The 144,179-nt window shown below is 42.8% G+C and overlaps 6 protein-coding genes across 13 annotated transcripts in view; 2 read left to right on the top strand and 4 right to left on the bottom strand.

Annotated features, from left to right (window-relative positions):
• The first annotated feature begins 7,374 nt into the window (after positions 1–7,374).
• phc2b (polyhomeotic homolog 2b (Drosophila)) lies at positions 7,375–42,657 on the top strand. Of its 2 annotated transcripts, XM_086200006.1 has the most exons (16): positions 7,375–7,565; positions 17,766–18,147; positions 19,508–19,669; positions 20,587–20,664; positions 20,804–20,965; positions 21,381–21,515; positions 22,460–22,754; positions 32,483–32,784; positions 33,554–33,794; positions 36,503–36,714; positions 37,443–37,572; positions 37,831–37,936; positions 38,015–38,103; positions 38,758–38,872; positions 40,001–40,325; positions 40,423–40,584. In XM_086200006.1, the coding sequence occupies exons 2-16, from the start codon at positions 17,824–17,826 to the stop codon at positions 40,435–40,437; spliced, it is 2,691 nt and encodes an 896-aa protein (XP_086056132.1). In that variant the 5' UTR covers positions 7,375–7,565; positions 17,766–17,823; the 3' UTR covers positions 40,438–40,584. The 2 variants fall into 2 exon arrangements, with proteins under 2 accessions (XP_086056132.1, XP_086056131.1); XM_086200005.1 differs by lacking the exon at positions 38,015–38,103 and having other exon boundaries at positions 7,378–7,565; positions 40,423–42,657.
• Positions 42,658–46,577: 3,920 nt separating this feature from the next.
• anks1ab (ankyrin repeat and sterile alpha motif domain containing 1Ab) lies at positions 46,578–90,137 on the bottom strand. 6 transcript variants are annotated; one of them, XM_086200001.1, is made up of 16 exons: positions 90,011–90,137; positions 88,087–88,510; positions 78,779–78,845; positions 70,758–70,873; positions 65,271–65,369; positions 63,918–64,064; positions 60,142–60,249; positions 58,720–58,890; positions 55,879–56,016; positions 55,595–55,666; positions 55,364–55,447; positions 55,101–55,238; positions 53,992–54,168; positions 52,108–52,209; positions 51,241–51,338; positions 48,104–50,041 (listed from the first exon to the last, which is right to left on the bottom strand). In XM_086200001.1, exons 2-16 carry the CDS (start codon positions 88,369–88,371, stop codon positions 50,008–50,010), a joined length of 1,836 nt encoding a protein of 611 aa, XP_086056127.1. In that variant the 5' UTR covers positions 88,372–88,510; positions 90,011–90,137; the 3' UTR covers positions 48,104–50,007. The 6 variants fall into 6 exon arrangements, 5 of the variants coding, with proteins under 5 accessions (XP_086056126.1, XP_086056128.1, XP_086056127.1 ...); XR_015112150.1 differs by having other exon boundaries at positions 50,000–50,041; positions 50,800–51,338; XM_086200000.1 differs by lacking the exon at positions 90,011–90,137 and having other exon boundaries at positions 46,578–48,244; positions 88,087–88,567.
• Positions 90,138–100,114: 9,977 nt separating this feature from the next.
• On the bottom strand, positions 100,115–105,923 carry snrpc (small nuclear ribonucleoprotein polypeptide C). The gene is made up of 6 exons (XM_086199999.1): positions 105,811–105,923; positions 104,698–104,740; positions 104,472–104,580; positions 103,684–103,743; positions 102,202–102,306; positions 100,115–100,586 (listed from the first exon to the last, which is right to left on the bottom strand). The coding sequence occupies exons 1-6, from the start codon at positions 105,816–105,818 to the stop codon at positions 100,465–100,467; spliced, it is 447 nt and encodes a 148-aa protein (XP_086056125.1). The 5' UTR covers positions 105,819–105,923; the 3' UTR covers positions 100,115–100,464.
• Positions 105,924–107,665: 1,742 nt separating this feature from the next.
• Positions 107,666–115,957, top strand: ilrun (inflammation and lipid regulator with UBA-like and NBR1-like domains). Its single transcript, XM_086199998.1, has 5 exons — positions 107,666–107,985; positions 109,925–110,079; positions 110,198–110,395; positions 111,171–111,475; positions 115,620–115,957. The coding sequence occupies exons 1-5, from the start codon at positions 107,705–107,707 to the stop codon at positions 115,653–115,655; spliced, it is 975 nt and encodes a 324-aa protein (XP_086056124.1). The 5' UTR covers positions 107,666–107,704; the 3' UTR covers positions 115,656–115,957.
• A 5,950-nt stretch (positions 115,958–121,907) lies between these two features.
• On the bottom strand, positions 121,908–130,989 carry spdef (SAM pointed domain containing ets transcription factor). Its single transcript, XM_086200861.1, has 6 exons — positions 130,556–130,989; positions 125,983–126,418; positions 125,126–125,323; positions 124,942–124,989; positions 124,538–124,672; positions 121,908–122,875 (listed from the first exon to the last, which is right to left on the bottom strand). The coding sequence occupies exons 2-6, from the start codon at positions 126,407–126,409 to the stop codon at positions 122,697–122,699; spliced, it is 987 nt and encodes a 328-aa protein (XP_086056987.1). The 5' UTR covers positions 126,410–126,418; positions 130,556–130,989; the 3' UTR covers positions 121,908–122,696.
• Positions 130,990–139,098: 8,109 nt separating this feature from the next.
• The window catches only part of pacsin1b (protein kinase C and casein kinase substrate in neurons 1b), a 25,432-nt gene continuing 20,351 nt past the window's right edge, over positions 139,099–144,179 (bottom strand). For both annotated transcript variants that reach the window (XM_086199996.1, XM_086199997.1), the window contains exons 6-10: positions 143,281–143,456; positions 143,079–143,199; positions 142,608–142,732; positions 142,088–142,284; positions 139,099–141,583 (exon numbers count right to left, since the gene is read on the bottom strand). In XM_086199996.1, the coding sequence (XP_086056122.1) occupies positions 141,474–141,583; positions 142,088–142,284; positions 142,608–142,732; positions 143,079–143,199; positions 143,281–143,456 (729 nt within the window). In that variant the 3' untranslated portion in view covers positions 139,099–141,473. The remainder of the gene's footprint in view (positions 141,584–142,087; positions 142,285–142,607; positions 142,733–143,078; positions 143,200–143,280; positions 143,457–144,179) is intronic.

The following is a 144,179-nucleotide window of genomic DNA, read 5'->3' as shown; positions in this document are numbered from 1 at the left end:
TGGAACTCCATCCATCGATTCTCTATACTGTACCACGTATCTGTTGAGGGTCACGGGGGTGGGGGCACGAGAGGTGAGGTTCACCGCAGGGCCATCAGAAGCAATTAGGGGTTCAGTATCTTGCTCAAGGACACTTGGACATGGTGACCAGGGGAAGTGATGATCAAACCAGCGAGCCCTCAGTTGCTAGACGGCCACTCTACCTCCGAGCCATGCCACCCCTTCACTTTGGTCATGTTGGACAGAGCTGCTGTCAGTACGAATGCCTTAGTTGCCAAAAAGTGAAGTTACCTGCTGAAATCAGGGAAGTAAAACCAATCAAAGCCCCAAACTTCCTGGTTTTGCTGGTCTTAATATTTGAGCTTGCACTGGATTTCAGTTGAGCTGGACCTCACGTTTACCTCTAAATAAAGAAATCCATGTCCAATGTTGGCGTCTTTACCGTCTGTCTGACTGTTGGTTTCTTGCCCTATCTGAGTAGTTTTGAAGTAATATCATCAAATGTGTTCCCAGAAGATGCTGACAACCTGAGAGAGAACTCACATGCCTCCACCACGACGAGCCACGCTGATGCAAACCCAGCAGCAGATGTTTGTTTCCTCAGGCTTACTTCTGGTAACCACTAGTTGGTGCTGTGGCTTGTAGATGTCAGATGTAGATGGGACACTTATCAAATATGTCAAGTTTAAACCACAGTTTCCTGTATTGTGTTGAAATTTCAAAAAAACTGGCCACGCTGCCTGCGGAACAGAAAACTCACAGCCTTCACGGTAACCAGTCATAAAGTTCTTATGTGGGGGTTTCTGATGAACACCCTTCCAGGAGGAGTATGTTCAAGAGTAAAAAAAAACAAGCAAAAGACAAATGACAAAAAAAGTAACGTTTTTTTTTGCCCCCCTAGAGAAGCTAGAACTAATCTGTCCCTTAATTTAATGGATTGTTCCAGGGCTCCATATTACACCCCTCCGCCATGTTTGGTGAAAATCTGCCCGTTAGTTTTGGCATAATCCTGCTGACAGACAAACGATCAAATAAAAAGACAAATGTCACTAAAAGCACGACCTCCTCGGCTGAGACGACGTGGGTCCTTAACCGGAACTATCCCACCATGAGTGTTTCTACCAAAGCCGAGTAGCGACCTGGCCAGTGGGACCTCAGAGGACAACAGGCTGACCAACACTCCTCTACTGTACCTGCCCTGCTGAGACGCTGAAAAACATTTTTGGGATAAAATTTCTCTGTGCTATGTAAATGTTGGCTTCTGAGAACTACGGTGACACATGAGGCCGGCTGTTGTTTTCAGGATCATGATGCATTATTCAGACATTACACCAGGGACTGATGCAGCTGCCAAGATGGTAATCACCAACAGTCCTCTCTCTCCCTCCCTCTCTCTCTCTCTCTCTCTCCCTCTTTCTCTCTCATTGCATCTTCAGGTTATCTCCTTTCTTCATTTTCTACCTTTTGTCATCCTTTTCCTACTTATTGTTGTGACACTGGGGCATTCAGGGGTTGTTCAGGTTAAACCGGTTCCAGTCACCTCAAAGCAATAGCAGATAAATTGCAAGATAAAGGGAAAAAAATCCCTAAATGCCTGAAAAGAGAGAAGTTGTTTTCAAATATTATTCATCATATTAATATGCCTTTCCCCATTCTTGAATTTTCCCTGCCCTTTACAGGTACTTGCTTCAGTATCACTGACTCTACTCAACTGAACTCTTTGCTTTGTGTGAATTAACAGATATTGTGACCTGACTGGACTAAACAGGAACTTTGGTGTTTGACCGTAGTAAATTCCAAGAGAAGAAATGACTCAAACTACTTCTCATTGGCTCTATGAGGCATGGCAGACGTGCTCAGTGTCTCGTGTTCACTCTCTCATTCTGTTGCCCGGTGACTGTTTCCAGACTACTCACCACTTTAAACTTCTTCTCACATTCTACCTCTTTACAGTTCACAAGCCCCTGTGGCTCAGATCTGCAACGCTCTCTCGCGCTGACAGACTGGAAATAGAATATGTGTGCGTGCAGGCAGGCAGGCAGGCAGGCAGGCAGGCAGGCAGGCTGGTGGGCGGGTAGGTACACTTCTGCTTCTGCACAGGCTCGAGAGCCCACAGCACATATCACAAACCAAACCCTTCATCGAGCAACTACTTTGCTGTATATTCAAACACTGTGATTGGGTTTCGAAGAAAAAAACAAAAAACATGAAACCGACAGTCAAATAAGTCATACTACAGCATCATGTGTGGTAGTAAGGAGTTGCTCCGCCTACAGTTTTCCTGTCATGTCACCTCATTTAACCCAAAACACACACACACACACACACACACACATACACACACACACATACAGTCCCTCACACACTTAGGCATAAGACGGACAGAAGACTGGTTCTTAATAATATTATTGTTATTATGACAAATTCAAACGTTTGCATGTATAATGGCCTCATATTATCTCATTAAAGTTCATTTGGAGCAAAATAAAGATGCCTGATGACACAGACCGATGAACACAGGTGTTCTTTTCGTTGTAATAAAACCACAGATTCAACCTCAAAAAAGATCATGTTGTCTTAAAAGCGAGGGACTCTAGAAGTTAGCCAAACATGTATGACAACAGTGGAGTTTTAATTTGATTCCTAGCAGAATCTTGAGCGAATGAACTTTCCTCACCTACATTTTGTTCATGTAAAACTGTGTGAGCAGCCGAAAAATACATTATTTCCTGTTATCCTCCCCCCCACAAACATTCTTACTTGCTACACTGAGTCATGTATGAATGCTTCTTAACATGTTAGGTTGTATCTCCCTCTGTAAACTGGATGAAAGCTCTTTGAGTAGTTGTCACGTCAGAAAAGCGCAATTTAAATGCAGTCATTGTTAACCGTAAGACCTTAAAAACGGTTATTTAAGGATTTTAATTGAAAATATCTCACCACTGTCTAACAAGACACTAATTAATGCATCAGTGGAATGAAGATGTTCTATGAATGAGTGGTATTTAAGTGGACGAGGCACTCAGCATAAAGGTAGACCTACATCACATCAGTAATTACATTGCTGTATATTCCATAGGTTTACAAAACTGTGCATGATTGTATATGTGTATCTTTTATTTTTGGCTGACTGGTTTGACAATTTAAAAAAAAAAAGTTTGCTGACACCTGAGAGCAAAGCAAACAGACAAACAGGTTCAAGGGCCATTTATGGGGAGAGAAAAACAACTGAACCGTTGTTCCTCTACACACATCACTGCACAACCCAGAGCATGATGTAATTTTGATGGCAAATATCCTATTATTTTGATTGGGTGTGAGGGAATTGAAGTAATGAGTAGCCATTTAGTTTCTGCCGGGAAGCCGGAGACACTTTAAGCTGCTGTAATTCAGCTTCCAGGCCTGAGGTTTTCCTCCAAAACTACTTACAGAAGAAAAAAAAAGAAAAAAAGATTGAGGCTGCTTAAGCACAGGTATGACTGAGCTGAGAATGGTACAAAGCAGAAGAAATCCTTCTCAGCATTTTCCAGGATACCACAAAGATGACTTATTTCATTGAGACATGTCCACTGAAATAACTGGAAAGTTCAGAAGGTCATTTTTCATTGAGATACTGGTGTGAGGAGACGGGTAGTTAGCAGTTCCTTTGACTGCCCGGCACTAAAAACTCCAAGGTCAGTGACCAGGATGTCTTCAATCTCCCAGTCTATTTTGTTGTAAAATCCATTTGGTGTCATAAGGAGGGGATGTCTGCTGTGGCGCAATCCGACCAAATATCCTCCCTCACAATGGTCATCCCTGCTGTACAAACACAGAGTGAGGCCAATTGGAGAACTACATAACAATGAGGAGAAAAAGTAATTCCTAAACTAATAAACAAACTTTGATGCTGGAGGCCACTCTCTCATCATTCCCAAGCTCTCTCCCCGAGCAGAACTACAGTTCAAAAAGGCATCAAGGTGGTGGTTTAGACTGTCTTTGAAGAAAATAATACAAGCAAACACGCTCGCATTGAGCAGAGAGGAAGTAACCGCACGCAGCCTTTGACTTCAGGAATTTTCATTGTTTCAGGGGAACAATTAAATGCCATTCCTGGACGCTATTTTAAACACCTTTCACTACGTTGAATGATGACAAGCAGGAGAATTTGTCTTACCAGCCACTTCGAACTTTGAACCAGACTTAATGTAGACTAAGAAAACTGTTTACTTTTCATATTACATGGATATGTAAACAGTTGATGTGTATATACTGTATATATATATATATACTGTACAACCTGAGCCGACACGTTCTATACATACTGGTAAGACAATGGCGCCTCCTAATGGACATTTAATGCAATATTATAACTTACTGTACATGCGTGTCGTCAACTGATTGATCCTTAAACTGAAGTGTGCATCTAAATGTTTTAATAACTCAATAAAACAGCCATGCCAGATTTGAGCAACAAGCAGGAGGAGATGGGTTATAAGCAACATTTTAATGAGGAGGATGTAAAAAAAAAAAAAAATCAATTAAAAAGATACATAAGAGCTAATGAAATACAGATAATAAAATAGTACAATTTCAACCAGCAGGGGGCTGATATAGTTGCCTCTCATTTCCTTAGTTGAGCCTTGACCACCCTAGTTAATTCAGAACATGAAAATGTCGGTTTTGTTTCAAATGTTTAAGACATATGATTGTTTCTGGGGGAAAAAAATAGCAATAATATAACACAAAAACTCAGTTAAAGTCAGAACAGATTGAGACACAAATATTGAAACTAAAATACAGAATATGCACACATTTATGATTTCAAATATCAAACATGATCTTCAGAACAAATAAAACCAAGAAAAATACAAAAAGTGAAAGTGAAATATATTGGTTCAGAACAGCAATTTAAATGCCAAAAATAAAACATATTGGCCAATTTATTGCTGAATTCCTGACACTGGTGAGCCAACCAATATTCTTTATGCTGTCAAAGTGTTTTTGGCACAAATTCCCACTCGCGAGGTCTACAGAGGAGCTGGCCTGCACAACAGCAGCAGCAGCTTAGGAGTTCAAGGTTTTGCTAAAGGACCCTTTGACAGCCTTAACCAAGTTGAAGTGCCAGCATAAATATTCCACTAAAAGTCCTTAATATTTTCAACACATGATTAAATCTGCTGGCACTGAGTAAACATCACGTTGATGGTATGTTGCAGCCCTGCAGAGCTGTGTCTGAGTCCAGTGTTACCATTATTATGGCTGGCTGTGAGCCCACATCATTCCTCTGAGGATTAGCCGGGTTACTGGAATCATTCCGGGCCCATGCTGATGCTGCCTGTGAGGTGTCAAGGGAGCTATGAAAGGCCCAAAAATTAACACAGGGGCCAACCAGAAAAGTCAGATTCTGATCAATTATTCAGTGTTTGTAGGCAGACGGACGCACTCCCTCCTCATATTACAGGCAACACAATAGTGACTCCCTCAGACATTAACAATTCATTGCTGTGCATATTATTACCATGCTGGGTCATTTCCATCTGTGTATGTATTATGGATCAAACACTTGTGTTGAGCTCTGTCTAAAAATGTCAAACATATAAGAGAGATAAGATGTATGACAGATTTCTGCAGGTCTTTGAGAGCAACTCTAGGATAACACAACCAGAGCAGAGAGAATTGCTTTAAACAAAACCAAAACCTGCAAAGACTTGAATCATACCTGATGAGAAAGACATGTATTCGTAAGAAATTAGATGTCTTACTCTGAAGTGTTTTTTTTGACAATTTTGATCCATTGATCATAGATTTTTTGGGGTCATATTTGTATGCACAACTGTTAACGGTGGAGTTAAAAAAGTAAACTTCTTATGTTGTCTTCAGCAGTTGATGATGATGATTCCAAATGTGGATCATTTTTTTTGTGCAAATACCAATGTAGCTACGCAAACTGAATAAAAATAGACACATTCTGACTTGTCTTATGTCTGTGAGACAAAAGGACTGTTTTCACATTGAATAATTGTGATGGGAGGTCCATCCTGCATTGGATCACAGTGGTTGTATTTCTCTTGTTTGCTGTCAGCTAAATATTCCTTCTCCTCATTTTCTGCATGTAAGTTGACATTTTGTTAAAATGATAGATAAAGTCGATAACACAAAACCAAACATGATTGGTCAGTGCCAACACTGTGTAACATACTCAACAATAACTCAGAGGGGGCAGGATTGAGCTGGTGGTGGTTCCCAGCTCCTCTCTGGCCTCTAGTCAAGGGCATCGTAATTCATGGAGCGGAACATTGGCAGGCTGCTGTCATGAAGATGATGATGTGCAGAGAACTTACCAGCGACAAAGTTGCAGGTCTGAAGTTTTGCCCAGAGAGAACAGATCTCCTGCTCTACATGACCTTGTTCAGACTGGTTTATGCTTCACATCAGATTTATTTCAAATCGTCAATTTATCTAACAGATGCAAACTGAAGGGGGTTAACATCAATGCAGGAACAGATGGTGAGTGGTGCAGGAGACACTTGAAATATTATTTGAGTGTCCAGACTGAGATGCAACTGCGAATCAAATTCAAATTAAGTGTCAAACCACTTACAAATGTGAAATGGATCAGATTAACAGAGTGTTTTGGCTCTCCAGGTAGTCTAAAATCAGTCTGGATTTAACAACGGATACACCATAATGAATAATTGTGGCTGGCAGTAGGAACAAGGTTTAGCCTGAAACGTCTGAGACACTTTTGTTTTTTCGACACTGGATGGCGCTGTGCAGGATGTCCTATGTCCATGGATGTTTTTGTCAGCGTTGCATCAGGTGTGCTGTCACACAGCAAAGTCGATTATTTTTAACGGCTAGATTGGATCTCATTGTGACAATAGATCACTAAAGCGTGTCTGACTAAAATTTTTGGCACGTACTCAGTTTATTCTTGACAAGAAATGAAATTAATTGTTTAGGTGTCAGCAACTGGAAACACAGGAGTCACACATTAGATAACGACATGGAACTAATTTATATTCCGCATCTTAGATCTCTTCTCGGGTGAAATATGGGTGACAGCATCTTTTTATTTGAATGGATTTCTTCTTCTTTTTTTAATGATTATTGATGAATATCGTTTTCTTTGACTCCAATAGTTGTTCGCAGTCGTCTCCTGTTGACGTTATTTCTGCTGTTGTCAATTTCATTTTCTGTCCAAAATGGCGTGAAACGTGACCGTATCGCCATCTAGTGGTGGATGTTGAAAAACAACCACAGTTTCGGCTCTGGCTTCTTTACTCCCCGCTCTCACGAGACCACAGATGGGAGGGAGCGACGGGGGAGGGCGGGGCAAAGGGGAGGGGATGGCGAAGGAAGGGGGGGGGGTCAAATACCCTTCTCCCCGCCTATTGGCTAGAATTGAGTCACGTGATCATTGTGGAATGCAAGTGAAAAAAGTTGCTCTGCTCTGTCACCGCCGCTGGTGTGCGCTGAGTCGTCGGATACAGCCACCATCCAGAAATGGTGTAGAATATCAGGGAAAACAGGAGGCACAGCGCTGGAAAGAGAGAAGCCATTCTTCAAGGCTTACGACAACGGTATGTGGACTGTTAACTTGCTCTTTGACAGGTTGTCGCTGTCGGCACGAGGCTCAATGTTTGTGTGTGTGTGTGTGTGTGTGTGTGTGTGTGTGTGTGTGTGTGTGTGTGTGTGTGCGTGCGTGTGTCGGAACGCGTGATGTTAATTGGCCGTTACAAGCTAACGTGTAATCGCCCCCCCCCCCCCCCCCCCCCCCGCGAAACAGCAGCGTTTGTTTCTCCTTGCCCGCTAACACTGATGTTCGTGATAGTTTAACGGCTAGCTAGTTTTCAGACATTCGTGGTGAGGAAGGAAATCGGTCCATTCCGGCGGAAAAACAAGCCGCGGGGAAGCACCGTATGCCATTATTTTAACGGAATTCCGTAGGCTAGCGTTAGTGTGCTATCGCTGTTAGTTTTGCTATGAATGAGAATTGTTTAAAGAGACTGTTTTGACAAGCACTCTCGTCGTCTGACGGCGATGTTTTTCTGTTGCTCCAGCTTTAATTATTATTATTATTATTATTATTATTATTATTATTATTATTATTATTATCTTATTGTCATTTGGATGTCATGGTTACTTAGTTAGCCACATGCTTTCTCGTGGGACCTCGGTCCCGCAGGGGTTGACACAGTTTGACAAGTGTAACACTGGGTCATCACCGGGAATAGCTGAGATGCTCGACTCGACTAGAATAGGAAAAACGTGGCCCCCTCCAAAAAAAGTGACCGTGATGTGCTCAAAATAACATTCTTCCCTTCACAGTCTTGTGTCTTAAATGTGTCGTTGTGTCAGGGTCTATTTGAGGCTGTATACACTTGTCATATGTGTATTTATTGTACATTGTGTATTCCACATTTTGTCTTTGACTTTTCAGGAATGAGATGGGTAGAATTTCTTGTAATATTCCCCTCACACCCCAGGCGACTCATATGTTGAGTTTGTTTTGGTCTGTGCCCTTTGGGTTAGTTTGGATACACGTTGTAATGGCTCTGCCAGTTAGCAGTGTGAGGTAATCATGAAACATGCTAAATGTAGAGACCATTTTGAACAGGAAGGCAGCAAAGAGGCTTGTGTGATGCTGTCCTTCACTTTGACTAGGAGTAAAGATAATGCTGTTATTAGCTTTCTGGTCATCAGAAGGTTAATGGTTCCATCCCCAGCTCCTTGAGCAAGACATTGGACTGCCATTGCTTTGGTTGGTCAGGTGTGCATCGATGAGACCTGTTTATGTGTAACATAGTTTGTGAACTTTTCACCTACTGCCATTAAACACTGGAAAAAAAAGGACAAAGATTCTCAACCCCAAATGAACACAAACTGGAGGAAGTTTGACTGCTATGAATGTTTCGCAGCATAAACTGCAATCCAGATGTCTGCCATCAAGTCCGTCTCCGTGGGTTGCTCGCTCAGGAAACAGCAGAAGGCATCTTCCGGTCGTATCCTGTGGTTTATGTGATTGGCAGCTGCAGGGTGACATCAGGTTATGTTTTCCTAAAGTTGACTCCAGTTCAACTTTTCTGGGCTGCGGACCCAATCCCTGCAGCTAAAATGCTCTATCCCCGTTTACATGAATGTGAAAACCTGCCGGATTTGCTAAGAATTTAACCTTTGCTTGGCAGCCTCTGCCGTCAGAACATAAATATCAATGTGGATGTGTTGCAAAATGGGATTCTAGGGGATAGCTTGGAATATTGTGCTGATCAGCTGCTCTGCATTATATTTATTGATACAGGATGTAAATATTGATGTGATCTGTTTTAATGTGGGAAAAACTCACTATGTTGCTTTGCTGCCTCATGTGGCCCCTATAAATATTTGTCAGACAGTTCTGTGGCTTCTGTCATTATATTTGCCAGGAGTACTGTACTCAGATAAATGGAGCAGACTCGGTCGAGTTGAGCGATATGATTCCCATACAGTATACTTGTGTACATTATTAAGCAACACATTTCCTCACTTGCATTGTCAGGCTTGGCTTAACAAGGCTTGTCTAGTCTTGTTTTTCTCCACAAATCCATATGCAGACCTGTTGCTGCTCTTCACATGGCTTTTTTACATGTTACTGTCCTTCATCTCCGGTCTTACTGTCTCCTTTTCAGACTTCTGGCATCAACTTGGATACCAGATTGTCAGTTGATCTAGCACAGCTGATACCACAGTGTAGCTTCATATCAGTATATCGCTGCTTCTCTTTCCGCAGATTAATTTAAACAAAATACAGACTGCACTGGAGAAGGAGAGTGTCAGCTGGCTGGTGATGATCAAACTTACTTCACCTGCTATTCAACCGGCTGCTCTCCGTTGCTTGCGCGCCGACCTATTCCTCTCTGATTCCTAATTCACTGTGACTGTCTGCATCATAAATCTTCCTCTTCCCAAGCAAATTGAATCATGTAGTCAACTGTAATCCTGATGTCACTGTCAAGATATGGCCTTTTCCTATAAGAAATTGCCTTGTTACTTAACTCTTTACAAGGCAAATCTTTAGTCCTCTAGTCCGTCCAAGCTTACCAAAAGTACATCCTTGCAAATATCACTCAGAAGTTCCACCAGCTACTTGAAAGTTTTCGGATTTCCTGTTATCCTGTGGATTAGTGAGACACTAAACAGTGATGGGGTTGTCCACCCCTGGTATTAATAAACATGTAAAGTGCATGATTCTGATGAATAAGGTGAAGCACTACATTGACTCCAGTTCAAACGTGACCTATTTTTTGGGGTGACAGACACCCGAGATTGATGCCTTAGAGACTACCTTTATAGAACACTCTGGATTGAAGTGTGTTATTAATCGTCAAGCTTTGCCAGAACTCTTTAACTGTGGTATTTATAGATCAGGGAGAGAATATTTCACTTTCTGTCAGTCTGCTGCTCCCTTGCAGTCTGTGCTTTTCTGTCGATTTTTTTAGTTATTTGTTTGTTTTTTACAATTTTTTTTTTTTTTAACTGGCCAGGTTTCTAACATCTCACATCACTGTTGTGAGAACAGCTGCATCTAAGCGAGGACCTCAATAAAAGAAGCTGAAGTTGAAGAGAAAGTGTTTGGTATCACGGCAGTGTGAGGTTACACGTGCTGGAATGGCACATACAACCTCAGCACACTTAAGCTGGAAAGCAGCCAGACTGTCTTTGTACTGGCCTACTCGGTTGTGAAAAGTGAGGTCTGCCTGAGTCAGATGGCTCAATTACGGCTACCCAACCAATCTGGCCTCAGGATCAGAGGGTATCTGTCTTACACACTCTAACAAAAAAAAAAATGCCCTGCTCACTCTATTTGGACAAGACCCTTCACCATCATCAGCCTCAGGGGATGACCCAAAGTTCACCAAAGAGCCCCCCAAAGGAAATGCTGCTTTGTAAGACACAGGATGTGAAGGCAGACTTTTACTGTTCAGCTTAATGGGGCAGGCCTGTTCATCCACCAGGAATTAATTGGAGCATTTTCTTCGCTCCAATCCAACCTGATATTGTCTGTCTGTGGACCAATGTGGTCCTTATATTCATTGCTAGTCTAGTTTTCCAGAACAATGCTGCAGGTTCAAGCTTGCATCAGAGTGACTGTTTTAGTCAGCTTTCTCCATCCCTCCTCCTTCTTCTTCTTCTTCTTCTTCTTCTTCCTGCTTTCTTCTTTCTTCTTCTTCCATGCTTTGTGAAAAAACAACTGCCAAGCTTACCAGCTGGCATCAAACTACACGCTGAAAAGGGCAAAGTTGCAAAGATTTTGCATTAAGGAAGACCTGCTTAGTTTTTTTTTTTTTTTCTGGGGAATAGGTGTAAAGATATATAACCAATATATGTAGAGCTTAATGTTCTTGCCCCTCAGCTATGAAAAAAACCACGCAAAGCATTTCTTATCATCATAATAATATTGTTGTTATTATTATTATTATTATTATTATTATTACAACTACAGACACCAGTTCTCAGAAAGTACAGAAACCAGATACTAAATGTCCAACATTAATTGGTGACAAGTGACATTAACTGCTACCAGTGACTTCTGTCACCTTAAATGGTGAAAGTGAATCGTTGTATTTTTTTAATCCCCTTTCTTTTGAGGGTTTTTTCTTCTCACAGATTTTTTTCATTCATGCACTTGAAACTCCATTATTTTGTTTGCAGGATGCTGAACCTTTCAGTGCTGCAAGACCAGAATCCTGAGGAGGAAAAAGCACAGAGTACTACAGTATAAAGGATTGATCAGATTTAAATGGTGAAAAAAAAAAAAACTTAAGGCAAGAAAAGATACACAGTCAGCGTTTGTATTTCTGAAGGAAGTCTGGACAGAGATGCCTGCATTACCATGGTGATATTCACTGACTAATGTCTGAAATGTTTTTATTCTCCTGCCCCGGTGAAAGCTGTGGCTGGAGGCTTTGTGTTTTTGAGGGCACCTTCCGTCTATCCTGTTCTTGTAAACACAATACTGTGGAATACCTGAGTCGATGAGATTTTGGTGGTCAAAGGTCAATGTCACTGTGATGTTGAATACTGGATTCATGGCTTTGTGAATGCAATATTTCAAGAACATCTTGAGGGAATTCCTTCAGATTTGGGACCTACTTGCACTTCAGGGTGATTGAGCACTTCTTCCTCTGTGGCGCCATCTGTCTGCCTTGACCAGTAGCTTTTTTTGTGAGCTAGTGAATGTTTTATCTTAATAACTTCCAGTTTAATTAAGAGAACCCTAGTGGCAGAAATTATAGAGCAAGTGTTTAATGAAAAGACCTTAAGAATGGTTGAGACATCAGCTTGGTCTTAGTGCGTCAGCTTGCAGTGTCGTCCACATAGAAATCTAAGAGTAAAGAGCTGAGATCATTTATTTTTATAGGGCTCCCTAGAATAGCTCGTTATAGCAGCAGCATGACATCAGCATTCTTGAAACTGATAATGAGCTTGGATGCCCTTTGAACAGTGGGTGGGTTTGTTTGTTTAAAAGCCCCTTTGTGGTGCACCCTGTGTGCTTCAAGTATCTCAGGCCTGTTTGGTTTACCGGGTTTTCAGACCCCTGGGTACATCATCATGAACTGAGCCCCTCCATCACTGTCCTACTCTTCTGTTTTTGACCCCCTCTGCTGCACAGCATCTTGTGAGACTCATGGCTCGCCTTACTGGCTGCACCGCCAGCTAATCTATATGCTAATGAGAAGATAATAATCAATGAGGTTCACGCATGGTTGGCCCCAATCAATACCACGTTGCACCAGCAGGCAACTCGTATGTCTACATTTCATAGAGCCAGACGGTCGGGTGGCTTGTTAATGTGGTGGTTCAGACCATAAGCATGCCATTATCCTCTGCTTTTATCCGCTCTATTCCATATAAATGAATACTGTACTCATTAAGGAGAGGTTTGATTTCAACAGCAATACTATCTGATTTCAATTTTATGGGTGAATTGCCATTTTCTACCCCGTTTTGTATTTAATTTCCATAACAACTATAAATAGGTTGCTTTCCTGCTGTGAGTTAGTTGGCGTACCCCTCATAGCCTCTGACTGATATCATTAGATGGGTCTTTATTGGTGTCACCGCTAGGATAAGGATAATCTTTGAAACAATTTGCACCATCATTACCTCACATGTCTTTGGTGGAAGACAATTTAATTTTGCCCCTCTAGCCTCAGTGTCAGTTATGTCCCAAAATTGATGCGGATTACTTTCCTGTGGGTTGGATAATGGGTTTGAGACTCAGTCCAGCAGTAGCTCTTTGCTCCTGTCTTTAGCTGAATGCTCTGATACAAAATTGTCCCACTTAGTCGACAAAATTGAGATTTCTACAAATGGTTCAAAAGCTGTGCTGTAGACCTGCAGTCCACAGATTTGATGCAATTAAGTGGAGCCATTAAAATTCAGAATAAAGGAAAGTGTTTTTTTTGTTTTGTTTATAATGATAAACCTCAGTTTTGCCTTTAAAAAAATACATAGGTGATAACAGCTTACCTTGTGGGGAGGGGGGGTTATGCGTGTTAAAAAAAAAAAATCAGTATTCAGTCAGCAGAGGGGGAGGGGGAAGCGAGTAAAATCATTACCATCATCTTCATTAGAGAGGATTCTGTTATCCAATCAGCTTGCTGCTCTGCACGGGGATTCCATAGGCACCCCGTTGGCTGTCGCTAGGATACCACATAATAAGGAGGCAGGCCATGGCCTGGTTGGTGGAGTGGGGTGTAGATGCTCTAATGATGAGCTAGCTGTGTATTAGGGGTAGGTGGAGGGTCTGGGGGGTTTAATATAGCACAGAAATACGCTCGCTCACGCTCACTCATTCACTCACTCCACCAACGAGCCAGCCACTCAGACAAAGAGGAGCAACATCCTGAAGGAGGACAGCACGCATCCCGGGGGATGGGGCATCATACCCCTGCATCGCGTTGGGGGGGCCGGAGGAGGTAGGAGCACCAGGGTTAGGGGGCTTTGTCTCTGCAGCTGAGCACCCCCCACACATACACAAACACACAAGCGTGCATTTTGTAGGGCATCTCTGGCCATCACTCATCAATTTGTGCTGCTGAAAAATAGGTTGTTGTGGTGTTTTAAATGTGGGTCGTGAAGAGCTTACCTACACTCAGGCCCCAGGATGGATGCTGATGGAGGCTTCTGCACTTCCCGGACTGTGATCTAAGCTCTGTAGAGACAGACAGTCTGTCTGACAGTCTCTTAATAGCTCTCATCTTCCTCCTGACCGTGCATCATTCAGACTCAACTCTGACAGTCAGTTCTTGTGGTCTTGTAATGCTGGCAGGACTGGATCAATGTTTCCTCTTGTGAGTGGAGTCAGGAGCTCAAATCGTTTTGTTTTTTTTCTTTATCAGCTCTTGTGATGTCTTCGTGGCTGCTGATGCCACTTTGATATACTTTCACACACACTGGATTCATCACTTTTAATGGGTTCCCCTTTTCCCCCCGAAAACCAACTCAAAGCATGATTGTAGACGCAGATGTGGAAGTGGGATGCGGGATTGGCAGGGGGGGTTGCACCTTTCCCTGATGGATGGGTGACTCCTCTCAGAATGACTGGAGCTGAAGGCATCATTACCAGAGGGGATTCCCTCCTCCTCTCCACACACGAGGAGGCAATGGGTAGCAGCAGGCTCTGGGATGTAGGCTAATGATAGATACAGGCAAGCAGACGGACTTTGATGGTGCTGGTGCTTTGTTTACAACCAGAGAGACACTATGTTTGCTCTGCACAAAACCAGGGTGCACACTTGAATACAAACTCATGGTTTCTTTATTTTGGGCAGTTTGAAGCTCATAAATTGTAGTCAAATTGAATCAGAGTTTTGGAGCAAAGTGGCTTCCTTCTCTAATTTATTGAGGGGTTGATCCTTGCCAGGGTCAGGATATTACAAATTCTTATCAATATGGTGCTGTCCAGTACAATAACAAACTGGAAAAATAGAAAGAAGTAGAAATATTACTTTTTTGAGTATGTAAACAAAAGCAGAAATTATAAGCCTCTTAAAACAATGCATGCCTTATAACCCATATGAGAGAATTAGTGCATATATGAAGCTGTCATTGTTAATCGTGTGCAGACAAACTCAAATTCCACATTATTTTTGTTTCAGGATTTATCAACTCAGACATTGCAGAGTTGTATTTAGGGCTGCTCTGTGTTTGCCATTTAATGGAATAGCATATGGCTTATTAAGATTGCATTTTGTTTCTGAGTCTGCTTTGTAGCATAAGTGGGCTATAGAGCTGTGCTCTGGCCCCTAATCCGCTCAAAAGAATAATGAGGAGGAGGAGGAGGAAATAGCTTAAGAACTGTGGCATAGCGGCAGCGTTTAATTACTTCCATCATACCCTCTTCCCCACTCAGACCCATTTAAAATAGTCAACCTTCACCCCTCTGCCCTGCTTTCTCTTGATCCAGCCTCCCCCCTATAATTTAATGCACATACCTCTAACCTTAAGGTTAGAAATTCCATCCTCCCCATTTTCAGCTCTCGTTTCAGCTCCTCCGCCTCAGCTGTCATGCATGTTGAATCCCCCACCACCTCACACTCCCACACGCTCTACACCTCCAGCATCTAAAGTTTTTAATGAGTTTCCGATTCTCTTCTTGTTATATCGGTACTTGGCTTTATCAAAGACTTCAGAACTTTGGTCATGTGTTTTTAACAAAACTTCTTTACCCCTTTGCCTCCAAGAAAGAGTAATCCTCTTTTTTTGCTCCTCCTCTCCGTGTCTTATCACCTGTCATGCTGAGGCCTCCTCTGTCTCATCTGCCTGGACAGCTCTGAACCTTCTCCTTCCATGCTAATGGATAGCTGAGTGTCAGGGGACCAATCTTAAAAAGGCTTTTATGGAAGGGTACTAAATCATTTGTTCTTTTCTTCTTTGTGCTCAGACCATTGAGTAGAAATTGATTCAGAACTCTGGGATACACCATGTCTTAGTTCTGAAAATACAAAAAAAGTATGCACACGCTCAAATTAATCACTGTTCATTTTATCCGATGTCAGAATTTAATGCAGTTTGATTAGGTTTCGGTTGATGAGTTTACAGTTTACTGAAGTCAGGTTGATTCAGTCTGTACTATCAATGTGGTTTTGCTGCACTACCAATGTTGTAGGTAATATCCGTTCATATCAATATCGAAGCGGATCATTTTGGATTGTTCCAGAGGAAACATGACCAAACCTGGTAACATCTGTGTTTGTGGCTGTAAAGGGGTGGTCCTACGTTACACTGAGAGATAGCGGATCGACCTGGGACGATAATCTGATAGTCTCAGAAATTTAGGATGATCATCACAGAATAAGACTGCTGCATCAACTAACCAACAGCTAAATCAACGAACCAACCAATAGAAATGTGTGAAATCACGCACTGATCAGCATGCCCACACAGGTTATTTATGTCATTTTCTTTCTTTCTCTGCAAAATTAGAATCCCAGGTTAGCCTCTTTTTTGTCCTCTAGCCACAACCTTATTTATCCCTTCTTTTTCTCTTTATCTTTCTCCATCCACATGAAGCTGTGATCGCCCAGGTTAGCCTCTTCTTTTGTTTATCATCGCCACGGCAACCTGACTCCCATTGGTGATTAATACTGATGTTGTGTATTCGCATGCATCTATCGGGTTCGCACAGTGTTGCTAGGGGTTAAATTATAAGCTTGAAAACATTAATTTAGCTTTAATGTAGGAGGTTGAGCAATAATTCATTATGTTTGGCTCACACTTTGGACTGTTATGATGGATATTCATCATATGAAGGACAGCCCTTTTTCACCCAAATGAGTGTATTGTTTTTTCACGTGAAATGCCAGTCTAACATGTAGAGAGGTTAACATTAGCCAGCTACCCTTCCTTTTTTACTAAATTCACTGGATTTCAGGAGTGAGTATGTATTTTCCAAGCTTAACCAGCTTTGTTCTGCCAGCTGTGTGTGTAGTGTTTTTCTTTTAATCAGAATGCAATGCTGCTGGCATAGTTAATTCATGCCTTTTAAAAAGGCTTCAAACGAATCTTTAATTTCCCAGCTGATGTTCATATGCTGCTGCGCTTCTGCACTTCGGCGTGTTGCAGAACCCGACATTGCTGTAGTATTTCCAGCACTGGGTCTGTCTGCAGTGGAATAGCTTGTAGGGATTGTGTTGGTTTGATTTCAACAGGGCAAGTAGATGCATTAGTTAGATCTCCAGAGGTCCACAGCTATAACACTTTGCTCCTATACAGTGATTTATTATGCTGGCAGAATGTCAGCTGTGCATTGCCCTTTCATAAATACCATTTCAAAGATAATCTGTGTACTACAGCTGTGTCTTTTGCTCTGTTGATGTTCCAACTTTTTGAAGCAGAGCAGCAGATACAAGTGCAAGTGCATGTATTCCCTTCACTCCATCGTGCATGTTATGCTTATTGTATCGCAACCTGTTTCTTCATTTGGAAGCTTAAAGTGGCACCACCCACCCAATAATTTGCTGATTGGGACAATTTTGCTGTAGCGTCCAACCCTAGTGAACATGAACCTGTAGATGGAATTGTTTTATATCTCACATGCGTCCCTGTAAATTCACTTAAAATCACTTAACTCTTTATGATTCACCATGTGTGGATGTACTTAGGTTCTCCGTCTGAAGTTTGTTTCCTAGTCCACCATGGTTTTAAACTAAATACGATGTTTTAATACCTTGAGTTTTGGTTCTTAGGTTTACGACGGTGTTGCCACTTTCTCACGCGCTACTTTTCTGTTCTTCCAGGCACAGGAGAGCCATTCAGAAGAGCCGGGGGTCAAAGGTGAGAAGAGCAGAGGGCACCATGAGTGAGCCAGGGGCCCCTGCCTCCACGGCCAGCAGCACTGGGACCACCACCGCCCCCTCCACCACCTCCTCTTCCTCCACCAGCAGCTCCTCCACCACCCCAGCTGCCAGCAGCAGCAGTAGTAGTAGTACCTCTAACACTACTACAGCCCCTACAACTACTACTTCTACTACCAGCAGTAGTAGCAATAGCAGCACTACGAATAGTAGCAATAGCAGTTGTAACACTAGTAGTAGTTCCAGTACTGTTACTACAACGGGGAGACAGGGGGTGTCTCAGATATCTGTTTACAGTGGAATACCTGATCGACAAACTGTGCAGGTAAAGACTTCTTTTTTTTTTTGCATGTGATATGCAAATAGTTCCCATTTTGAAAAGCTGTGCTAATTGTACATAAACATGCTCAGATGTCTCCCTCTACTGCCCCCTGTTGGTGGACACAAAGCCTCACAGAAGGCCACAGAAGTCAAGTTTTTCTGGGATAAATGAAATAAGAGGCATTTGTGTTCCTCAAGCTACTGATGGAAGGAAAATCAAATCAATGGGCATCTGAAAGGATCCGTCCCAGTTGAAGGAAGGAATGTCTTCTGTGCTTTAGTGCTCTTGACCCTCTGACCTCAGGGATTAGCCCCGACACAGGCTTACCCTCTCTCTGAATAAGGTTCGCTCAGCATTAAGTGCTGATGCTTCGACAGCGGGCTTTTTGTCTGCTCAGCTCTCCTTTTCTTGTCCTGAGCCGACTGTCATTTAAAAGACAAACACAGTTGCCGACAAGCACCTCTGAGCTTTGAGGACTGTTGGTCATTTATGGTCAGTGAGAGTTGAATGCAAGAATGTGTTGTATGAATCTCATCCCAAGAGCTTTGGTTCAGGATGTTTCCATAGCGCATCCCTCAAACACAGGACGACATCCTCTCTGGTTCCTTAGTAAAAGGCTGAGGACACTTTCAGAGGTGTTATAATGAGGATGTGGAATTTCAGAAACTATTTTTGCTCAGTGATTTGAGACTTGGTTTATTCGTCTGTGTCTATGTGCAATGATGTCCAGCTTTTTTTTCTTTCTTTTTTTTAACATTTCATTGCAACTTGGAACATTGCAATTTGCTGCAAATCTAATTTGATTCACTTGACTCCAGCTGTTGGTCGGAATTGAAGTTAAGTTTTTCTAATAAAATTGAATCAAAAGTGAATTATTTCATTTCAGGCAGCTGCAGCAATGCCTTATGACATTGTTCTCTTCTCTGTTCCACAAACACAGGCAGTAATACTAAGTAACATTTTATTCATTGGTTATCTTTTGTTAAATGTCACAGACTGGTTTTTACTTTACTTTGTGTAAGCCAGTTTCTGTCAGTCTTTGAATTTTAGAATTTCACAACATACAGTTTATGAAAATAAAAAGAAAACAATCCGTAGTTGGGAACAGCCAGTAACAGCATTAACCTCAAACAATGTCCGACTTTACTGCCATGCTAACACACTCACACACACAAACACACACTCCCTCTCTCTCATACAAACACAAACCTCATTTGTACAGTAGCGAGGTTTGATAGTTCCATTCAGATTTTGTGAAAAACAGTTTTTCAATATCTAATTATTAGTCTTTACTCTCAAACTCATCTACATTAATTAGTTCCCAACCAGCTTGCTTTCTCTCTCTGTCTGTCCTTTTGTGCAGGTTTTCCAGCAAGCGTTACATCGACAGCCAAACACGGCAGCACAGTATCTGCAGCAGATGTACGCAGCTCAGCAGCAGCATCTGATGTTACAAACCGCAGCCCTCCAGCAGCAGCACAGCCTCAGCACTGCTCAGCTTCAGAGCCTGGCCGCCGTACAGCAGGTCAGCCCTCATCATCACATCAAAGAGTCATGCTCAGACACAGCGTCTAATAGTACATAAGGGGGGTTTAGAGTCTGAGATGTTGCCCCCCCCAGCCCTCCGTAGATGACACGAAGGTTTGTCTCTGGATGCCTGCTTTGCAACTTTATCATGTTATTTGACTCCATAAATGGTCAGCTGTTTAGGCAAGCTAGGCTGATACTTCTGTTTTACATAACCTCAGAGTAGATCAAATACTTAAATGGTTGTCCTGAGTCATTTATTAGTTTCTGACCCTGAGAAAGCAGGAAAAGAGAAAAGTCCCAGAATATTATTAATATTCTTTGACCTCCACTCACTGAGCCACCCCTGAAACTGCCTGGAGCTTCCCTCTTTCCCACTTTGAAAACCTCTGGTATGAAGTGATGATGTCATGGCATTTTATATCCAAGAAAGAGTAAGTCTTGTGATCAGTGCATGATTGAAACATATTGAGGGTGCTACTGTCAGCTGCTTGTTTGCATACTCAGTAAAAATGTGCTTACAACTGTTTACTTCTAATGGTTTTTTTTTTTTTTTTGCTGCTTTTAACAAGCAGCAAAGCCACTAACAACATTTATCTCACCCAGCTGATGAAAACACCAAATTTAGGCTGTTGCCCACAATTTGTTTTTTACCTGAACATTTCGCACATGAATTTAGTTCATTCAGTGGACTAAGTGGATGAATAAACTCATGATTCTGAGGAAAAAACAAGCATTTTAGTGTTTGTGAGCAACATTTATGCCACCATTTCTTCAGTCTTCCCCTCATGGGCAGACATGGATCACGTACCTGGATTTAGACTGGCTGGAAGAGGCATACAAATGTTAGGTAGTAATGCAGACATGTGTCAGGAAGTGGTACATCTCTCTCTCCTCTCTCCTGTCTTTTGATAGGCCAGTATAGCAGCTGGTCGACAAAGCTCTTCACAGAATGGTACTTCATCTCAGCAAACAGGATCGACCCAGGCTACGGTACGTGCAGTTAGAAGCATTGCATCCTAAAAGCTTGTTGAAGTTATCGTTGTCAAGAAGAAAATGGTGTGTGATATCAAGAGAGAAGGAAGGGTGAGTCTCTAACCTGATTATCCTTATTATTAACACCTCTTCATAGATCAACTTGACCACCTCCCCAGCAGCCGCTCAACTGATAAGCCGAGCCCAGAGCATTAGCTCCACCCCCACCAGTATTTCCCAGCAGGCCGTTCTGCTGGGCAGCCCATCCAGCCCCACTCTCACAGCCAGCCAAGCACAGATGTACCTGCGTGCACAGATGGTGAGGCTGTAGACTCAAAGAGCATGGCCACTGGCACATATACATGAGACAGTGCACACATACTAATTGAATGGATGAGCATTCTCACGCTAACATTTTTTTTTCCTTTAGAGTCTCAAGTGTGAGTTTTTAGCATGTGGATGACAGGATCTGTCAGGTCTCAGGGCCCTTTACAGACACAGATGGGAATATTTTAAAGCGCTGTCCTCAGATCCCATTGTTTTAACTTGATTTGTTGAAAGAGAATCATTTCTCATGCCAAAATGTGTGCACACAAATGCACACACATGCACACACACGCCTAAGGGTGTTATTGCTTTATCCTGCACCTCAACTTTGTAGAAATAAGAGGAGGAGCAGTTTCTCTTTTATTCAGTTCCCTTTTTCTTTTGTGTGTGATCTTGTGTCTCTCAAGGCCCAGCAGAGTAACCTGGTACAGGTGGCTCGGAGCCTGGGCCGAGCAGTTCCTCTCTCCCCACAGCTCATCTTCACCCCAACAGCCACAGTGACAGCTGTCCAGTCTGAGAGCTCCACACAGGCCTCCTCACAGGTAGCTTCACTGGGAGTTATTTCAACTAAAATAATATCTCCTGTAAATACAGTATGCACATGTATAGTTGCAAAATTCTTCAAAACAGATTAAGTGTACAATCATACACCCTGATGCAGCAGAACAGGAAAAGTTGCCTTTTTTATTCCATGTATTCATCTTGTCGAGCTGTTAACCCCATTAATGATGCAGACTGATTCACTCAAACACTTCTAAGTACTTGGTTGAACTCCTCTGGAGCCACTAACGGCAGCGCAAAATAGTCTCAAAATAACACATAAGCATACACCGAAATACCTTCAAAGACCTTAAAACAGACTTTGATCTGAAACGCCCCAGACTCTGTGCCTCTTGTAAATATGAAGTCCCCTCCAGCCAAAAATGTGTTTTCTTCTGGTTGCTAATTGAGTGTTTGAGCTTCACTGTGAAGTAAAAACATCTTGTGTCCAGAAGTTTCAGCTTGTGAAAAGGAAAAATAGTTAACGTATTCATGTATTCTGCATTTTTAATGACGGCGGAAGGAATAGGTTGGATAATGCAGTGTCTAGAACTGCACTCTTAAGTTGCATGTAATTTGCTGCAGAACATTATGATATAAATTATTTGTTTACAGTGTTAAAGTTATGGAAAATAAAGCAAAAAATAATTTCCTTCTTCATTTAACCTTGGCACCTCTGTGGCGTCATCCAGATAAATGATGAACTAGATGTGAACTCACAGAGCCCTTAAAATGTAACAAGTTCTTCCTTTGTCTATGGTCATTTTGTACAATCCTGCTCATAGACTGACACTCATAACATAACTGGTAGAGGTAAGAAGTATACTAAAATAATATATACTTACCTGTAACGTTCAAAGTGTAATCTTCATTTGTTTCACTCATCTGCCATCAAAGAAAATCCTCCCTCAAATTTTTTTCAATCTTGCATCATTTTGTCCCTCAGAATCAGGTCCAGAATTTGGCGATTCGTGGCCAGCAGGGGGCAACCACGTCCTCCTCTCAGACTCAGGCCCTGCAGGCTCTCAGTCTAAAGCAGAGCCCTGTGCCAATCCAGCCTGCTTCACTGATCAAGAGCCCCAGCCAGGGGACCCAAGCTTCAACAGGAGGGAAGTCCAGCTCATCTGACAGCCTCTCTGAAGGAGGGAAGAAGGGGGACGCTGCGGTGGTCACAGAAGTCCGTGCTATTAACATGAGCCGCAGTGTCACAGCTGTCAGTGCTCAGCCTCTGATCGCTCCAGGTGAGAGGCCTCTGTACGGAGAATATTTAAGTCTGAGTGTGTGTGCTCCTCCTCCCCCTGACAGTACTGCTGCAGAGCCAACCCCACAGACATGTAGTGTCCCCCACCAAGTGTTTGATCTAATTAATCCCACTTCTATAATTAGAAAGTGGTTTGAGTGTGGATTTTTGGCACAGATACTCATATTGCCTCCTGTGCATAAGCTCTGCAGTGTTCCTAAAAAATTTACAGAAGTAAGAATTTTTTTGCTTCCAAAACATTTGAAATCCATCATTTTGAAACCTGGAACTGCTGACAACCAGAATGACCTCGACCACACGAGGCGTTAAAGTCCAAATCATCGCTGCTGAGTTGTCATGCTGCCAAGTGCAAGAGATTATCATGCAGAACAGAATCTCCTGATAATTCTGGTAAGAATTCTAACCTATGTTACTAATTAAAATATAATTTGAAGACCCTTGGATATTATCACTGCATTATAGTGTGAAAGATGAGAGTGCTTTTGTTGGATAAACACCATGCATCTCTCATCAAATCCCCTCCAAATTCAATATTAATACTAGTTGGATTTCTGTGCGTCACGCATGTTATTTAGAGAAGTAGTGGAGCCAGAGGATCAGGGGGATCAGAGGAGACTGGAGGTGAAGGCAGTCGTGGTTCTTTGCTATGAAATTGGCCGACTTGATTAAAAGAGGATAAAAGAATGATTAAGCTCAAAGGCAAAAGTCTCCCGGGTCAGGGGAGGTGAAGAGAAGGGGTTTGGTTCTCATTATGATAAATGAATGAATGAATTTGAGTGTCATGCCACCCAGCGGGCCGTCCCATATGGGATTATATGGCAGCATATGAGTAATATTCCATCATATATTTCCAAAGCAATATCTTCCAATAGTAATGGTTACGTGTGGAATTGAACATGAATACATGAATGTAAATACATGAGTACACAACATCACACATATACAAGTGACACGCTCTTTTTTTAATTTTTAATGTCCCATGCATTTTCAAATTTGGAAATTCTATCAAATTCTCAGTTTAATCATAACGCATCAATATATGTCAAAGCCATGTCTGTGTTACTGAAGAACTCCACATGGATCAAGGCTCCAGTAGAAAGAACAATGCAGAAAAGAAAAAAAATCATATTCCTTTTCTGTTTCTGGCCAAATTGTACTTCGTCCAATCCGCCATACGTGCCTGTTCTAATATGAGGTGGGAAAATACCACATTTTTAGTCAGTAATGGAAATAGTGGAGTGGCAACAAATAATCAATTAATAGATGAGTCAATGTTTCAAGCGCTAATGCCAAACGTTCCTCGGGCCAGCTCACTGGCATGTGAGGATGGCCTCAATCAGACTGCACTGGCAATTTCAACCTGTCACCCTCGTCAAATAGCTTGTCTGTGGTCCCTCAACTTTTTCTGAGTGTTAAAATCATTGATGTTTCTATTTTTAAAATAATGAACAGGCAGCATCTGGTGCCGTTGGTTGGCACAGTCTCCTCACAACAAGAGGGTTCTGGGCTGGGGCCTGCTGGTTTACTAAGGCCTTCCTGTGTGGACTGACCATGTTTGGAGAAACATCTGTGCCTGCGCCGGTTCTTTCCAGGTGCTTCAGCTTCTTCCCACAGACCAAAAACATGCAAGTTAGGTTAACTGGAGACTCTAATCTTCCTGTAGGTGAGAATATGAGTGTAGATGGGAGTTTGTCTCTATATATCAGCCCTGTGATTGACTGGCGACCTGTGCAGTGTGTACCCCACTCTCCCCCAAAGAGAAACTCACTACCATGCAGACCTAAATGGTAAACCTAGAAGTATGAGCTGTCAGCATCTCCGACTCTCCACAGCACCACATTTCAAATCAGAATTATCAGACATCCTTACATTTTCATTGAATCTTTCCTTCCAGCAAATAGCGGGTGTGGAGTGTTGTGTTTGTACAGTATATGATATTATATTTTCTCTCCTGAAAATTTAGGTGAAAATAGAGTTTCTACACTTTTACAGCTTTGAATAGCTTTCAGCTGTTACTGACGTGTCAGGGCGTGCACCACAAATCTATTCACTATAGAGGTGAAATCAGCCATATTGAAGACATTGTGCTGCGTTGTCTGGAACTGCTGAGCCGCTCTGTCAACTCGAAGCTAAGAAAGTCATGCTGTCACGCAAGAGTCTTTTTAAACAGCTCTAATCAAATATCAAGGCAGTGGCAATTTTTGGCAGTTTTCGTGTGAATGTTTTTGAACATCCTGCAGCACAAGTCCAGTTTGTTTTCAAAAATAAGCCCCGTGAAATGCATTATGGGATAATCTTGTGAAGCCTGATAAGACCTCATACTCCACAGTTTTGTGTGAAGAGTACATGAGATGAGTATCTGAAATATCTAAATCTGCTTTGAAGTGTGTGTGTGTGTGTGTGTGTGTGTGTGTGTGTGTGTGTGTGTGTTTATGAATACAACACCTTTATATGAAGTGGTATACACTGTTTTGTTTTTTTCCAGATTGAAGTGTGTGTGCGTGTGTGTGTGTGTGTGTGTGTGTGTTTGTGTGTGTGTGTGTGTGTGTTTGGGAGCGAGGGGGTAGGGATTATCGGAGCATGTCGGTGCACAACTGCGTCTTGCTTTGTTGCAGTAATGGATGCACATAAAATGAAAGAGGTTGGAAGCTGAGAAATCGGGTTGCATGCTGTTGGAAAAATTAACATGGGTTGCCATAGCAGCAAGCCATGAGGGACAGGTGTGCGCACGAGATGCTGGGGAGTTAATACACTGTGGATCAGCACCAGCTTGGAGGGTTGATGGAGTCAGATGGGGATAAAAGCTTGGATTCAGTGAGATGTGTGGGTCATTGTGCACTTAGATTTTTTTTGATCTTATCAGACTTTTTTTTTACTGACAAGGACCTGTCTCTTTCTAAATGGTATTTTCAGTCTACTTTCATAACTTTGTTCCAGGTTGGAGTGACCGATGCAATTGGACAATCAGAAATAAAATGAAAGTATTGTTTAGTTAGTGTGACTTTTGCCTTTCCCCAACCAAATTTGTGTTGGTGTTTCTGAAACGATATGCGTTCTCAGCAGTTTTCAGCTCAACTATTGCATCATTGATGGAAGACGTTGCATAATAAACAACAAGAAGTCACAAGTCTAGACAGAAGTGTGTCTGCTAGTAAGTAAACAATAAAGACTAGACTAGACTATTTCTAGATTTTCTGGTGTTCAGCTGGACTCAGCAGCAACTGAGTTGAGCCTGCTCTTAGGAACCGGCCTAGTTATTTCTGTCAGTGTTCAGCTAATACCCCTTTCACACAAAAACACACGTGTCAAAGCGGGTTTTTGTGCCCGTGTTGCTCAGCATTAGGGCGCATTCAAGCTTCCTGCAGACGCGGGTCTGAGCCCCCGCTGTGAGGGCTTCGTGCCTGTGTTTTTCTCTCTTGTACGTCATTACTGCGAGGTAAACAAACGACAGCATGGACGTCGTCGAGTTGAACGTTAGCATTGTCGTTGCGTGCATTGCAATTTTGTCTCTTTTGCAAAGCATACAAACTCGGCGCAGATTGGAAAATGTCCGAGCGCAAATGCAGCGAAGCAAAATGTCTGTGATGTTCCCTTAAATCACAGCGTCACTTACGGTTCCAGAAATCTGCCGCCAGATCTCCTCTTCACCGCGGATGATGAGCAGCTCGCAGACTTCACGATCTTGCCAGTGCGCTGCCATAATCAATAAAAAAGATGTGCAAGATTGCTATACAAGTTGTTTATAAACATGGTCGCGCTTGTGCAGTTCACGTGAGGGTTCCCCGATTGGTGGGAGTTCCCAAGCATAGATTAATTCACGTAAGATCATACACATGTAAATTGCTTGAAAAGAAGGAGTGAAATAGAGTCTCAGGGACATCAACAGGAAGACTGATCTTATGGCAGAGGCCAAAACTTTATTGAGGGATGAGGGATGAGTGAGCAGCTCTCGCAGCGCAGCCCAATTTGTTTTTTTTTGGTTTTTTTTTTACCCAGAGCTTCCACAATGACAGGCTGGCGGCACAGTGACAAAATCAGAATGCGATTAGAAGGTAGATCTACGTCAACGGGTAATATCGCGGGAAACCTGAGACAACATGGGGTGCCTTTTGCACGCTGCAGGCAAGGCAAGGCAATTTTATTTGTATAGCCCGTTTTCACAAACAGTTTGCCTCAAAGGGCTTCACATGGCATCATAACAACATCCTCTGCCCTTAGACCCTCACATCGACTGAGGAAAAACTCCATAGAAAACCCTTTTAACAGGGAAAAATCTGAGAAACCTCAGGGTGACCAACAGAGGAGGGATCCCTCACCCAGGACGGACAGACGTGCAGTAGATGTTGTTACAGACAAGAAAACAGTTTACAATGCAGAATGTGAGAAACACGGAAATGTTAATAACAGCTGAAGAAGGAAGCTTCTGGTAGGGGAGGCAGGGAGAGCAAGCCAGCTTGATGGGGGACTGGATGGCAGACTGGTTCATGGTGAGCCGAGCAGAGTTGAAGTGAGCTGCTAAACACCTGGGTCGCTTGGTGGGTCGGTGGACGTGAGTTGAAATGCCGAGGCGACTCTTTCAGAGTGGTGCAGTGTAACAGGGGCTTCAGTGCCTTGAAGATGCCGTATTCTTTCAGAGCTGTTTGGCTTTGCATCACAAACGTTAAGATTCAGTCATTTTCTCTTGAACAAGAACTGCGCTAAACCAAGTGTTTTGCCGACTGGCTTGTTGGAGTTTGTCAACATTGTCTCCTCTTGGCAGGAAGGAGCTGGCACTTGACTATAAAGTACAGCAGGGAATCCCCACCATGCTTACAGGTGAAAAGAGCAAATCTGCACATGATGTTTTTGCATGCAATATTTATATAGCTGTTAGGAACAGTAGCAGATGCCAGTTTCACTTGACTGTAATTACAGATACTGAAGGCAAGTAATTATATGCTGTTGTGCTCCTCTTACAAGCTGAACAACTCACCCAGTCACTTTCATAATCTGCATGAATGTCCTTGCAAGTTGGCACCTTGTGCAACAGCATTTGCCAACATTTTATGAATATAAGTGAATATTAAAGCATTTTGAGTGGTCGCTGGACTAGAAAAGTACTGTGTATGCAGTTTTACCATCGTTGGTGTGCAGTATACTTGCAGCTAAAATACTGAGGTTGCAGTTCGGTTTTGGGGGCTTGCCTTGTTGTCGCTGCTGGAAAAGTTGAGTTTCAAGTCCCTCAGTCCCTGGATTCATACAGCAATTATATATACTGAGCAGAAATGTCCTCTTGATAAAGTACCGGCACACTTTATTGTTAAAATGCCTTCATGTGAGGAAAGATGGTATGCTGCTCTGTTGTCTTAGGTCAGAATGTGTTTCACAAATGTAAACCGCAGCAGCAGCAGCAGCCTGTGAGAATGTGGAAACTCAGGGATTTTCCACGGCTTGGTGCTACGACCTCATTAGGAGCGTCAACTGTCCTCATCCTCGGGACATTGTGCAACAAGAGCAGAGCTGGAAGTCTACGCACACAACTAGGACATGTGGGCCGCCATCACATACTGAAGATTTTATGATTGCATGTGCATATATGTGTGTGGGTGTGGGGGCCTGGCTGTTCCGGACCTTAATCCCAAGACCTTGAGGGGGAATGGCATTTAAATGAATTCCCCTGTCTTTGGCTTCCTCCAAGAGCTCACTCTGTTCCTCATTACATCTTGAGAAAACTGTTAGGATTCATGGAAGGGGTTGGTTGTATCCGGTGTGCACTAATTTCGAAATCCCCCTCCTTCTGTCAGAGGGGAGCATGGGGTCTCTAGCCAGGGTGCAACAATTCAGGAAAAGAATTATTCTGGATGCTTTTGTTGTTTTCAATCTTTTTTTTTTTTTAAAGTTTGTGGCCACATTTACAACCGCACCAACATCAGTCCTGACAGATGTCAGGTGAATTAGTTTGGTGTGTCAGTGCTCGGGTAGGTTTTTATTTGTTCTCGTATGACTTACATTGAGCGATTGAAGGTTTAAAATACCACACTTTTTTATTGTCAAACAGCTTTAAATGATTTCTGTCACTTGACTGAGCCATTTCAGGGTTTGTGCTAGCTTTTACAGTGCTTTTGGTTTTACTGCCTGGTCTTCATGGGATGCTAGTTTACTCAGTTGTTGAAACAGATTTGTTTGATAGGTTAGCTGAGGTGTTTGGATTTTCCTTTGCACTTTTTATGACAAGAGGGACCAACTCAATTTTTTCGGCAATCAAAACGAAAATTCAACACATATTTGAGGTCTGTCAGTAAGATGTAGAGATGTTCTTTTTCTTTGTTCAAACATGAGAATGTGTCCTTCCACCTGAAGTCAGCCTAGACCATACATGGTTGCTCCCCGCGGGGCTAGTGCCCACCCCACCCCCCTCATATCCCCCCATACCCCTCCAACCCCCAATCCCCCCTTTTTCCATTTTTGTAGACTGCAATCAAAACAGAGGAACTTGTGTCTTGAGGGGTGGTAGCATTTATTCACCTTTTAAATAGCCTAAACTCCTTACACACACAGGTTTGCACATGCCGCCCTGTCATCTCTGACTCTCTAGGCTACTGTAAACATCTTGACTAACAGCCGTGTGTTTTTGTTTCTGCTGTATGACGCACAGGTGGAGGTGGACACTAGGAATACCTGAATTGTGATCAAACTTTTCATTTCGATGGTCAAAACTGAACACTCACGTTGATTGATCCAGCTGGAGACACTATCTAAAGCCAGCTGTGACCTGACACACTTTGAGCTGTCCACTGGTGATCACATCACAAGACGCACGCTCGTGCCAGGACACAACAGGGCTACGTCTGGGAAAAAGCCAGTAATCATCTTGGACCCATTTGTCCATGTATTTCCTAGGTCAAGACTAAATTTTCATGACGAGCTGTAGTTGTTCTCCTCATCATTAATAATGTGGTCACTCCATTCATTCTGTTCAAATGTTTTATTTATGAGCATGTTCTTTTGTGTATTGATGCAGGAAATGCGTCAAAGGATTGTTTCATCTTTAATTTAAATACAAAATGGCTGCGAACAGATGGATGTTATTATCAAGGTATCTGTAAAGTACTTTTCAGTAACCGCCTTGTTGGCTTGTATCTTAGAACAAGCATATCCTGCCATTCAAGGCTATCTGATTATGAACATGGAAAATATTACCTGAAGGCCTTTCATGTACAGATAATCACAGCTCAGCTAATCAGCTATTCTTCAGAAAGGGGGGAGATCCACTTTGTCTCATAATATTAAAAACAACCCCTTTTTCTTCATCCAATCCTGCAGCATTAAAGGAACTAATGACATGCAAACCCTGCTGGATGGATAGAAACATCTATTTTTTCCACAGAAGGGTACAGTCTGCGGTTAGTGCCTCGCAGGGAAACTTTGAAACCAGATGGAGCCTATCCCACACAAAACATTGTGAAAGGAACAGGGGGGAGGGTAAGGGGGATGGCAGGCGAGGACTGATGTGCTTGGCAGTTTCCCATGCGTGGCTTTATTTTGGGATTTAATAACATTATCAAACACACCTCCAGGCTCACACGGCTCACATAGCAGGAGCTACTGTATAGTGCCTGAGTGCAGGGCTAACTCATGTCATGTGTGGGCTTTAAGAATGACTCGGTTAGATCTTATTGTTTCCTGGTAGAGCCGTTAAAGATCAAGGAGGCAGAAGAGGGGCTGTAGCCTACTGACTCACCGTCATCTTTATAAGGAGTGTCATGGACAGTTGGCTCTGCATGCTTGTTCCTGTGGCATTTCTGTAATATTAGACTAGCCTCAGGCTTCTTCCACCGAGCACACTCATACACGCTCAGACAATACAAGATTGATGTTCTCTGTGGGGTACGGGGCAAGTTATAGGCGCAGGATGACTTTTTACCCAAAACAGCTCTGACAGGTGGTGACAGGCTATTTTGAAACAGCGCTTGAGTGGTTAGTCATAAGCCCAGACAGCGGGCCTCACGGCAACTTTCAACAAGTTCTTGGTATCACATCATCCTCTCGACAAGTGGCACACAGGTGAAGGAAACGCTGAAAAACAAGCTCTTTGTGCAGAAGTCTACATTTGTCACTGTTCATGAGCTTCTGATGAACTGAGTGAGGAAGGTTTAGACTGCGCGCCAAGATATTTCTAAAATGGATTTGTATAGAAGTGAATTTCTGACTGCGACATGCAGTTTCATTATTGAATAGAGACTATAGGCGTGGTGATAAATCCATTAACCTTCTATCACATCCCAGAACCAGCCCTGGATTAATTCCTGTGAGTATTTCCTCTTTCATTTACCATTCAAATCCTCATGAGATATGAATTGAAGCTCAAAGTGTTTTTATCACGTACCTCTTCTGATGACCGTCAGCTTGATGTCAGGACGTAGCCCATCTATGAGCAAAAAGTTGGTATTTTAGGTCACTTTCTGGGGAACTATTGAAAAATGTTGAAGACTAATCCCACACTGTGACCTACAGTTATTCATCCAATGAAATACTGTCTGATATTTTAACGTCCCTCCCCTCTGACCTGCCAGCGACCATTTTTGTGCCAACTCCCGTGAGCTTATCTCCTCTGCCTCTAACCCTTGATCATGAGGAACCCAAATGGCTTAAGTTAATATTCATAAAGCCTTAAACAGTGAATACTACATCTACACTGCGCTACCTACTGCCTATCATGCAGTTTCTGTGTAAAATCAGCTGAGTGTCTACCATTCCAGGTCAAGAAGGAGCTGATGTTTGGAGCAGGACAACCAAGCAGCTAACAAATCCCTATTCTATGGTTGCAGAATCATCCAAGAAGATCAGAACACATGCAGGATAATGTCAACAGCCATGCTGTTAAATTGACTTTATATTTATTTAAAAACTGTCTTTCTACAACTTTGAAGATTGTTGTGGCTGCTGTAGCCACAGAGCTGCTCTTTCAGATTGAGTCTCCTCATCACTCGCACTGTATTTTAATGGGGCCAAATTCGCAATGTAGTCGGTCTCATTTGCATATTTCTGTCATCACTGGAGTGAGTATGAAAGTACTTGTGTGGTGGCCCGTTACTGAAGTGCTCAGGGGCAGCGTTCCCTCCTAAGCCGCTTTGCTGCTGCGGTGAAATCATTTTACAACAGCAGACATGTCTCGCTAAATCAACATCCATTCAGATTGAAAACAGCCTGTGTGTCTTTGGCCATTTTGACATCATAGTGAAAGTTAAAAACAACTGACCTTGCAGGCCATTATTCACGAGAGGAATAAAAGTGAAAAGTAACATCAAAGTTTGCGCACCACTGCTGTTACTGCTGGAAGTGCTGATAAGTGCAGTATAAACCACAAGTGTTTATGCGAGTGACCGCACATGGAGTCTGTATATTTACTCATCTGAGCAACACGCTGCCCTGGCTGCTCAGTCAGACTCAACAATGCATGTATGCATTTAATGCTATTAATGTAAATCTTCTTTGCAGTAAAAACAATCCTCCATGTCCAGCTTTTTTCATGTTTTCTCTTTCATTCGCCCTCACCCACAATCTTAAATTCTTAAGGTCACATTACTAGAAACGAGCAGTCACACTGGTGTGCTGCCAAGCATAACTTGAAGGCTCTAATTTATGGGAATTGACTTGCAAGTAGTCATTGGCCGGGGACTACATGATCATAATTTTTAAAAATGTATGCTGGTTTTGTTCTCATTGCAGCATACACCCAGATTCAGCCCCACTCCCTGGTTCAGCAGCACAAGCAGCCACAGTTTGTGGTCCATCAGAGCCAAAGTTCCCCGAGGACCCCGGGTCAGCTGCTGCAGGCCACATCTATTCAGCCGTCACAGCACCCTGTGCCGGTGTTGCCAAAACCTGCTCCAAATCTAACCTCAACCCCAAGCCAGCAGGCCACCATCTTCCACTCCACCATCAGCCCCCACGCGCTCCACTCTTCCCTCAATCACGCCAAAGCTCAGCCCGTCCAGCTCACTGCCATCAACCTACAAATACAGCCAACGGTGAGTACACTGATAAATTTCTGAAAACAAAAGAGCGTTGGAATTACCATGGCTCTGGATTGGCTAAATCTAACTTTAGCCGCACAACAATCATGTAAAAACTTCTCCAAAGCAGTCCAATCTCGAAAATTTTTCTTTTCTCAATCTTTTAGGGCTTCCACAAACATATTTTGATGGTTATTCAGTCTGCAGGTTATTTTCTCGGTTTAAAAACTAATGCTACTACAAATTCATCTTCTCTCAGAAAGCGCAACCAGCCATTGTTTAAAAGATCAACTCGTCCATACATTTACACAGATTGTTGTAAGAATAAAAGGAGGATATGCAACTCCAGAAGTAACACAATCTATTTTCTATCGTTGGTTTTCCCAGAATTGCCCAACATGTGTGGTTCCATTTTTTTTTTTCCTCTGTTTGGTTCTAATGGGACGTGGCTTTCTGTCCTACTTCACATGCAGATGTTTTTTGTTGTTTTGGGTTTTTTTTAACTCGGTTACTAGCAAAACAAAAACTGATGTTCTAGTGACACCCACGTTATCCACTTTGATTCCAAGACATACATGTAAAAACCCAGGAATCCTCTTGAGTTTGGGATTCCTGATGTCATTTTTTCCCACTGGTGTGATATTTTCCAAGCTCCGTGGTTTTACATTTTTGAGTCATTGGCATGACATGGAATAACGATTCCCAATGTGTGTTCTCCTTTACTGTTTCACATGTCTTTTCTCACATCTTACCCTGTACCTTTTGTTCCCTTTTGACGACCTAGGCCTCGCGACTGGTTCAGGACAATAAGGATAAACCAACATCGCTGGTGGTGAGAGAGACCTGTTCATCTTCGTCCACGCCGCAGCAGCAGCCGCAGCCGCAGCAGCAGCAGCAGCAGCAGCAGCCGCAGCAGCAGCCGCAGCCACAGCAGCAGCAGCAACCTGTACCTTCGCCATCGCAACCCAGCAAACCTGTTGAGCAGCCGAAGGTCGACCCCCCCACACCAGCTGTTCAGACTCAAGGTATTGGCTCTAAACTGCTGGATTACTCTTTATGAAGCACTCAAACATTTTGGTAAGTTCTTGATCGATTAGTGACCGTCACGAGGAGGCTGGTTCATCACATCATCCTGTCCAATTGATCTGGTTCGAAAGCTCAACTGAACTCTGTTGCAGCCTAAGCAAGCAAACTCTGGTGCACACCACAACGGGAGGTGTCAGTTCGTTTCCTAATGAGTCCTTGTGTGGTTCCTTTGAGGTGTGAAAGGAAAGTGAACCAATGCAAGAAGTGTAACAGAAAAAGCCCACAATTTCAGTGGCTCACCCTCGAGTGTGTGGCGCTACGAGGACACCTGTGATCATGTGTTCATAGTATCACGGGTATTCCCTCACTGTGAGACGGGAAAGGGCAGCGGTGTTATTTATTTTTATCCTGATGAGTACCTAAAATGGTGAGGACACGTTATGTTACAGTTAAACTGTTTTATGAGATACCAGATTCTTTTTATAATGAGAACATTGGAAAGGAAACCGGTGTTGCACACACAACGCCGTCAAAGACGTGCCAGGGGAATTTCGGTGGCCTCTATTCTGACCCCATGACGTTTGTTGATGAAGTTAGGGGTGCTTAATAATAGTGGTGGTGTGAAAAAGCAAACCTAACCAAGTGGAAATTTGTTGCAATGTCCACTTGACCTGCAAAGAAACCATGTCAAACCTCGCTGGAGCGCAGGGATATCAGACTGAATGTGTCCATTTTCAGTCAAGGAAATGCTGGTTTGGGCCGGACCAGAGAACCAGCACAATAAACAGATTTGTTGCTGAGTAGCTGAAAGTTCATAGTTGCTGAGTAATGAGAGCACTGCGTTGCAGTGAACCCCCCCCCCCCCCCCCCCATGACACTGCAAAGAAACCTGGAACCTGGGAACACTGTTCCATGAGCACAGACTGTGCTTGGAAAGCTTGATCAGAACATCAGAGTGTCAGTGATTGCGGCGCGATGCCTCTGACATGAACAGCAGCTCAGTTCAGTCCCATGACTGCTGACCATCGCTGCTCCGCGCGTGGAGTGAGGAGTCGCCTCAGCCTGGTGGGAAACCTCACATGTAAACATCTAAATGATTTTAAAAACGGCACATTTAGTCAAGCACGTCCCTACTGATGTATTATTATCAGTCTTCAAGTCTTCCAGGGATATTAACATTGGTGAAGTATACAGTGTGTTTAAATCTTGAGCCTCTGGGAAAACTGCCTTCCTCTTTGGTAGATTAGTATTGGGGGAGGGGTTGGGGGGGCTTGTATGAGCTCCCTGGTAGTAAAGTAGTGGCTACAGCCCTGCTAAAAACATCATCTTGTGTCAGTTTTATTTCAGGCTTGGGGGGCTGTGTTGTAGCGATAAAAAATGTGTTGTTGGTGGGAAGTGTGGAGCAGGATGTAGTCTGCTGCCAGCCGGGAATGAAACATGTTGACGTGTGGAAGCCTGCAGGCTAAAGTCAGGGCTGCTAACCACTCAGCAACGGAGGCGGAACCTGCTGGAAGCTTTGCGGGGCTGACTGTCGCTTTAAACAACGGTTCAGTCCCGGACGGCAGCTCGCCGTTTCTGCTGGAGCTTTAATAGAACAAAAACAGAAGTGCGCACGTTTGCGGAGTGGAAAGAGCGGACGTTTGCGCGGTAAGAAAAAAAAAAACTCCCCTGATTCAACTCGGGTTGGTTTTTTAAGACGAAGGAGCGTGGCGTCTCCATGTTTACTTTCGCTTAGTGAGTCGTAGTGAGGAAGCCGAGGACGTCCGAGTGTGCGGGGGGATTGTTGACCGACGGTCTTCATGTGAGTCTCCTCATGTTGCTCTGTTATTGTTGGACGCCTCACGGCGGCGGAGGGCAGATGTCTGGACCCGGAGCTGCCTCTCTGAATGACGGCTTCATTAAACATACATGTGTGCTGCAATGGAGAGAAACTTGTTAGCACGCTAATAACACTTAGCTCAAGCTTCCAGTCAGAAAGTTAGAATTGTAAAAAGCTGCATGTCTCTCTCTCTCTCTCCCCTTTTCTCCATTTCATTTTGTTTTCTACATCAGTTGATGTTTCGATTACTAGTTTTGTCTTTGAGATTTCTGAAAATGTTCACATAGTTGCAATTTTTTCATTTTACCATCATTAATCTCAAAGAAACTTATGTAAAGGTTGCGTTTTACATACTGAAACCATTCGGAATGGTACGACGAAATATGAATGATTTGATTAAATAGTTGCAGATGAACTACATGTCCTCTTGACCAATCAGTCGGTGTACTACCTCTACAACCAGCCAGGAGATACCTAAATATAGTAATTCTACTGTTACATTTTAAGTAGTTGAGCAGGAAAACCACAAAGCTGAGAAACTGCAATAAGATTTAATTTTCAGTTTATAGTCTTTGTTTGAAATGAACATTTATGAATGAATCTGGTGGTTTTCTTGATCAGCATGTTTATTGTTTATTATTATACTATACTGAATACTCTCATATTGATTGTGGTAATGATTCCATGATGAGTTGGTATAGTGAAAGCTACAGTGCAGCTGCTGTCACCCTGTTAGGAAAGGTTGCATTGTCTGAGTAATTTGAGGATCATTATGTATTGATTGAATAGTTTTGGCTTTATTTGAGTCCAGCTGAGTGAGTGAGAAGTCAGCCCTTACTCATGACATTCTCTTGTAAACTAATGGGATGGTGCTCATTTCCTGGTCAGGAGGGGGATCAGCCAAGAGGCTGACTACTGCACCCGGGACTCCGCCCCCAGTCATGACCTCAGGAAATGAGAGTGAGGCGCCCACTGTGACGGGCAGCACGCCTCAGAACGGAGAGAACAAGCCGCCCCAGGCCATCGTCAAGCCCCAGGTCCTCACACATGTCATTGAAGGCTTTGTCATCCAGGAGGGAGCCGAACCGTTCCCAGTGTGTGTAAGTAACCCAGCGTCACTAACAGCCAGACATGACAAACAAGCCAGAGCGTCCACATTCTCCAGTGTGCATGCCTGCAGGGAGCTGTCAGCAAACAAACACACAATCTCGGCTCCTGGCTGGAGCGGCCGCTCACAGCTTCTGTTTGATTCAGTCATTAGTTATCGAGAGGTTGGACTGCGTAGCCGTGAAAGAACACAGCTGGAGTGTGAGGGTGACATGAAAGTGCCTCTATCGCTAGACCTCCTCCCTTAATCTCTCATTTGAGGTATTTCATTATATACATTAGGTTCGCCCTCCTCCAGTATTACAGTACCACTGCAGTAACTTTTAAAGGTGCATCATAATTACAGAAGCTCTTAAGAATTTGTGCTCACTGCCTCCTACTGGACATGTGCTGTAAGTGATTGGTGGTTGGTTGGTTTAAAAAGCACAATGACAACAGAAGCATTCTTTACATCATCATGGGGTTCATTTAGGGCTTTTTAAATTCTGCATTTAGGGATTTGCCCAATAAATATTAATCGTAAGGTGAATATTAAGATTCCCACTTTTCTTTCCATCTTTTAATTTGTACTAACACAGAAAAGCAGGAAGCAGCAGTGACCTTCTTGATTGTGATATCCCTCCTGCTAGCTGGTAAAGTGGGTCCCTGCCAGCTGATATGACGAATGAATCCTGATGAATGTGTGAGTTTATTTTGGTAATCTCTCTCTACGGGGCATCAGGTGGAGCGTCTGCCCATTCTTATCGACAGCCCAAAGAAGCTGGACCACCAGCTCTCCTCAGACCCCGACAAAACCCCAGTCAGCAATGCAGCAAACTCGGACTCGGACCCTGAGGACATGAACCTGCCGGGTGAGACATCAGAGTTTGGTTATGTCAATTTTACTATTAGTTTGAATGTTCACACTTTAAAGAAAAAAAAATCCTTATTCATAGCCATGTCTTAAAAAAGCAGTTGTATCTCCTGTCTCTTCAAGAGCTCCTAACATCCTGACACCTGCCGAGGGGCAGATAAAAGTATAAGAGTTAGAAGATATTACACTTCAGAAGGAAACCTTGTTAGATATTTATTGCATGGATCTGATATTTCCTTGTCTTGTCCTCCCACAGAAAAAGAGCAAGAACCTAAGCTGACGTGTGAGTACTGCGGCTGGGTGGATTTTGCCTACACCTTCAAGGGCTCTAAAAGATTCTGCTCCATGGTTTGTGCAAAGAGGCAAGTCTCTTTTGTGTTTTTTGTTTTTCTTCAAAGATCCTCCCCACGTATGTTTTTATGGTCACGCGTGTGTTGCAGGGCTGTCGTGGAGAGCAGACACCGTTTTCATGGACCTTGTTTCAATACCACACAGCATGTACTCGCCTTTTTTGCCAGCTTATGTGCTTGTAAGGGTAACCGCACCACGATGACATGACAATGACTTGACGTCCCACCCCCATCTATCACACCATGTACACATTGCTTTGTAACCATATAACGATGGGATTTCATGGTGCATTCAAGTGCATCTTGTAAACTCTGATATCTGTACTGTAACGGCCAGAAGGTTGTATAATTCTAGGAAGAGATCTCATCAAATTGCACATCTGCAACCCCTCCTACTCTACATGTACTCTTTTGTGTGGGTTACTGAATTTTAGAAGTAAGCCGCCTTTTTTATTTTGCACACAGCAATAGTCCCCCTGCTGGTGTAGTTTTTTGTTTTTTGTTTTTTTTTCATTGAAAGGACTAAATTATCAAGTGTACTAAATATGTAGTTTATATTTGTGTAAATGCAAATTGAAACCAAGCTTGTCAAAAGAAATACTGGGGTATTGGTCTAAAGGTGACAGAGATGAATATTTCTTAGGATGAATGTGAGAACGTCCTGCAGGTTTGGAGCTCTCCACATGTCTTGGTTCTTCTCAGTGAAGCCCAGACATCCAAGAAAAGTTTTGTTGTTGCAGAAAGAGACATTTCATGTCTCATGACAAAAAAAAAAAAAAAAAAAAAAGCAAACCAGTTCTTAAATGATGATATGAGTGGGTCTTTCTGACCAGGTACAACGTGGGCTGCACCAAGCGGATCGGTCTGTTCCGGCCAGAGAAGACTAAACCAACCAGCCGCTGGGGTAGAAGAAGTCAGGGCCGCTCGAATATCGAAGCCAAGAAACAGGTACGCGCGCGCACACACACACACACACACACACAAGCTCCTTCGCTGTGGTCAACACTCCGATTCTGCTGCCGCTGCACATTTTCTACCCTCCACATTTCACGCCTCGTGCTTCTTAATGAACTTGTGCGTCATTTGTGGGACTGCTGGATTATCTCCCTCTGTCTTTGAGGGGTCGTTAAGTGCTCAATGATCTTTCTCAACATTTATTGGTGGCCGTCTAAGGTTTTTGTGCTTCCTGCGCAACTCATTTAGACATCACAAGCAGCTGCTGTTCTTTACCACTCATCCAAGAGTTTGATAGTGTGTTTCTGGAACAGTGGTTTAAGAGGTTCCTCCATTTACAGTTAGAAAGACAAGTTATTTCAATTCAATTCTTGATTTAAACTCAAGCGACCATTGAGGTTGGCCCATTTAGGTTGCCCCCCAGTTGGAAAACAATTTAAAGAACCGATGTGAGAGAACACAGATTTTTGTCTGATCAAACAAAGAATACTCTGAACAATACAATTCAGATGAGATATTCAAAGTTTCAAAAAATATATTTTTTGACCAGCTCAATGATGCATGAGGGCGTTCACACACATTCAGCACGTCTCACAGAAATGACACTAAATATCTGTGACAAGTCGCTCCCTCGCTTCATGGTCCGATGCATCTGATCAAATTTATTTCGAAAGCCCAAAGTCAAGCTGGAATTCTTCTGAAGTATCAGACAAAAAGAGGGACGACATCACAATATGTAATACTGGGAAACGTCTCGGTTTTTATTTTTGTTTTTTTATTTAGCTTTAGAGTAAGCTTTTCAGGTTTTATAGCCAATGTGTGCTGATTTATGTCCTGGGAATCTGCCTGGAGCGTCTGGGGGTGGGGGGGTTTGTCTCAGGCAAGCATGTTGTATTATCCCGAGGGTTAAGCACCTGACAAATGTCAGATGTATTGAAATTGATCCCACATCCATATCAACTCTTCGCTGGTACATAACAGTCATTTGAAGGATAAATCTTAGTTATCACCCCTTCAGGCGTTGCCGAGACAACCATAATGTCCCAGCACTGTTTATCCATTCAGCCATTCATTTCTTATATGTCGAAGTTTGACGTCACACCAAACAATTTTCCTTCTCAGAAGCTGTCTCCGCCACCACAGCAGACTCAGAGGGGGTCTGTGTCCTCTCCCCATCCTTCGCAGCCCAGTCAGGAGGAGTCCAGTCCATGTTCAGACATGTCCAGCTACGAAGAGCCACCCTCCCCCCTGTCAGCAGCTAGCTCTGGACCCCTGGCACCTGCCCCGCCCCCAGCTCAGGTCCCCGTCCACCGCCAGCCAAGCAGGGCCTCGGACCAGGAGGGCTGCACTGGCAGAGATGCGCCTGCTCTCTGTCAGTCCTTCTTACCCAGCGACCCCACCAAGTGGAATGTGGAGGAGGTGTACGAGTTCATCTGTTCGCTGCCAGGTCAGTAAGCACCGGCGCTCTGACTGAAGTCATTATCACGTCTGTTGTTCTTATTTGATCAACTAAGCGCAGTGCGTCCTCTCCTCTGTTCATGCAGGCTGTCAGGAGATAGCAGACGAGTTCCGCTCTCAGGAGATCGATGGACAGGCTTTGCTCCTGTTAAAGGAGGACCACCTCATGAGCACCATGAACATTAAACTGGGACCTGCACTCAAGATCTTTGCACGCATCAACATGCTCAAAGACTCGTAGCAGAGAAGGGCGTGTGTGCTGTACACACTTGCATTGATCTAAGTACACGTGTTTGTTTATGCGTGAGTGTGACAGAAGAGTGTAGAAGTTTAGCACAAGGCATCGTAGCACTTGCCTGCACTATGACCTCGCTAACTCCCCCTACTGGAAGAGTGGCGTTATATCCTGTCTCACTCTTGACACACCTGCGGGGCCTCAAGAACCATGTGACCAGTCAGACTCTCTGGCAGCTGAGGTTGGTTTCATGTGAGTGGCACAAACCATGCAGGCAGCGGACTGAACCATACAGCTGGTACCTGTGCCATATTCTGACATGTGGATGCTGATTGTGTTGTGAATTGATGTGGAAGTGACGAGTGATGCACCTGGAACTGTTGACTCTTCTCAGAAGAGCCTCCCAGCCTCGCACCCTCCCGGAGCCAAGCACACGCCTCACTAAGAGCTGTTAGACAGTCGTGCATGACAGTTTCAACCACAGTTACCCCAAGATCACTACAGTCCCAAGTTAGGTCACCTAAAGGTCAATCATGGTTTCCGTGTTCACTCGTCCATTGGGGAGTGTCTCAGTTGTTCTAATACAAATGTTGTCATCCGTCTGTGACTGTGAGTCCCGTCCCTTCACTGTCCAAAAATTTGTGACTGCGTGTTGAAGCAAAAAAAGGGCACCGATGCTCCACGGCACCATCGTATGTACTCCGTGTGCAGCTCCTGGTGATTCGCCAACACGAAGATGACGCGGGTCCTCGCACGTCATCTCTTGCACCGGTGTCCTGTATCCCCCGTCCAACATGTCAGCTTATTCTTTGCTCCTCTCTTCTTGTTCCGAGCTTTCTTTGGAATGTGCATGCTGCGCCAGCGTCTGGCTGGTTACAGCAGTTGACAAACACAACTCTAGTACACAAACAAACACTACCGCTAGCAACACTAATGTAACGTAGATGAGGTTGCACATGGAAGCGCAGCTGTAATAGGAAGGTAACAGCAAGCGTGTGATGCGCAGTGTGGCTCGTACGTAGCAGTAGCAGCTACCCCTGGTCTGACAGTTCGAGCGTGTGAGTTCACCACCCAGGCTCTCCGGTGTGCTGCACAATTCCTTTATTGGTAGATGAGGGTAGAAAGAAAACAGCAGTTTCAAAAGTACTGATGTAACGACGAACAGCGGTGGCCCGCGATCAGACATGTTATCCAGGGAAAACCTCTCGATACAGACTTGCCAACAATACCAGATGTAAATGGGGTTTACAGAGAAATAAGCTGAGGAGGTTCAAAGGAAGAGCAGTGAAGAAATTTGGACGGTGAACACGAACGATGCCACAGTAGAATTGTCCTGAGGTTGGGTCAAAACGCAACTGTCATCAAGGCATTAAGTTTAAAAAAACAAAACAAAAACGAGTGAGTTCTGAAATTTAAAAAAATTTGTTTTTTATTACAACTGTTGTTTTTTTGTACAGTTTAGTTGTCTTGTGAATGAAAGAGGAAACAACCAGGAACAGAAAAACGCATCGTTGCTATTCTCATTAATGTTCAGGTGACGCTGCTTTGCCTTTTTGAATCGAAGCTTGGAAGCAAAAAACAAACCCATTGACAACTATTTCCCTTTCACTGACTCACCGGTGTTGTGCAGATTACAACTCAGAAATGATTTTTTTTCTTCAGTTATGTTTTCAGAGGACACAAGTCATCCCTGCTCATGGCACTTATTTTATTTTGGCCCGCTTTCAAGTTAAAGACTCCACCTATAAAGATGCATCTTCAGTAACGTGTGTGCAGTAAGATTATATGTAAATAGCAACTCAAGTGAGGAACGACTGAAACCAAGCGGAAAACTGTCCCTTTTTTTAAGTTATCCTTGTTATTTTAAAAACAAATGAAATGTTTAATATTTTGAAATATGCAAATGTATAAATATGGAATGGGAGTTGTTTTCTATTTGTTTTTCTAATGAAAGTATGCCATCTATTTGTGTTTCGTGACCGTGGTGGAAGGTTAACTTTTTTAGATGATGCTTTGTCAAATGCTTGTATTTATCAGAACAGTTTGTTACACAGCTTTTTGCAATTATAAATAATTTGCAATACAATTCTGCCTCGGGATGTTTTTCCTCCAACCTTGAACAGACTCCAGTTTCGTGAAGCATCTTTAATCTTGACGTGCTCCTCTTTAACTCTAAAGACGAGGGTTTTCTTTGAGGTCTTTGAAGTGTTTTCTACTTTGGTTCTCTTCGTGCTCGCTGCTCACCTCCAGTGAGTTCAACCCTCAGCCAGACGCGACTCTTTGACGACGGGTTCACAATGATGGAGGCAAAAAAAAAACAAATGTTGAATATTTTTGTTGCCATGTCAGTTTCTTCAAAAGTCTCATCTTGGAACAGAAACTCTGTATACACTGTATACCAACATTATTTAACATTTATAAAGAGGAAAACATGAAAACTTTGAAATCTTTTCCTCTCAGAATACAAAGTAAACCTCTACTGATGTGGCAACATTACAGCTGATGCAAGTTGGCATAAAAACCAATGAGCGCATCGATGATTGCCCCCTTAGCGCAGCAGCTGCAGGATGGAGAGGAAGCTGCGGTTGTAAAATGAAAGTCAGACGTTAATGAAACTTTATTGTGAGGAAATATGAACCCACAAGCGCAAACTCATGGAGTGACTTTGACCACCAAAAGTGTTTGGGGTCGTCATCCAGTCCTTGCTGTCCTTCCAGTGGATGATTGTACTGTTCTGTAAGTTGTTCGTCTAAGGTGACGGTGACCTTTGACCACCAAAGTCATTCTGTTGATGTTTGGGGGGAAAAAAATGTCCTCAAGACCCTCCAGAGATATCACATGGACGAGAATTGGACAGATGGACGTCCCCAAAACACGCCGTCTCCATGGAGGAAGGACGTAGATCGAGGCTGATCTGTCAGAAAAGGAAACATTCCTCCACACACAGACTGAGGTCCTGGACCCCTGGACGCTCTGCACCAGCAGCTCCACACACTGATCCTGTGGTTAATGAAGGTTTTCTCCCTGCAGGGGATTGTGGGTAAATTCCATCAGTGGCTTGCAGGAGGACAGTCACACCAGGTCAGAGGAGAATGTGGTGATGTCTGTGCTGGCTGTCATGGGGAACAGGTATTGCATGAGGAGGAAACAGATGAGGGTGACAGGAGACAACTAGCTTGTCAGAACAGATCCAGCTAACCTCATTCTTTCTGTTCAGGAGACGCCTCGTCATGATTAGAGGATAAATGTGGACCAGCAGCTTGTGCACAAACATGTAACGGGGACTCACCTATGAGTGGCGCATGCGGTTTTAACAGTGCACCGCTGACAAGCTGAAGGACCAACATGGAGCCACATTCCATCTTGGCAAATGTAGCTGAGGCTGGAAACTCATTTTAGCACCAAAATGAGGAGAGACGGTCAAAGACTCCTGGTAAACCTTGAAGCCAGTGATGCCGTCTGCTGCTGCAGGGAAGCTGACCTGAGGGAGGCACTGCTGGGTCTCATACTGCGACATGTCATGTTTTTTTTCTTCTTTTTTTTTTTTTTAATGAAATACGCATTTCAGATATAGCGGAGAAGTGTATGTCCTGGAGACCAGAGTGGTGTCCTCAAACACCGACAAATTCTCAACCGAATTGGGGGGGGGGGGGGGGGGGGTCACAGGTTTTATCTTTTCCACAATTACAGTGCATGTTTCACAAAGTTAATCTGAGGTCTGGTTGATATCTTCATCCAGGTTTGACCCCCTTAGGAGCTTAGGACAGTGGTTTTTGATCCTGGTCACATCTCATGTGGTCTGAATGTAAAAACAACCAGCAAAATCACCCTCAAAACAACGCTTCACCCAAAAAGTGTTGTTTGCCTTGTGTGTCCTTGTGTGTTTATTTCTTTTGGGTGAAATATCTCTAACTCCTCCCTCCAGTGTTCCGGGCCTCCTGCTGCAGGCTGTCCACCACGGGAAGAGCAGATCCCAGCCGGGTCACAGAGGTTCAAATGTTAACCCTGTGATTATGGTGAATTTTCTACCTCTGCAGATTTTCATTTGCGATTAAACAAACTTTGACCCTCTTTAGAAAAGCGCCATCCTGTCATTCTTCAGCTTCTCTTGGTTGGCTGGAGTAAGTGAACTGTTTTGGCTCGCGTATTCCATCCAATTATAGCTGCTTCATCAGTCACTGGCAAAGAGGCTCTCGGTGCTGATGTATGCTGGGGGGGGCGTGCAGTCATATTTTCCCAATTAATGTCTCTGTAGTCAAATGTTTAGTGTAAGTGAATAAAGCTAATAAGTGAATATAACTGGATCATAATCAGGGTTGGAGTTTTGCAGGTTTTAGCTAAAAGTCTGTTTCATGACGTCTTTGCTCTTCGGCCAACCAGCAACCAGTCGATGTCTTGTTTCAGATGTAATGAGGTTGTTTTTTGTTTTTTTTCCTGACATGTTGCGCTGATGAAAATTGGATCGAGGTCATGTCACAGGATCAGGTCGTGATGGACAGGCCTCAACAACCCTCGGGCGAGGGTTGTAAAACTAGCATTTGCATTCCTGTAAACTGAAAGTGAGAAGCAGCAGACAAAAAACAAAAAACAAACAAAAAAAAAAACCCCAACAAAAAAACGTATTTCACGCACTGGTGAGCTTTGACATTCTGGACATTCTGGGCTGCGTTGCTTCCTGAAAGGCCTCATGAGACAGATATCAGAGAGCTGATTTGTTTTTGCATATTTATGAGCTTGATAATAAGGGTTGTGATGGCAGGTAGGGGAGCTCTCCCTGTCTATTTGTCTACAGGGAGATCGTCTGCCCTTGATGATGCTGCTCTGATGCAAGCAAAGGTTCATGCTGTGTCTGGCAGTCAAGTAATTGACTATTTAACTACAACATTTAATCCTGACTTGACCTCCACACGCAGACTGAGGTCCTGGACCCCTGGACGCTCTGCACCGGCAGCTCCACACACTGATCCTGTGGTTAATGAAGGTTTTCTCCCTGCAGGGGATTGTGGGTAAATTCCATCAGTGGCTTGCAGGAGGACAGTCACACCAGGTCAGAGGAGAATGTGGTGATGTCTGTGCTGGCTGTCATGGGGAACAGGTATTGCATGAGGAGGAAACAGATGAGGGTGACAGGAGACAACTAGCTTGTCAGAACAGATCCAGCTAACCTCATTCTTTCTGTTCAGGAGACGCCTCGTCACGATTAGAGGATAAATGTGGACCAGCAGCTTGTGATGTTCATGGTCAGCGTGCGCTTTTGTCAGACTTGCAATTAAATATCAGACGGGCTCACTTTGGTGCAGCGTGTGCAGCCGGAGAGGAAGCATAACCTGCTTTTACTGCTTTTCTCTTTGGGATCAAATCAAATCCAGACCCTTTTTTTTTTTTTTTTTTTTTTTTGGGCTTGACATTTTTCTTCTGTAGAACTTCTGTAGTATTTCTATACATTCCATCAATATGGTTCACGCAGGGCAATGTGTGGAAAACACAGAGTCCTGTTTCACACCCTGCTTCAGGGTTAGGGAAGCTGCCTCCAGTCACTTCCTCCAGGCTGTGGTATGAGAATTACAACCAGACAACAAACTGATGATGCATTTTGACCTCATTTCAAACCCTTAAAAGAGACTTTTGATGATATCAGAACTGCACATTTTAGTCCAGCTGAAAGACTCACCAAGAGGAAATGTCTTGAAATGTCATTTCGTTTGTCTTCCTCATCCTCGTGGACGTGTTTAAAGTTGAATGCGGGCTGCTGCAGAGATGACTTTACGCTCTCTCTCTTCTCTCTGCACATCCTCCCTCCCTCCCTGGCTCAATCAGACGTAGGAGAGAGCGCGTACGGGGCTTCCTCTAGGCCATGCTGGAGGGCAGCCCTGCTAAAAGGAGTCCAGAATTGCCTGCTCCTTTCAAGCTGGTGGGTGCTGCGCTAGCTGAGCAGGGTGCAGCCTTTGGGCAAACAGTCCACTTCAGCCGAACTGTCATTTGGTGGCTTCCACGTGCCCGTTCTCAAAAAGCTGCTGCTGAGACCTGAGGGGACTCATGCCAAGCTGAGGGTGACTGACAGCAGCCATTAAAAGACTCTACAACACTTGAACAGGATTTTGATCCTTTGGAAGATGCGGGGCGAGGGTGGGGGTGGGGGGGGGGGGTCTGTTATTACACTGTCACCTTTGCTCTATGGAGACTTTATCGCTCTCCAGCTGTACATACGTTTGCTATAGCAGTTCATCTTCTGTGCCGTCCAGCTTGCCTTTACTATTTTCTTTATTGTTCATTTTGTAAAAGCCGCCCAACACAAACAACAACAACAACAACAACAACAACAACAACTACAACAACAACGTTGAGAGAGGGGTAACCATGGCAACTGAAGTGCTGTTCCATGACAGTGGGCTTTAATGCACACGTTTAGGTGAGGGAACAATCTCAGAGGCTTCGTGCAGCACTGCAGAATTAACCCTTTATCTTAGGAAATGTTTTTGTCAATCTTGAGTTCATGCTAATGGCTGCAACTTTAACTTTAGCGCTATGAATTAAATGTAATAAAGGAAAGGAAGAAATATAAAAAGAAGAAGATCAAAGGTGTTCTTTCGGCAAAACATAGATAAATAGCCTTTAACTAGATGGATATTACAGGAGTTGATTATTGAAAAGACAAGACAGGGTTATACTGAGAGGAAGGTTGTTAGCGCCGCTACACGGGTGGCGCCACTCCGCTCAGTGTATAAGCATTGTCAATGTTTCTAAGAATTTCAGTATGAAATTGCCATCCGAATGAAGGCTTTTACATATGAAATGTACATACTCATAGCTAGAAAAGGGCCTTGGACCTTCTTCTTTTTTGCAGTTTTGGTTTTTCACCACCAAAGAACTCTCAAACCTCTGAACATTCTGGAGTTATGATGTCAAAAAGAAGTTGTTTTTGAGAGATGCGCTGCCCATTCATCTCCATGGAAGGTGAAAGACTGATAGAATTACCTCCTTGTTCAAATTTTCACTTTAAAATAAAAAAAAAAAGATATACATCTCAACCGTTAAAAAAAAAAAAAAATCAATGCTGACAACAGACTTGAGGGATTCTTTTCTCATTGTATTATTTAATTTCATTAATATAATATTGCTTTGAAATTTGAAACAGTATCACATTTTCATTGACAAACCATACTCTGTCCCCAAACGTGGGCAAAGCATTGTATGCTGGTACAGTTTTAGTTTTCCTTGACATTTTGTCACATTTACCCTTAACAATGCCCACAGTCACCAACTCCAATAGACTCAAATCGATAGAAATGCTCATTAATAGTCTACAGTGCTTTGAAACATTAGAGTACCTACATGACAAGATCAGAAAGTCACATGGAGGCCAGGTAATAGACTTGACCTTTCGGACTGACCTTTCTGAAGACAGTAGTGATAAACAGGTCCTGTTTAACCAGTGATGTGGGACAACAGGTTACCTTTCGTCCGTGTGTTGGGATTCATATCAGGGGCAGTGGAGGAGCAGGGGATATCCAGAGTGAGATCTAAATGTCAGCGTAGCGCTGGTTGGCCCTGCACTTGGCTTACCTCTCATTTTTTCCTCTCTACCTCTGTCCACTAACTCAACACAAGCACACAACGGGCTGCTCCCCTTCAACTCACAGCTTGGTATCCGGAAACTTGAACGCTGGGGTGAGCTACACAAGGAAAACACCAATGTTAAAAGACCAATTCATGCACAGCCATATCATGCCACCAAAACTTGCTTTAAATAGCTGCTGCTCATTAAAATGTAATGCTTTTATATTATGCATCCATACTAGAGCAGGTTGTCTTGGTGACAAATGGAAGAGACAAAATGTTGGGAGGAATGACGACAATGGAGACATGGAGGGTATGAAGATGAATCGCTGTATTTGGGTGTAACAAAGAGAGGGAACGTAAAATAAGCAAATGGAGTCGGAAGAAACGAGACACTGCTACGGTACATACAAAGACGGCTCAGGCCAAGTGCATCAAAGGGTACAAAAACACAAAAACACTGCCAACATGCATCATCGGTGGAAGCTAACAGTTAACAGTCAGAACAAGAGTGGCAAAGACACAGCCTCGGTACTGCTGCACGTAGACTCTCAGTCACTCTCAAGACACACTGCCTTCCGGAGAAGAACGCAGTACCTTCACTTCTCCTGCAGCACACACAAACAAGCACGGTGGCCAGTGATGTGACAGTAACAGTCCTAAACTCCCATGAGGCCAGACGTAAACGAGGCATACAGCACGCACAGTAGGTAGTGCACACAGGGGGAGGACCCACAGATATGTGTCGACTCCACAAACAAGCATTTTTGTGTCACAGTGCAGGAGGAAATTCAAAAAAAACAACAACAAACAACCAAAAAAACCCAAAACAAAACAAAAAAAAACGGTGTCATGTTCTCAGCATAGCAAATCCATTCACAACACTAGAACAACATATAGATTTGGTTCTTTTAATAATGTAGTGGGATTAAATCTTCTCAGCTGCCATTTATTTTCACACTTCGCATGTGCTGCTCCTAATTCTAAATTGGTGTGAAACAGCACAGATATCAACCCATTTAATCATGATAATAAGATGCTATGTTGGGAAATGTGAGCTAAATCGTGCTTGGGGCTCTTAATATAGTCAAATTAAATCATGTTGAGGATATTTTGATTAGATTAACAAAAATGCGAAATGTGGCAAGCATTATTTATGGTGGCGTTTTCTGTTGTTGTTGTTTTGTTTTTTTGCTACAGCTTTACATCAGAATCCTTCATGACCCCTTTTAATCATTCTGTCCCAAAATATGTAAGTCAGCCCAGTCTATCAAAAGTATTTCAAAATGCACTGATATCTTATTTTAACCATAAGAAAAAGGGGGGAAAGTATTCAAAGGGATAGTGCTATGTTGTAACACAGTGTATATATGTATATATATATATATATATCTTTTTTTTCTTCCAAAATTGACAATAAACTGTTGTGATGTGCAGTCTCTCTGTGCTACCGTGAATGCTGAGAGGCACAAGGCGGCACAAGGCCAGAGCAGAGACTCTCATCTGGACAAAACTGTACCATCATAAGAACACGACATCCCAGCCGAAGTCTCTCACTTTCAGTCAGTTTTAATACGACAGGAAATCAGAAGCCTTTTTTAGTCTTTTAGAAGCGAGGGTTTGGTGTCGAGGGAGGGGGCTGATCATCGATAACTGAAACGAAGTTTGTCCTTGATAAAGTAGGAAAGGTACCCCCCCCCCACCCCAGTTTACGTGTACGTATTAGATTGATGACCGTTCCACCATGAATGAATAATGAACATTTTACAAATGCGTAGAAAGACAGATTGCTGCATGTCGCTGCTTTGTCTGTTTTTGTGTCACTGATTAAGAGTCCATCTTGCATCCCATGCTAGCAAAGCAGCCTCCTCATTGTGCCTCACAGTGGTAGATGCCTGGTAAGACAGGACAGGCTACAGATAGAGAAAGAAAAATAATAACTGGCTTGAGGTAAATAATCAAATATTACAACAAATCATAAAAAATATATTTAAAAAAAAAGAGGTTATACTCAGTACGGTTGGTATAAAAAAGGCTTAGCCTCTTGTAACAAAAACAACATTGTCAACTCAAATATTGCAGATTTATTTCAAGTGATACTTCAACCAAAACCTCTCAAGTGCTCACCAATAGTTGTCTTGACCTCACAAAATGTTTATTTTTCCCCTCTTGCTTCACTTCTTTGTGACTCCAGAATGCAGAAAGAGCCGGCCAGGTATACTTAGCTAGAAGCTAATGGCTAACGACAGCTACAGCAACCAAAACAACAGCAAAAACCACCTGAAAAACCTCAGTCTACAAACTCCCAAGTGCATCGTCCAGTATAATTCAGGTCTTCTTTATCCAGCCGTATGCTGAGTAATCCACAAACGCTTTGAGTTTGACCCCACAGTGATGGAGCTGCCAAGCATTAGCGAGCTGGTTCAACTGAAAGTGCAACACAAAAGAGGCATAAAGAAAAAAAAAAACATTTTTGTGAGCTTAAGACACCTATTCCAGAGTACTTGAGAGGGAAAATGTATTTGTTAGGGGGGGGTTGAAGTATCGCTTTAGTTTGATCCAATTTCAATGTCTAGATTTAAAGGAAATAAATTAAAAAAAAAAACACCATGCTTCTTTTGCCTGTGCCATTTTCAATGGTCTGAAAGAGGAAGAAGAATAAATGCGCAACCTCTGGGAGCTATCAAGGGGTTGGAGGCAGATGCAAGTTGTCAGGAGGAGGAGAGTCAGGAGGAAGAGGCAGTTTGGTTGAGAGAGCAGGGCCACTGTAAAATTAGCTCAGTCCAGGATCCTCCGCCCCAGGGCTCCGTCATTGGCCACAGCAGCGAGGGAGGCTGCCAGGGATGATGGGGAGGCGCAGGAGAGCCGCAGGAGTGTTTGTCATGGCGGGTAGGAGGTTGGTGTGGGTCGCTGGGCAGGGCAAAGGAGAGGTGCAGGAGTAGGCAGCCCTGAGGGAGGCTATACCATCACAGTGAGAAGGCACGGGGCTCGTACTATATGCATATATGTGTGCATGTGTGTGTGTAAGAGAGAGAGAGAGAATGGAGAACCGGTTGCAAGGGGAAGAGGAAAGTACGAGGGGGTGTGGCCTCAGAATATGGTGGTCTCATACTTGGTGCTGACGGGGCGCCTGTTGGAGTCCCGCTGGTCCAAGAGCCAGGTGGTGCTGCCCAGGGACTGCATGTCTGCGTCCATCTCCAGGGGGTCGATCTGCCGGGGGGAGGGAGGGAGGAGGGAGCGTGAGACGGGCGGCAGAGGAGGCCACAGCGCCACACTGACAACTCCTCAGCTCATACACGTGCATGTGGATTAGAGGTGCAGTCCAGTGATCATGTTATAATCACAGACGCTCAGGGCTCAATCCACAACATGGATGACAGAAAACACACTGACGCTCTGTAAGCCGCAGGAATGACCCACAGCTACGGCCCAAAAAGCTGATGATGAGGCGCTCGGAAGCAACATGTTGCGCTACAACGTAACGGTCAAGACACACAATTGCGGATGAATTTAGCTACAAATTTGAAATGGTCAACTATTCAAATTCCCTGCTTATTAACGACATCTTCAGCTCAACGAGTTTTCAAAACTGAGAAATGTTACAACACCCAACAGAGACCATTTCAACCATCTGGTTTATGAGCACTTAAGAGTAAACCCTCACTGGCACATCTGAGCCAACAGACCTCCTGTAGAGAAGCTACATCACATCACTCCCTTTAACTTAAACTCTAAGATGAGAGATGGAGATGAGAGATGGTGAAAGTAAAGAGATGAGGAGAGCGTTTATGCTCATACGAGAAGAAGAAGAAGAGGAGGAAGAGGACGCTCTAAACAAAGGGACAGTGCACTGCGACACCCCAAGAAGAAGAAGAAGAAAGTAAAAAAGACGGAAGGGTGCGTGGGGGAGGAGGGGTGGTGGTGTGTAAGCAGATGTGTGATGATTAGGGGTTGAAAAGAGGAAAGGAAAGAGAAGGACCTGGACTCCAGGGCTAACAGAGTGCAACGGGAGGAAGGAGGGACGGTGGGTAGTACACGTGTGACAGTGACAGCAGCGGCATTCGAGCAGAGGAGGGGCACCCTGGGAAGCAGGAGGACCAAGAAGACAAGAACAAAGACATGTTAAAAAGGGATAGAGAAGAGGGACAGAGCATTTACATGGACAACGAGGAAATCCAGTAGCAACACTTTATCACCTGTAAAAAGTCCAAAATTCTACTACTTCTTCTTGTAATTGATCATTTGCCAAACCCCGCCCCCATACAGGGATTATACAATCCTGGTTTAGCAACTGTGCACTGCAGACCTGTTAAGTTTTGGATTTTCTGTTTACGTTGAAGGAGATTTGATGGATTACCATGTTTTAGCATTGAGAAATCGACACCAAAACAGTCGGTTCGATGGAGAACAGAACCTGGACACGTCAGAACCATCAAGGACGGCAAACTCTGACTTGCAGCTACATTTGGGGAGCTGTGACAGGCTCTGCATGGTGCGTCAGGGTGTGTTGTGACAGGCAAATTCAGTCCAAAAGGCGAAGAATCCCTCTTTGTCCTTTCAAAGTATTTTACTTTTATAGCACATTTCTCGTCCACTGACGACCCAAGCGCTTCACAACACATTCATCCAGTCCCACACTGAGAAGATTCTACCAAGAACTTTGGGGAGAGCAGTACTGCAGTATTTGGTTCTGCGTCCCTGTAGTGTGCATCAGGAATGGCGTATTTTTTATAGGCCAACTTGGAAGTTACCGACCATCACCACCGCGGCTTCTCTCGACAACAGAGCCAAATGGATTTTTTTTGTTTTCTTTTTTAAATCTTCAGCTGTGACTTAATCACACGTGCAATGACGCACAGGGCAGTTGTTGTTTTTTTTAAACATGCGAATATTTGCATGCGCATTATCTGACAACATGAACACATTACAGTACATGTACGTCAACAAACTAACTCAAATCTTTTTTGTATGAGTGCATGTGACAACATGACAGTCGTACAGACAGAACCAAAGAGTTCACCAGTGTGTGTTCACGACAGCAGGATTCCGTTACAAAGTTCAACTCTTTGATAAAATGGGTACAGTATAGGAGAGAGAAGCTATGGCGTATTGACTGTATTCATGCGATACCTATCATCAATATTTATGGAGAACATTGCGTTCTATGAGAAGCAGCGTTCTCTCCTTCTATCTGTAATCAAGGACCTCTTCTTTCAGAATGAAATGTCTGACAGAGGTAGCAACAGTCACGAGGGGGGCGGGCTGAGTAAATCCCTTATTGGCAAACTTATCAGTTTTCTTGTACATACAAACTAGATTTGGTTGCAATAAAAAGCATCAAGGCAAATTGCCGTCATCCCAAACATCAACAACCAGCCAAGCTCAGTGAACAGCTCAGCGATGACCTCGTATATCATCTTTACAGCCGGCGGGGAGATTTGTGTGTCAGGTGACAGCGATCACTGAGCGCTCGTTATACGCAACCTGAGAGATCGATGCAGAGCTGCAGGTACCCGTGAACTTGTCTCTAAGTGAGGAGGAGGCTGATCTGAATCACTCACAAAGTAATGACTCATCACTTTCTTCCTAGCACACACGCAGCAAATTTTCCTTTGTAGGCGGCCTGTTGGGGATTCAGTGTCGGGGAAGAAGTCGGTCACGAGGTCTGTGTACCTTTTATGAATTGATTGCACAACTCTCGCTCTGTGCTTTAAACAAGTAGAGCAAACTCTCATGTAAACCCCCAGACACACACACACACACACACACACACACACGCACGCACGCACGCACGCACGCACACACACACACACACACACACACACACACACACACACACACTCTTTTGTAGGGTGGTACTCACTGCTGATCTCCGCATGCTACTCCATGACTGGGACACAGGGCGGCTGGTTTTGGTCTCGATGAGCTCCGAGCTCAGAGATGAAGGGGGGACATACTGTCTCGCCCTGGACTGGATCGCCATCTGATAGGCCACCTCGAATGCCTGTCCCAGTGTGAGGATGATCTCGTAGGTCTGTGTCTGTGTGAGGTTGAGAAGAAGTTGAACACAAAGACATCTCTGATTTGACATCTGATACTGAGAGGATTTACCGTAAATTAGCCTCCAAGTGTACTGTGTATAATATACAAACAAGCTGAATTCCTGCAGGTTTTCAGAAAGATGACTTGACATTTGGCTTTACAAAGTGCCGCGGATCAACAAACACTTCACGTGCGTATGAGAGTATCTCTTTCATGACAACTATATGCCTCCGTCAAGTTTGCGTGTCACCGTCAGCTTGACCTCTGACCACCAACATCTTTTAAGTTCAGCCTGGAATCCCAGAGGACATTTGTGGCTCATTAGATTGAATTCCCTCAAAGTACTCAGGACATCATCATTTTTGAGCATTCAAGAATATTCAGGAGGGTCGTGTGACCCAACAGATATCATTATTCAGGCCTTGAGCTGGAGCGGTCGAGGTCCGAAAACTTTGATTACCAGTTAAAACTGTTCCCCTGCAGGAAACAGACCCTCCACAGCGGTCCCTGTGTCAAAGATAAAAGACCGCGTTGACCTTTACAGACACAAATTATAACAATGTGTCCGTTCATGAAAATACCATTCATAGCAGGAGTGGAACTGCAATCAAGCTTTTCAAGCAGCTAATCCAAGAAAATCATAGAGATGGAACAGTGGGACGCCTGAGGACTTTCACGGATGACAGCTGGATTTTATGTAATCAAATACTGATTAATAGTCTATTTAGAGTTTTAGTGGCATGTTTTTTTTAAACGAGGAAAAGACTGAAGTGAGTTTGTATTTTTACCTCCGCTAAGGAGGTCATGAGGTCTGCACTGTTTGTCTGCAGAATTAAATGAGTGTAGGGTTGATTTTCACCGTACTTGGAGGAGCTGTACTCTCCATTGGCCCTCTAGATACCACTAATGACCTACTAACACGCTGCTTACCACTTCCACGGTGCTGAAAACGTGACAGAAATGGTGGCCGCTCTTCAGGTCCTTGGTGATGTAAGCAAAAGTGCAGAGGTCGTCAGGGTCTTGGGCAGCACATGAGATGTTCCTGATCTCATGCTCCGCCACTATGGTCTAATGGAGGGAGATGCAGACAGGAAAAAGTTGAGCGCTGACTGGAAATCATCAACTAATGGAGGTGTTTGAGTCGACAGATCGATAGACGACCGGAGGAACACACTAACATACTTTCCCATTACCTTCGTGGCTGCATCGATGAATTTGACCCCTCTGTAGGTAATGGACAGAATGACAACTGGACCCTTTCTGGAATCCTTTGATTTCTACCATGTATAAGAATAACAACAGTGAGTCAAGTTTGTGAGGTTGACCAGAACACACTGGCCCATGCACACTAGAAACGCTCGTATGCACTTTTCAGTTTAAAAGGTCAGGGAGGAAAAGACAATATTCTTGTCAGCGATACTTACCCTAATTTTAGCGCAAGCATCTTGTGTGGACTCAATCCCTCGTAGATCCCTGATTATCATTGATCCTAGGTACTACAGGAGCAATCAACACACACTACAAATCAACCACACAGCAACGTGTCCACACAACAGATGCAGTAAAATAAAATGACCCCTTCAAGCGCTTTCTTGGTGAATAGCTGGCATGGCATTATAGTCTTAATACAGACACCCATACTGCACATCAGCAGCATCGTTCTGGGTCCACGCTGAGGTGACGGCGAGGTGACGGCGAGGTGACTTACAGTGGCTTCATACCCGCAGGAGTCCAGGATGAGTTTCTCAGGCTGGTGATGCCAGGCAGACACTGTGGTGTAGGTAGCAGAGTGGCTTGGTGGCCGGAGGTTCAAACGAGACTCTTTGTGTCGTTCGCTATGTCTGTCCTGCAGAGACGCACAAGAACAAGTTGGTGAATGTTGGAAAAAGTATGACTGATCCTACACTCACAGGTCATCTTGAATGTCTGGTATCCTAAGAATGCACTGGCTTGGAAAAAATGTTACAGAGTCTTGCAAGCATGATGTATTTTTGTAGGTCAACCTGGACTTTTCGCCGTGTGGTCTTAAAGCCAACGGGCTTCCTACAATGGATTTTTGGTCATTATCATGAAAAAAAGTGGTAAATGAAGAACATGGTATGATATTCTGATTTTGTCGTGGTTTTTGTTGCTTTGTCAAAGCTAACGCTTTAGGATGCATGACTTCAATGTCACTAAAACAAGCTCTGCCGTGCTTCTTCATTCTGCGTGAAGTTGTTTGAAGTCTCACTCAGCCACTCGTCACTCGTTTTTAAGCCACACAAACTCTTCGATATTCGAGTAGGTGTGAGGTACTTCGTGCTCTGTTTCATTTTTATAGAGCAAAATGTTAAAATATGAGCCACTGACCTTCAGGCATTTAAACCATTAAAAAAACCCACTAGCTTCAAGACGAGGGGCCACGCTAACTTACTTCCTAGTTTTAGGACTCATTCCTGCACCGCTCTACTCTTCTGGAACTCAGCCACTCTTTTTTTTTTTTCCTCTCTCCTCTAAATACAGATCTACAATTCAGCTCTCTTACACAAAGACCCGAAAAGCAGATTTACAACCACATCAAGAACAATTCTGTGTGTCTCAGTCAAGGTAGTAAAAGAGCTCGGACCGCCATAGATCAGTGTGAAATCATCGTAAGTCCTTTTTAATCTGACGCTCGGCGCGATGATATTCACGCTAACTTGGTTAGGTCATAAATCTCTCGTCAGAATAAAGTACACCATTTGCAATAATTCACTCAGCATTTGTGAAATGATGATAAATATTATTCTTATAAATCAGTCGTGCAACACTTCCCTCCTGCGTGGAAGCTCCTTTAAGTCAGCTGACTGAGCAGGCTTGACTGTTGACCTTTGGCAAATTGTGGAATTTGATCAGAGTTATTCTTAGTTCATTCTCCTGAGGAAGGAAATCCACAGAATCACACGGGAAATTCATGATGACGATGATGATGATGAAGAAGATGAGACACAGACATCTTAGTTATTCAGCTGTTTCTAACATTTCAAGCAGCAGTGGAGACAAATGATCAAACTCAGCCATTCCCAAACTTATGAATACCACAACCCAGCCAAAACTTTAATCAAACACATGGGACTCAAACTATTTCTCTCTCTCTCTTTATATATATAATTTTTCATATTTATTCTTTGTGACTGTGGGCTCATTGCAAATGAATAATGCATCCACATAAACCAACAAATTATAGTAAATCAAGTGCAAATAGTGAGTCCTTTGAACCTGAGTAATAAAGCACATTCATACATCAATGTGATGTTCTTTTTAATCATCTTCGAAGAGTAAATATTTTTGTTTAAAATATTCAAACATGAATTAAAACTTTCTCAGTATCTTGGCAAGATCTCTCACTTAAGTGATTTTAATCTCGAGGGATTCTCTGGTTTTGAACTAAAGATTAAATCAATTGGAAAGTAACTGAAACTCTCAGCTGAGCGTGCAGGAATGTCAGCAGAGCAGTTCAATAACAGTTCAGTTCAGAATGAATGGAATGCATGTCCTAACACACACACACACACACACACGCACGCACGCACGCACACACACACACACACACACACACACACACACACGCGCGTTTGTCCACCATCTCCTTCTCTGGTTCTCTGGTCTGAGTTCCTTCAGGTGTCACTGAAGTACGCGAGGAACTCGACACTGCAGCAGAAGCTCTGCAGCCAAACTGGAGTTCACTGGTGTAACTGGAGCGTAACACAATGTACACCAGTGCAGGAGTCAAAAATACTCACAACCGTTTCAGATATACACCGGGTTTCACTCTGCAGCTAGAGGTCTCATGCACAAAGTGTTTTTTCCTTCAGTCAATCAATCAAACTTAATTTATACTGAGCTTTTCTTACAACAGAGTTGCAGCACAAAGTTCTTTGTGAGAATCAAGCAGAGATAAAAACCGGCAACAACTGAGGGAGTTTTGCGACCTTCAGCAACTGCGCCCCTCTCGCAATGTAAACAGCTGCAAGAGGTACACAGCGGCTGTCAGGAGTTACCCATCAACACCAGGCTTTGTTTCCTGTCAGGGAGATGAAATTGAGGGTGAAACAGCATGTAAGAATATATTTGTGATGAATGAGGGCAGGGCGGCACGTTGGTGCAGTGGTCAGCACTGTCGCCTCACAGCAAAAAGGTTCGGGGTTCGAGCCCCGGCTCCATCACAGGATCTTTCTGTGTGAGTCTGCATGTTCTCCCTGTTCCTGTGTGGGTTCTCTCCGGTACTCCAGCTTCCTGCCACAGTCCAAAGACATCAAGAGGGGACGAGGCTGATTGATACTCTAAATTGACCGTAGGTGTGGCTGTGAGTGTGAATGGTTGTCTGTCTCTGTGTGTTGGCCCTGTGATGGACTGGTGACCTGTCCAGGGGGAACCCCGCCTCTCACCTGAAGGCTGCTGGGATAGGCTCCACCCCCCCCACCCCCCCGCAATCCTTAATCAGGATATGAAAATGGGTGGATGGATGGATGGATGGATGGATGAGGGCCCAGAAGAACAAGTCTGGATATCAAAAGAAGGCGGAGCTTACTACAGAACGTGGCCTCTCACAGTAGGAACGCAGAGAAACACTACAGTCTTGGTCGAGTCCTCTCCGCCTACGGTCTGACTCCGTCAGGGGCAGCAGCATGTCCATGGAGCGACTGGTGTAGGGGTCCATCTGACTGAGGGGCGACGTGGTCTGGGACAGGAGGTCATGGAACTGCCATAAATACACGCAAACATACACACACACACACACACACACACACACACACACACACACACACACACACACACAGAGCACAGATTAATAATCTGACAGCTCTGTCTACATGGGCTGGCTTCTCAGATCTACATCCAAGATGAATCCTTGACAAAATAGCCTCCTCTCAATTCTTTTCAGCCCAGTTTAATCTGCCTGGGAAATCAGCCTCCAGTACTTAACTGTTGAGAACATTATGATGTTGAAAAATCTCATTCCAAAATTAGACATCCACTGCTGAAAGAAAATGATCCATTTTCTCACAAAAAACTATGCTGGCAGAGAAACGCAGCTCTGTGCAACAATGTTATCATGAGCGCTGCTTTGATTGTTTTACAATAAGAAAAATACTAGGGTGCGTTCATGAAATACTGTGCTTTGTAAACAGTATGTATTGGAAATGTATTGAACTCTACAAAGAGTTTGTTTAAAAAAATGTACAAAAGCTATCCTTAAAATGGATAAATCTGTTTCTAATGAATAGCAATAAAATGTGGAAATATGATTTCATTTTTTTCTATTTTCCTAGTTCAAGTTTCTGCAATTGAACTAGTTTCCTTAAATATAAATATATGTAGGTGTCAATGTATGCGCACATGTTCCTTATTCATATTTTTCCCCCTGTAACCAAGTCATCACTATCCATGATCATCCAGGTGCAACGTTCCACGTCACGAATGACGACAGGTGACGAACTGAAGGGAAAAAAAGCCATCATTGAGTGTCACTACGAGGCACCAGAACAGCTCCAGTGTCGTAGATTCTACAGCCCGTGGTCTCTACTGGAGGGATGAACACCCTTCTCATGGAGGATATTCCCTTGTTTTGGTGATGCTGGTGGAGAACGCTGTCTAGCTGGTCGCACTTAAGTCTCCAGTAGGTGTTCAGCCGGGCCACGGCGTGAGATTCATTTCCACACTCGTGAATAATTCAGTCATACTTCCCATCCTGCAGACTGAGGCATTGTCACCCTGCTTCTACGCTCAGTTATTCAGGTTTTTCCTTTAATTTGTCACTCATGCACATCATCTGTGCTTATACCGTGTTTTACTGTATGCACTCTGTGTTTCCGCGCCTCATTTATTAACACTGTTGATGCTTTCAACATGCTGTCTTCTAGTGGATTCTAAGAAAAGCAGATATCAAATGTGAGCCAAGAATGACGGCGCTATGATAAATGAGAGTCGGTTTCTTCATTAGCATTCTCACCATAATGGGGGACAGACGACGGGACTTCGTTGGAGCTTCTTCATAAGGTCTCTCTGCCAGGGAGGCAATGACCCTCTTCCGGTGGCCCAGCGGACCAATCTTAATAACCTGGAGAGGACATCATCAGGGTGCAAAATGAGTCGAGCACCTTGTCACATCAATATCTCATAGACAATAATTTATGGAGGCTAAACTAATAGAGGTATATGCCAAGTACACTGACTCAGAGTTGGTGGCATGCACCCCTCCTTGGCCTGGATCCACAGGCAAACAGAAATGACTCTCGTCAATAATTCAGCCTCAGTCTGTTTTGCCGTAAGCTTCAAGTACAGTGCTGTCTCCTTCCCAGGACACTCTATTATTCACGATCCCTCTTTGTACATAGTACTTAAATAACAAGGGAACTTGGGGTGATTTATAGGACAGTATACAATAATTAAGACGTCTGTCTCTGACCGTGAGGAACAGATCATTTGTCAATTCTTGGAGGTGTGTTACAAATTTGTGTTCACCTGCCAGATTTCAACCACTGTCTATTAAACCTTTTAAAAATGATATGTCATCTTGTGTGTCTAAAATCCTCAAAGGATGTTAATTCCATGTAGTCTAAACTCATTATCTTAATCCTGTGTATTTGCATAATTGGCTGTTAACATTCATGCTCATCCAGTGAAACGTGGATGTCGGGTGATGAATGTTACATTTGCAATTATGATACCGGTACAAAATATTCCATAACAGGCTCATAGGGTTCTCTGTCTGATATCTTCAATTAGCGTTGATTCTTTGAAATAATTCTAGGAAATACATTACTCAAAAACCCTTGCTTCATACTCAGGGACTTATAGTTGTCATGGTTTTCCACAGGTGATAATCAACATCAAGATGCTTACGATCTCAACAGATGACCAAAAAAAACCCCAAATAAATAGTGAGCAGAGAAGCGAAAATGCAGACTTTAGCAATGGAAAGACAGTGTACAAATTTTGAAATTATTCAAGTATAAATAAAGCTCTGTGCAGTGTCCGTGTAGCTTAACGTCAATGTATCGTGGCAGAAACCTCCTGTGTAAAGAACAGACCTGACACAAGGAGATGCTAGTGTTAGCATTTGTCATTAATCATGTTTCTTTTTATTAAAATGTACATTAATTATGGCTATTGGTAGCTATGCGGCTAGCCGGTGAGGACCATATTGTCCATGGTTTGGTGCCCCTGTCAGTGCAAGAGCCTCTGTTTGGGACACTCCAGTCAGTAAGTGTGTGTCGAAAACTCCTTTGAGGCTACGTTCGCTTTGCTACAAGTTGGCTAGCTGCTAGTTAGCAAGCAATGTTAGCATATCTGCCTTGTGTTGTGTTTAGCCTGTACACTGTACCTAATGATAATGACAAATATCCATTGCGTTTATGATTTAAAAGCACCCTGTCAGTTATAATGGCACCTGGAGGTGATGCATATGTGACATTCCACAGGAATGACACATTTTTGTAATCCGTAACAGAAGTTAGCATCACCACGGGTTCCGGCGACTAAAAGCTAATGAGATTTTTGACATTTTATTTTAGATTATTGCAGAAAATAAGCTCCATGGCAAACACAGGTGTGTTAGACTTTTTACGATTAGCTACTTATTTGCAGTATTGACTGATGTATTCTGTAAAAAAACAAAAACCAAAACAACATTAAGCTATGATAAAGCTAGCGTTGACTGCTTATGTTATTTCAGGCATTCAACTGCAAAACCAATCTAAAAAAATCCCACCAGCTCTGAGTAGAGGATTTTGAATATTTCTAACTTTGGTTTTTAGGACCCATTCCTGCACCTCTCTGTTGCAGGGCACGTTGACATGTCACTGTACGCTGGTTGCACTCGTAGCTCTGAAGCTTAAGCTAGCTAGGTTTCACTCGAGAAAAGAAAATGCAGCATTTAAAAGGAAACCATGGAAACTAAGATTGGCTGTGCTTGTAATACTTGTTATTAAGCCGTTATCTTGAGATGACAAATTAATTAAGATAACAAAGCTAATTCTCTTGTGAATCTTTTTTTTTAATCTTTAGAAATCTCAATGCCATTTCTCAATATAATAAGTTAATTAGCTTGATATCTCCAACTTCTTGAAATAGCGAGTTAATCATCCTGTTATGACGAGAAAACAAGCTGCACAAGATAATACAATTATTAACGAATGATCTCAGGAAGCATTAAAAAAGTAATTACAGGCTTGGAATGTTCTTAGCTTCTGGGAAACCAAGTAATACTTTCAAGATATGCCTCTTTTTCTCTGTTATATATTTACTATTGGTCAGTGTTATCTGTCCAATTGATGGATGGACTAATCAGTAAAATATTCCACCACTAAAATGATCGATAGCTGCTGCCTTAGCTTCAATTATTTATTCTGTGAGAGTCCGAGGCAGAGGAGGCAAGTGGTCTTCACTCCTGAATTTCTGGTGCCGTTTTCATAATTCTCATGTTCAGGATTCCACCGAGACCCAAACGCATGAGGTGTATGAAATCAGAGAAAATATAAAATTGTCATAAAGAGCCTTGGGATTATTCATGCATGCATATAAACCATCTTGATTCTTGACAGGCCAACTAATTGCTGTGAGACGATGAGGAGGATGTAAGGATTTAATGAGTAAAGATGCCAAGATGCCAACACGCATAGAAATTCTGTACTCGGTGGGGAAAATATGGGATAGGAGCAATAACTTCACCATGAATGGTCATCAAAACAGAATCTTGAGAATGTAACTTTTGAATAGTATCCAAAAATTAAAATGAAATCACTTTGACCTCTCATGAAAGGCTGCATACTGAATATGTGTTTATGAAGTCAATTACTGAGGTATTTAAATAGTTTTTTTCAGCAAAAGTAATCCTATTCTATGTATGGAAGCTGACAAAGGCCATACTTACGATTAACTTTCATGCGGTTATCTTGTGATAACAGAATAAAGTAACGCATGATGATGAGATATAACATGTTACAGCAAGAGGATTAACTCAAAATCTCGACTTAATAGGAAAACTAACTTGACGGCACCAGACAATGGCCATTTCACAAGGATAATACATTATCATAGCATTATAATGAACTCGTATCTCGTTTTAATGACATAACAAGCTTTGCTAACTCATGATAACGACAAAATATTCCTTTATGGCAAGATAATGACATAAGAAAACTGCAAAAAGCGGACTTTCTGGGCCTCTGTAACCCAGCTTTTCACCAGTGATGAAAGAAGGGGATTTGATAAAGTGATGAGAACCTATTTCTACGAAACAGATGGCGAAAGTGTTTCTTCCTTCCTGTCCCTTTAATCATCTCACGAACCTGCAGATTAATTCTCTGACCCCATGTGAGAACTCCTGCTGTGCCCCACCACCACCCCGCCAAACACACACACACACACACACACACACACACACACTTGCATCAAACAACATTTGTAACCCCTTAGAAATATCTCTCCCTCTGTCACCTCATTGCTTCTAAATCTATACTTTGTTAGTTACCTCCCAATTACGCTCTGATTTTTTAATGTGCCTAATATAGTTTTATGCAAATATGTGCATCACTGCCTAAACACTCCTCTGTTGATTCAGCACCGCATTTTAAAGTGCTCCTTAACCTCAAACAGAACCCATAAATTAAGACGTTCTTGTGATTAAGGAGACTATTATGTGAGGAGCCGTTCATCACCACTCATGAGCCTCTGTTACACAAGTGAGTAAACAATGCTAATTTAGTGAATGATAAAGCTTCTTACATTGACGATTTCCAGCTCCCACAGGTTCTTAACACACTCCAGAGTGCGGTAGCCGCTTGACAGAAAGTTGGGCAGATATTCATGCAGGCCAAGGCCGTCCAGCCAGGAGGCCAGAGATGTGCTGCCATCGCAGCCCAGCGCTTTTACCTTGACAGTCAAGGAGCAGACAGAAAAAAATGCAGCGTTCATTTTCATCGCTTTTAACTGACTTATTTTCAGAGGATTTCAGAAATCTCATCTGAATTTTATAAACATACTGTAGGACGCCGCATTTAACACTGAGTCAAGATGCAGGACCACACCGCTCCTCTCAGACGATAAGATTTTAAGCCACAAATCTCGAGTGTGTTTGATTGATGTGTCTTGAATCAGGATCCGTTTGAACAATACCGATGTGAAAATTTCACGCCACACCTCAAGCCTTCAGGCCTTTGTGAAGTTGCAATATTGGATATATATGTGTCCCTCTCATCTCCACACAAATAAAACTACATCTGCTAGAGCTGAAAGTAGCCTGCGCAACCATGCTAATGGCTCTCCTAGATACACGTCTGTGCATTGACTTAATTGCTAACGTCAGCATGCGAACACATCTACAATTATATCTTTAAATACAAATGCTATGCTGCACTACTTTGCCATTGTTTAGCATTTATGTTAAACATGCTAACATTTACCAATTAACACAGAAAAAAGACCAAGTGCAGCTGATGTTCTTCTTCTTTTTTTTTTCTTTTTTTTTTTAAGTGTTCAGTTATAAACCGAAATACTGAACAAACAGACGTCAGCTGATGATGAGACCATAAATCATTGCAAATGATCCCAGAACGTCACTGCAAACCAGCCAACAGTTGTTGAGATGCAGATGTATTTTACTCAAAACCACAAATGTCAGGGTGATTGTGCCACGAGATGAAATGTCATTATTCATTAGGATTAGTGCTGCGCAATTAAGCACAATTAATTGAATTGCAATCACGATATCAGACTGAGCAATTATACTGTAAATAATGCAGCACTAATTAGGATACATCCTCTTTGGACAATAAATGTCTTCGCAGCATTTTGAGGCTGTTCATCTGATAGCTGCTGTTAGATATTTCAGTCTGGACCAACGTGGTTGAACCGATCAATTGCTGCTAGCATTTGTAAAGATGTTAATATTGGAAAATGCCAGTTCCGGTTAACGGCTGCTCAGGTGAATAATTACAGCGTCTGTGTCAATTCACAAGAAGAGGCCATCTTTTTTTTCCCCTGTCGAACAAAAAGTGAACACTCTCCCATTTCATTGTTTTCTTGTTTTTTTTTAGCCTCTGTCCATCAGTGCTGAGGTGAAAGTATGATGTTCGGTACCTTGGGCAAGCTGCGTGCCGCATGGAGGATTTTCTTTCTGTGTCCTGGGTCAGTGATCCCAATGTCTCTAAGATCCTGGTCCTCCATCACGTTACTTCCCTGCATGTGCAGAAACGTAAGAGACACATGCAAATAAACACATTCACACACTCATACACACGTGCATGCAAACAAATAATCACGCATGTCGACACACAAAATATTCCGTATAGACAGTTGCGCAATACATAAATGAATCAGTAATGCATGTACCTTAACAATAATTTAAATATCAAATGCACTCAAATAGCTACTGTATGCAAGGACATAGGTCAATAAATGTATCATGGCAGATGCTACAATGTTAACTACCAACACACACACACACACACACACACACAGGCGCAGGATGTGCACATCTCTGACACAAGCAGTAACACCAGAGTGGGAGGACAATGAAGTCAAATCAATTGTGCATGCCAAGAGTGATCAGTCTGATCTGGTGCGACTCATAGGGAACAAAGCCTTCATAACTGCAGCAGCATCTATCTGCTGCTGAGGAGTCCAGAAGATAAACGGAAAATTCCTTAATTTAGGACAGAAAGAAAGCACCAAAATCGCTTCCTAAAATCTTGACTGACAAGCAGATTCTTGTATTTCATGTTCATATTCACAGCGTCTTTGTCGTCTTATTCCGGTTTACAGGCAGCAATAAAGATAAACAGAGAACCTTGAAAATGTGGAGCTAAGCGTTTTTCCCTGTGGACTGCTGCATATTGATTCTTCCTGGCCAGGAATGTTAAAATGTTCTGTAGTCTTTACTCAGTCTGCTCTCACTGGATTGGCTTCAGAGCACAATGCAGCAATACACTCACGGGCCTATATAAGGGTGCTGATCGCTAAAATAAAAGGTCAAAATGAAGCGGGGTGTGATGTAAAGGAGGCCAAAAATAGCTTCGCCACTTTTATTAACGCAGTTTGAGGTTTGATGATGCCTGGGGAGACTGCAAATTTATTATTTCATGCCGCATTTGAAACATGCGACAGGAATGTATGGTTGAGTTCTCGCATAGCTTGTGAGCTATGTTAGCTTGATTTAATCTGATGCGACTTGCAGATGTAGCCATGCTAGTAGTCCTTCATCTCTCTAAATGCATTCGTGAATTAGAATTGCTCTGCTGCTCTGCCCCACAGAAGAATTGTTTTGGAGAAATCAAATGTTATTTCTTTTTTTTCAATAGTCAGCGGGCACAACAATTATCTGACAACGGGAGAAACAGACTTACAATATGTACGTTCAGTTCTACAGTATAGCATTTGTGAAAGAGAGCTGCAGAGACTGATGCAATATTAATGCAGGATAGATGCAAAGCAGATGCATGATGGGGGACAATGTTTTGTAGACAATTTGCCTCATTGCCACATTGGCCAGGACATCAGAGCAACAAAGCATAATGTTTAAAAATAGATTTGATTTTTTTTTTTTTGACTGTAAATAAAATGTGCTACGGCAAAGAGAATGAACACTACAGGCGACCCACTTCTGGTAGCATGAAAGGAGCACAAAATGATAATCATCGTGTAAAAATTATGAGAATGGGCACACAGCTGTGTATAATTCATGATCCCTCAAAAGCTGTATCTCAGAGCAATCATCGCATGCAGAGAGCCTCGCCGATTCATGTGAGCGCTTGCTCTTTTGCTCTGGAGGGCAGGCCTGAGACAACTTTTCATGCAGCACTTTCTATCTCTGCTGTGACAGAGGCGGTTTGTAGCTAAAGCGTGGCTCGGATGCTGAGAATCCTGCAGAATTAGACTCGGACAGGTTCAGTCTTCCTCTGGGCTCACATAATACGTAAGAATCTGCTGTTCTTCAACATGGTGGCTCAAGAGTGATAAATACACTCACTATACAGGGTTTATGCTCTTGCCTAATGAGAAAAGCAAAACGTTTTTGTGAGCTAAAGCCTGGGATTTGGAACTTTATATGTCAGTCACTGGCATGATGTCACATACAGTCAATGGGCGGGGCAATAATCAAACTAAACCTGCTATGCTTGAAGAGAGAAGTATGAATACAAGCTTTCGGTAGTTTCCATCATCAGCTCATAATATCATGAAGCAATAAAATCAGTCATTTTTATTATTATCATCACTGGACTTCAGTTGTCTTTACTTTGCCAGCTAGTTTTTGGTGATAATTTGGTGAATAAGGCATTAAATAATTTTTAAACCATGAGCCAGGAGCAAGACACCAGGACATTTTTCACTCTTGTTCTAACCACAAAAACGGATGTTTTCAGTGAGACGCTGGGAAATACGCAGCTGATGCTCTGGTGACAAAACCGGTTATTTTTAGTGAGATGTGACGTTTGCCACCATTGTTCTAGTAACGTAGATGTTTTTAGACGTCTGACATTTTGCAGCCATTTTGTATGAATTAATGTATTTATTTGTCTTTGACGGCAAACCATGATCTGTCTTAACCATAACCAAGTATTTCTTTGTACCGACACCAAAGCAGACCTTAACCAGAGCATTGTTACAATGATCTTAAAACAGCGCTTTTTCCAAGAAGGAATATTCAGCATTTAGTTTGAGGTTCTCAATGCAGGGGTTTGCACAGGTGCACTGATCACGTTTGCACAGGTGCACTGATCACGTTTGCACAGGTGCACTGATCACGTTTGCACAGGTGCACTGATCACTCGATCACGTTTGCACAGGTGCACTGATCACTCGATCACGTTTGCACAGGTGCACTGATCACGTTTGCACAGGTGCACTGATCACTCGATCACGTTTGCACAGGTGCACTGATCACGCAGTCACGTTTGCACAGGTGCACTGATCAGGCGATCACGTTTGCACAGGTTCATTGATCAAACTCAGACGTTATAATAATATCTTAAATAATCAAGAACCAGAAACTATCTGATGGCTGTTCAGTTCTTCAATACAGGGGCAGCACTCCAATCTCATTATATTTCATTCTAATTAATTTGCCATAAAAGAAGAAAAAAAAAAACGCTATCAAACATAAAGATGAATCGAACTGATAGCATTTTAATTTTTGTTCAAATTTCCTTCAGGCTTACAAGAGGTGTAGACTGTCCCAACCGATGAACGAATTCATTAAAGCGGAACAGTGTACTGCCCCCTGCTGACCATCTTTACAATAAACCCTTCAAACTATTTCCGATGCTCAAGTTGAGCGAGCAATCAGATTGATGACATTTGAAACTACTCTGGTAGAATCCAAAAGGGCACAATATTAAACATTCACAATGTCTGCCTGACTACTCTGACCTTTCCCTTGTTTACAACCTCCACATCTTCGTAAATATCCACGGGTAATTTGCCTTGTGAAGTTAGTAATTTATCTTCTTGATGCATCAAGTCCAGCAGACACATTAGTCGTGGTATGACAATGAACATCACAATGCTTAATGACCCATAGTCCTTATCACATTATGTCTGGGAAATCTTGATCAACATGGAATCATCCAACCCAGTTGCTGAAACCAAGTGGTTGCTTTCTGTTTGTTCTATCTTCGCTGTGCACACTAGCTGTGAACTCTTGGTGAGTGATATCACAATGTACAAGCCTTATGATAAAAATAAAATAAAATAAAAAAATCCATCAACTTGAAGAGATGGTGCTGTAAAATGTATACTGAGGATTCTGAGCAATGTTGCAAACCAGTAGGCAGGATGGATTTATGACAGTAGGCTGCAAAAAACGCAAACAAAATCTCTTTGCACTGCATTCAAGGCAAAATTACCGAACCACGAGTATGTCTGTAAGATAAATGAGCTTGTTTTTAAGACAACATTATCTTTTTTCAAGAAATCTGAAGACAAGACATTGTTTTGTTTTTTTTATAGTCTACACGGTTTTTAGCACCACTTCAAGGATCATGCAGCTTTTTACAAGCAAATGAAAACAAACAAAAAAATACGCATTTTTTCTTTGCTTGTATCGCGTGTGCGTAGCCTTCCTGTCACCTCACGAGCAACTAAAAGTCTGACCCTAAACCCTGAGCGCTGGCTTATCTTGATGACCAGTTTTGAGGCTGTCAACCCGGTTATAACGAGTAGTGCCTTAAATAATACAGAAGGGACTGACAAAACCTTAAATAACGCAGAAGGGACCGACAGAATCATTCAGTCAATTAAAGCACCCAAAATGATCATTATAATAAATCAACTCCTCCACAGACTGGATAAAAACCAGAGCATCATAACACTTATCACAGGGTTGTTGTATTATACCGCCTGAGTTTTTTCATCTATGTGCACCTGATAGACTGGCGAGTGAGTGTGGAGCATCTCACAGCAGTGATCAGATATTCTCATTCTTGTGATCTGATGACTTACAAGAAAGAAAAAAAAAACAGATCAGAGAGCAGCAGTTGTCAGCTGTATCACTTTGTGAATACGACCGCGTTCCCTCTGAGCATACTGGTTTCACTTAACTGAGCTCAGCTATGACAAACTGATGTAACATACAGCTCATAGTGCCAACGCAGCTCTGTGGTCTGAGAAACATTCGCCTTTGGCCAGAGTTATTTACGGTGCGCAGCCATGATTTTTAGAGTAACGTGGCCGGGGGATTAAAAACATCACGGTGTTTTCTTCCAACTTCAATATCGTGTTCCCTTACAATGCTCTTTCATGGGAAACACCACACTGCTTTTAGTCATTCTGTGTGCATCTCTCCAGCTGCAGTTAAAGTAATTAATCACTATGGAATCAAACAGGATTATTGTGGCTTTTGATTTACTTACTTCAAGCATAATACAATTGTAATTAAAATAAATGTCTGCGTGCAAAAAAAAGTGTGTATTAATGCCACAAGTATACAGTATATAAATACTGCACGAGAGCATGCTGCTGCAGTGTAATCCTACGTTGGGCAGTTTTTGCAAGGCCATCTCATAAGAGCCACAAGAAGAGCATAATGAGGAGGATTTAGTGAGATTTGGCAAGCAACCATGCAAAGTGTGTTTAGAATAAACCGCAGTGGGGTTGTATAGTGCACGTTATCTGACTCTTTGTTAGAAAGAGGCCAAGTCCAGTGGCTGTAAATCAGAGGGTTCAATATTGGGGGACAGTGGTGGTGGGGGGTTGTAGGATTGTACAGTAAATGAGATTGTATAATTGGGAATGCAGGGGAAAAAGTTAATGGGTTTTGGTTGTCATTTGTCTCACCACTGCTGGCAGGTCATATTCTTTAAAAGGATTCAGTGAGGGGCCATAAATCTTCAGGGTCATGCATGGCAGTGAGGTGAAGAGGAGTTATGGGGGGGGGGGGGGGGGGCGTAAGGAGGGAAAAGGTGTAAGGGTGAAATACAAGGAGGAGGAGACGGGGGAGTGACTGGAGCTGAGGGTGAAAGAGCACAGCGGTGACATGAAAAGACAAATGCAGCCGGGCTGACGGAGGGAAGAGGCTGAGTGATGTAAAGTGAAACCGACCTCTGAGATGACATGCTGCAGGTGACTCACCATGAATCGTAGGTCATCGAAGCCATTGAGCAGGAACTTGCTCTCGTACTGCGGCAGCCCCACGTGCTCCAGCCACTCTCCCACCGGCTGGTCCAGGGCTTTACCACAGGCCCCATCTGCCGAGAGAGGGAAGCGCTTCAGCAGGGAGAAGCCGTTCAGCCGGTAGCAGCGGCACTCAGAGGACGACACATGGCATTGCCACATCATCCTCGGCCAGCAGAGGCAGAGCCGAGTGCAGCAGCACAAGGCAGGGTGGGGGGGAGACAGGGTCCAGGCCGGGGGTGAGGGGCTCCCACGGTACAGGCGGGGGCCCAGCTAACTCAAACACAGGAGGAGGGTAGGAAGTGCTGCAGGCCCAGCTCAAGCCCTGCAGGGTACAGACTAGGCTAATATACACCCACTGGTGTTAGTGTGACTGACTGAAAATGTCAGGCGAGGGTGGAGGTAGTGCAGGGAAGGAAGCCCATCTGATGCTTGGTGTTGGTAGTTATGTTGGACTGAGCCACTACGGCATCTTCCAACAAACAGGGTTCACTAAACATTCCTTTAGTGAGCAGATGAGCGAGTGTAAAAAACAAGTGCCAAGCTGGTCTAGAAACATAACAATTCTCAACACTACAAATCAAAAGACTAGATTATGATCAAGCTATGGAAAATGGAAATTATTTATCACTAAATAACACATTTTTATACATATATATCACACATTTTTACTGTTAAAACTATCCCTGTCATTCTTCTAAAATCAAACATTACTCCGTCAGGATTTAACACAGAAATATTCAGTTCCCCCAAAGCAAATTTGTCAGGGTTTTCACCACATACTTGTAAAGCTCTGGCTGAGTCCCATGGCTTCATTGGTCAACCTCTCTGAGAGCTAGGACACGGCTCATACAATGAAGGTAGCAGCATTTTAAAGTACCTTTGAGGTACTCGTGTTATTTTGATCAAGGAATACACATTTGCTTAAATCATTTTTTTTTTTATCCTTACTCCAGAGCCACAAGGAGTACGGTTAGGTAGATATATTGTAAATCCTACATCAAAAAAGAAACGTTGGCTTTGGATTTCCACGGTGTGCTCATTCCAAACTCCTCAATTCATTGTCAAATCCAAGAATAGATTCCTTGATAAAGCTCCAGGTAAGCTGTCTGCAAGTGGAAAAAGGTTTGATGTCCTTGGTGGTGCCAGTGCTCCTTGTGTTTCGCCCAGCATTCACACTCTTCAGCAGGCTGCTGGCTGTGCGACTCTGCCAGAGAACGTTCTTTTCATCCCTCAAAGCAGCAAATCCAGCTTCAGATCCAGCAGACAGCAGGTGAGCCTCTTAAGTATCACTGCAGGAGCACGGTGCTGGTTGAGCTAGCTCCTTCCTGAAGGCAGGCACTCCACTCTCCCACCCCAGCCCACCTGGTTCTTCTCCTCGCTGGGTAGCAGCCTGTCTGCTTAGGGCAGAGGTTTGCTGCATCCCTTGCTTGTCTGAGACATGCAGGCAGTGCAGATGCAGCTGCTCCTGGCTCTCACGCGCTACCCCTCACTGCTCACAGGGCATGACGTCCTGACGCCGGCTACTTCTACACAGGAGACCACAGATCTGCCTCAAGCTCAGCCACGTCCTTCCCACATCCACCACAGCCAACAGACTCAGTGATCATCCCCCTGTCTCATCCCAGCAAATCCTTCAAGCTCTTCTTTTTAACTCCCCCCTCCTCGCTCTCGTCGCTTTCTTTCTCTCGCTCTCGAGCTCATAGCCCCATTCCCATACTGTGTGATCACACTGCAGGGCTGCCGTATGCTGCCTGATGAAGTGGGGTGCTGCTCCACGTAATCACCTCTCCCTCTCCCTCGCTCTCCCACTATATCAATTCCCCTCCCTCTACCTCTCAAAGGCATGCACTCTCTCTCACTCTGTCTCGCTCCTTGCCTTTCACTCTCAAACTCACATTCACACAGTCGCCTGTCTCCCTTCTCCCCTTCTCTTTCACATCCTCCTTCTCCTCCGTCTCCCTAACCTTACCCTACCTCTACTCCTCCCTCCTCCCAGTGTGCTGATTAGAGTTGCACAGAAGCACTCTGATACTGCCAGTGCAGAAAGGACACCACCATCAGAGGCAAAGAGCAAACACCAGGAACCCCAAACCACTGTGTTTTCTGTAAAGAAAGACCAGAATGTAATATAAGGATGGAGAGCCAATACTGCTCTGCAGGAGCGGCGTCAGTTTTTTAGGCTAACAAGGGCTAATTAAACAAAGAACCCTCTCAAGCCCCTGCTTATTATCAGATGGCTTTAATTCATTTACGTCTTACTTTGATGATAAGACGAGGGGGGGCAGCATTGATTCAAGTCGTCAGAAGTCTGGGATGCACTGATACAGGCGTGGGAGAATGGAAGAAGAGAAGAGAGGAGAGGAGAGGCGAGGAGAGGAGAGGAGAGGAGAGGAGAGGAGACACGGACACTTCCAAACCCTGTCTCTTTCATTTCTCACCTCGTCATACAGCCTGACAGAGAAGAGTCAAATTCCATTATGTTCTACCAGATGCTCATGTCACATCAACCATTTCTAGAGATCAATAGGAGGAACTTACAGGATAACGTCTGGGTATATAAGCAATCTCATTTAAGATTCAGGGAGATTTTTGGCCACCGTGGAAAGGAAGCCAGCAGAAAGTCAGTCACTTATCATTGGGGATCCTAAACTCACCTGGTTACCATGTGATTAAAGCCATGTGGTTAAAGTCCACTATCAGGGCAGAGGTTGGGGAGAGGGCAGTGAGAGAAGTGTGCCTGCGTACCATTCAAAGTCCAGTTGAGCCCCGTTTCTAAACTCTAACCTCAGCACCAATGTTTTCCTAAGTTTAACCACGTTTATTTTTGTGCATAAACTGAATCAGACCTTAACTGTGCAAACACGCACATTCATTTCCATTAAGAAGCTGTTGTCAGTGAATAACAGTAAAACAAAGTAGTTGTTGAACCAGTGATATTACATGTCCGCCAAGTATCCTATTAACTTGCTAATAGCATTGTTTTTGTGGTGCAGCCACCACAAATGTTGAGCCAGCGCCATGTGATGTGGTGTTCAGAGGCTGTAGTCATTCCACATATTTCTATGAGACTGGGCTGTATTATTGTTATCAGAGGACTTATGAGCCCCTGCTGGATGAATTTGAGAAGCCTGAGATGGAAGAAAAGGGCTTTATCATTAAAAGAAATGCACCAGCTTCTGGGGAAGTCCTCTTATAGTCCATACGCATCCATCTCTTCTCAACGTTTGTATTACGGAGCTCAAGAAAGCAGCCAGTTAGCTTAGCTGCAATGCCAAAACAGTCTTTGTCTTCACTCGTAGAACCGGGGTCACGTTTAACATTCGCTGTTGCATTTTGAGACGCCTCCCCGTTCCCCTCCACTGCTATCATTCATGTCAGCTAAGCTAACTAGCAGTCAGTCTTCCGTTGGGAGTCTGGAACTCCCATAATGCACACAGAAAAGAGAGAAGAGTATCTTTCTACTTCTCTGGCTCTAAAAATAATGAACCATAAGCAGATTTCCCAAAAAGTTCACAAGAGCTTTGAACGTGACTGAAAAGACCTCAAAAGGAAATGGAGCCAGTGCAATGTCACGGAAACAGACGTAACGCGTGGCAGACCTTGTCAATTATTTGGGCCAGTAAAGACGGAATTGCGATCGTCCACATTGCCAGGAATGATAACATGAATCAATTTCTCAGCATTCTGTTTTGTTAAAGTCCTGACTTTAGCATCGTTCTAAGACTGAGGAATGCTGTCTCATTTAGCTAATATAGCTTAATTCAGATAATGACACTGAGACTTTGTCTGATGTGGTCTGGTGGGCCAGGTTCCCAAGCCTATTAAAAAGTCTCTGTCTCTCTCTCTTTGTCTCTCTCTCTCTCTCTCTCTCTCTCACCAGCGGTTCTGTTTTTATCTTTGCTACATTTTTAAAGATGCCACTCATCCATTGTTTTATTGAGTCAGAGACAAACCCACCTATGAAGGGCTGCTCTCTGCGTCTAGTGTATTAGTGTTATCTGGGTGCAGCTGCAGCAGAGCATAATTATTCAGACTTTCAAGCTGCCTGCAATCACCTCACCCGTTCCCAGTTGGATAGTCAGCCAGTCGGTAAGGTAGTCAGGGCAGGGAGAGGCAGTGCCAGCACAGGGAAGCAAAGTGAAGGGCTATTGATTGAACCTCCTCTGTAATTGGCCGCTGGTACTGCTGTTGCTCCGTTTTAATGATCAGGTAAAAGGCCAAGCCGGGTCTCAGTGAACCAGTAGTCGTTCACCAGGATGCTCATCAATTGTTATCAGGAAGAGAGGCTGCTGTCAGCTTTGCTCTCAATGAGGAGAAGAATGAGGGAGTGAAGGGGAAATGAAGAGCAAGAGAATGAGGCAGAGAGAGATAAGACGCAGGAAAAATTAACAGAGGAGGAGGCAATGAAACATATGAGCGAGATAAGATGGTAATAGGAAGTAAGAAGGATCGAAGTGGACTAATTATGATTCACTACACAACTCCTCCTCCCCCTCTTTATGCTTTCCTCCTGAGCTTCATACTAGTCACTTCTTACTCCACAATATCCAGACAAAGACTGTTAAAAATACCAGCCACCCCTTCCAATTAATTCCATTCATTTGGTGCAGCAACACCTCCCACGGTAGTAGGACCTAATTACTGACTGACAGACTATCCAGTGCTCCTCCGTGGGGGGAACTGGGTCGCTGTCTTATCCCCTGTTAAACAGGCCAAGCTGTCAAATCGTTCCAAGTGGCTTTCTGTTCTGTTTGAGCGCTGCTAGGTCTAGACTTGGCTCCAAGGTGCGCCCAGGAATACCTATTTACAGCAGGCAGAGGCTGTGCCTAGATAAACCTGTGCTTCTTTATCAGAGCAGGAGAAAAGCAGTAGCTCCTTGTCAACTCACTCAAGCACAGAAGAAAATGAGCCACAAAGCTGAATTAATTCAGGGAAACTGAAGGCGGGCTCTTTTCCTTTGAACGTCAGCGTTTGCCTGTACACAAAATGAGCCGATGCCTCCTGTGTGCTGTTTGTTGAGCTCTCTCTCCACTCCCTCTTTTTAAGCTCATTTACTCAGTGCCCTCTTAGCATACAATCGAGGCACTTTTGATGGGAAAACAACCTTAACAACCTCATCCTGGAGCACAGATAAAACTGCTCTTGTTCTTTGGAGCAATAGAACAAAAAAAAAAAAAAGTCTGACGCATGGCAATGTGTGTTTGAATTGGTATCATGAGAGGGAGAGAACACAAAGTAAACAGAAAAATGGAACGATACAGGTGGGATGACATTTTAGATTTCCATCCTCCCTGTATCCATTTCTTCTCCTCTTTCTTTCCCTCCCTCTCCTCTCCTAAGAGTGCCGCTTTGCTCACTTTCATTGCAGTGTGGGAAAAGAAATATGACCTCTTTTACTATGTGACATGCACAAAAAAAGAAAAAAGAAAGAAAGAAAAAAAAAAAAACAGCAACAGAAGCATCCTCACAAACCTCCAGCTCTACTTGAGCACAATCTCCGATTAAAATCGGAGCAGCAACTGAATGACTCAGCTGAATCTGGGACACTTTCAGCGTGCCGTTCTTCAACCCTATAAATAGCGCACACCTATATGTGACGGGGAAAAAAACAACAACATCCAAACAAACAACATATTTCCTCTTATGTAACACAGAATTACCTCAGGTTGGTGAGGCAATTATTTAACAATGCATGGACGTACAGGATGTGTAGTTCCGAATAAAATCATAAATTAACACCTGCATTAAAACACACTTCATACACATTTTCTTTGTTAAACCTCCTTCTGGCTTAAAATAACGCAACATTGACTCGAAGGGTAATGTGAGATATTTTCTGACAAATTAATTAAAATGTCCAGAGACAAGAGTGACGACATGCTTAACATTTTTATGAAAATTATCACTGGCTGACTAGCTGACTTATCTATATGTGAGTATAAAATGTTATAAATGAGACCAGCAGCAACGACGTCAAATATGTATCCCATCATTGAGATGTCCATGAAAGGCAGAACTCCAGGCTGTCAGCTGACATTGGAGAAGCAGTCAGCATCAGCTGAACTGAACCCGCGGTGGGGCTGAACTGCAGTTGAACGTTTCCATGGCGACAGTAACCGCTAAGTTTCTCCTGAGTGACACAAGGATGTCGCTGAGAAACTCCTCTTGAACTCTGGCTGATTGTTCAAAGACTGTACCTGAAAATGCCTCAGTTTTTGACAGCATAAGAGACGGATGGAAAATCAGTAGAACAATTAACTGGCCACACATGGACCTTCCTGCTGTGAGGCGACAGCGCTGACCACTGCACCACCGCGCAAATTAACTGCTAGTTTGGTTTAAAAAAAAGCGGGGCGGGGGGGGGGGTAGTTTGATCTCCTGATTCCTGATCTCACCTACCATTGGAGATCGGTCACCTGCAAGGTGAGGGAGGTTTACTTGACATTGTGCGAAAGAAGACAAAATAGCCTTTGTCGTGGCTAAAAACGGTGTAAAGAGAGTGAAAATTGTGGCTGTGAGGACGAGTTGAACAGAAATACCTAAAAACATCATCTCTCACTCTGAACGCAGTATCACTCCTCGTTGCCTTTGAATTTCCCATCAATTAAATGCAAAAAAAAAAAACCAAAAAGGCCCGTGATTTAGTACGGCTCCAAAACCTTAATTCGGTCGTGCGCCGGGCTTCCACCGTGTTTGTGAAAATTGGTCTGGTTCTTTTTGAGTAAACAGTCAGACGGACAGTTAGCTGTCAACAGCACTGAAACATAAACTTCCTCTACGGCGTTACTTGGGATTTATTTATGTTACTGCACAAGAATTACTTGTTGAACTGAATGAACCAATTACCCAAATGAATTAGTACACCCTCACTAAATAAACTGGAGGAGTGCTCTGCTTTCACAGTCTAATTAGGTGAAGTTGTTTCAAGGCCACGAAACTATCCGTAAACCAACTTTACGACACATAAAAAGTAATATCAAAATTTACCATAAAAAAAGATGTGCAGTTTCCACAACATGAGTCAATTAGATGAAATGAATGGATGCCATTGACATTTGTTTACTCATTTAGCTGCATGGGTCAGATGTTCATTTATTAATGATATTAAACAAATTAAATGGCATAAACAAGCAGGGACCTGATGAACTTGTTGTAGCGCAGCACTAAAAGTTTAAATTCAATTCATTTGAATGTCGTTTTTTTTTTTTTTTATTGCACACTTTGCTTTACATCCCGTTATCATAACCACATGTCACTGTTTTGTGTCCGTCCTCTGCATCTTGCTGTGGTCAGCACATGGTTATAGACCTCAGTGCACATGACTAATGAAAAGTTGATCTAAATAAATCTAATGAGACTTGTAAAAGGCAGCCGTGTGCAGAGTCGCTGTTACACAATAATGTATGATGAAACCTCCTTATGGCAGAGTAGGTTTGCGCTGCATCAACTCGAGAGTGTTAGCTAAACAAACTGAGCCGATGCCAGCTGGCTTCTCGCTCTGCACAGCCTGAAGGACACACGATGAAGCATAGTACCAATTCAAGGCCTATTGAGATGTACAGTAAACAAAGAAAATATGACAGCGAGGGTTATTCAGAATTAGATACTCCATAAACCACAAGTGTGTCTAACAAATAATAACAAAGATGTGCCAAACAATATGAATCACTGGGGGCTGGCGAGACAGCAAAACTGCCTTTCCATCATTTCAGGTGTTTTTAAAAGCTGCTCTTAGAAAAATGCTCAGGAATGTGATCAGTCACAAGGTCAGCCTGCGGAACTCTCATCAATGTTGCAGCGGAGCAACTACGAGCTTAATTAATAGTTGATATATACATCTCACGTAATCTCCCGGACCAAGTTGTTGCTGTCAATTAATTAACCAATAAATGGGGAGCCATGCAGTCGTATCATGTGGGAGTAAAGTGACTCCGCTGGAATTAAATTCCACACCAGAGCATGTGTTAAAGAATTACCTGAGCTTGGCTGTTTGTCTTTGGATGTTTCGATGCCTGCTCCGATCAAGTCCATGATCTTCTCAATCTGAAAAATGAGAGAAATTCATAAACCACATGCTGAAGGTCACTTTTGCTTTTAAAACTATTCGATGAGCCAAACATTGGCAAGGTCCTTGCAAATCCAGTCCAAAATAAAATAATAAAAAAAAAAATCCCTGTGGATCAGGAACTCTATAAATCAGAGATTTTCAAAGTCTGAGACTGGGCCTCCCCTTAGACCACCAACCTGCAAACTTGTTCAAGTTCTGTGTATTCTGAAACATTCTTCCTCGTGTGCACCTCCTCTACCTCTGGTGGATCCTGCATTGTTGTAAGCACCCGCTGCCACTGAACTCAAACCCTGCATCACTGGCATGGGAGGCAGACTTGCTAGGACTAGCAGGTGCTAGCAGGTACTAGTCGGTTCTCTTGAGATGTCTGGATGTGAGGTTTACTCACCTCACAGCTCTACCTGCAGGCCACTGTTACACGGGCACTGACAGAGGCTAGGCTAGCACAGCTAACATTATTGCTAACTCTGTCAGACACGGTACTGACAGTTTTCAGGTGTTGTATTGGATCTACTAGCAGTTTGTTAATGCACCTGAGGTCATGGAATGGAATAATTCATACATATTTGAGCAAGTTAAGCAACACAATAGGAACTGAGGCGCCTTACTTTAAAAATGGACGTAAGCTCTGCTCTTCCTCTGATTGGCTAAAATATGGTCCATTCAGGGGCGTAGAGCCAATCAGAGGAAGAAGGAACAGGTTTTCTAAGAATGCAGACAAGTTGAAATAAAAGACAAAAGTTTTTTTTGATGGATGTTACAGATTTTTGTTTTCTTTACACCCCCTGACATAACGATGTGTACCCCTGGGGATGCATGTACCCTTGTTTGGGGATTATAGCCTCAGTCTGGAACAGTATGGAGGTTTCAAAGTGTACTCGAGGAATGTCATCAGATGAGGAGTTGGGACAGTTTGTCCTGCTCCTGGAGTTTTGATAAGGAGGTGGCTGCTTTGCAATGAGTGATTACAAACACTCCAACGTGGACAGCAATTCAATGACAAACCCACCACTCGCAAAACCACAGAGGGGTGAATTAAGACCTAGAAGTCTTTGAAACTCTTAATTATTAAAGCCAATAGGAAACCTTGTAGCCAAGTCCACACGGCAGAAACTGACCCTGGAGAGATCCAGATCCATTACCGACTGATCTTGGTCGTTATTTCATTCATCTCTCAGACCTAAATCATTTTAAACTTCATGGAATACAATTACAGATTGCAGAGTAACTCAGAAAAGGGTCGTTCAGGGGGGTTACAGCCAAAAATGTTCCATGACTTTCCAGGGATACCTCAGTACATTTGCTTTTGTTGTATAAAGTGAATCGATCCTCAAGAGAAGTGCTTTTGTATGTGTCATCAACAGTGAAACTGGCATATAGTACAAGTATATCTTCAAAAAGTAATGTAACATTCGTGAATCCAGTCCCAGACTAAGCGATTTTCTTTCTTGTTTTGTTTTTTTTTTTTTGTTCTCAAACCAAACTTTGCTCTCAGGGTGGGTGTTCGAATCATGATTGATTCTCATTCATAATATTTTGTATCACAGCTAAACATCGTCATTTCCAGAAAAAAAACAACAACCATCCTCCTCTGAAGAAAGAGCAGAAGGAGTAGTTGAGTATGGCCTATACTTATGTATAATGTCCTCTAATGGCCATACTACCCATGGACACAGTACAGTAGGAAGTCACACAATGTCAGTAAAAGGGGGAAAATCTGTATTAGGAGATGGAGGGAGCAATGAGGAGAGTCATGTTGTGGGGGAAGCTAGTTTTAAGGTTGCTCTGGACTGATTTTTTTCCAGATGGATATTCAGATGGACATGTGGATACATGAGAGCATACCTGTTGACTTTGTGTCGCCAGAGACCAGTGTTGGCTTTCCATTTCTGTCAAAACAGTGCTCTATTTTAACCCGAAGTAGGATCTTTTCATCAACCTTACGAGTGTTTTCCTTTCTAAACCTAACCAGACTGCACTGAAAAAGACAGGCAACTTTATATAGCTATATGGGCTGGAGGACTTGTTGTATATTCAGCGTGCTTGAGTTTTTGTAGAGTGCAAGTGCAGGTTTTGCCTGGACGGCCTCAGTGAGGCAATTATGAGAGTGAGTTCACCTTCAATTCTACATGCAAACTATTGCAAATCACAGTGGGAAGGAAACTAAATTTAGATTCACTTGGGTTGTCTATTCACAATCAGCACTGACGAATTTGAGAGCCTGAAAAGCTGAATCTGCTTTCACCAGTGGCACCAGAGCCAGGCTTATTTGATGTAATATTTAGTGTTTGAAAAAGCCCCATGCACTTCGCTAGTGGCATCAACACTGTGGAATAGCCTTGATTCATTTGGAAGTGAGGCACGTGGGACGCATGGCATATGCCTCCAGCAATACAGACCTCACATTACTCCTTGAATTAACCCAGTTACATTCTATATCATACTCACACACACACACACATGTTCACACACATGCATACGCGTGCACACACACACACACAAACACATCAGAACTGCATTACCTCTAACTTAAGTGCACCTTTATGAAAACCTGTCATCAAAATGCTGCTTCTAAGGAAAGAGCTGAAATATTTCATAACATCATGCACATACAGTGCTGTGCACCTCCAGTAAAGCTAAAAGACTGGTAGTGATGTCATACTGTACTTTTGACTGCCGCCAAGGAGGTTATTTTTGGTATCATTTGTTTTCCTGTCTGTCAGCAGAATTATGCAAAAAATTACCAGGCTGATTTTTATGAAATGTGGTGGAGACACGGAGCCTGGGTTACATCCAGATCATTGGGAGAAACGTAAATTAAAGATAGCCAACTTTATCACGATTTGCTTTCCACCTTTATAAAACTGAATGAAGGGTGCGATGTTCAAGGACCAATTTGTAGAACCCAGGGACATCCAGCTGTCAAGTTGTGGATCATAATCCTCCAACTCATTCCTCTTGTTCCAAGCGTGTGAAGGAAGCTATGGTGACCTGTGGACTAATTCGTATATAACCCTACATTTGTCTAAAGATCGAATGGTAAAATGGTAAATGGACTCAATTTATATAGCGCTTTTCTACCTTAGCGGCTCTCAAAGCGCTTTAAAATGTCATCTCATTCATCCATTCACATGTTGATGGTGAAGGCTGCCACGCAAGGCACTAACCTGCTCATCAGGAACAATCAGGGGTTCAGTATCTTACTCAAGGATCCTTGGACATGGTCACCGGGGGTGAGGATCAAACCAGCAACCCTCCAGTTGCTAGGCGGCCACTCTACCTCTGAGCCGCGCCTCCCACAAAGCCCAAGATTCTCACAATTCAACAAAACTGCCCCACCGCCACCTCTTCAGAATCAGAAATAATAATTTTATTGAGTGGCTGCGTCACGTGGCAGCAGAGAGAATCGTGTCATTCACCCTCTCAGGGTAAACAACAATTCTATGGATATGAAGTACAGACGCAGCGTGATCCCCACATCTAAAATTAAAAAAGGCACCATCCTGGTCATGTTAATATCAGGGAACGTTGCTGCAGAGATTAGAAAGCAGTGTGGTGTCTCCGGTGGTGCACAAGGTGAGAGGTTTTAGAGGCAACGTGGACGGTGAACCAGGACCTTCCTCCATCCCAACCCCACTTAACACATCCTCACTGCTCTCATATTTATGTTCCACAACTGTCTAACCAGATGTTGGGATATGTTCACTCTGCTGTAGCTCCAGCTATGAATTATAAAAAAGCTTACACACCCTTTGAAAATCGTCCCTTTTCATCAACTGGTAATGCAAGCATGAAAAAGTTAAACCCACATCATGTAGCATCTTTTGCTTAAACCCGTATTTCCCAGTCCTGGTCCTGAACCCTCCCTGCCCTGCATGTTTGAGATGTAGCCTCACTCTAACACACGTGACTCAAATGTGCAACGCTGAAGTCTAATAATGATGCAGTCCTTTGAACCAGGTGTGCTGGAGCTGAGGGGCAGGACTGGGACTGACTTTGACTGATAGCTTCAAAGTCATTTGGATGGGTCGATAAGCAGATTTCTGTCCCGTTCATTCCTCCTCTGACCTCAAAGCGTCTGCTGTGTCGTTTGAGCTGACGAGGCGCAAAACTCCAGCTAGCTTGAATAGCTGCTTTTTTAAGGACACTTAAAAAAAGACGGGTCCTTTAACTGCAAACCAGTCTTTTAGCCACTACATTTTAACACATTCACAGAAGCCGTTGGACACGGTAAATACACCAACCTTGGTCATTAAAGCTTTCATAGAGGAACCAAGTCATTTTACCTCATGTTATAACATGTTTCAGTCACTTTCTGTATCGTCAAAGTGAGTCATTTCACTTCAGATCATGTTACTACGCCATGTGGACAATTAAGAAATTAAAATGTGTCAGTATTTGTATTTTACCGCTTGGTATCAGCAGAAGCTGCTGTTGCTCAGCAAAATTACATAATGCTGCTTCAATTCTCCTTCACTCTCCCTTTGCCATATTGAGAATTATAATCCGCGGTTATATATCACATGAGGATTTTATATATATCATATAAGGATTTTATTATGTCTATAAAGCATAGAAATATAAACCCACAGAGAGGAGACAGAATTATAAAATTCTTACATAACATTGTGATGGTTAGGGGTTGGGCCTTCCTTCTCCTCTCCTCTCACCTGCTCCTCATCATCCAATCAAGACACCAGACTACCAAACCCAGTTTTTCCTCCACTCCTGCTGATCCATGTCAGATGGGCGAAGGGATGTAAATAACAAGTTTCATCACAGTCTGATCCTGTTTGGACTCCTTCAGTGAGTGATTCATGCCATGTTCATTCAGTCATGAGATTCAGGTCGATACTGCAGAGTCTGCACTCACGGTGATATGATGTGATTAAATATGACACAATCTGTTACATTTTCATAAATTCAGAAACGCAAACAACATATGGTAATTGTCGGTGCATAAATAATTACGCAAGTTACCAGTGAAAATTCGTAAAAACAGTTGCCCAGACCGCCTGCGTGTCCATCCATGTATCTTCAATTGCTTGTCCAAAGTTAGCTTGTGGAGGTGGCAGCTCCCATGGCCCCATCCACCAGCTCTGACTGGCTGATTCCAGGGGGCTCCCAGGCCTGTGTGGAGATATTATCCCACCACCCGGTCTTTGGTCTGCCTCTCCCCAGCTGGACGTGCCTAAAACTCCTCACTAGGGAGGTGCCCAGGTGGCATCCTTACTAGAACACCCAGCCACCTCACCTGCCTCCTCTATGCAAAAGCTCTACATGGAATCCCTCAGGGAAAAACTTCTCACCCTATCCCTTAGGGGGACGCCAGCCAACCTCCAAAGAAAACCCATTTTACCAGCTTGTGTCCACGATCCCACACTCATGTCCCTAACATGGAAAGTAAAACAATGAGGCTTTAATCGTTGGTCCGCAAAACCAGAAACCTCCACCTACAGCGCTAAGATGATGGAGCAGGTGTGAAAACATCCATCATTGATACATAATGAATAATTTTAGATTTGTTCAATTTTCTCCTCATGTTTTTCTCCTTCTAACCAAAGTTGTTGTTGTTTTTTTTTACCCTGAGCCACACAGCTCACAGGGACACCGTCACCTGCCAGCATCCATCTTGTTCATATCAGATCTGCCGTTGCATCATCAAGTAAAACTTTGTCTTCTTCTGTCACACATCACCATGCGAAATGGAAGAATTATAGTATTAAGAATTTTTTCATTTCCCATGAATCTTTCCAATTTTTTTTTTTTTTTAACGCAATGAATCTACTTGTCTCAGAACCATGGAGAAATATATAAGCTCACGCTGACGGCACTTTAAAAGCTTGCATGAGTAATGACCTTTAGAGTACTGCTGGGAAATTTACACACATGAATTAAGCCACTCAAGCATCTGTTACACGTGGTTGTGTTAACCTTTGCCTTTTGAGTATTGAACAGGCGGAGTGACTGCGTCAAGCAATTTAATCATTCATGCTATTTCTATTATTAGCAACTGTGCACTGCTGACTGAAATCAGTTTATTTTTGGTACTAGCAAACGGATGAAACCTCCTTATAAAACACACAGAGAGCTGGTGAAAGATTAGAGTTGATGTACCTGGTATCCATGAATCCATTTTCTATTTCTGGCAACGGGTAGACAAGAGCATGTTAGATTGTTCTAGTACAGCTATGGAGAACCAATTACATTTTTGAAATGAGTGGTAATTATGTAGAACCCTTTTAAAAATGAAGATAGAATTAACAGTGGTTTTGTATTACATGTAAAACGGATATGCGTATCTAATCCTTTTATTCTGGCGGAGACAGCATGTTCATACACACATGCTGACATGAATCCTCCTTACAAGCCTTGTGTATCGCTTTCATGTTCGGGGCAGTTTGGCCATGTCATCTACCTACAAAACAGATTTAATACTTGCCCTCGTCCTCGCCCACACACACACACACACACACACACACACACACACACACACACACACACACACACACACACACACACACACACACGAAACCCAAACAAATCCCTTAAAATCTGGAAGAGACACTCGAGGGCAGCTGCAAAACAGGATGCCCTTGAGAACAGGACACCACACCCAACATGGCCTGAACAAACAGTCGTGTCAGGGAGCACAGAGGTGGAGCCCAGACCAGGCCTGGGACACAGCGAGCTGACAAAGGGAGCCGTGCACCGAACTGAGTAGAAGTTCAGCATGTCAAACTATTGTCCGCTGCCCTTTGTCCAGTATAGCAATAACATCTGGTAACAGCAGAACAGGGAAAAAGTCACAAGTCACACACAGAAGGTTAATAACTTTAAAGAGGGATACTTTACCCTAAAAGTGTATTTTGTCTTTTAAATACTCACAAATAAGCGGTTTTTTTTTTTTTTAGGGTAACACAGAGACACACACACACACCACCCTCCCCCGCTGCATTAATTATTTATGACTCCAGAATGCAGAATTAATTCAAAACTAAGGCTGACTGACGATAAGCAACTCTCCAGACATTATCATTAACAATCTCTCAAGCACATTTGGGCTACAAACTATGAGGCTTCCCTCTCACTAGAGGGAACAGCTAGCACCAACTGAACCAACTCACTCATGCTCACTCATGGCAGCGCCAAAGTGGTGTACTTTGTTTTCAGCTCAGACAAAAGTGTTGGTGGATTACTGAGCTCAGGGCTGTGTAACTGTGACACAAATTATACTGAATGATGCACTTGAGATGTTTTTGCTGTTGTTAGCCATCAGTTGGCATTAGCGTCAAGCTAATAAACATGGCTGGCTCTTCCTGCATTTTGGAGTCACAAAGAAGTAATGAAGGAAAGAAAGACCTATTTTGTGAGTACTTGAAAGGCAAGATACTTTTTTTTTTTTTTTTTGGTGAGTATTGTTTCAAGGTATAAACAGTGCACCTTCTGCTCTTCTGCTGTGAGTGTCTTCGGTCGGAGTGGTGTCTCCTCTCTACTTAATAGTACCAGGTATTGATTTTGAGAACCTGGGTCACATGAGGAAGCTACTGGGGGGAAAAAAAGATGAATTTTGCACTAAAATTTTCATCCAAAATATAGGAAACAGTAAAATGCATTACAAAGCCGTGTGTGTCTTAATTGAACAGTCTTTTAATAATATCAGGTATTGATTTGGAGTCCCTATGTCTCGTGGAATCTATTTAAGAAAGATGAATTTTGCCCTAAAATTTTCACGTAATGTGTGCAACACAATAAAATGCAATAAAAAAGATGTGTGTGTGTGTGTGTGTGTGCGCGCGGGCATGTGTATTATCTTTATGTTCAATTTTTTTTCCATTAAAAAAAAATCACACAAAATAAAGAAGGTAATAAAATCTTATTAAACGAGGTGTGTCCTAGTTGTCCGCTGATAGTAATCATATCTAGTATCGATCTGGTGTCCCTCACTTGCTTGGCATGGAAGGTATCGCAGAGAAGAAAAACAATGAATTTTTTTTCATTAAAAATGTCATACAAATTATTGGAGGCATTAAAATGGAATTCAAAAGAGTGATGTGTCCCATTCGTCCAGTATAGTAATAATATCTGGTACTGATTCAAAATCCCTATGTTAGGAAAGCTATCAAACAAAACAAAAAAAAAAACGGGAATTTTGCCTCAAAAACACAAAATATATCAAAAAGAAGTAGAGTGGTTTTAATTTTTTAACTCTTTCTCAAAAAATATCATGTTGATTTTTATCAAACGTGCAGGTAAAGTGGCGTTTTAGCTCTGAATAACTGTTGAACATATAGGGATGCAAGACTCTGGGATATTAGTTGGCCGTGACAAGATCTTGAATTTGCACCTTACGTAAATCTAATTGAACCTGAATGTGAGTTAAATTTTTCATATCTGCGATACGGATTAAGCACTCAGCACGGCCAGGGATGCTCCTGTCTGCTCTCAACACTCTTCAAACATGGCCTCTAAGCTGTGTGCTATAGTAGCATCTTGTCAGCCATCAGCAACTGTAGCCACAGGTTTTAACTATATCAGTAGGATTGGAATTCATGGTAAAGGGGTGATTATCAATTTCAGGGTCTTTGCAGGGCTGGAGGGGGAACTCCATTGATGCTCCAAATTGCTCAGAAATCACATGTCAAGGCTTTTGGGGCTAATATGGGGGTGGGGGTTGCTCCCAGTGGATTGAAAGTAGATGCCGCAAGACGGAGAAAAGAAGCCAGAGGAGTGCACGAGGAGACAGTGGAGGCGTGGGTCAGCCCCTGAGACATGTACTGAGTGGATGTGGAACGACAGCACAAGCCCAATTAGTCTTAGATGCCAAGGCTGCTACAGGGAGGTCAGTGCAAGTGATCAAGCCATTCATGCATTCAAGCACTCGCCTACAGGCGCTCGACGCTGGGTAAAGTTACTACACTCTATCAGTGCCTCTGCAGGACTCCTCAACGCCCTCATACTGCTGCCTGCGCTCTCTTCCTTCCTTCCTTCCTTTCAACCAAAAATATGCTGCCTCACCCATTTCTTTTAATCCCCAGTTGCTCTTCTTATCAGTCGCTCTCTTTTTTTTTTCTCTGTCTCACAAGTTCAAACTCACTCTCTCTTAAGGTCATACCACACTCAACTTGAAAGCCTGTCCATGCTTTAACACCAACAGTACCACTCCCTCTGTCCTCTACACCCACTAGTTTCCCATCCCCAGAGCTCAAGGATTACCTCATCCCACTCTGAGGCAAAGGAAGGCATGCGCTCCATGGATTTCCGCCCAGAGCTGCAGTTAGACACAGATCCACTGCGGCCAGCCAGACCTCCATCGTCTTCTCCAAGGGGTGATGCCAGCAAGTCAGAGTCTGACTTGGACAAACTTCGAGTCAGCCCCAGGTCTGCAGGTCTGGCTTTTCCCCTTGTCGATGCACTCTCATCTGAAATCTTACTTGGGTCCTTCATGTTGGCCTTTGGATTCTGGATTACCTTGGCAGGGTCCAGTGAGCACTGTGCCATTGTTTTGGAGTTGCCAACTATTGCAGCTTAGTGTTCTTAGTTTCCTGCAGAGTTCTGGCTGCTTCCACTGGTCAGTCCGGAGGGTGATCCAGGATCTTAACGTCTGACTGGGTGTTGAGGAATTCAGTCAATGGTAGCACTGTAAGATACAGAAGATTGGAATCTAAGAATCTGCCTGGGAACCAACTGGAGCCAAATCATACTAAATGTTTGGAGGGAAAGGGAGCATGAGAGAAACAATCATCGAGGTCCACCCACCAGTGGTATCCTGTTGCCCTCCCCTAGACTGCCACAAACAGCCCCTTCCTCTTTATTCTCTTTGCCGTTTCTTCATTCTCCTTAATGTGCATCTGTTTTATTGCCACTATTCACACTAGTCCATGTGAATCATGGAATTCTTATTTCAAGGGTGTGACTGCTGTATTGTGACACGAGATCTCCTGGTGACACACGATTAAAAATCAGTAAATAACATTTCGAGGAACACGATTGTATTGCTGACTTGTGGGCGTGTCCAGAGTAAACACGTAACGTTCGGTGATGGGGGGCGGGATGGCAGCGATTGAGAGATGAAGTGCATTTGTGTTATAATCTGGAGCTGTCACAGATCCCACTTTCCTCTAAATCGACTAATAAATACGAACCAGACGATATGTAACTTTGTTGTTTTGGGGAAAAAGAAAAACAAGGTTTGTGGTGCAGAGCAGCTAAAGACGCACTGACCATTTATGCTCGCAAGCTAATGCCACATCTGTGGACATAAATACATGCTGCATAAAGTTGATGTTTGATTGACAGGAGGACGTCGTATTTTGAATTTGTTGGTGCGTACGTCTGTCAGCACGCGACATACGCATGCAAAATAAAAAACGATCGGATTTTAATCAAGAAACACAAACTTTTTTTGGTGTTGTTGAATGAAAGTGAACAATGGGACTAAAGTTTTGAAAAAAATGGTAATAAAAAAGCATTTTCATTTCAGCTCGACTTTGAGGAGAATATTTCCAGTATGTGAAAGTGGAAACCAGCAGTGGTTGAAAGAGGGATGCATTCTTTTATCAAAGAGATCCTAGTCGAGTGATAAGGGAGGAGGATGCTGACTTCGAACTGTATCATGACATTCAGTTGCTTTTGTTGCTGTTTTTTGCACTCACGATATAAAAGACACATCAGTATAGTCTTGAAAGCAATACAAATACTTTGATCCCAAAAAATGAAAAAAAAAAAAAAAAGTAATCCTGATAATCAATCCAGCATTAATTTGGTTTACAGATGAGAATACGTATACTTTTTTTTTTACTCACGAAGTACGATAATAACTCAGAGTATTCATTAACTAACTCCAGGATAAACAAAGCAAAGTTTATTATCAATGAAAAAAAAAAACCAGCAATTTTTCTTCAGTAAAATATCAAATAATGTTCTAATAAACAAAGTGACATAACATTGCTGAAACGACATGGGGAGGAAAGAACAATTAGTGCCACAGCTCTTAAAACACATGTTCAAACTCATCCATACATAAAGAAGAAGCCTGCTGCCTGAAGAAATCAGAGAAATTAAAACTCATTACAACCAGCTGAAATCAGCAGAACACAAAACCTCAGAGAAACCATTAAGAAGTCCCGCGTCCTCTTACCTTCACACTTACTCAGCTCAGGGCTTTCCCTGCTCGCTCTCTGTGGCCGTGCTATTCAGAGGTTGTTCCCAGACTCCTCAGGAGGACCGGCTCTGTTCCCTGGTGAAGATGAGCGGACAGAAAGATCCCAAAGCCTGGCCTTATTCACACTGACAGCTGGGTAATCAGGTTACCGAAGCACTGGGTGGCTGCTCTGTTTTAAAGGAGGGGGAGATGGGATCCCTGCTTCGCTGTCTGAGTGTGTTTAAGAGGGTTTATGCAGGACACCAGGATCTGACTGGAGCTCAGATTAAAAAAAAAAAGTATTTCAGACCTTTTCTGAACCAGCGTTGCGTGTCTCTGTCTAACAATAAACTTTGATCCGAGTTTGTTTTTCTGAAATACATCACAAAATTCCCCTCGATTTTCCTTCTGAAAATACTCCAACGGCTTCATCTGTAATGACATCAATAGGTTGCTTTGATTCTACTGAACTGAAAGAAATGATCTTAACAATAAAAGCGTCTATACAGCAAGAAATCACTTCTGTCTGTTGGCAGGACATCAAACTTTAAGTTCACACTTCAAACTTCGGTTCAAACTTGGTGCAAATGGTGTGGATGAGCGGTTCTGAGAGTTGTTTTTCTTTTAGTAGGCCTGTCACAAGAACATATTTTGTTAGCAAATAAATTGTACCAGAAATGATTGCGATTAAAAAAATGCTATTGTGATTTGAAAAGGATTTGATGACGCTGATATAAAGACTGCAGTGTCTTGTAGCATAATAATGCTAGTGCACCCTCGGGCTTTTTGAGTTCTGTCTCCAACTCTGTCCAACATTCTGACTTCTTTGGTTTCTGCTTGAGACTATAAGTCATCGATTAGGCTCCGCCTCTCACACGATGAGCACTCCACCTTAACTTTATGCCGATTTCATACTATTCTTTTTCCTGTGTAATTGTGGTTACACATTGAAGTTTAAGGCTCGTGTTTTCACACATTTCTAATTCATATATACTGCGGCTGTATTATTTTGGCCTCGTTTGTTGGATGTATGTTTCGTTTCTTTATTCTCACATATTCTCCATACTTGACTTGGTGCAACTGCAATGTGAAAAACAGCACTAAAGCAGTTCTGATGATATACATAGGAAGGATGTAGAAAGATCATGCACGCTGGTGCTATTCGTGGCTCCTCTTTGAGTCGATGCTCACAGACGGAGCTCTTGTGAGGCATCCTTAGTATTCCCAGACAGCCACAGCCATGCACAGCGCTCCTCCTGTGCCCTCAATCAGCCTCGCATGCTCACCTCTTCCTCATGGGCAGTGCTGGTATGTGCATGACAGAAAAGATAACATCCTTTGCTCCCCATGGAGGGTTCACACAGCCACACACTGCTTAGCTGGCAATAACAAAAGCCACATCTAATGAAGCATGTTGAATTGAATTGCACATCTAATGATTGCTATGACTACACTGAGGATGAAACAGTTTAAGTTATCCATATCTTCTGTGCCATTTTAAACAAAAGAGGCTCCGGAATGGAATATGTTTCAAGATAATGATGTCTTCACGGCATATTAGAGGGACTAAAATAAAACATGCATCCCCTGCTTCAGCTGGCTGGCTGCGGAGCCTTGGGCTAGAGACAGTGATGACTCATGAACACTCTTCTCCAGCAAAGACATGCACGCTTTGCAAGTCACAGAGGCAGCGTGTACAGTCACACTGGAGTGCAATGTTTCCATGTGCGCGGGGGTTCGTGTTTTGGCTCATCTGCACCTAACTTGTGTGCACGCGCTTCTTGACACATGGATGCCTTTTGAAGATTCCCTGTGACATTCTTACCACCTGATGTATTTGTCCCCAGGTTCAAACACTGTTTTTCTCACCACTCCAGCCCGTTCATCATTATCCTTATCTGGAAGTTGGTGCTCTGCAGTTGCCACCTGATCAGTAAGCCGTACAGAGATAGAGAATGACGCCAGTGGGTAAAGATCTAATAAAGTTAATCAACCTAAGACGCATTTACCTCCGGATAGGTTTCAAAATAAATCTGCAAATGGCAACAAAGCTCCACATGGGGCAAAGCAATCTCTCATGAACACAAATGTGCTACAAGCCTGAAAATCTAGCAGTCATATGGAAATCCCTCTTCACTCTGTTTGGCTTGAGTATTTCTCCTCGGAGAATCTGAGAGGATGTTAACGTGGGAGCCAGAGACAAGAAGGCTCTGATGCTAACCTCTGAGGTCACTCGTTCCCCGTGGCAGCCACGATGCCATTCATCCAAGCATCTCTGGAGTCCTGAAATGAGGGAATTCATACGGCTCATCACTGTAGAAGCTGAGAAACAGGAGAAATACTAATGAAGTGCATCAAGCTCTGCTTACAAGACTATAAATAAAGAGGTAATTTAACTGTATTAACTGCACAGGCATTTGGAGAAACCTCAAATCAAATTTAATTGGCAGCAGAAGCAATGTTGTCGCAATTTTCGCAGCAATTTGCGTTATTTTGGTGCTAACAAGGACAAGCGTCTCACTTTCAAATGACACTTTATTAAATAAAAGTTACCGTAAAGGGGTTCAAATAAATCACTTTAGAAGGGAGAACTGCTAAACGACCTGCTGCGAGCTCAGGGTGGCTAAAAATGTGGCTCCCGTGAAAGCTTTCCAACGCACACGAACAAAGCTGACCTCTCAGCAGCGAAATGGGAGGGCAAGTGTGCATGGCTGAGTGAAGACGTAGCGCTGGATATCCATCAGCGTTAGCGAGGGGAGCGAGAAGCAGACACTGCCGGGTAGTGATTCAATCTTTGGTTTTGTGGGTAATCTGTCTGGAATATCCGTGAATTTCCTCAAATGCCCTTTTATCCAGTGACATCTGTAGGTGATGACTTCCCTCACAGAGAAAAGATCGCCTTACTCTTTGCTGGTTACAGGCAATTTTTTGCAAGATGAGGGATGGTAGTGTTGGTCGCTAACAGTTGGAATGTCTGTAAAACGAGGGGTGGGAATCCCAGAGCAACATAAAATAGGATATTCTGCTCACAATAACAGTGGTGTCTCAATACAGCAATCCAGTGACAATCTTTGAATATGAGACAATTTACGTATGATATTGGGAGTTATTTGTGAAACTGAAGACAAAACGTCCCTGAAAAAGAAGGACTTGTGTTTTTATATGCAGACCTACTCAGAGTTTAGCCAAAAAGAGTGATCAGTTCATGAAATGGGTTCAGGCCACTGAGAGTTTGGTCCAGCCAACAGGGAAGCTGTACATAGTGTTGAAAATAGTAACTAAGACCTCTGCAAATGTAATAAACTGTATTTGACTTCATTTCATTGATAAAGCGATGCAGTTTGTTATCCAGTCTGTAAGATAAGGTTGCAGCATATTTACGCACTTCTGGAATGCGGTTGTTCCATCTTGAAGACGACTTAAAATGCAGCCTGCTGACTTTTGTGTTGGATTTCCGTAGTGGCTCAATATTCCGCGCCGCGTTTTGCTCTGACAGCCAATTAAAATACGCTGATATAATTTTCTGTGTAAGTCTTCAAATGAGTGCCGTTGGTCCTGAAAAGGACATCGAAAGGTTTCTGTGAATTCCAACATTCAAAGGCATGTTGTCTTCACAGCACTGCATTCTTATCCAAAGGGACGTATTTTTTGCCTGGACGTGATAAGGGATTGCTCGTCCTTCTCTATCATGCAGCATGGCAAAATGTGCAACAACAACAGCTGCCGGCCGCAAGAGGACAAAGATGAATTTAAAAGATAAGTTTAGCATCCTTGTACGGCCATTATCACAGCACACATTGGAATCCAACCCCTTGATTTGTGTGTAGAGTGAGCAACAATGTCCCGATACCCTGTGTGTGATGTATTCGTGTGAATGTGCGACTACATGCAGGGGTGCAAGCGTGCGGAAGCCCGAGGCACACAGAGCTTCACGTCTTGGGCTCTCGCTGAAAACCCTGGGCACAGCTCCATGTTTCTGAATGTGCCATCAAGGGGTGATGATGACAACGATCGCTGACAGATTATAACACATTCCTGGTTTATTGCCCATAATTTTAATGGTAAAAAGACCAGACGATGGGGTTTAATTAAATGCAGGAACGAACTACTCTCTCATATCATTGTGTCAATTAATCACATCACAATTTTTAAGTTCAGAGGGGGAAGTTGATGTTGCGCGAGGAAAAGATGCTGGATGACATAAAGAAGAGCAGGATGGAGGGAAGAGGAGAAGGAAAGGTAACCATTCACCGATGTCTCGAGCTCAGAAAGACTGTTGCTGAAGCTGTTGTCAGCCTGAAGTAGCCATTAGCCACAAGCTAAATATACATAGCTGGCTCTTCCTGCATCCTGGAGTCGCAAAGAAGTGGAGCTCCAGTACTTGAGAGGCGAAATACACTTTTTGGGAGAAGTAGTACTATGATGATTTTATTAATGCTGGCAGTCATGAATCAATCAGACATGCACAATTTATTCAGCTCAGTCAAGGACTCTCCTCTAAAGGAAGTGATAAGAGACCTGGAGAATGAAGGCATAAGTCACTGTTGAGGGGACATCCATTTATAAAAGACGAGTTACTCAAAGTACCAAAGTCTTGGGGAAACTCTCTTTTCTATCTCCTTGTTGTACAAACTACTGTCTCACATCAAATCTCCTCCAAGAGGGCATTCTTTCAATGGCTAAATTTGCCCTCTTCTTTAGATTCACTGCGCTGAGAGAAAGGCTTTTATCCTTTTAAACTTTGAAACATCAAAGAGTTTGTGATCGCAAGAAACCTTTTCTCCTTTAAAAATAGACTTGGCCCCGACTTCATGTCGCGCTCATTTTTAGAAGCAATTCATACTTGTTGCAGGATGTAAAAAGCAAAACAGCACTCTGCTGTTCCGTCCTTGTTTGTTGTTGTCATGCTGTCAGATTTAAAAGGTGAGGTTACCGGAGATTTTTTTTGTGTTGACCTAGATTCAGCCGCTCATTCTTATTTAAAGCTTGCTCTTTGTAGACTGTATGCTATGTTGAAAAAGTTTAGTCAGGAACGCATGACTCGGCAATATTACAGCTCCAAGGATGGGGGAAAAAAAGGTGGATTCTTGGAAAATAAATTAAAACGTGCCTAGAAATATGGTTATTTTCATGTTTTTTTTTTTTTGTTTTTTTTTTATTGGGGAACAAACTGAGAGCGCCAGCAAGAAGAAAGAAGCGAACAAAGAACAAAAGCGAGAAGCAGATTCCTGCATGCTTTGATAAAGACGGGTTTTGCTCCTTTCTAACAGGAGCGACGTCCTTGTATGGAACACATTACATGCATGAACGAGGTAGTGAGAGATGATGAGTTTTTCAATTCAACCTGAGGCGCGCATTGACTGACAGGGGGAACAACGGAAATGTCTGTAGGGTAGATAAGCAGGGACGACAACACGATAGAAACCGCTTGGGATGCATGAAGCATTTATGCAAATGCCTCCGAGGTTGTAAAAGAAGGGATTTTTGAAACTTTTTTTCTCTGTGCCCAAGCAGGTTGGTAATCTTCCATGATCATTAAAACTGCAGATTCCGCGCCTTCTTTCTGTGTTTTGTGTACGTGTAGAAATGATTGGACAGTTTTAATTTATTGTTCATACCAAGGATGGCAGATAATTAGTGCACAACTCACGGGCTTTTGTAATCTTTTTAAAATGTATCTGATGTCTTTCTTACTGCAGCAACGGAGACACAGGCGGGAAATACAGGCTGATTAACTGCATACTTTTGTGTTTTCAGGCCCCATACTTGAGCGCAAAAGGAAAAACTATATTTATATGTGTGTATTTGTGTGTGTATGCGTGTGTGTGTGTTTAATAACACAGCACATCCATAAAGGACTGCAACAATTCAGTGACATTTATACTTTTGTATTTTCGCATGGATAATAATGACAAAAAAATTAGTCTTTAAGTTGGAGATGAGGATTTATGAAAAATGAATTAATTTTTTTTCTCAAAATTTAGTCTCGGGAAAAAAATGGAAACAATAACAAAAAAAAAAGAATTTCAGGATCTCATTAAGCGTTTTCTTTTTTTCCCCCATCTTCGTTAAGAACTTGTTTTTCTTGTTCTATATTTACGCCTCTGCATTGGCTGGAAGCGTCCTGTCTTCAGGTCATCCGTATGCTTCCATGTCCAAACATTCATCCGTTCCATTCGAGTTAAAGCAGGTTCAAGAGAATGGTTCAAGTTAATGTTTACCACAAATGTCCACAATGACTCAGGGATGAGCTGAAAAGGTTCATGCAGTCACAGGTCAGAGTCATTGAGCCATCCATCGCTTCCAACCATGACGCGGTATTTCTCCTTCTATCTGAATGAACTCCACTGTGTTAACCTTCCTCAGGTGTTCAGGTTGAGTTCCTAATTCAGCCCAGCGTTTACAACTGAGTAACTAAATTGTTACGTACTTGTTTGCGTGTCCTTTTGACTTTATAAAACTCAGCTGTGAAGAGCAGAATACTTTGGATGCAAATGCTGACATATGAATATTTAACGCAGTTATTTATAAAACATGGAACTACATAAGGCAGAGGAGCAGGTGAAGGAGAATCACCGTCAAGTGTCCACGAGGTGCACAGCTGGCTGGTGGCAGGCTGCTCCGGGACGGACAGAGGAGAGTTGGGACACTGAAAGAAGCTCTGGAAGGTGAGAGGAACGAGTCCTTACGGTCTCATTTAGATATTCAGGTGAAGCTACTTTGACATTTAGCTCAAGCTGTGCTGATCAAACCTGTGATGCTTTCCCTGCAATAAAGCTGACCTGAGCCGATCGGAAATCAATCCTTGTGGAAGGAATAATTCCATTTTCCTGGTCACTTTGAAGGCCCAATAATAAAATTAGCCTAAATTAAATGGGATTTGCTGCCATTCATTTGAAACCGAGATTCACCTCCACATCTCAGCAGAAGATAAGAATCCATCTGTGTTGCTGGAAGAACCCTCAGGAGAATCAAACCATGACAAAAGTTGATAAACACCAGCAAATACATAGAAAGGTGCTCCATCCATGTTTTCCGACAGGTTAGTGAGATTAGATGTAAACTGGGCTTTGTCGTCCTGGATACTGGGGTGTTGTACATCTGATTCTACCCGCAGGCCCGTGAGAGCCTCTCCTAGCCACAGAACCCATGTTTGAGACGGGCAGATTCACCAGGATCTTCCCGAGGCCAAGATAAATAGATATTGATCTGGAAGCATGACTAAATGGATTAAATTACAGTGTAGTGTTGGTAACAGCAGATGAGAGAGAAGAGGAGGAGGAGAGGAAGAATAGAGACGGACAAAAAAAGAGAAAAGGGGGGGGGGGGCTAGCAAGTATCGAAACACCAAAATCTTTGTCTGTGCGGTTCTCTGAGTCGATAGCCCACCCAGCAGCCCTGTGCAATCATCCCCCGTATGTCATACTTCAATCATCCTCCTGGCTTCCATGCAGCTATGAGCCAATTGGCTCGGAGGAATCAGCAGTTGGAGGATTATCATCCTCCATTCAACCAAGGCTGTTGACTGTGCCAACTGCACACTGCAAACAAAAGATGCAGGAAAATATGAATACGGACAGAAGAGATCATTCAGAGTGTAAATCTGGGCAGAGCTGGGAACTCTGAACAGGCCATCGGTCTCCTTCAACCCCATCTGTGCTCACTGATCGAGGAGCTTTCTGAGGGTCTCCCCTTTAATGCGAAGTTTAAATCTAAAGAGAGACGGTTTGATTTCATTTCTCAAGTTGTTTTTTTTTTTTAAACCATCTGTCAAACATTCGGCGTGCAATACTAATTTGGCAAATTTTCAGATTAGTGTCAACATTTGAGGAAAAGATTTAATATCTACCAACGTTTTGCTAAGTATATAAACGAAAACGACATAAATGGTGATGTTATTTGGCCCCCAGGTCCCACTTCAAGCCGCCATGATTATATAACATATCGTATATAGAGTATATAACATAGTGATTGTGAACATTAAGAAATGCCTGACGGCTGCTCAGCTCCTCCCACAGTCGTCAACATCTGCCAACAACTGTTTTCCTCCATCTAACAGAGTATCTGACCGGACCAGGAAAGACTGACCCTTTGTCAGAATATCTATATGATATATATACACATATATTTCATACCCGTCATGATCAAGGCTTATTTCCAACTCCTCAGCTCTAATCATAAACACTTTCACCCACTCCACTTCATTTCCTTCAGGGCAACGCTCCACTTCACGGCTCCATTGAATATTCATAAAGTCTCTTCCGATGTCACACGGACATCTGCCTATGCTTGACATACAGTATGCATAAAATGTGCATTAACACATCTTCCCTCCTGTGTCACTTATTTGGAGAGTGGATGTTTATAGGACATCTGATGGGACTCATCCCTTTGAGTGGTCATCAGATTCCATGTAAGTCCGCTTGAAGATCAGAACTTACAACCCTCACGACTGACAGCTACAAAGATCCAGTGCACGTTTTGGTTTCGTCTTTGAGGAGCTTTTCCCGTCAGTGTGAGAGCCTGAAGCGTGTGGCTAATGCCCTCAACTCCATCTTTGAGTTTCACATGTGGCCTAGAAATTTCAGAAACCATAAAGAGACATCATACGAAGAAATCTGACTGTTGATGGAACCACAATCAGTCAGCGTTCACAGTCTCCCAAGTTTTAATGGCAAAGCACTTTGACTCTCAAGCGCCATCTGTTGAGGCATAAGAGAAGCCTTTGTGATAAAAGACAGTCAGGATACAGGATACACATGCCGGATAAGGATCCACAAGCCGCTGCAGAAATTTTATTTTAGAGAATTTTTTGCACCACCTTAAGACCGAGTGAAGGGAGGGATGGATCAAATTTTTCACATCTTTCAGAAACTATCGTGTCATTTTCTGTATTCTAATCAGCATCTTGGGAGGCTGCAAAGTGCATGCAGGGTGTGCAAATGATGCAACAGACTGGAAACACTCTTCAGGTCACGTTCATGTACATTAGACTGAGACGCTGAGCTCAGACCTAATACTCATGCAGCATTATTGCTTAAGTGATGTTTGTTTTGGGGTTTTTTTCTCCCCCAAGTTCAAAGTATAACAACGGGTTCCACAGCCTGTTAATACTGTCGTCCTTGCTTCAAAAATCCATTTTGACGTTTGCACTCAAAAGCCTTGACACTGAAGACCAGAAACAGGGAGAGAAAAGAGATGCGGCAAAGTAGGGGTATGGGGTCGGGAGCACAGGAATAGGCTGACTTCATGCACACAGTCTGAGGTGACAACCTGGATGGATATTCTGACTAGGTGAAGATCCTCAAGTACATGGCCCACAATGCAACTCTAAATGAATAATTTAAGTTTCCAATGTTTAACTGCAGGATGCCTCCTACCCCTCTGAAAATTCCATTTAGTTCCACGAGAGGCTCCAAGTTTCCGTATCACATGCATGTTACATGTCCATCTCTTGTCAAACCCTGAACAAGGAAAAAAGCTTAATACATTTTCTTGAACAAGTTGAACGCATATTTTAGTGGACAGGCTTGACAAAACCTCATAATTGAGGAAAGCAGTGCCATAGCAGCCCAGGTTTTGTACTCCCATAAACGGAGGTCTCCAGCTGCACCCTTCATTTAAAATCAGACTATAATCCTAAACAAACACAAAGAAATTTAAATTCACAAAGTAGGTTTACACGACAGTTAAAGCCACACTGCGGTGTTTTTGTCTCCATCTTCTGGCAGTGGCAGTTATTACAACCGTCATAGCACCCACTGCAACCTACTCGGTTGTTTCTACCGCAGATATGAAATGGGGGCAACAGTGGAGGAGGGTGGCTGGCGATTTCTGCATTCTGGCGTCACAAAGAAGGGAAGCAGTGATGAAAGCCTGTGTTGGAGGGCTCACAACTATTTTTCAGGAGTTGAAAGGCAAAAATCCTACATTTTTTTGTGTGAAGGATCCCTTGAAAGGCTCTTCTAACCCCGAGTCCTCCCAATCGACCCAACTACTGCCATTGTTTTTGTGACATCACATCACAGTTTCAGCATTTCTCCAACCACCGGAATTATTAGCCGAAGTAACAGAAGCAAATGTAAGGAAGTGGCGAGAGCCTTTAAAGAATGAAATCATTTTATTTCACAAAGAAATGCAATGCAATGTGACAAAAAAAAATATGTAAAGCCTAAAAACAAAAAGAAATTATCGAAACAAATGTCCAATCAAATGCGTACAAACGTTGTCAGAGTGAGGCGAGACACCATCAGAGGAGGATGTTCGGTTTAAAAACATACACAAACCAGGGTTCTGTCGTTTATTCTAATGGGTTGATAAACACCAGTCAGAAATGAGATGACGATGACAGCAGGGATGGGAGGTTGAGAAGTTAAAAAGCCGGATGAATCCAAGTGTCCTCACTCTGCAATGTCTGCTTGTGGCAATGAAGGAGGAAGAAACTGCCCTCTTTATCTGTCTGGTCTCATCATGCCCGGCCTGACTGGCATCATCATTGGACGGGGCGGACGCATCATGTGTGGCGGTCCTGGCATCATCTGCATGGGTCCTCCCATCGGCGGCCTCATGCCCCCTAAATGACACGGTGTGTGGTGATACAGAGCTCAGACACGGCCGCACAGGAACATCGTCACACTTAACACAAAGTCTTGAACTGGTTAATGCGCGTTTTAAACTCAAACGGTAGCTCTTGACATTTTAAATTAAAATGCCTGTCTATACAAAGCGAGCCACTATGGAAGAATCTTGCTCTTCTCACGTTCAGTTGTGATTGTGTGTTAAAAAGAGCCCTGCTGTTGTGTTTACGGAGTGTTACCCATAACAATGTACTGCGAGTATCCTGCATGTTGAAGGCTTCTTTCTCTCACGGCTCTTTTTTTTCCTTTTATTGTTATTATCATTATTATCATTTCAAACTCTGTGTCTTTTGGCATTTGTTTACTAGTTGACTTTCCTGGTGCCCTTGCTGGTGCATCGCTGCATCTGCTGACGTATTCCTGTCACCGACAGCACAACAACAACCAGAAACTGGAGACAGGATATACAGCACAAACAAACAGTAGCGGAGTAACAAGGGGAGCAGTGAAGGGCCACTAAAATACCACATCAGAGCTCTAATTAGGACAATCAGCTTCCTCCAAAATGGGCCGTTTACTCTGGAGCTCAACCGAAACTTAATTACAGATATAAAGTCTGTGACAACACAAGCTGGAGTACATCATATTTTCATTCAAATGACCATCCCTGACAATCAAGCCCTCACCACACCAGTTTACACAACGCTCATTGATGCCAGGTACATCTCTCCATTCTACACTGGATGGCATCCATGTGTGTGGCGACATTCCTGCACTGCCTAGAGGAGGCATACTGCCCATGCCCAATCGGCAGAGCTGCCCCCCCCCCAAAAACTTAAATAGGGATAAAGAATTTAATCGCATGGCCCTTCTAAACTTCCCAACCCCAACAGCTGTTACTGTTTCCCGTCAGCCTTCTGTCTGTTACTTCGAATGTGGAAGATTAATCGAATTGCTCATCATCAGGTACCCGGTGTTTACAGGCCCTAACAGTAATGACAGTAGCCTCCAGAGGTGCCTGTGACATGTCGGCTACAAGGGGCAGCAAGAGGCGAACCAGAGCTGTAGCCTTTAGCTGCTTCACTCCTGATGTCTTTTCTCTACGTTACCGTTCATGAGTACACACGAAAGTCCACGAAGGGACTAGTCTTGAAGATTCAGAACTCTAATAATGGCCGCACCCTAACATCCTCAACATTGCACCACAGTGCTAATAGAGCACTAACATTCTTAGGGAGGTTTTAAGGTCAGTTTAGACCAAAGCTTTCCAATGAGACCAGCTGAAACGTGCAACTACTCGCAATGTGCCATCTGCTGGAATACTGCTTATCTTTCTCCTTGGCAATGACTCTCTGCACTTCTCTGCTAACAGCTTTCCAGGCTTTTTTTGTAGCTGAATAGATGTTGAAACAGGTGATATGCCTTGCACTCAAAAACCAGCCACTTGCTACTTTGTCAGCTGAATAACAGTCACAATTCCCAGTCTGCTTGATCCAAGCTGAGACAGTTTGCAAAGCTGAAACCTTTTCTACAAGCGTTTGATCCCATCATCAACCTTGGCATCATTCTAAATCAACATGTCCATTCGTGAAAGCGTCTGAAACTTCTTACCTGGCCCACCGGGCATCATGCCATGTGGTGGTGGCCCCATCATGGGCATCATAGGAGGACCTGCCATAGGTGGTGTTGGTAGCATGCCTGGACGAGGAGGACCACCTGTGTGTACCACAAATTTCACGAGGAAACATAAATACCAGAAAAGCGAGTTTGAATTCCCTGATATGAATCCATGAGAGTGTGTTGTTGTTGTTTTTGCTAAAACAAACAACTTGTCAAACGTAGACAAAATCATCCAAACTAGAACTGAACTTAATTTTGCAAATTCTGTGGCATGAGTCATACTGGGCTGCAAGCACATTGGCGGCTCTCCTTACTGTCAACGGCTTTTTTCATTCCATTATTGGTGAAAGCAGTTGAATGAGTCACTAACACTTGTTATTGTTAAACATTAAGGTTGCCGTTTTCCTCTAAACCTGTCAAATCGAATATAATAGAAATAATAAACCCAAAGTAAAGCGATTAGCTCTTCTTTTTTTGTTGGCCCATCTTACTTTCTCCTCTAACAACATGAGCAGCCAAATCTCATGGAATCTAATCTTTCCCATTCTGATTTGATCCACTTCCATATGTGGTCCTAAATCAGATACAGGGCTGACCCATCTGAGCAGATGGACTGCAGTTGCATATCAGCGACAGAGCTTAAACTTGCACATTTACAGATATTCCCATCAACGTGCGTTGTCCCCGTACAAATAAACCAAACCTCACTTTGACCAGTCATTACTGAATTCTAGCAGCTTTTTCATCACTCAAGATCAACTCGGTGAGTCACTCCACAAAGATTTTGTGTAGTTCTTCAGTCACTGTGTAAATACGGCTGTGAGGGTAGTCGGGGGAGGAACAACCTCTGTTGGAAGTGTTTCTGTGACAGTGCTGAAGAAGCAAAACCTGAGGGGTCATAACATCACTAACGGTGTTTGAGAACACTGTGAAACAAATGTGTGAACAGGAGAACGCTGCTGCAGTTCCAGTGTCGTGTTGAGTCTTAAATAAAGATTAAAAAAAAAAAAAAACATCAAACAACAACAAACAGATCTGAGCGATAAAGCAGACCTGTGAATAAATCCTCAATATCAGGTGGTCCAACCTGTCAGCTATGTTCACGTAAAATCAAATGGAACAGACCTGTGGTAAAAACTGGTCTACTTTTGCGGTAACTGGCTGAGCCGTAGGCTCTGATCAACCTTATTTTAGTTTTTGTTTCATCTGGTAAACGTGCCAAAATGTAAAGAATTATTCAATTTGGTTTTAAATTGATTGTTACTTATAATCCTGCGCTAACATTACCATTCATATCTTTAGTTAACAGTCATCCAAAAAAAAAAAAAAAAAGCATTTCATTATATCTTGAAGTAGAAGCGCTACGTCGACAGGCTTTCATATTAGCATCAATCTAACGAGACAGATCCTGCGTCCGTCCATGTCACGGTTAGTTTATGGAATTACTGCAGAGCTCACAGACAATGGACTCACCCGGGGGAGGGGCACCTGCAAACGGTGTAGGAGGAATCTTTCCCTGTTGAAAAGCAGCCGCTGTCGGGAGGGAAAACGGATCATTAGCAGACAAATATATGACGTGCAGTATCAATATTCCACTCCACCAAATTTCCTTAAAGTCTGATTCTGCTTCACCTTGCAAACAGACAGACAACCAGGAAAACATAAAAAAAACCTCCCTTGGCAAAGGTAACCAATGTTCACTTTATTTGACAGGCTGAAAGGATGACTAGCCCTCCATCTTCCTAGGGTTTTTTTGTGCGTAGGATAATTTAGTCTGTTAAACAACATATTTTTCCACAGTGTATAAAACAGTGCTCCAGTATCAAATTGGCTTTGCTTCCCTCATTTGGATTAGTGGTCCATAATCTCAGGGAGGGGGGCAAGTAAGCCAGTAAAAACAGCACACAATTTAAGAGGAGAGCTTGCGTATCCCACACATGTGCACAAGCATGTCTAGTGTGGGCTGTGTAACAGGCTTTACTCTAACACCCAGTTTATTGTAGGTCACCAAATCAAGTTAAGAATACAACAAGAAAATGATGCTTTGCCTATCACAGTCGTGTGAAATGTTGATGGCACCAGTGAAATAAATCTTCTGAATTATCGAGCTGCCACTTCAGGTCAATTTTACATTTCATTTAACCTCCTTGCACACAAGAGATGAATCCTAAATGAAGGGCTGAAAGTCAGCCAAGATGCACTGAACACCACCACGCAGCAGTTTCACCTCTACTTAAGTGTTGAGACAACAATTTACTTACTTGTCTTATCGATCAGGCTCTGAGCCTGCTCCTCCATCCATTTCTGATAGTAGTCTTTTACATTTTCTTTGTGTTTCCTGCCACTGCAGTGGGTCTTCCTCACTGAAGGCTGGAGAAAAAGAAACAACGCAACCATTTGATAATATATCAGTAAAATAAAAGGGAAAAATCCCTTTATTTTACTGATATTCAACACATAGATACACAACATAAACAAACGTCTTACCGAATCATGTGTAAGGTAGGTGTCACAGTAATCACAGTAAAACCTGTGGGATGTATGAAAGAGAGTGAGCTCGGCACAACACAACAAAACCACATACTGCCATACTAATGAATGCAAATTAAATCAACAACATTACAACATTATCTTGACTATTTTGGATGCAAAACAACACACAAACATTATCTAAACGTTAAATACATAGTGATTTATTGTACAAGCTTTACATACAGATTTGTAACAACACACTCCTTATGAAAGAGGCCATTTTTTTTTCTCACAATGACCATTAACCATTTGTGATGTGAGTACACATTAAGAATAACAACACCACACTATGTTTAACGAAATATTGTAACAATCTATGTGGCTTCGTACGAAATAAAACATTTAGATAAATTAAACGATTTATCAAAAGTAAAAACATCTGCAGATTTGGAAATTACTCTTCTCACAATGCCATGACTTCACCAGGTTTCTCATGATTGTTCTGCGAGACAATTCATTTTCCTAGATCCGGGCTTCAAAAAAACACACAGCTGTGAAATTCACATAAAACTTAAGTCATATGTGAATATTCCTCGGTACATTTTCACTCAGAAGTGCAACAAACTCAGTCCGGCTAAGCAGTATTTTCAACTTCCACAGGAATTAGTGTCAGTAGTTACGTCCCTCATTTCTACTTTATTTAAGGTCGTGTGGCCAAAGTGGAGCGCGTCTACACTACATGCCTCTTGCAAGCGAGTAACTGGTTTTGTGAGCCATTTATTTGTTCGATGTGATATTAATAGAGTATTTGAAATTACATCAGCTCACCTGTAGTCTATTTAAGTCTTTTATCAGGGTGTAGTAATTCTAAACGTCCTGTGTGCGAAAATCAACGTGAGTAAACTGATTACACGTCCAGGTTTACGCCAGAAATTAGACATAGCCCAAACAAAGCTCTCACCTCTCCTATGGAAATTAGCCCCAAAGTTTCGTTGGTTTTCAGGGTATGTGATACCCGAGGGTCAGTTAACAAAAAATGTAAAAAGCTATTTAGGTTTTTGAAAAGTCGAATTTCACCAATAATCGCGAAGTCAGACAGAATAGAGGAAAATAAATGTGTGGACTTACTTAGGCATGTTCGAAGCTACCTCCGTTCCGAGGGCGATTCCGGTGTTCCCACTAAATGACCGGTGGAAACACGAAACCTATCTACAGTCAGTTCCGCCTGGAAACAGCGTAACACTGGTTCCGCCTTTTACCTTTCAGAAGCAGGAAACTGTAAAAGGCAGAGCACACAAGGCGCACATGTACACATGAAATACATAAAATATTTTATTTTCTTCCAGTTAACAGGGTCAAACATGAACTACTCAAGACCCTATCTAATTTTATTGTTTTTCCACACAGTTCTATGTATGAGATTCACACTGAAGGTTGACATATAATGTGAAGGGCTTGGCAATGAAAGGCTGATTTCACATTTGCAGAATTTGTTATAGATGTGCAAAAGGCATCTTTAAACATCTGACCACAGATACATCAGTTTTTCATGCATTTTCAACATCAACAACTGGGATACAATCCACGTTTCTCATACTCTCAGGAAAGTTGATTTCAAGTTTTATCTGGAACTGAGTGGATATTTCAGCCATCTGAGTGAGTTTACATTAAACTGTCTGCACTTTTCCCTTACCAATGTATTTTCTCCTCTGTCTTTCATTGTGCAGCATAATGGAGAAACACACAGAAAAGAAAAAAACAACACACACACACACAGAAATGTCCCCAAATAATAATGATAATAATTTATGAGCTTTAAATGTACTTTTCCCCAGTCTCTTAACACAGAGTGAAGAAGATGGAGGAGAGACGAACTATATTGAAATGTGTGTGGACTTCAAGACCTCATATCATCAGAGACCTTTCACGACACTCATTCATGACAACTTGCATCAAATTTGACATGATTCCTTGTGCACAGACGTAGGAGTTGGACAATAATCTCAGAAAGGCAAATGGGACATTCTGACAGGGTGTATCCTCTATGAGCACACTCATCTTCATCATTAAAGACATTTCAACCTCGTTGGTGCAGTATCACAAAGACAAGCGTGAAGACAACCTTCAGGCTTTTGTTCTAGCAACGACTAGACAGCAAATCACAAGTGAATCAAATTGGGCACCGTGGCCATAACTGCGTTCACACTCGTTCCTCTGAGAGTCTTATGACAGATTGTAAAAACCCCTGAGGCACTTTTTTGAATTAAATATTTGACTTAATCATACAAATACGAGTTTTACAAGATTGTACAATGATAGAGACAGCCCCTGGTAAGCCACACTTCCACATTAATCCTTAGACCAACTTTCTGCAAGCTCCTTGAAAGTTCAATATTTAATTGTGAACTATGAATTTGTCCCAGTTAATGCAAGTTGGAAATAGGAAGGGCTGCTTTGACCACGCATAGACGAACAGCATCAAAGCTTCCCAGTCTTGTTTGTAATCTCAGTCTAGCATCTCAGACCCCTAGACCCCAGACTTTCAAACTCAGCCATGGATTTCCTCCAGACACCAGCAGTGCAGGCGTTAAATGTATGTCAGTGGGACAGATGGTAGATAGAAATAATGAATTCACTTACATACAGATTGGGATTCATTGCTTTTATAGATAGATGAGCACCTACAAATAACACATGAATACCCTGCATTTTTTGGTTGTTGTAATACATTGCGTGAGTATAAGACCCGAAACAAAGCGATTAGAACAAAAGCCTTTCAGTCATAAATCATTTGCAATCAGTGAATAATTACAACAACAAAAAAAGGAAATACGCTTCTTATGAGTTGTGTGCATCTAAAATTAAACTTTTCGTGTATGCGGTCAGTGTTACGCCACAAATTGAGCAAACCAATGAAAAACAAGCCGCAAATAGCAACAGATGACGTCAACGCCCACGACGTGATTGGCGAAGGTGACGCGCTGGCTGTTGCAACGTCAAACATCGTCCCCCTGGTTGTGCCATGCGCACTAACGGTTGTTGTTGTTGTAGAGCTGGTTGTTATGGCTGGACGAGGCCTCGGACTCAACTGAGAGAGGACCCCCCCACGCACTATCCCGTCTCCGCAACGGGACACCCGCCACCCATGGAGGGCACGGACATGGATGTGGACGCGGAGCTCATGCAGAAGTTCAGCTGCATGGGCACCACGGACAAGGACGTCCTCATTTCGGAGTTTCAGAGGCTGCTGGGCTTTCAGCTCAACCCTGCCGGCTGCGCTTTCTTCCTGGACATGACCAACTGGTGAGTGCGGGGATGCGAGGGCCTGTAGTCGGACAGCAACATGACGCTAACCTAGCCGCATAATTAGCTAGTTAGCATACGTGAAGATGCTAAAAAAAAAAAAAAAAAAAATACAGGTAAACACACGGTGCGAGTTAGTATTTATTTTGTCAGCAATTATTTCAGTTCTTACGTCGGGAACGATTGCTAATAGTCGTTACAGCGAATGTGTGTACAAAGTTGATTATCACTTATATGAAACTGACACCGTTTTAAAATTAAAAGTCGAGCCTGCTAACTGGCTAGCTGTTCAATGCACGCACACACGCGCGCGCGCGGGGAGAGTCCTCTGTTTAGGTTGTCCACCGCCATACTCAACTTTAACGAAACCAGATAGAACCGCGCTCTTTCGGAAACTGAACTCAACGCCAGCCGCCTCACGTTATTGCGGTGACGTAACTGGTCGTGATCCATCAGCGGCTGTCAACAAGTGGTATCGATCAAGACGTCTCCGTGTGTGCCCCCTCCCCGGGGGTATCTGATACCACGCTCGGGTCAGCGGTCCTGATCAATCAAAACCTTTGATCACATCTCGCCTTCATCACGTAAAAGTCGGAGTTTCAGTTTAAATCCCGATGAACCGGAAATTGTTTTTGTCAGGGTGGCAAACGTCCACGTATGTTTTCCCTCTCATTGTGTCTTTGTTGATACAGAAGATTACGTGGCAGCAAATTAGATCATATTTGCTGTCACAGAGAGAGGCTGGGTTTTTTTTTTTGTAAAAAAAAAAAAAAAAGAAGAATTATTTTGTAACGTGTTGAGATTGTGATATTAAAGGGAAAACTCCCTTTAACATCTCCAGTCTCGTTTTTATTTATAACCCTATTTTAATGTTAATGTAGGGACATTTGTGCCGATCTTTATCAAATACAGAGCTCCCCTGAAGTTTGTACAAGTTGTTCTATGTACAGAATGACAGTTTATCGCCACAACTGTGATGGATTTGATTCAAAATGGTTTCTCCACACAAAAGCAGCTGTTAAAAGACACTGCGCATGCCTGTGATATTAAAATTACAGTCGGTCAGATTGTGATTGATTTAATTTTAAATTTGCAGTTCTGTTATAGAGTGACGTAGACACGGTTCCCAAGAATCCAGAAGTAGGTGAGCGTTATAATACAGAGTTGCTTGTCCTTTTAATGGACAAGAGTCTGACAATGAAAGCTGAACAGAACTGAAGATATTTAAATGCCATCACAATCACAACATGGGCCGGTGAAACATCAGAATCGCAGGAAGTGCAATATTTTCCAAAGTCCAAATTTGAAATTAAGTATGTGAGTGAGTAAGAACTCTTGAACGCTGGGTTCCCTCATCTCAAAGTCTGTGGGTTTTGGGTTTTTTTTTGTGTTCTTTTTTTGAATGGGTTTTTGGTTAAATGGCCCAAATAAGGTCTGTTGTTGACACAAGCTCAAACATAAAAATACACACGTAAACACCACTCTCATGAATTTCCAAGTTTTTAAGTGTCTCTGTGGCTGCTAACAAGTGGCTAAACAAGAGGACTACAGAAATTAAACTTGATTACGCCGAAAACAAGACATGCAAAGCCCGTTGTGGTGATGTGGAAGAGTTGTTTTACGGTGTGATGCAGTGTGAAAATATTAATTTTGCACTTCTTACAAATGGATTTTACTTTCATTTGTGAAGAGGATCATTCTGAACGAGACATGTAGGTCTCATAACCTTTAGTTTGAGTTTATTTTCTGCAGAGATCCAAAAAACAAACCTGTTACTATGACAGAGCAATTTTCAGTGAAAGCCCTGAAATGACTCAGATGGCCTGTGTTACTTCATATATTAACACCCAAATAATGAAAACACACCCCGCCAGGATGAGATTGTGATCTCCTGATAACAAAATGCTCTCCCACCACCACCTCCTCTGTGTTGGAACAGGAACCTTCAGGCTGCTATTGGTGCATATTATGACTTTGAAAGTCCTAATATCAACTCGCCATCCATGTCCTTTGTTGAAGATGTGACGATTGGGGAAGGAGAGTCGGTTCCTCCAGATACGCCGTTCACAAAGACCTGGAGAATACAAAACACAGGTGTGCCACGTGTCATTACATTGAGGTCCTGGTGTATCTGTGTAATATGTTGTTCTGCAACACTGTCACTGTTCTGCTGCTGACCTGCATTTTGACTGCTGTCGTGTCTGTGTGATAGGTTCCGAATCATGGCCACCTGGAGTTTGTCTAAAGTACATTGGAGGGGATCAGTTTGGGCATGTAAACACCGTCATGGTGAAGTCTTTAGACCCCCAAGAAATAGCAGATGTGAGTGTGCAGATGCGAAGTCCCGCAACTCCGGGGATGTACCAGGGCCAGTGGAGGATGTGTACAGCCACCGGATTATTTTACGGAGGTAGGAAACCACCAGTGTTGTATCACATTCATAAGGACATCATGTAAAAGCGCTGTATTTTTGTATTTTTATCTTCATATTTTATACAGCTCAACAGTGTGATTCTGGGATTAAAACCCCTGCTCATATTCTCCATCAAGGTGGAGGAGCAGGTTGTGAGCCGATGCTGTCTGCTCATGTAGAAGCTGCAAGTTCGTGGCATATCCACCTTGTTTTAAGACAAACTTTTATTTACAATCTACTCACTTACTACGCTACCCACAATCCTTAAGTGTATCAGTGTCACCTGTGACTGGAGCAGCAGTCCTTTCTGATGAGGAATGGCAACTATTTTGTTATGCATGTCATCAGTCAAAGGTTAGCTTGCAACAACAACAGTTGGTCTTGAAACAAATTTTAAACACGTTTAGGTTGGAAGTGCTATTTGCAATGCATCATGGGATGAATAGTTCTTTAACTCTCAATATCATCGTGTACAGAGTCTTTTCCATCTGCATTTTATTAGTTTTCTTCTGATCAAAATATGTATTGGTGAGGATTCATTCGCTCGTTGATTGTCTTTGCTCCAGGTTTTTAAGTTTGTAGGTCATGGTTTTCTGTTCATGGAGGAAACCGTCAGTTTACTTCTGGAACTGGAGCTTCTTTAAAAGCCACTGTTGAGCTCTTCTCATCAACATTTTTTTCACAGTTGCACTAAATCTTTGTCTCAGAAAAGTTGTGAACAGCGTCTTCCCCTGACTGCATCACCATGTTTGTGAATTCTGTCTCTCCACAGATGTAATCTGGGTGATCCTCAGCGTAGAAGTTGGAGGTCTCCTCGGCGTGACCCAGCAGCTGTCGTCCTTCGAGACAGAATTCAACACCCAGCCCCAGCGTAACGTAGAGGGAGACTTCAACCCCTTCGCTTCGCCGCAGAAGAACAAGCATGACGCCACTGACAGCAGCTTCAGAGATCCTGGCGGAGCCTGGGAGCACACGCAAGAGCCAATCCAGCAAGATCAAAATGGACTGTCTCATAATGCTGTAAATAGGGCATCGAATGGTCTCCAAACCAACCTCTCTGTGGTGACGTACGGTCAGGTATGTACACATCAATTATAAGATTTTTACACCCCGCAAACCACATCCCCAAATTTCCCCCCCACAATAGTTTATGCTCAGTTTTATGCATACTTCTCCTGGCAGGGGGGCTGATAGCAACAGAGGTGAACTCATGAATCAGTGTCGGTGGCTGAGTGCTTAGTTGACCTCGTGGGATGTAGACCTGTTCAGTAGCTTTGGTCTGAATCAGTGGTTGAGTTACTACTTTGTTTCATTTACCATCAGGTCTGCTTAGTGTTCGTTGGCGTCCTCTTAGTCATTGTTGAATCAGGGACTTACGACAGATTCTCACTTGATAAAACCATGATCATAGACGTGTAAGTGTAAAGTAAAAGGATGTCATGATGCGTCCACGTGCACCTCGTAAACTCTCTTCTGAAATGCGAGGGTGGCGTGTTATTTTTTTCTTACTTTCAATTATCAAAATGCATAGATTTGTCATTATTTTTTTCTGCTTTCACTACAGTATGTGACACACGAAAGCAAAATCACAGCTTCCAATTGCCAACGTTCCATAAAATCATCAAATGTAATTGTTCTGAGCATCATTCTACAAAAATCTTAAACTTTTACTGCGGCATTTTTGATCATTAGTTGCTGGCGTCTGACCAACAATATCCCAGTTAATTCCTACACAGGCACATTGCAAAAAAATTCTATTGGGAAATCTCAGCAGAAACACGCTGGCATCTGTCACCACAAACACGATCAGATGTGGGAACTCCTGGTGCGTGGCGATGATGTCACCGGCAGGGGTCGAGTAAAGTTTATCTACTTTATTATTAAAAGTACTCAAAAACACATTTATATGAAGTCTGCCGTGCTTAAATCTGGTGTGTTATGTCCTAGTATCGATACAGTCATTGATTGCATTTTAAAACAATGTTAGATCGAAATATGTCGTCCGGAAGGCCAACTTGCCAAGCAGATATCGATGTAGTCGGATCTAGGAATATAAATCGATACATCGATGTAGAAGATACAGGGTCAGGAGACACTGAGGTCGCTGGAACTGTAAATGTGTCCCATCACCTCGTTGTCATTTATTTTAAAAGCGTAGATCACTTCCTTATAATTGAACACTGACTTCTCCTTTTTTGAAGACTCATTTATGTTCTACTGCTTCAAAACCTTTTGTTCTCTAAATTTGAAATATTGTTGATTTGTAGTTTGGAGTCAGTTGTCCTGAAATCTGCAAATGTGGAAGGCTAAACTTGACAGTAAATAATCGCCACTACTGTCAGAATATCCATGAGATCCAGAGTGAGTCACAGCCGGACGGTGACGGAAGGAACTGTCAGGCAGATCATCCTAATAATCTTGATCAGAGGAATTAGAAGGAAAACCGCAGTAGAAACAAGCAAGCAGTGTTTTCGTGTGCACACAAAACGCAAATGTATTCCAGCCTGATATGTTGCCATTTGCAGCGTTTGTCTCGTTTGACCTTTGAAACATTGTCATCACCAGGTACCTCTCTTTTTATGTTCAAGTGTAATATAATGTTGATTCGGAAAAAGCTGCAATTGCATGTAAACCCCAAGTGACCCTGCAGATGGGATTTGAGTAGCGGGGTGCTGAGATGAAGTCCAGTATAAACTTAGCTGATCAGTAACACAAAGAAACCATAAATTCCACTTATTTGAAAGGATCCTGAATGTCAAACACTGTTTCAGTCTGAGTTCAGCCAGTTTGACCGTGACGGACTCAGGGCTCGGACTGGGATGGTGTGCAGGAAACGTGGTTTTAATGGAATGGCGATAGTACTTTGGATCATACATAAGCGCTGCAGCCCACTCTTGTCTGTAGTCTGTATTTTAATACACAACATGAAAGGTCACTGTACATGCTGACAAAACTGGCCTGTGGTCGAGCCTGTGTGCTGACCTTTGGGCAAGCTTGAACGGTCTCACTTAATTTCATCACAATCTGCCTTTTTGGAGTTTGATATTTCTTTTGTATTTATAACTGAAAACTTTGGGGTGAGATGGGGAAAGGTCACCTGAGTTCAGGCCTTGCAGCTCAGTCAAGCCACAGTCGCACATCCACGTCTCCATCAGTGCAGAGAAAACGCACGCCTGATAAGCGTCTTTGTCTCCACTGCTCAGCCTGTCTTACACGCAGAGCTTTTATGATGATGAGTTTTTTTAGGATGGCTTAGAACAAAGGAATAATTACATCACGTAGTTTGTGGTGGTTAAGCCATGTTAGTAAATTCACTAAGATTCATTGACCCCTCTAGAGAAGATTGTCGTGCCTGTGGCGGGGCTGTCCAAGGTCACTAGTGGATCCATCATCTGAGGTTCCATGATTCCTGACTTGTCCTTGAGGAACACCAAGCGCTTTAGAACATAGCTAAAAACTAATGATCAAATAAATTCAAGTCTCAGCTTGCCAGCATGAGAGTATTGACTGACTTTGGCGTTCAGCTCAAAGTTAAACTGAATCTCAGTTGAGTACGATGAAGTACAGCTGAGTCTGAGATAATCCACATTGGACTAGTTAGCAACAATATAATCTTTGCTTCTGTGACAACTGCTTTACTAGTAAAACAGTAAACACTATTAAGGCACCGTCTTCTGAAAAAAAAAGTACACGGAAACCAAAAATAGAACCGGATGCCTCTAAATAGCCAGCAAAGGTAAGAACAGCGCAGAGTCGATGGTTGTGTGTCTTTGCTGGAACAGCTCTGGAGGGGAGTTCACCTGACGCTCCTCCATAGTGGAACACTGTTTAACTTCACGCACTTCTTCGCGCTATTTTTTTTTCTCCTATAGAGTCATATTTTCAATGCTATTGTGTAGTGTGTGTGTGTTTCAAGGTGGCTTCAGACAGTGACACGATATCTTCACTGCTGTTCTCTAGTTAATGCAGCATCACTGGAATGTGTAAATGCATTTCCGAGCTAAGAAGTCATATTCAGAGGTTGAGGGTAGAAAGCAGTGAAGGAGGCAAACAGAACGACCACTTTTCTTGACGTGCATCAGCAAAATCGGACCCCCGGTTTCTTCATGTGCCGTTAATGGACCCTGTTGAGGAGTAGCACTTCCTCACAGCTTGTTAGTCCAGGGATGGAAATAATTCACCAGTTTGACTGCAACATTGTTTTTAATCTGACCTCGTATGCCTGCTACATGCTAGCCTGTTTGGGCTCATTGCCTGTCTTGGGTGGATTAACTGGCTTGGTGAGAGACTTAGCTTTGTCTGCCAGTCGGGACATTTGAATAAGCCACTAACTCAAAAGGACACTGGATGAAATGCTTCCTGCAAGTATTATGGGTGCTCCGCCCAGTGATTCCACAGCAGAAAGTAGTGCAGCTCGTTTTCAAATTCTACTTTCAGATCTTCTTGATATCATCTGTGCAACTTCAGCGGGAGTTCAGTAGCCGACCCAACGACGCAGTCACCAACCTGTCGATCGAGGTGGACTGGTCACTCTTTGAGTCATTTAATCCAGAGTAGATATTTCACACTGGATCGTTAGGTCTAATACATGGGTCCTTGTCCATGACTAAAATAATCACATTGCGGGGTGGAAGTCCCTCCTGAAGAGTTAACACCTTCCTGTCTGGCTTGGTTACGTTGTCTGGAGGCAGCTAATGTGATGAAACTCATGGGAAATGTGATTCACTGCAGCAGAGATGATGTGATGCTCTCAGCCCGTGGAGTTTCACCGCCGTCTGCAGGAACTGCCGACACCACTGTCAATTCCAGCTTAGACTTTTGCGGGGTACATTCTGTTGATCTGCTCTGTACTTGCAACATCTACACAGGATGCAAATCCCCTTGTGGCAAATTATGATGTGTGATTTATGGCTTTACAAATAAAATTAGAATCGACTGCTCTATTTGACATCAGGAAACCATTTTTAAAATGCTCGTTTTCTGATTGTAGTTTGGTTTCGATCTGCTTCTAAGTTTGACGTTCAAGTTTTGCTCTGTTGTGTTTTTCCCGCCCAAAATGGAAATGGGACTTTGATGTGGGGAGAATGTTGAGTGGGAAGCTCTCACCTGTCTTTGTTGGGTCAGTCAGCACTGCTGTAAGGAGACACTTCTACACTCTGCATGCGTTCATTCCCCTCCTTTACAGTCCTATTTTTAACAATTTTTTCTCTCGTTTTTTCAGGGTATTCATGGACCCTATCCATTTGGACAGAGTTAGAATGATAAACAACCCCCCAAATTGGATGATAAGCCTAACACCCCGGGAGTCACTAAGTGCAGAGGAGTCGGAGTGGGGGGAGGAACTGTTGTTTTATATTGACTCATAACAACCCTCTCCCCAAGCCATGGCCGTTTTCACAGAAACACAAACCACAGAGAGGCGACGGATTACATCAGCTACAGTGAAACATCCCACCTGACATCAACACCCGTGTTCGCATGTGTGAATGCTTCATTTAAGAGTGCTAAAATCCCTTAAAAATAGAATCATGGTGACTATTTTTTATTTCCACTGTAAACCACGCCCAGCTAAAGGGGAAAATCAACCCTAAACCACCAACATGCAATTTCACAGTTCCGAGGTCAGTTGGATACTTTGTCTCTTCAGGGTTCCTACACAGGTCTGAACAGAGAAGTCACTCAGATTACCACAAAATATCCCAGATCAGTTTGATGCCTTGGAATGTGTTTCAAAGAATGAATTGTTGACTCAAAAAAAAAGAAGTCAAGATGAAAGCCTTAAACCTCAATCCCAATCCTGGAGCGCTGATGTGGGATGAAGAGACAAGTTGCAGAGCCACATCGTTCCGGTACGTGGACACATTTAGGTTCTTGTCGGGTCTGTTTTAGGATCAATGAAAGTTACTGCTGGAAGCTGGCTTTTACACCTGTGATGCACCATGATCTAAGTTGGCAGCACCTTACAAGATTGATGTTTTTAACTCGGTCTTGATGGGTTGGTTAGCCTCAAAATACCTAGAAGAACATATTTTCCTAGTATTTCTCGGATGAACGGAAATAGAAACCACAACCATGAAGTCTAGAACTGCAAGGATAAGCTTGTATTGAATTCATAAGACTGAAACAAGGCGGTTTGGGACTTTTTGAATCTGTAAGTGGGGACAGAAACTTGCAGTTCATCAGAATCTAATGTATTCAATAATAGGAGGAAACTTCCTGCAAACACACCCGAAATCCCAGTGTAGGAACCCTGTTTCTGCCAAAGACCAGATCCAGACCTGAATATGTGCTGTCAGGCCTTCTGCAGGTGCCCGGTTCGGATGGGTTTTGTTTTGTTTTATTTTGTTTTGGGTTTTTTTTTTTTTTTTTTAGGGTGGGTTTTCTGCTTTAAATAGAAGAGCAACAGGAGTTTGAGCAAGTGAGGTGTGAGGAAGGGTTTAAAAAGCCATCTAAATCTATTTTGACTGGTGAGCGATTGTATTTTTCCACGTTTAATGTGTTTTTGATCTGTGGGTGAGCGCGCACGCGTGTGTGCGTGCATGTGCGTGTGTGTGTGTGCACGTTACGGTTTCTCTTTAACTGACATGAAAGGGTGTATACTACTTGGGCAAAAGGATGACAAATCTAAAAATAGGCAGTTGTGTCGAGAGTTTTACAAGGTGTGTACCTTCGAAGTATTGTTGAGCGATTCCTCACCATCTGGATGAACTGACTCACTAGTTGTCCTGATGTTATTTATTTGCTGTCACATTTTGCACCATGTTGACCCATTTACAGCCAGCAGGTGGTGCTAAAAATTAGAAGACTAAAACTTGAGCTCCATGCTGGTGAGAGGAGGGTGATGTTTTCAGTTTGATGTCTGAGAAATTCAGTGGTTTGCTTCCGCATTTTTAGCACTGATGTTTTGTTACTGCTATTTGCACAAACACTTTTCCTAATTTCTAATGAGAAAAATGTGGAATTGGCTCATTGTAAGTATTTTCCTGAATGGCTCACTGATTTGTTTTTCCTCAGTCCCGTTGTGGGACTTGCATATAAAATATGAATCATCAGCTTTAAATTCTCAACATTAAACCGAAGATGTATTGAAATGGTTTCCACGCTTTGCGTGTTCTCACATCTTCCGTTCTACGCCGGCCCCGCTGTGTTCATCACACCTGTGCATCTCCATGTGTTTTGGGCTCAGAAATCAAACAGGAAAAGTTGTTGATGGAACTGAATTCTTTCTAAATGGCTCACATTTTTATTGATGTTTTAATTCATCTGACTTTCTACGATTTGTAATATTTTGAATGAATCGTGTGACCGTGTTTACCCCTTTTGCAAAACTCACCAGCATGTTGCGTTGCGGCGTTGTGTTTGTACTGAGAGTCAGCTGACAGTCCTCCCAAACAGTATACACTGTTCTGCTTTGCTTCTTTCTGTCTTTTTTTTTTTTTTCCTCATGCGAGTGCACGCTCCTTTTTTGTGAACTTTCTGTGTGCGCAAGAAAGACCGATGGTGAGGAAATCTGAATACTGCTGGAATTTATTCTCTAGTTTGAGCGTGTGACTTTATGGATTTGAGACGGATGGTGAGTGGATGAGATGAACGTTTCCATAGTCCTGAAATAGCACATTTATCTGAAGAGAAATTGTCAAAAATTCCCCCCTGTATCTATAATTAAGCAATTTTATGAATAAATTAACACTGAAACTGACTTCTCGTCTTTTGTTTAGTCTTTTTTTTCTGGGTGTCAAATTTCGAAGACATCACAAGCTCACTGAGTTTGCTTCCATTCAGTTGTTTTTTGACGATTTGTCTTCACGGTTTTATTCTCTCTTAAACTTCGTCATCCTCACATCAGTCATGAAGCAGCTGATGGTCAGACGGTGGTATTGAGTACATATAAGATCATGTATCCTTGTAGGATTTGAGGTTTGTTTGTTTTTTCCAGGAAAGCACCAAACAGTGATGATATTTTCTGCTGCACCCTCAGAAATTGTAACACACACACACACACACACACACACACACACACGGCAAACTTCAACAACAAATTATGTTAGTCATGTTACTTAAATGCCAAAATGATGAAATCCCCCTCAATGAGAATGTGGTTGGGAGGCTGAGAACCGCCGAGCTGGTAACTCCATGTTTACTGCTGCTATCAGAGATGGGGAGTTTATTATTGCTGTGTTTTGAGGAATCCAGCTTTCCTTTTCTCAACATGACATCACCTTCTATCATGAAAAAACAGTTGAGATAACAGCAGTTCACTCGTAATCTTCAGGTGACGATATTAAAAAGTAGTTCCAAGTGCCGCTGTTCTCGGCTTCCAAATGTCTCTGACTGGAGGGCCTTTTTTTTGTAATTACCAACCCCCCCAGCACGAGTTTTGTGCACAGTCATGCACTTCTGATGGATGTAAAATCAACCAATCAAGTTCAGAAAGTCCCCAAATAATACAGAGAGTTTGCTGATGTATGAATAGGTCACATCCTGTTAGCTTTAAAGTAATTAAATACGGTACCCGAGTATCTGTTTGTTCAGTAATGACACACCTGTCACCTGCAGTGTTCACTGGAATTCATTCATCCGTTTTACATCAGTTTGTCCCAGTCTGGACCGATGCTTCACCACCAGCCTGGATCCAACTCATAATCTTCCAAAATGGCTTAAGAACATGACAAAAGTGCACTTGGAAACTTGACGGCATTGTGAGTCTTTGGGGACTTGGCGCTCCTGCCTCAGATGCTCAGATGCCCTGCAGAGCTGCAGCTCACTGGTGTGATGTGTGTGTGTGTGTGTGTGTGTGCGTGTATGTGTGTGTGTGTGTGCATGTGTATGTGTGCTGGACGTAATGGACGTCGCGGTCTCAATGAAAAAAATGTCTCTCAGTGTTTATTTTTTCACATGTTGTGTAAAATTAAGACACTGATACTATGAAGTATCATCAATATTTTTATTGCCAGCTACGGCAATTATGTTATTACCTTTTTAAATAATGACGACGTCACTGGAGATGAGCCCGAGGGTGCGTTTGGCAGTACAAGTACACCTTATCTGCGTGTGTGTGCATGCGTGTGTGTGGCGCTGGGGCGTACTATTTGAATGGGCTTGTGCAGACATAGTGTGACAGGGTAACTGAGGGCAAATATTGACTTCTTTTTTTTAAAGCTCCTATCACCTCTTCCATCTCACACTGCACTTGAGTCAATAGCGTTGTTTTGTTTGATAACTGCCCATCAGTTCTGTCTAACAGGCTCCGAGCTGCAATGTCACAAAGGTGTCTGATTCTGAAAACCTTTTCTACACTTGGAGAGGAAAATACAAAGTACAACCCCGGCCTTTTGAGTCTCTTCCCAAATGTCAGGTGAATGTAAACAATGAATGCATGAATGGTTAAATGCAAAAGTTGGATATAATGACATATATGATTGTAATCTGTGTATGTGTGTGTGTGTGTGTGTGTGTGTGTGTGTTCAGGATCTCTGGCTGTTTAATCAAAGCTAAGTGTGGAAAACCGGTTTCCATTGGGGGGAAATGCTTGAGGCAAACTGAATTGTCTCATTTTAAAATCTCTTCCTCTGATCTTAATCTGTGAAACGAACCTTTCCAGACTGTCTTGCCCCAAGAAACGAGCTGCAAACACCCAACGCATGCACCCCGGCGCGCAGGGAGAAGTATCCGGGACATATTTTCTTCTAATGATCAGGAATTCAATTCATCGAATATGAAGAGCTCGAGTGTTCCCTGCTTGGTGCTGTCACTCGGGGGTCAAGAGTCGCAGTCAGACTTGGAGACAGGAAGCATCCGTGTGTTTCATTCACCATCTGGTTAATGGAGGATCCGCTGCCATCAAATTATCAATGTGATTAGGGATTTTATTTGTCTGGGCGGGACACTGTAGTCATAAACTACCGCAGGAGCTTCAATTTTTCTGAAAGAGTTGCTCATAAACTCTGAACTGAGCAAATAGAGGAAAATCATTCACAAAAGCCAAATTACAGATGATTTTTTTTTGTTTTTACTATGTGTAACCAACTTGAGGCAAAAGTGTAACCTGTTATTTCCTCCTTGGTGGAGCTGATAATCAACACTTACTCCAGAAATACAGATTGATTTGCGATAAGAAAGGTCAAAATTAGAAATAATTGCGGTAACTTTGCAGAAACCTCCTGATTCATTAGCAGTAGCCGAGCGAGTGCATGTCTATACCCTCCTATAGCAAAGCAACGTGTTACCACAATTTCATTACTTGGAAAAATGCAGTTGATTGAAAAGTATGTATTCATTTTGACAGAAGTCTAAACATTAAAGTTTGGAAATCAAAGTAAGATTTTTGTGCTTAAAGTTTGCACGAATGGACATTTTTGAGGGAACAAATAAATGACGCAGTCTGATGTGAAAGTCTGTCATCGATGATGAAAAACGTTTGACTCCTGAAGTTCTTTTTGCACCGTAGCGTCTCTCAGCTCATTGTTTGGGTTCTATAATTTGCTAATGCATCGTTTAGAACAGGCTGAGGTTTATCAGCAGCAAAATGCTGATAAAGCCACTTTCCTCCGCACCAAACAGTAAGCTGCTTCATTGACGAGCTGCTGGACATAATGGAGCATTTATCAGTGATGGCGTCAGATATTTCCCTCAAAGGTATTTTAGTATTTAGGCTATCAACAGAGCACCAGAAAAGCCTCCGCTCGGTACCTGTATTTACCTGCCAACGCTTCAGCTCTTATTTGTGATCTACTTCCAACACATCTTGAGTTTCAAAAATCAGATAAAAGAAAAATGTATTTCCCATATCATGTTTCTTTTAGTTGGCAAAACTGCGAGAGTCATGTTGTGATGGTTCTCCCAAGCGGACCGTCGCTCACGTCCCACAGCTTTTTGTCTTCTTCAGTGTTTAACAATCCGTTTGAGAAGCCGCTGATCGATAATCCATTAATTACCAAATGCTTTGAGGTGTGCTGCTGGAAATAGAGACTCAAATACGCTTGAAGAAACTCTGATCAGACACGAGCGCACGATTTGCTTCAGGATGCAGCCAAAGATCACCTCTGTTCTCGTTTCCTGAACGAGCATGAAAAAGTTAGATTGTAAAAATCCTGAAATGTGTTTTTCTAGTTTCATTTTCCCGGGCGGGCGCAAAATAATCAGCAGTAATAAATCCCAAAGGGTATGAATATTTCCAATGTGTCTGCTGTGAGTTCATTATTCACCCCTGCAGAGAGAGTTACAACCACACTTACATGCAACATTTCTGTCCTCAGGCATCAAGAGGTGGCGGTGTAATTCGGAGTGCTGCTCTTTGTTGAACAGCTACTTCAGTCTTATGGTCACGTGACTTTACATCATGTTTAAAATGGAGGGCACGTCACTGTTGCTTCAAGCTGTTAGAAAAACTATAGTGATCTGACAGGAATCCCCCACTATTTTCATGTTATACTGTATCAAGTGACCCTGATGGAAAGAATGTGAACAAATTATGGCAATAAGAAGCAGAAACGAGGCCACGCTGACATTTTCTTTTTTTATTTCAAGGTCAGTCAGCTGCGTCTCAAATAACTTTCAAATATGTACGAGCAATTTGTGTTTGTACTTTTTATACGTTGTGATCAGTTTTACCAGAAAAATGCAAACACACATGCACGGTTAGAAAACATCAAGATTATTTTCAGGAGATGGAAAACACTTCTGTACGTATCTGGCATTCAGTTTACATTGAACAATAGAAATGACCTCCACTCACAAGATTCGACACGCAGAGATTTCATTCTGAGCTGCAGGTAAATGGACACAGTCACATTTGAGCAAGTGGGGGGGAAACGGCAGTTGAAGGAGATGGTGGTTGTGCATTAACTTTAGAAAGTTTGTGACTTTTAATGTCCAACATGCAACACTTAAGGGTTCAGTGTGAGTCACAAGCCTGAGCGATGTCACGCTGGCTCAGTCCGTCTTTGCATTTCCCTGAGGCTCGTGTGTAAGAATAATGAGTAAAGAGAAACTATGGACAAATGAGCAGTCGTACCGTGGAACTGAGAAGTAATTTATTCGTTTATGTATTCATGTTCTCAGTGTCTGGTTTCATTCTGCAGCAGGGAACACTTCCCCAGCCTCGCTCTCGAGTCTCTCTCAGCCACGCACGAGTCCTCTTGCAGCTTCCAGCTGCTACTTCAGTGTTGGCAGTGGAAATGTGCATGACTGTACCGTACATCATCTGTACATCTCAACCTTTGGTGTGCCATGACATAATGTAGTCTTTTTTTTGTTGCTGTAGGTGTGTGTCTCCTCCTCCGCCCACTCTGCTGCCACCTCACACTGGGTGAACGAACTGGTACACCAGTCTCTGGGACACGTCGGGCTTGCGAATGATGCCCTTCTTGTAGTACTGACGTATGGAGCGGCTCAGCTTGTCATAGTTCATAGCAGGGCGATTCTTTCGGAGTCCCCACAGTCTTGCAACGTGAGCCGAGTCTTCAATCTTAAAAATACCTGGAAAGAATCACAAGAGTGTTGACGTCGATATAAAAGTTCATATTTCATATTTCTTTATTAGTCATGCCTTCAATGAGTATGACTTATTTTGTTTATTTGATCTATTTTATCAAAAGCAGGCACAATGAAACGTATCCACGTCATGAGGGAAGTAAAATCACAATTAAAAAGCATGAACAAAAGGATTTTAAGGACGAGCTGTTGGTTCCGGCATTTCATCACCTTCTTAAAATAAGCGCCTGAGTCACAAGTTCTCCAGAAAACACAAAAAACCTGGAGACAAAACATCATAAGGAGTTGATTTATGCAAAAGAAGAAAAAAAAAAAGGTCCAAAATGACTTCAGCGATTATTTTAAGAAGGTGACGGTTTGCAACATGGACATGATGGACATACGTTCCAACTTTGGCAGTTTGGTGTGTGTGTGTATGTGTGTGTGTGTGTGTGTGTGTGTGTGTGTGTGTGAGAGAGAGAGAGAGAGAGAGAGAGAGAGATACCCACGTGTGTTATTGCAGTTACACGTAACTGTGAAATTTTTTGCAAATATCTGTCTAATAGATTGGGACGGGAACTTAAAATGAAATAGTGTGGACTCAGTGTGTTTGCTGAGTCATCATTACAATGTGATGATTGTGACTGGGTGACTAAGACCAACCAAGGTTCTAGAAAGCAAGTTGGAATTTCACCTGGATTTTGCAGCTCGTGTGGTGTGGTGTGGTGTGGTGTCATAAAGCCCTCCCCGCCTTGTAGTGCTTCACACTATAGTGTGATACATATCGTATCATCAGGTCCTCTCCATATCCAGAACGGAAAGTGAACACTATACAACCTCATGCATTATTTCACCCATGATTTTGTCTTTTCTCTTTGTCTTTTGCTGGGGGGGGGGGGGGGGGGGTTGTTGTTTTTATTTTTTTGATGGGCTGCTGCACAAACAACTTGGATCACTCACCTATTTTTGGAGCAACATATGCTTTCTTGCATATTTCCTGCCACTTTTGCAGTGGTGTTGGTGACTAAGAGTAGTCAGGACACCTTACATACTAATCAGGGACTTGTCTTGGTGAATTATTTTGGATGCGTGACCCTCTGGCTCTGCCTTCTGATGGTGTATAAACAACAAAGACATACGTTTCCTGACTCAGGAGAGCCACTTGTAATGCGTTAAAGTCCTTTGGTGTTGACTGGATCACAGTGCATTTGCTGTCACTGACATTTGAGCCACGTGAAAGTTGAAAACTCATTTTTTAATGTGATTCAAATGAGCAAGAAGTGCAAGTCAACGTCTACAAACAAGGACAACCTCTAGTTGATCAGCACAGCATATTTAGGCTTCTCAGCCGAAGCGCTGAAAGGTGGTGAGGTTCAAATTGATGAACAAGCACTGAAAACTCGACGGTAGTTTGTGTGTCACTGATGGATGATGGACGTTTAGTGACAGGCAACATACAAGCATCAAAATTACTTGGCCACAAGTTTTGAAGTAAAGATAAAATCAATTCAAATCCAATATGACATGTTTTCAAGATGTTCCTTTGTTTTTACTAGGTTTTTCCATTTTCCTTCAAAAATACAGCAACAAATTTCTCAAAATGGATTTCCAGTGAATTCTACTGCAGAATGAAGTTCCTGTAGTAGTAAATGCAGTGCATTCAAATACCTTTTTCTTTATTGAGCCAGCGAATGCAGCGTCCGTAGTTGTGAGGCTTGAGCAGAAGCTCCCTGAGGAACTGCCACAGATGAATAGGCTGACCCGAACAGGATGAATCGGCCTCAGACCAAAGCTCCTCACTGCCTGCACACACACACACACACACACACACACACACACACACACACACACACACACACACACACACACACACACACACACACACACACACACACACAAAATTGTTGGTCATCCAATGAGATTTACAGATTCCTCTAGAATCAGAGTTTAGAGATTCTAAAACAATCAGAAAGCAGGAAATAAAAGGAATATAATTACTACTTATTAAACTTTATGGTTAAAAAAAGATAAAACTTGAGTGCTATGCTGTTTGATAGGATCTTTCTGTCTACCTGTACTTTTGGTGTCTACAGCTGTGCACCTCTCCTTCATCCAGGCAGCTGCAGAGATGAGTGACATTTTATTTGATCTTAATAAGCTAATTAAGTACACCTCTCCCATCCACAGTTACATAAGACACAAAAAAAAAAAAACATTCAAAATGATTGACTTGTTGAACAAATATTATAGACTCACCTGACTTCCAGATGTCCAGGTGAGCATGCAGTGTGTCACCACACTGCGGTGAGCGCTGGCGAAACTCCTCCTCACTCATGGCGCACAGGTCCTTTCCTGTTAGCTCCTGGAAGGTTTTCCCTGCGTGGGGCAACCTGTAGAGATGTTCCGTCCACAGCAGCCACTTCTGGACGTTACCTGTGTTCCACTCTATAGGGTCTAAGAGAAATGAGAGTGATGAGAAACCCTAACCTTAACCCCTAACACCCCGAAACTGTCCAGCTGCCCCGATAGTAAAGCACCCCTAAACCCTATCCCTATTGCTTCAGGAAGATTATATGATTACATTTGTTTATGTTCTGCCAGATTTCCCAAAAACAAACACTAATAATGCTCGTGCGAGTGGAGTTCTAATCAGCAGAACAGATGACGGTGCACTGCATCGGTTTATGACATCCAAAAGCCTTGCAATACATAACGCTTCCTCTGTTTGCTTTCCTAGCGGCAGAGACCTCGCCCATGGGACTGTGTACACGTCGACTCGCACTGCAGTAAAGAACCATCTCTGTATGTCACAACCCAACACGACTCACGCAAAGGTCAGGATTAAACAGATCCTGGAGTGGGCAAACAAGGCTTTGCATCAGTAAGGATATGATTGACGACATCTGTCATCTTGCCTGAGCTCTCCACACAAATATATGTTGATTTTGGGACTAACATCCAGTAGTGGTAGGAGCACTGAATAAATATCCCTGCAGTTGCACTTACATTTATATTTTTTTGTCATGGAAAGAGCCTCCTTTGTTCCTTTGTCCGTTAGACGTCTTAACACCCTCCTGTGCAGGAAGGAGCAGGTGTGGTTGGTGGACACCTACCTGGGGTGATGTTTAGCAGTTTGCAGGCTGTTTCAATGTCCTTCAGCACTTCCCCCACCACCATGCTCTGCACCTGCTCCAGGGAACGCTCTTCCTCCTGTCCCTCCAGCCCGGGAGAGAGTCCCTGTTCCTGGCTGTCAATGACTGGGCACTGCTCTGGTTCCTCTCGCGGCTCCATGCGGGTCATTGCTATATCGAGGGTCGGGGAGGCCTCTGAGACCTTCAGCAGCCACGTGGTTTCTTCAGTGGGGAGCATGTCAAAGCAGGAGTGGTAGAGACCTGAGATACCTCCTGGCTTAGTATCTACCATGTCCCAGGGTTCTCCAGAACCCCTGTTCCTCTCCAAGATGGTGAAAGTGTCCTCTGTCATGCTGATCCGGGATCCATAAACTGTGCCTTCTGGTAAACGTCCAACGGGATCTGACATAACTGACACCTGAGGAAAAGGGAGACAGGAATGAAGCCACGTAAACATTTCTATTTCTTATGTGCTCTACAAATTTAACTTCGCTGTCCTGCAAAAGCTTGTTACTGATCACTGCCATGTGTAATGTGCAGTTTATATGGATCTATTAAGAAATCCTCACGATTTTCCAAGCTGAGATCAAGATTTCTTTCATTAAATTAACTGCTTTGAATAAAAATGGCGGTACCTTGTCCAACAGTTCCTTTCCTGCAATTCTCTGGCTGCTAAACAAGCGAATTATTTTGTCTCATAAAAAACTCCATTAGCTGCAGGCGAGACTTTTCCTCGTGATGAGAACTGAGGTGGGACCGTGTTGGTCAACTCTCTATAAGAGCTCTGAGCCTGATGGAAGTACTGGTGAAAGGACCCTCAGGAGAACACACACGGCGCTGACACGCATGGGGCAAAATGGATTTGATTGAGTCTCTAAATTTGTGGGTCAGTGGACCAGAATGGCTGACGTCTTGGGGGTAGTTAACTTGTATAGAAACCTGGAGCAGCTCCGTCGCCTGCTTTGGCTTCCAAGGTGCCGTCTCTGCAGCCCTTCGTCTCCACTGTCAGCTGGAGTTTTTAATCAAATGAAAGTTAGATAATGTGGTGGAACACATGCACTTAATCTGTCCAAACCCACACGTTCAAAAAAAAAAAAACCAACAACAACCAAGGTTTCTGTTTTATAGGGGGAGCCACGGCAGCTTCTTCTTAACAGGAAATTGCCATCATAAGTGTTCATTTATGGACGTCAGCTGTAGCACCAGTGTTGTAATCCCAGGTTGATCTCGCAGATGGCACCCATAATGTGTACCTGCCACAGCTGGTGTATGGGAAGGCACACTGCTGTCACACACCAGGTTATCAGTAGTTTGGGTTGATGCCACAGTAAAGGAAGTGTGCTCCCACAAAGCACATGTTTGAGGAGGAGTGGATGTCGAGATATTACAGAAATTAAAGTCTTGTAAAAAAAAAAATTGGTAAAATAATTTTAGAAAAAAAGAAACACCCATCTGCTGAATGGCTGTCTGGGGACAAAGCTGGAGAAGACATCATCAAAGTTGACATTTTCAAAACGATGATCCAGAGACAGAAGCATTAACTTTTACCGTGTCTTATTTTAAAAAAATATTTTTGCTTGTAGAATCAATTCTTTTCCATTTAGTTCCTTGACTTTTGCTTCCCTGCACAGGTTCATGAATGAGAACTCTCTCAATAGTTGGTATTATAGTTTCTGACAATGGAAACATTACCAAACTTAAATTAAGTTATCATTGCTGCCACTCCCCCCTTAAAATATTCCTCTTTTTAGTCTTTGGTTTTCAACCCCCCTGCTGTAAAACCTCTTCCCCAGTCTTCCTTTTATCTCCAAATTTCTCCGTAACAGGAGTCAGATTAAAATCCCAGCCTGGCTGCTGCGTGTCAACTCTGCTGTGTAACAGCTTGCGCTAAGCCCATTAGCAAAGCAAATTTAGCCATATTACCTTCTTCCAAAAGGAAGAGGGGGCACAAGAAAAAGACACAAACACACACCCCTGGAGAGAGGGATTAAGCCCCTGACTGATCTCTAAATGAGTTTGGTCAAGACGCTGATATTCATTTCAGGAGCATTAGTGCTCGCTCCATTTACTCAGCAAAGTCAGCCTTTGACACTGAAGGAAGACTCCCTCCATGCAGGCGTCCACCCTGGGAACCGCTCCTTCAGCATCGAGACTGATTGCGGTTGTGAAGTTGCTTTTTGGTCTAAATCTAAAACTTCTGCAAACTTCAAAAGTGTGTTGAAAGAAAGAGAAATATGTTGGAGACAAAAATCTAGCTTAAAATTAACCCGTTAGCTCATCTATCATTGCTGCAGGAACATTTAATGTGGCAGAAGACACAGAGGTGTTTAGATTAAAGTTAATCAGTAGTGATTTAAACAACCAACCGTCTGCTCTTTCTAAAGTGTGTTTGAGCTGGATGATACAATTGCAGTTGAAAGAAAAGGTCACAGAGAAGATCTGAAAAAAAAAAAAAAAAAAAGTGTCCAAAAGTTCTTTGCTGGTTACAGAATAAAGGTTATGTATTGTCGGGAGTCTGGAGTTAAAGAAGTGTGAAGTGCCAGGCGGGACTGTTTACCATGTGAGCCTTAAAAGGAGATTTTCTTTTTCTTTGTCATTGTTTCTCATGGGAAACTACATTGTTGGGAGAGCAAGGATCAGGGGGTAGAGGAGGGAGTCTGCAGGTTGCAGGAGGAGGTCTGGATACCGCCATCGCCGAGTGTCCTTTTATTGAATGACACGCAGGTGCTCTGTTCACATGACTAATAAGGTTTGTGTGTGGCTGTTCAGCTGAATATTTGAAGATTACCATCATAAATCCCCATTTCCTTCCCATCTTGTTTTAACTGCGTTTTATTATACTTTTCCATTTTTGTCACCCCTGGGCGGGTTGTAACGTTGGTGCACATGGTGTTTCATTTCTGCGGTTTGTCAGGTGCACTGGCATCAAGCCAGACTCCTAGAAAACACAAAACCATCCCTTTGGCACTAGTCACAGTACCTACGGTTAACGATCCACAAAATAAACTACATCATGATGATTGCAGGCTCAACATAAATGGACGGACCAAGAAGAAATCCACCTGGTTTGCAGAGAAAGTTCCAGATAACCAGGATAAGAAAACTCCCTGAGGCCCGATTGAAGAGGCTGATAGTCTGTCACGGTTCATTTATGGATTTTAGAGGAAACAGTGCAGCTAAGATGGTCAAGAGAAGCGCATGTGAACAGGTTTTGGGAAAATCTTGCTTTCAGGGGTTTGAACTGGTTCCCTTGACGTGGATCTCAGGGAATCTGCTTCTTGGCCTGATTCTTTATCGATCCCCGTATCGATTCCTGATCAATTTTCAGTGGCTTCACAGGTTTTCAACTGTTTCATATGTGCATGTCTCCCGAGTACATTTGAACATGTTAAAATAAATTACATTGCCCCTTATCTTTTCCTTATCAGCAGCGTAGAGACTTGACTTCTTTGTTTTGCAAGAAGCAATTATCAGAAAACATTCCTGCATTGATAGAAGGGATTGATAAGCATCGGAAGAACGATGTTTGGTCTTGATTTCTATTCTTATTTGCTTTTTTTTTTTTTTTAAGTTCCCGCCGCACGGCAGTGTTTCTCATACAGTGTCTTCAAGAGTCAAACTCAGGATATGAAATAAATGTCCACCTGGCCTCTAAACACACACAACGATGTGAAGAGAAATGATGCAGAGGAGCTTGAGGAGAGCTCGGAGGTGCGCGTGATTTGGTTCCAACTTTAATGATGAAACCCTCGTTTTGCTCCAGACGGCAGTGGAAAGTTCACTTTGGTTATGTCAACATGTCTTTGTCTTCAAACACTTTTTATGTGAACAAACCAATTTCCCCTCAGGGGTTGGTTCAATATTTCTGATTGAGTCTTGTATTATTCAAATATGCAACTGACAAAGAATCAGAGGAAACACGAAGAAAATCCAGCCATCCTCCCGCTTTCTTTCTTCCTTTCATCTCACACTCCCAGATGTTCAAAGTGATTCATGACTGTTCCAACAGTTAAATCTTGGGAGTTTTCTTTTGAACTTACTCGGCACAGTTACCAATAACGGCGACTGCTGCGATCGATCCAATTATTGCAACTGACATTTTGCATGATGACAGTCCAACAAACTTTAGCTGTTGGTGACCAAACCATTAACCTAAAAATCCTGTTGGTACCCAAGCTGATATAAAAGTAATTTAATAATCATGGGATAATATTCTGTAGGTGTTAATAATTCTATAACAAATGTCTATGCACATTGGTGCCAAGTGCAAGTTGCAGTTAACTGTCTCTGCTTGAAGGCTGTGAAAATTTACTGGGGGAAAATTCTAACTGATGCATGAAGGAACGAGCGAACACCAAACGAATTCCTGAAGTCTTTGCTCCTCGGTGTCATTTAAATCTTCACATTCAAGGGTTTACTTACGTTAAGAAGCCGAAAGAGTTTGACTGTTTTCCAGCAAACCACACAACCAGAGCCACACTCTTTCAAATAATGATGACAACACTGAGAACAAGCAAACATTTGTGTGACACAGTGTAAGGCGGTGTCTTCTTACCGAGGCAGGGATGCTCAGAGCTGGTGATGGCCAGAGTTTAAGTCTAGCTTGGATGTGATACGTCTTTGCTGTTCTGGCTGGGATGATCCCGCTGTGACTTGGCTCAGTCAGGATGTCCCGGCTCTCCCTGAGGACAGGGGTGCATCAGCAGGCACCTTTCTGTCTGTTTCTCCCTGATGACAGTCGCAAAGCCCCCCAGCCTGAGGCCTTGTCTCTCCCAGGCTTCTGCTTCAATTAACCTGAGAGTCACAGCCTAAAGCACAACTGCAAACTAAACTTCAAGTGAAAGCACCTGCTGGGGTGTGAGTGAGTGTGTGTGTGTGTGTGTGTGTGTGTGTGTGTGTGTGTGTGTGTGTGTGTGTGTGTGTGTGTGTGTGTGTGTGTGTGTGGTGTTGGGGGGGGTTGTGTGCCAAGTGTGTGTGAGTGATGGACTGAGAGAGTGCAAAGGAATTCCTGCACCATTGACTGCGATTTATATTTATAGGGCTGTCGTGTTTACTTATGCACACAACCACGTGTGTGTGTGTGTGTGTGTGTGTGTGTGTGTGTGTGAAAGAGAGAGTTTTGAGTGTGTGCAGATTAGCTCAAACCTCCTCAAACACTTCTAGCCGACCTGATTGCTTAGGTTACAACAATTCAAACATCATAATAACAATAATATAGCTGAGTGCTTCCCTTCCATTTATTTTGCTCGTTTTTTTTTTCACGCTTTGAAGCTTCAGTTAAAATGCAGGTTTAACATAAATAACAGCTGACCAAACTAAGATGTATAAAAGTACCTTATTCCGTGCTAATATGTGGCAATGAGTCATTCCAGTGAGAGACGGGGACGGGTCTTAGCCGTTGCTGCGTGCAATATTAGCTGGGGTTATGTTGGTCAAGTCAGTTGGGTTGCCCCAGGCCAATCTTGCAGAACCCCCAAACCCCCACCCCGCCCAAAGCTACCGAAGAAAGACAAAGTTAGTTTCAATAACCCATAAAGGATCCAGGTTGGAAACATTAAGTTGAGAAGCAAGTCATCCAGAGCCAAAGCCTGATGTATTACCTGTATAACTCTATGAAGTACAAGTAATGAGTACTTGGTCTTAAAATTCCCAAATTTTGTTCAAATACACACTTTGCTTGATCGCCGATATGAAAAGCGTAATGGGCCCTGAAAGGTCCCCAGGAGATCATTTGATATCTTTGATTAATGACATTAGATTTATGACATTATGATTTATGTTTCAGAAATTCTCCAAATTAATCACGCAAAACACAATCCAAGTTCAGCATTGAGACTGTAAAGTGATTAATCATGTGATACACTCATTCCTCCATAAGAGTTCCTCCATAAGAGTTCCTTCTTCCAACTACTAGGAAGAAGCTTGTATCTTTTACTGTAAAGTACTTTTGTATATTGACTCTTTATTTACAGTGACTGGAATCTTTGCTACCTGTGAATTGATGCATTGGGTTTTCTGCGGTGGGGGAGTTGCGTAATTTAAGAAAGATTGAACAGTGTGACTGTAAAAAGCAGAGAAATAACAGGTGTGTTTGAAAGGCCTTTATTACTTGTTGTTAGCAAAACAGTGGTCACCACAACAATACAAGTACTGTACGAGTACTGCTACTATATCTAATCTTTCTCCCCTAATCACGCTTTTAGTTCACCATGTAGGTCTGTAAATGGACCGTCGGTCTGATAGCCCTTGTTGAATCCCTCTTGCTTTTTCTTTCACTGGTTCCAGGACATGTTTTCTATTCTTTTATTTATACTGGGAGTTTGATACGGTTGGCCGCAGTCTGAATGGACTAATTGTGAGATACACACGGACAGGGCGTGCTCAAACTACGTCAAGACTTCTCAGCGGCTGTGTGTTTGTAGGCACGCCAAATCAAACCATGAGCGATGACATCCACTATTTATCGGTCAGTTACGTTTGAAATTTCTATGTGTGCTTGTGTAGAAATGCACAGGCCTGTTTCATTCAGCTATAAGAGTACACATACATGCGATTAAAGGCCCAGACTTAAGTAAGTAATATACCATATATTAGTAGTTGTGACTGCACGTTTCTGTAAGAGAGAGCGGTCCGCCTGCATCTGGTGCTTGCACAAAATTTGCATGGCAGTTTCTTCGGCTTGCATTTAACCTTTTCCTTGGCTCAAGAACAGTGTTTTCATGGTTGAGTGACTATGAGCTAATAGTGGCTAACAGCCTGGATGTGAAAGACAAAGGCTCAGTCGGTCCATGAGGCCGCTGTTTTGATATGAGTAATGATGGTACAGGTGTCCTTAATGTAAATAGGCGTCACTGACCCATCTGAGTTGTCTCAGCAGTGTCAACAGCAACCAGTAGTCTGTCATATTTTAAGCTTCGCTGAGTGAAGAACTGTCATAGCACCTCCCTCCGCCGGCGAGGTTTCTGTTGAGGATGTTTTGTTTTCATCACCACTGGCTTGTTTGTTTGTGTGCCAGCACCATTGCACAAAAACAAGACCCAGGATTTTGCTTTTGACTTTTGTCGAGGGTATTTTGGGACATTCTAAATGTACCTTTGTTAAAAAAAAACCCTGCATATTTAATGTAATATATTTACAGGGGACGCTTAAGTTGGCCCGAACCACAGGAAACATGCAGAAATACACAAAACACCAGATCGATTCGACGCACAAGTGATGCTGAAAAAAGCCTCACATAAGAACACGAGTGTCCCAAAGGCATTTAAAAAAAAACCAAACCCTTTATGGATATATTTGATTTTTATTTGTCATATTTAGTTATTTATGAATTTGCTGCAGATTGTGACTCAGAGTTCATCTTAAGAGTTTACTGAAATCAGCTCTCTGTCTGTAGCCCTGGAAATATTAGCTTTTTAATGTCACTACCAAAGAAAAAAAACACCATCTCCACCCATCCGGATGTGATCGTCATTTTTTGTGCCCATTAGAAAGACTTTCATTGTCTGTTAAGCCGTTTGCAGCGTGGTTCTGTAACATGTATGTGTGAATTTGCAGGGCGATTCCTAAATGTTCCAAAAAAGGAAGAGAAAGGGGTCCCACGGTCTTCTAGCGATTCCTTTCATGAGGTCAACATTTGGCAGTGAACTTTCTTCTTCGGGGCTTGTGAGGTTCTGGTAATGTGTGTTTAAAACACTCGGTTACCTGAGACGACGCCCACCTGCGACCTGTGAATAGATGAGCCTCGGAGGAATTCTTTCTAGTTAGAATACGAAGAGAGGAGCAGCGGCAACGGGGGCTCTTCCTCCCGGTGCAGGGAAGTTTTGGATGTAAATCGTGTCCAACACAGTCACATATGTATTACATTAAATACACAGTACGTGTGTCATCACATGAAATGTGCTTCACTAGGAAATATCTGCAGCTAAGTGAAAAACCTTCAAAGACCTGAAGACCGAAAGTTAAGTGTTCTCTCACATTAACAAGGACAGTTGTTTGACAGACGTGACATCCATTTACTGATGAGCTTCTTCTCCCAGCTGCTGGGCGCTGAGCTGAGGTGTGCCTGTCAAGCAGTTAGCCCCGCAGAGACATGCCCTGTCCCGCCTGATGGGGTGGAGATTGTGATGGCAGGTTATGTAATGGAGCTAAGCAGAGGTGCAAATGTTCAAAATGAGCTAAATGAGGAAGAACCCACATCAAACGGGGTGGTGGAAGAGTAAACAGTCAGGGACACAAAGAAGACTTCAGACCAGTTTAGCAGTGCAATTGGGGAGAAAAGCCCCGTTTCCAGTCGGTAAAACATTGGTTTTTGGGTCAGCGGTTAAGGTGGAGGCTGAGGTCAGGGTTCAGCGAGAAGCGTTCAGGATGTGTCCTGGAAAAAAGTCTCTTAGATATATATACATGAGCCATAATCTCATAACGGTCAGGGAAGATTTCGTTGACTCTTGAATTAGACCTTCATTGACTTTCTATCCACCAAATTCGATTTCGTTCCTATAGTTAAACAGTAGTTGTTTTTTTTTAAGTACTCTTTCCTAATCGTTCTTTTCAATATAAGAAAGGGTGAAAATCTGCCAAGAGACAGGTACCTTGAGCTTTATGGTTTAATTGATTCTTGCAGGTAGGAGAATGCATGAGAGATGTAAAGTCACCACACTGTCAGCCTAATAAATCATTAACTTCTGCTTTACGTGTCAGCAATAATACGAACCCTGATACAAACAAAATAATGATGCACTCGCTGACATTTGGCACTTCATTTAATCTTGAAGCTATGAAATCAAAATAACATTTACACCTGCTGAATCTTTATTAATATTAAGTTATGTGATAATTACCCATTAAATGACAGCTTGTGAGATTTTACTCAGAATGTCTTAGTTGATCTTTTAAGTAGATTTAAGAACATCAGCACATAAATACTTGTGTGATGACAAAGAGACAACTTCAGCTCGATGGCTTTCGAGCTCTTTGGCTTTTAGCAACTTTAGCTTCCCCTCGACTTCAACTTTAGTTAAAGTCGAGGGGAAGCTTAGTTGATCTTGTCCGTATGTGCAAGTTGTTAATCCTAATAACCTGACAATAATGTGTGCTCCTGGAGGGCAAAGGGAAAAATAAACATCTCTCGGTGATGGGTGTGAGAGGTCTGTCAGAGAAAACAACGGGAAGAAAAGAATAAACAAAATCACATCATAGAACAACAAGAATAACATCAGGCTGCACATGCGCTGAATGAGCAGGACGTTGATGGGAGTGGAGAAAAGTCTGTCTGTCAAAGAACTGCTGCCCTCTAGTGGCGGAATGTGAAGATATAACCGCCTCAAGTCTTTCTCAGACATGAATAATCATGTTAAATCTATGTAGAGCACATCGTCTCCGTCTACATATCTGGACCTGCGTTACCTTCTGTCTTCTTTACCGTCAACATCAACCACTTCTAACATTCCAACTCCCCTTTAAACCAAAAAAAAGTCCGGTAAAGCTGTGCTGTGGCCAGCAAATCACACCAATGGGCTTCCATTGATTGCTAAAGTTTGAAAAAAAAAAAGAAAAAAGAATAATTATCAGGTGTTCTTTTTCAGTTTGTTGTGCAGAATTTCAGAGGGAGTGTGTTGCGCCCTGAGATCAGATGTGTGCAGTAGCAGCTTCAAGCTCTTCACCAGGTTTATCATCTCACACCCACAGACTCCCACACGTGTCTCAGTTTTCAGAAGACATCTTTTATTTTTGCTTTTGCACATGAACAGGCACTACAGTTTGGAAAATTACAGCACTATGCTAAAAAAAGAAGAAGAAGAAGAAGAAGAAGAAAGTTCCTCCCTTCTTTGACTTTGCAGACTGATGTTTGCAGCATGAGTGACAGGCAGAAAAGAAAGGAGTGTATTTTTAAAAAAAAAGGTTATACCATCTTTCAGAGTATTACAGGTGTTTCACAGTGGATTTCAGAGTTGTAGCAACCCGTCTGCCTAACGCGCTTTTATAGCACTCTTTTTTTTTCTTCCCCAAATGATCCATTAGGACCATAAATTCATGTCATCCACAATCTGAAAAAGAGAAATTTAGTGAGGCGTAAACTGAGCCGGACAGGGCATGGTTAGATAAGCAAGCTCTCCATCCCCCTGCTGGTAGAGTCTTGTGTGTGTGTGTGTGTGTGTGTGTGTGTGTGTGTGTGTGTGTGTGTGTGTGTGTGTGTGTGTGTGTGTGTGTGTGTGTGTGTATGGGGGGGTGGTATATTTCAACATGTTAGGATCAACACTGATATATCAAAGGATACAGAGGAACATTCGCCATCCTGAGAGACATTTCCCTCCTGCATTTGTTCAGAAAGTCTCTGCAGCAGAAAGGCCATTGTCTCATCAATATTTCAGAGATGGATCCTATTTCTGATTTTCTGTGTGGCGTTCATTGCAGCTTTCTCTGCCGGCGTCAGTAAGAGGACACCCGTTTTCCTTGTGGGCAAGGGTGTAGTATTCACCGCCACCTGTTGTTACCAGGAGCAACAAACCCATCTAATTTAACAGTTACTTTTCAGTGTTGAAGAAGAAGCGGGAGACGGCTGTATGATGATGTCAGGCGAGACAACTTCTTGTCCTGACACATCTGAGCCTAGCATGGTGAGACATCTGTATATTGTGGGCCCTACAGTGGAGCTCTGCAGTTCAGATCCCCTCTTATCTAGAGCAGCTGGAAGAGTATTTGCTTTCAGTCTGTCAGCGTAAAATACCTGACACCATCCCGTCAGAACAATGGAAAACACGTACTTTCCACTAAAAATACTGCGGAGGTAACTGCACCAGCACCTGCTTCTGTTCTGGTTTGAGTCTGTCTCTGAACAAGCGACAGCATCCACTGCTTGTTGCTTCAAGATGCCATTTTTCTCTCCATTTTCTTCTCTGTTTGGCCAGTGGCTGCCTCTACTCCCAACATCAACTACTGGAGCCCATCAGGGGCTACGTGATTGCGGCGGTGGGGGGGCAGAAGAACCATTAGAATGCAGGTTTGATAGTTTCGATCAATTTCTTATGGTGGTTGTAGGGCATGGCTGCAGAGCTCAACTCTGAGCCTATGAGATGTTCTCCACAGGCTGATCTGAGACTGTCCCAGGAACAAGACAATCTGGTTCTTATGTTGTTGAATGTAAATCAAAGGAGCCCGTTTATGCAGCTCCAAAACACAAATGCTGGTGTTTTTTTAGTGCTCACAGGCAAAACTCCAAAATCCCCCCCCCCCATGCCTTTTTTGACACTGTTTTTGAACAATAAACTGATTGTGGTTGCCAGCCTTGTTTCAACCTGAGTTCAAGTAAAAAAAGATCAACACACAACAGACAGGAAACTCTGGAACGTGAAGCTCAAACTTGAGGTTGAGTCGAGCCCTGGCCTCGGTGGTGCTGTTGCTCATCATGCACACGTCCCTCTGCTCACCTCCAGGAACCACAGTGGGTGCTAGTGAAGCCAGTGGGACACCAGTCCTCAAAGTGAATGGTGCCTTTTGTTTTGGCAGTGTTGTGCAACAGGTCATGCACTTGCCAAAGTAGAAAACCTCTTGCTGGGAAGCGTCAGCGCTAATCACTGAGCGACTGCACCAACCGTCTGACCAGTTACACCAGCATGGCTATGCTGTGTGCAACCACATCACCAGTTACCCCAGCACTACATTAATGGCTTGCTTACCACTTTGCCAACTACAAAAACTCTGGTCTACCAGCTGATCACCAGTTAAACCAACCTGAGCAAGCTGGCCCATCAGCTAAACCCAGCAAGACTAGCTGAAACTAAAGCTGGTTCAAGCTGGATTTTTTTCAGTTGGGTCGTCACTGGGTCACGGAGCAGCTTGGACCAGAGAGGGTTTCCAGCTCAACTTTCGCCTCTCTGTGGCGGCACCTGAGCTGAGGTAGGTGGGTGGTTTAGGCGTGCAGGGTCCAAGGAGAGTAGGAACTCGTTCTTTTGACTCTGTGATGGATCGTTAGTAAATGTGCTGATTGTACCTGCTCTTGTGGTTGTATCTTGAAATGGTTTGATAAGAGGGACTTCCAACCAAAGTGAGAGATGGGAAGTTACGTCACGAACACGAATACACTGAAGACCACAGCCACCAGTTATACTAGTCAGAGTTTTGATGTGAGGTCGCACCAAGGGAAAAAACAAAAAAGGCTCGAGGTTGTCTTCATGGTTGTCCTGGTAACGCTACACCAACAAGAATGAAAGGTTTCTAATAATGAGTGTATACCCTGTCAGAACTATGTCCCTTTTATGTCATCTGACGTCACAGTCTGACTTATGAGGTTAAAAGTGGACTTTTGTGCACAAGGAAATGCAAAATTTAATTTGATGCTAGTTGTGATGGCTGTGCACTGTCAAAACCCCCTGATGACATCACAGGGTCCTGTGGTCCTCACATGGTGCTGCTGCTGGGCACGCGGATTTTCTTTTTTTTTTTTTGTAACGCCACAAAACCTGTCTGTCTTTGATTTTTGAGTTCTCACTTTGATGTTTCACTTTTGTTTTGACAGCTAAGGTTTCAACTTGCTGTGTCAAATTCACTGTCGCCCATGTGATCAGAACTTCATTCAGAAAACCAGTGTTTTAAAAGTTGCTGGCTCACTGTCTTGCTGTCAGACCTGCTGCGTAACATCAGAGAAGTCAAAAGTAGACACATTCATTACTCAAGTAGAAGTACAAATACTTGTGTAACAAAAACTCATAGAAGTAATCATAGAAGTACTGGTTCAACCTATTTACTCAGGTAGAAGTAAAGAAGAACAGGCTCTTAAATGCCATCAAAAATCTTGGATGAACCTGCAGTGTCGGCTGGTTCACAATCATCCACGTCATCACTTGATGCTACTACTTCTACATTTCCTCTCCCTACGTTTATGTGCATTACCGCTACCTCTTGCATGTTGCAGAGTGAAGAACTGATCTTCCTCCTTCAACAAAACTCTTCACCATTGTTTATGTTTGTTGTGCATCAAAACCAAAGTGGCAAGCTTGTTTTTAAAATGTAAGAAGTAGTAAGTGCAGACAATTGTTTTGAAATGAGGGAGGTAAATGTAGGGAGATGTAACAAAAATAAATAGTCAAGTAAAGTACAGATACCTGAAAAGAAAAATTTGTACTTTGTTACTTCCCATGTCTGCATCGCTCATTCCTAGGTACAAATCACTGTCATGATTTTATTTTAGTATCAGTCTGATTTGTTTATTACGCCACTATCTATTTATATATTAACTGTATTGTCGTAGTTTGCTGTTCTATCACCTCCACCACAGAGGCCATGTTTTGTGTGGCATTGGGGTGATGGGATGATGATGATGAAACATCGTGGAGGGGTGTACTATGGCCAGGGAGCAATACTTTACGTTTTGGGGCACACTGATGAACTTGTCTCCATGGTTCAGCCAGATCATCTCACATTTGGTCGGAATCGCTGTCCTGCCACACGCACTCTGAATCTCTCTTTGAGATTAAAATAAAATATGTAAATATATCTAATACAGCCTGCTTCAGGACACACATGGAAATAGATAAATCAGAGCTGAGTAAGGTAGGTTATAAATGTCGGATCAATGGCATTATCTCCCTCCTGATGGGAGTTTTACCTCAATGAAAATTTGGTTGAGACAAATTGAAGCCATGCGATGGATGGGTTTCAGTCGGAGCAGGAACGATCAGCATGCACGTAACCATCAGTTAAGACATTAAAGCTGATAATGCAGAGTCACTGACATTTTCTCATATGAAGCAAGTCTCATTAATTACCATGCCCAAACCACTGCTTGTGCAGTCAAGCTAATCTCCATGAAAACAGCTGCAGGTTTACATTTCTGGGCAGGTCTTGTTTACAGTGTCTGCATTATTACCACACGTCCAGACAGAACAGAGGAAGCAACTAAATGAGAGGTAATAAGCAATGGCAGGCACATTGTTGTGGATGGGTGGGACGATGCAGATTAATGTAAACAATCTTTGCAGTGTTTGGTAGGGTACACATTTCCATTTCAAAGAGATGCTCTGCCGAGTTACTGCATGTTTTTTTTTCTTATGCTGATGATGAGCCGTCCTTTATCCTTTTATCTTGTTTCAAAATGTTAATTTGGTGACATGCTGTGGAGCGGATCAGGAAAACAATGGAACGCAAGAGGAATAGTTGTGATATTTTGGGAAATTCACTTTTTTTTCTTGCTAGGAGTAAGATAAGAAGAGTGTTAGCAATATCAGTATGTCCATTGTGATGCAGCTGGTTAGCTTAGCTTGGCTAAAAGACTGGAAACAGCCTGCCTCTTCCTCTAAAGCTCTGATTAAAGGGATCATTTGTGAGGGGATAAGTTTAGCCTGAATAGGCAGGCATCAGTTGTATTCTGTCAGTGAATCATGACTTGAAAGTTCTGGAATGGAAATCAACAAGCAAACTGAGGCTTTTGCCCTCCTGGTCATGCTAAGGAAGTTAGCAGTTCTGTCTATATCACGATAGGGGTGGGCATATTCCAGAAATTTACAACCCCTTTTGATTTGCAGCCAGAAATTCACCAACAATCCCATGCAACTACCGCCTTATTAGTGTTGATTTGTTCAACGAATACAAACAAGGCTGAGGAGAACAATCAAGTAAGTGCTTTTCAGGAGACTCACTCATAAATGGGATTAACTTTCTCAATTATGACAAGCACTTTATGCGGCTTTATTATGCCATCTGCTGAAAGACCTGTCTGAACACCAAGCACATCAGGAGCTTTTTTTTTAGCGCAATTCATATTTTTTGTTGAAGGAGAGTTGTGTGAGAAAATCAGTTTCTCAATTCTTAGGGAGAAAATTTGCCATTCACATTCTGCAGGAGTTGCACAGCCCTACCTTGGACCGAGCTTGTTTCCAGTTTTTATGTTAAGCCAAGTTTGCCATCTCTAGCCTGTAGCTTGATCGTTAGCGTGTGGGGTGTTAGCGTGTATTTCTATCTCTCGGCAGGACATTTCCCACAATGTCAAGATATTGCTTAAGGCTAAACATGTAAAGATTTCACAACAAAAGAAAACACTGTGTTCAATGAGAAAAAACAAAACACTGTACAAGCATCCAGACTGTAAAAAAAAAAAAAAAGGATAAAATTATATACACGGAACGCACAATGCATAGCTCGTTCTTGCTATCCAGGCACAACTTACAATACCATATTGATATTATGATGAGAGAACATACTGTATGGCATGTCAGCATCACAACTGAAATCCAATGCAGCTACACACAAACGATACTTCAAATGCCGTGTTTGGACACGAGTGATTCTGAATCGGAAAAACAGATGTGTCTTGTGTCGTAGGCGTCTTCTCTGTGACAACTGCTGCGGTGAACAGCTGAGCTCGCTGTGCCCGACAAGAAGAGGAAGCTTTGCTTTGCAGTCTCTGGCAATGTGCAGTTATGACTTGACAGTTCAGTCTGGGTTCATCCGCTGATGAGTTAAAGCGTCCTCAACTGGAACAGTTAGATTAGCTCCACATAATTGGCTGGGTAAAGACCCAGCTGGCCGTTATCTAAACGACCTTTACACCAGCCCTGCTCATCCTCATCCTCCAGCTTCGTCAGCTCGTCGCCTTCATCAATAAAGAGAGACAAGAAAGTCCATGACAGTGAGACACAATCATGTTTTCACATAGCAGTAGATGCTTATGACCAAGAGGAGACACAAAAATGGCTACATAAAACTATGTATCAAATGCATCATTGATACACTGGGATAAAAATACTTTTGTGGAAGAAATTTTTGCAGATGGTTTTTGGCCAATGTGTCAAATTGGCAATATTTTTTTTGCTTTATTATATAAATAACAGAACTATATATATATATATATATATATATATATATATATATATATATATATATATATATATATATATATATATATATACACTATACAATTTTCTGCCACTGGGGTTGCCATTCTTATTAAGCTATTGCACAACACAAAACAGGATGAAGATAGAGGGACAATACAGCATGAAATGTATTTAACCATCAAGGACATTGATGCTAGTTTGTATCACATCAGAGCTGAGCGATACGTGCTGAGTGCTGAGTCAACGGGTACGATGCTCACCTGCTCTGAAGCTGAGCTCGTCTTGCTCCTGGCCATCGTAGTCGTACAGCGCTCTCACTCTCACACCTTTGCCCAGATCATCATCGAAAGGGTTTGACCCTCCGTTGGTGTCATTGCCTGAGTTTGGTGCCGTCTGGTCCTCGTCCGACCACTCTGTAGAGGCTGTGTACGCCTGGTTCTTCTCATAGCTGCTGACACTGAGCACAGTTCACGGAACCTTTATCATTAAACCTTCCTAAAAGAGCTTCTATTTTTTTTCCATAATAAGCAGCTGTATAACTGCAATTATGAAACATAGGGTGGGAAGATCCAGGAACCTCAAGAATCAGCTCCCCCCCCCCCCCCCCCCCCACACACACACACACACACCAAAATTATGTAAAACATTTGTAAATAAAACTACATAACTGAATAAAAATAAAATTCACAAGAAATCCACAAATATGACATGACAAAGTATTCAGGGGAAGAAGCCAAACATGATCAAACATTTAGAAGATTCTGTCAGGGTTTTTCTCACCTTCCACATTCTCCAGCTTGAGCATGGTCACCTGCAGTCATCACATTAGTCAGCATGACTCTGTCACTGCCTTTCTTTGACTTTTCCTTCTTAGCGATGTTGTGGGTAACGTCAGGGTTGTACTCCTGCAAAACAAAGGGAAAAACATATTCAGATTGGGAGCTCGTCATCCCCACATTTCACTCACTCTTTCTCTGAATACATTGAAAACCAAAGTCTTTCAAAGAAGATTCAAATTAAGAAGTGTTCCATCCACTGCTGTCATGCTGCGTTGTGGCGGACACACAGAGGTCTAACAAGATGGGTGCCAGTCAAACCTTTAGTTGTGAAAAATAATGTAGAAAACCATTAGATTTTTAGTTCATGCATTATTTATTCATTTAGAGTGAAGTTACATTCTTTACTTTGTAGCTTTAAAAAAATGCTTCCTGAATGTATTATTTACTGCAGTTGCTTGTGGCATGTTTTTACCTCAAACTGTGGCCAGTTCATATGCATGCCAGGCCCGTGGGTGTTGCTGAACCACTTCAGATCTTCCTCCGGGCTGGCAGATGTGATGGTGTGTTCAAGTTCTCTGTAGACTGAGGCATAACTGGTGGAAAACACACCAAACATTTAGAGTACACCTGGTGATCAGCTGATGATTGTGTGTTGTGATATGAGCGTCCCAAACCTTTGGTTCTCTGTGAGGTTGAGGTGGCGTTTGACATCCAGGAGCACCTCCCTGAGGAAGCTCAACCTTTTCTCTTCAAACTGCTGGCACTGGTCGAACACCTGCTCCATGTTTTCAATGTACTGAGGGGTGCACTTACTCAGCTCCTCCAGGGCCTTCTCATACTTCTCCTTAGCCTGGGTTGGAATACACATGAGCAACAAAACAACTCAACCAGTCTTAGAAGAAGTACAGAGTGAGTAAAAATACTGATATTAAGTGGTACTCTGGTAGTCCATTCATCATTCTACTGAACTGAAAGTAGAGAAGTATCTGATATTAAGTTTACTGCAGTATAAGAAGTAAAACTACACATCCTAAAATAAATGTGTGTATTCCAGTTCTTGAAAGCACTGGAGTGTTGAACTATTGACCTCTAAAGAGTAAAGTAAAGTAGTGTGAGTGTGTGTTCTGGTTGTGCTGCTCTTATTCTGTATAATACAGTATAAAAGTACATAATTTTCATTGGTTTGGCCGAGTAACTGATTGGTTCAAATGAATGTAATGACATGTAGTGTAGTAAAAGTACAAAATCCCCTAAATTCAAACTGAAAGAAAGAATCATGACTCAAGAATATGAAGGTCCAAGCAGTCAAACGAGAGTCCACGCAAGCAGAGATCTGCTAATGTTCGCGCGCACGTGTGTGTGTGTATGTGCGTGAAAGAGAGAGAGAGAGAGAGAGAGAGAGCGAGAGAGAGAGAGAGAGAGAGAGAGAGAGGTATCCAGTCACACATGAACAATTCAAAGATTAAAGCTATGCAGCCTTAACAACACAATCCAGCTTTACAGGCCACACCTTAAAATAGCCTGTGAGCTGATTTGCTTTTTAGCCTGACAGTAGGAAACTACATGATGATGA

The sequence above is a fragment of the Aulostomus chinensis genome, chromosome 3, assembly GCF_037954235.1.
Source record: "Aulostomus chinensis isolate RoL2024-O1b breed Wild chromosome 3, RoL_Achi_v1.0, whole genome shotgun sequence".
Lineage (NCBI taxonomy): Eukaryota > Metazoa > Chordata > Actinopteri > Syngnathiformes > Aulostomidae > Aulostomus > Aulostomus chinensis.
This window is presented reverse-complemented; position numbering and strand designations above follow the sequence as displayed.

Bases quoted from the DNA above. Each gene is read 5' to 3' on its own strand.
- phc2b (XM_086200005.1), top strand. From the start codon at position 17,824: ATGAGTGAGCCAGGGGCCCCTGCCTCCACGGCCAGCAGCACTGGGACC. The intron at 20,966-21,380 runs GTGAGGCTGTAG...GTGTCTCTCAAG, and splicing joins TGTACCTGCGTGCACAGATG to GCCCAGCAGAGTAACCTGGT. The intron at 40,326-40,422 runs GTCAGTAAGCAC...CTGTTCATGCAG, and splicing joins GTTCATCTGTTCGCTGCCAG to GCTGTCAGGAGATAGCAGAC.
- anks1ab (XM_086200000.1), bottom strand. From the start codon at position 88,371: ATGGCACAGTGCTCACTGGACCCTGCCAAGGTAATCCAGAATCCAAAG. The intron at 58,891-60,141 runs GTGAGAATGCTA...TATTTATGGCAG, and splicing joins GTCGTCTGTCCCCCATTATG to TTCCATGACCTCCTGTCCCA. The intron at 56,017-58,719 runs GTAAGCTCCGCC...GCGTCTCTGCAG, and splicing joins GTGAGAGGCCACGTTCTGTA to GACAGACATAGCGAACGACA.
- snrpc (XM_086199999.1), bottom strand. The intron at 103,744-104,471 runs GTAAGTAAATTG...CCCTCCCGACAG, and splicing joins GAGCCTGATCGATAAGACAA to CGGCTGCTTTTCAACAGGGA. The intron at 102,307-103,683 runs GTGAGTCCATTG...TGGTACACACAG, and splicing joins TGCAGGTGCCCCTCCCCCGG to GTGGTCCTCCTCGTCCAGGC.
- ilrun (XM_086199998.1), top strand. From the start codon at position 107,705: ATGCGCACTAACGGTTGTTGTTGTTGTAGAGCTGGTTGTTATGGCTGG. The intron at 110,396-111,170 runs GTAGGAAACCAC...GTCTCTCCACAG, and splicing joins CACCGGATTATTTTACGGAG to ATGTAATCTGGGTGATCCTC. The intron at 111,476-115,619 runs GTATGTACACAT...TCGTTTTTTCAG, and splicing joins CTGTGGTGACGTACGGTCAG to GGTATTCATGGACCCTATCC.
- spdef (XM_086200861.1), bottom strand. From the start codon at position 126,409: ATGTCAGATCCCGTTGGACGTTTACCAGAAGGCACAGTTTATGGATCC. The intron at 125,324-125,982 runs GTAGGTGTCCAC...CATTTCTCTTAG, and splicing joins ACTGCTAAACATCACCCCAG to ACCCTATAGAGTGGAACACA. The intron at 122,876-124,537 runs GTATTTGAATGC...GATTCTTTCCAG, and splicing joins CTGGCTCAATAAAGAAAAAG to GTATTTTTAAGATTGAAGAC.